The sequence below is a fragment of the Oryx dammah genome, unplaced genomic scaffold (genome assembly GCF_014754425.2).
Source record: "Oryx dammah isolate SB20612 unplaced genomic scaffold, SCBI_Odam_1.1 HiC_scaffold_2, whole genome shotgun sequence".
In the NCBI taxonomy this organism is placed as follows: Eukaryota; Metazoa; Chordata; class Mammalia; order Artiodactyla; family Bovidae; genus Oryx; species Oryx dammah.
In genome coordinates this window covers 133,945,340-134,089,518 of record NW_024070186.1, presented here as the reverse complement: position 1 = coordinate 134,089,518, position 144,179 = coordinate 133,945,340, and the positions used below count along the sequence as shown (strand labels likewise).

The 144,179-nt window shown below is 37.5% G+C and overlaps 1 protein-coding gene and 1 pseudogene across 3 annotated transcripts; both read left to right on the top strand.

The window, feature by feature from the left end:
- Window positions 1-24,540: 24,540 nt before the first annotated feature.
- Window positions 24,541-128,920, top strand: SAMSN1 (SAM domain, SH3 domain and nuclear localization signals 1). 3 transcript variants are annotated; one of them, XM_040227191.1, is made up of 9 exons: window positions 24,541-24,959; window positions 26,400-26,749; window positions 95,691-95,762; window positions 100,330-100,479; window positions 104,886-105,015; window positions 108,437-108,588; window positions 113,668-113,871; window positions 116,054-116,204; window positions 127,193-128,058. In XM_040227191.1, exons 1-9 carry the CDS (start codon window positions 24,935-24,937, stop codon window positions 127,390-127,392), a joined length of 1,434 nt encoding a protein of 477 aa, XP_040083125.1. In that variant the 5' UTR covers window positions 24,541-24,934; the 3' UTR covers window positions 127,393-128,058. The 3 variants fall into 3 exon arrangements, with proteins under 3 accessions (XP_040083125.1, XP_040083128.1, XP_040083133.1); XM_040227194.1 differs by lacking the exon at window positions 24,541-24,959 and having other exon boundaries at window positions 26,245-26,749; window positions 127,193-128,920; XM_040227199.1 differs by lacking the exons at window positions 24,541-24,959; window positions 26,400-26,749 and adding an exon at window positions 69,421-69,575 and having other exon boundaries at window positions 127,193-128,920.
- Window positions 128,921-132,646: 3,726 nt separating this feature from the next.
- Window positions 132,647-133,976, top strand: LOC120882105 (annotated as a pseudogene).
- The last annotated feature ends 10,203 nt before the right edge of the window (window positions 133,977-144,179 follow it).

Below are 144,179 nucleotides of genomic sequence, written 5' to 3'. Positions count from 1 at the left end.
GTCACAAGTGTATTTACCGTTCTGTGTAATTTTCAGGAACCACAATTTGATTGAGACATTATTTCCCAAGAGCATGTGATTGAACTCAGATTAGACTGGACTACGTGAGGAATGACAGAAAGAAGCCTGATTTCACACCTGAATGTCTGTCTGTGTGCTATGTATGAATAAACTTCCAGAGCAAAGGTTTCCTGCCAAACCAGTCTCTTTTAATTTTAAGGAAGTCTCTCTGAATTGAATGTGAACATTCTAAGATTTAGTGTTTTGTACAAAAGAATCTTGAAATCCCTTCCATTCTTTAGGAGAGTTCTTACTAGGTTTAGAGTTACCTGAGTATGGTCAGAAGTCTAATTTCCATGAGAATAACCTAGACGCTGAGTAGAGATATTGCTTTTTTAACCAAATCCCCCCTCCCTTTTTTTTTCTGCATCTGCATTTGAAGGGCAGTTGGAATCTGAATGCTTATGCTGAAAGGTACATTCTTAAGTATGCTGTCATTTGTGACCCGCTGAGGTCGCCCATGCTTGTGCAGATAATCTGCTGCTACAAACCAACCAACCCAAACCTTAATGACAAGGCAAAATTTCATTAGACTCATAGATTTTGCAAGTCAGGGTGTCAGTCAAAGTAGCACTTCACGACATCTGAGGCTTCTTTTAGGAAGACTTAAATGACCGCTGTTGCTGTTGTTCAGTCCCTCCATCATGTCTGATTCTTGGTGACCCCATGGACTGCAGCACGCCAGGCTTCCCTGCCCTTCACCATCTCCCAGAGTTTGCTTAAACTCATGTCCATTGAGTTGATGATGCCATCCAACCATCTCATCCTCTGTCGCCCCCTTTTCTCTTGCCCTCCATCCTTCCCAGCATCAGAGTCCTTTCCAATGAGTTGGCTCTTCTCATCAGGAGGTCAAAGGATTGGAGTTTCAGCATCATTCCTTCCAGTGAATATTCAGGGTTGATTTCCTTTAGAATTGACTGGTTTGATCTCCTTGTAGTCCAAGGGATTCTCAAGAGTCTTCTCCAGCACTGCAATTGGAAGACATCAATTTTTCAGTGCTCAGCCTTCTTTTTGTTCCATCTCTCACATCCATACATGACAACTCGAGGAGGACTTACATGTCTGATGGCCAGAATCATCTAGAGATTTCTTCACTTGTGTCGGGTACCTGTCTGGGATAACTGCAGGTTGGGCTCAGCTGGGATTATCACCTGAGAACAAATATGTGGCCTCTCCATGTAGCTCAAGCTTCTCCCAGGCTAAAGGCTGGGTTTCAAGAGGTAGAGACATCAGAGGGAGCTTCACACATCACACAAGGAAGTGTGTGGAGAGTGAGCATCACAGAAGATCCAGGTAGAAGCTGCCAGCTTCTTCTGACCCAGACTTGGAGGTTACAAAATATAACTTCGGCTGCATTCTCCTCTGACAAACAGATCATTATAGCCAGTTCAATTCAGTAGAATTAAATTCTATTTCTTGGTGGAGGCATGCCAAGGTCACACTGCAGAACAACATATTGTTGTGGCTGTCTTTGGAAACTATAACTTGCATATTACCTTATTCAGTTTTGCCTTTGTTGATACTTAGGACCCAATTGCTCTTATCTTATATATATATATATATATTTTTTTTTTTTGGTAGGGTAACATTTAGGAGTTAGGGCTTCCTAGGTGGCACTAGTGGTAAAGAATGTACCTGCCGGTCCAGGAGACAAAAGAGATGTAGTTTCCTTCCCTGGGTTGGGAAGATCCCCTGGAGAAGGGCATGGCAACCCACTCCAGTATTCTAGCCAGGAAAACCCCAAGAACAGAGGAGCCTGGTGGCCTACAGTCCATAGGGTCCCAAAGAGTCAGACATGACTGAAGCAACTTAGCATGCACAGACGCAACATATGGGAGATAACAAATACATAAAATGTATAAGATTACAAAACAAATAGCTAATCTTCATAAAATGCCATTGTCCTGGTGTCCCTTTCTTAGTTCAAAACCCTCAAACTCTCCCAATTTTTAAGCTGAGGCTACACATGGGTAGCTTTACAAATAAAATTATTTCAAGAAAAGTTTGTTTAGGTCAGACAATATTTTCAAAATTAGGAAATTTTACCTTAAAATTCATACGTTTATACTTTCTTGAAAAACATGAGGGACAAATTGTCAATCCTGGGTCCAACATCTGAGGTGATTTCAGTTGAGAGAGCTGAGAACAATGGCTGCCCATTAGCAATGGTGGACCTTCACCTCACCACAGATCTCCGCATGTCTCCTTGTCAAAATTCACTTCATTTAGTTAAATTACTTATTTGCCTTCTGTAGGTATTTATATCTGCAACATTGGTCTAGGGGGTTACGTCCACATTTCTCTGCCTAACACTCAAGGCCCATTACCATTTGGCCTTCCTCACCCAGCCTCACCTCCTCCTGTACAGTATCCATAATTGCCTTCTGACATGACCTATCTCAATTTCTCCTTTTAATTAAGCTTGTTGCTCTTATTCCACACTATAGGTTAATGTTGACAGCATTGCTGTTGTGTCTGTAACTCGTACTTTTCTTCTGTGTTTCCAGACTCCCTCCATTCTTCAAGCCCACTGAGACCCTGCCTCTTCCATGAGTACAGTGGGGCTTAGTGTTCTATCCCCACAGTAGTGTCTGAGTCACTCATTTTTCTGCCTCGCACTGTATATAAGGGAGGTAAATACAGTGTGCACATTTCTCACTCACAGGAATCTACCTCACTTTCTTTTCCTGCACCCAGAAGAATTATAGCGGGGGCTCTCCAAAATTCAGGTTAAAGGGATCAGAAAAAGAAAACCAATGAAAAAAAATAAAGGAACAGATGAAAGAATTTTTTTTTTCCAACTATAGAAACTTAAAAGGCTGTAAAAACTCTGCTTCTAGCTTCCTGACCCTGAGATGGAAGATCTTGCTTCGAAGAGCCAGATCACAAAAACAGCTCATTTTAAAATGTCAATGTTTTCTGGAACCCTGCAATGTGGTAACTTGGATGTAAAATCTTAACTTATTGGTGTAAATAACTCTGAGACTGAGCTGTGAATTTACCTTATCTTGTAACCATAGCTATAATGGGGATTTGGGGGAAATTTTGCTACTATTTTCTGCATAGAGGATAGGTCTTGCCTGTCCCTTCCTCTGCTGAAGAATGTAAGAATGAAAAATAGTAGAAAATTGAAGAAGTGACTGGAAGTAAAACAGAGTAAAAGTGATAAAAGAAGTCACTGGACTGATTGCCTGGTGACTTCTATGGGTCTCAGTATCCCCATCTGTAAACGAGCAGGTTTGGATTAAGTGATCCATGAAGTCCTGTCTTCTTTTAGCACATGGTGTATTTCAAATTTAAATAAATGGACCCCTTGCACAGGGCCTGAAAGGGAATGCTAGTCTTTTGAAAAGGTTTCATTTAGCTGCAAGCGAATGGATGACACATTCCAAAGCTTTTACCAAAGCAGGCAGAGAACAATTTTAGCATAAATAATTCATGTTGAGAAGACATAAGCTAATGAAGCTCAAAATGCCAGGGATGGAAAGCTCAGTTTAACAGAAACAAGTGAGCTGATAGTTTCATGAAATCATAGCATTTTTTAGTCAGAAGTGGTTTAGTAGCTTGGATGCTACTGTTTTATAAAATAGGATGGGGGGAAACTGAGTCCCAGAAAAGTTTTATGACTTGCTCAAGGACACAGCTGGTCAGAGACATTCTTCATTTATATTTTGTTTCAGTTCAGTTCAGTTCAGTCGCTCAGTCATGTCCGACTCTTTGCGACCCCATGAATTGCAGCACACCAGGCCTCCCTGTCCATCACCAACTCCCGAGTTCACCCAGACTCACGTACATCGAGTCCGTGATGCCATCCAGCCACCTCATCCTCTGTCGTCCCCTTCTCCTCCTGCCCCCAATCCCTCCCATCGTCAGAGTCTTTTCCAATGAGTCAACTCTTTGCATGAGGTGGCCAAAGTACTGGAGTTTCAGCTTTAGCATCATTCCTTCCAAAGAACACCCAGGGCTGATCTTCAGAATGGACTGGTTGGATCTCCTTGCAGTCCAAGGGACTCTCAAGAGTCTTCTCCAACCACAGTTCAAAAACATCAATTCTTCGACGCTCAGCTTTCTTCACAGTCCAACTCTCACATCCAACTCTACATGACCACTGGAAAAACCATAGCCTTGACTAGACGGACCTTAGTCGGCAAAGTAATGTCTCTGCTTTTGAATATGGTATCTAGGTTGGTCATAACTTTTCTTCCAAGGAGTAAGAGTCTTTTAATTTCATGGCTGCAGTCACCATCTGCAGTGATTTTGGAGCCCCCCAAAATAAAGTCTGACATTGTTTCCCCATCTATTTCCCATGAAGTGATGGGACCGGATGCCATGATCTTCGTTTTCTGAATGTCGAGCTTTAAGCCAACTTTTTCACTCTCCTCTTTCACTTTCATCAAGAGGCTTTTTAGTTTCTCTTCACTTACTGCCATAAGGGTGGTGTCATCTGCATATCTGAGGTTCTTGATATTTCTCCCGGCAATCTTGATTCCAGCTTGTGCTTCTTCCAGCCCAGCGTTTCTCATGATGTACTCTGCATATAAGTTAAATAAGCAGGGTGACAATATACAGCCTTGACGTACTCCTTTTCCTATTTGGAACCAGTCTGTTGTTCCATGTCCAGCTCTAACTCTTGCATCCTGTAATTTTGACTTGTTTCTTATAACAACAGCATATCTTTAGGAAAGTAAATATTTGTGATCTAGTCAAAGAAAAATATAAGTATTCAATTGCACTTAAACTTCTTAAATTGTGTAACTTCTGGTAATCTCCATATAACACCTCTTTTCATAGATCTAAATGAAGATGATTTTCTTTCAAGTCATAATGGACATACTCTTCAAGGAAAAAAACTACAAGGTATTTCTTATCAGGTAATGTAAATAATCAACATTTACACAGCATTTTGTGAAAATCATCTTGTTATTGATGTGTACATAGTCTACAATACTTAGTCTTGTAGCTATTTTGTATTTAGTTACTGCAGGATGTTTTGTAACTGATATGACTATGTCTCTGTGAATTGGAATATAAATGAAAAAAGTAAATGATGATGAGTTAATAAGCCACTTTGATTATGCAAAACATTATGCTCCACAGCCTTTTGATAAGTAACTCTGAACTTGGTAAATTAATATACTGGGATTTTCTCTGACAAGACCTGTGCTAAGTGCTTAGAACTATCCGGCAACCTTCAGTGAGGGGCATGTCCCTCATGTTCTATGTTTGATATAAAAACATATTCTGTGATTTCTGACATATCCCTTTAAAGCTTGCACTAATTAGCCCCAGGAGTTCAAGCAATTAAGAATGTCTGAACCTTGGGCCTTCCTAATAACAATAATATAGCATTAATTACCAGTCAAATAATTATTATTCACCCTGTAAAAAAAAATCATTTATAAGTCAATAGGGCCAACTCTGGCATCATGCTGATTTTTGATATTTTTTCTGACAGCCACAGAGTTCTCTTTAAGCATTCTGATGGTTTTATTAGAAAATTTAGAACTGACCTTCCTCAGTGCAGTGGACTGATCAATAGGCAGAGGATATGTAGCATATGAATTAGGAGGGGTTGATTTTGTGAGGAAAGAGAACTCGAATTTCTAAAGCCAGCCTGATTTCTGAGGCTGTCAGAAGCCCCTAGACAGTGGATCGTAACTTTTGACCAAGTGCAGTTTCTGCTGTCTGCTCTGATGCTGCCTGAGTCATGGAACTGTGCTCCCAAGAGGGTGGCTCTACCTATTACACTTACTGCGAAGTCCTTCTACCAGTGGGTTCTCCTGCCATGTGTGGTTGAGAGCTCCAAAAACAGACAGCGCTCTGCTTGAATCTTAATTTGCCCTAGTAGGTACATGGTGACACTAGGGGTAAACAGTCTGCCTGCCAATGCAGGAGATATAAAAGATGTGGGTTTGATCCCTGGGTCAGGAAGATCCCTTGGAGGAGAGAATGGCAACCCACTCCAGTATCTTGCCTGGAGAATCCCATGGACAGAGGAGCCTGGTGGGCAGCAGTCCATGGAATCTCAAAGAGTTGGAGACAACTGAAATGACAGCAGCAGCAGTAGCTACATGACCTTGGCAATTTACTTAATCTCTCTCTGCCTCAGTTTTCATCATCTGTAAAGTCAGTCTATAAAGAACCTGTATTTCATGGCTGTCATGAGGATTACATGAGATATTTCATTAAACCAGGTAGCTTTATGACCAGCATTTTGGAGATGTTTTTAAAAATTCAGTTGTTACATAGACCTTCCTCTCTTCTTTTCTTTTTTTCCTTCCTCCTCCTCTTGCTTTTTGCAGGAACTTAATGACACTGTCACAAGCACAGCTGGCAGATCATTTCTGAAACATGCAGTTTCATCCTCCCAAATTTAGATAAGACCTCAGATATAGTATCTTAGTGAAACATTATCTGATAGCCAGGAAAAAAATAACTGGTTTACAGTAAGAGCTCCCCTGACATGCTTTATGCCCAGAGAAATTCTTTAGAATTTTAGTAAAAAAAAAAAAAAATAGAACCATCTCTTAAAAATAAGAAAGTGATATAGAATGTCCTTAGAAGAAAGGGATAAAAATAAATCCTTACCCTATAACACCAAACTTCTTGTACATTTTAATTGGCCTTCTAGAATGGTAACCATTCAAATGTACTATGTAGTTTATTACTAAAAATTAGTTGGGGGAATTCATACCCAGTAACAGACAGGCAGGAACTAGCTAATCTAGAAATCTTCATTGGAGAGTTGGGGAGTGGTCTTATCTATCTTTAATATCCCCCTTCTTATTCATAATAGGCATTCAGTGGAGCTTAGTTAATTAAGAAACACATTTTCTGTATGACAGAATACTGCAGTGTAATAGAGTATTATTAAATATTAAGCAGTACTATGCAAATTATTAATCTATTAACTCCTTGAGACTGAGAAAAAGTAGAATCAGTTTACTCTTTGAAAGATGAAGGAGAGGCAAACACTCTCTGGTGTGAAGGGAAACTGACCTGTAGGTGGAATGGACTTTGCAGACTGTGACTTCTCATCACGTGAGCACATGACTTATGAGAACAATGTTTCTCCAGGTGTGTCCTGGGGACCATCTGTATCATTTAGGGTATTTGTTAGACTCATTTAGGATATTTGTTAAAAATGCAGATTTCTGAGCCACATCCCATTCCAGGTGAATTATCATGTCTGGGGTCCAGGAATCAGTATTTTTATGTAAATTTTCAGAGGAGGCTCAAGACATGAACCATGAGACTCTGGGAATCAGATGATTGATGATCACGTGTCTGTGGACTTGATGTCGCACCCATTTTTACTTTTTAAGCCCAAATTTGGCTCAGGTCTGGCCTGGGAAGACAAGGCCTCTTGGAAAACCAAAGTTGATATTTGTTCCATATTATATGAATGATATGCATTTATTACAGAGCTTTTTAGAACAATATAAGAGTAGAAAGGATTAAAATCCTGAATAAAATCTTGAAAAGGTACATATTTTCATACCACTGGCCATTTTACTGCGTATCACTAACATGAGATAAAGTTCATAAGATGTAAAACATATTATAGTTATCATTACTGTACTTCATGCTTACAAAATAGATTTTGTACAATAAAAACATTCAGAATAAAAGACTTAAACGTTAACTGAATTTCCAGTCAGAAAACACTCAACCAGACATGCTCCCTTCATGTTTTCAAAATGAGAAGATCTCAGACGTATTAAAAGGAAAGTACAAGGAACCAAGGGGCAGGAGTCAGGGGAAGATGTTTATGGAATGCTTTCCCAATACTGACTTTGCTTCGTGAAGCTTTTTATTTACTTGTTTTGGGATTAATTCTTTGGAGAACCAGGCTTGCAGAAGAAGTGCTAATGGGGAGAGTTTGAAGCAAAACCGACTGCCTGGTCCTTTGATCATTATAATGACCATAAAGAACATCTCCGGGTAACTTGCCTCCCAGCATTTATTTTTGTATCCTTCTTGTTTGTTCTTTTCTGGCAGCATTCAGTGGATGGCTCAAACCTTTCGTAGCATATTGAAAACCTTTTGTGGCATATTTTACTGCATAAAATATGCAGTAATACAGACTTTGGGCTAATATATTTTCAAAAATGTTTCATGCCTCATTTCTCACGTAAATTCTTTGGTTGCATTCAGCCTTCAGAGCGTTATTCATATTCATGATAGAAAAGAAGGATAACATTTATTACTTTCGGTGCTAGTGATATTCAGCACTGTCAAGCACCCCCCACAAAGGAATGCACCAGAAGATTTTCTACCTGAGCAACCTCAGGGAGAAATATTAAATTTTAAATCAATATTAAAATTAATTCATTTTATATAAAATACAGAAATATATTTATTTGTGCTATATAGACTTATAATAAATATATATTTATATTTTCATCAAAATATACGTATTTTCCCTGAAACCCTATGTTCCCTTCTGTGGCAGTTATTAAAGTATTAAAGATTAGATCACTCCACATCCTTTCAATTTCTTTCTTGATGTTCGATTTCGATTTCTTTCTTTCTTCTATGCAGACTGTAAGGATAAGTATTTGAATTGTCAGCCTTCTCTGTGGTTAAGGGTGGTCATGAAAGGCAATTCTGGCCAATGAGATGTAGTCAGAAATGCCTGGGGAGGACTTTCTTTATAAATTTTTAAATGTACCTTTTTATTGAGATAAAAGTCATACAATATAAAACAACTATTTTAACCATATTTAACTGTACAATTCAGTGATACTAAACACCTTCACTTTGTTGTGCAGCTCTCACAATCATTCATCTCCTGAATTTTTTCATTTCTAAACTGAAACTGTCCCCATTAAACACTAAGTACCCATTCCCCCTCCTCACTCTCCCACCCTCTACCCCCGCCTCTGGCATCTACCATTGTATTTCCTGACTCTATGAATTTGACTGTTCTAAGGACCTTGTATAAGTGGAATCAAATAGTATTTGTCTGCACTTACTGACTTTCCCTGGTAGCTCAGATGGTAAAGCATCTCCCTACAATGTGGGAGACCCGGGTTCAATCCCTGGAAGATCTCCTGGAGAAGGAAATAGTAACCTACTCCAGTATTCTTGCCTGGAAAATCCCATGGATGGAGGAGCCTGGTAGGCTACAGTTCATGGGGTCGCAAAGAGTTGGACATGACTGAGCGACTTCACTTTCACTTTTCACGGTATATTGGAATGTATTTTTAAGGTTAACTTAATATATGTCCTACAAACAAATCTAACTTTCTCCCCCCACCCCAGAAAAGCCTACTGCAATACAGCAGGTTCTCAACAGTTATCTACTTTATACATATCAGCATATACATGTCAATCCTAACCTCCATTTATCCCCTCCCCTTCCTCCCTTGGTATTCTTACATTTGTTTTCTATATCTTTTTTGAAAAAAATAAAGCAAAGCTTCATGAGGAGACAGCTTTGTCCTTTGCCCTTCTCCCTCCCTGGAGCTGGGACTTGATTTCTGGTGAGCTAGCACCTGTCTTGCAATCATAAGGGCAAAGGCCTGTGTTAAGGATGATGAAGCAGGCAAATACATGGACTTTATTCATCAGTGATATTCTTGAGTAACAGCGTCAACACTGGGCCACGTATATCTGGACTTCTTCTTGTGTGGAATATAAATCCCATACTTGTTTAAGCCACTATTCTTGGGTTTTCTATTCCTCAAAGCTGAGTACATTCCCAACTGATATACTTTGTTTTTAAAACTGTTACTGTTGATGCTGAATCCTAGTTGGCATAAGATATCAGACCAAACTGTGCTCAAAGAGTTGAGCACATGGGATGACATCTAGGCTCAGCTCTGATTGTACAGTTAGATTAGCCTCCTTCAATGCTCAAGCAGCGGAAGCAACACCTAGAGTTGAGTTAGTCATTTAGTCTGTAAAATGAGGTTAATAACAAAAAAATCAATTGACTGCATACAGTTCATTGGCTGCTGCTGCTGCTAAATCGCTTCAGTCGTGTCTGACTCTGTGCGACCCCATAGACGGCAGCCCACCAGGCCCCCCATCCCTGGGATTCTCCAGGCAAGAACACTGGAGTGGTTTGCCATTTCCTTCTCCAATGCGTGAAAGTGAAAACTGAAAGTGAAGTTGGCTACATATACAATTTAAACTGCATCTAATATAGCACACCATTGCTGGGAATGTTATGTAGACTAGATCAAGGTAAAATTGCTTTTTGGTGAGTTTTCCTGAGGTCATGGCACCAGGTGAGTAGAGAAGAACTTTAAGGTTATGCTATGATCTCGTTAACAAGCAGTAGAGGCAGGTCTCTTATTAGGTTTCATCAGACAAATTTTTTGTGGTTCTAAGCAAAATCGTGAACAGATCATAAGGCAGGGGGGAAAAAAGAGGCCCAAATGACAGACTGTTTAAATGGTACCTGCTGCTGCTGCTAAGTTGCTTCAGTCATGTCAGACTCTGTGCGACCCCATAGACGGCAGCCCACCACGCTCCTCGGTCTCCGGGATTCTCCAGGCAAGAAGTGTGAGTTAAAAAATAGTCTTTGTGTATGATGTGATCATTTAAAGATAATCTACTAATGCTGTGCATTGCTCTTATTTTTAAGTACTTTCTTCTCTATAACATTAGCTACTGTATTAGTTATCTGTTGCCCATGCTTTGCATGCTTAGTCGTTTGACTCTTTGGGACGCTATAGACTACAGCCTGCCAAGCTCCTCTGTCCATGGGATTCTCCAAGCAAGAATACTTTCCATTTTCTTCTCCAGGGGATCTTCTCAAGCCAGGGATTGAAATTTGTAGCTCCTCTGTCTCCTGCACTGCAGGCAGATTTTTTACCCACTGAGCCAGCAAAGAAGGCCAGTTATCTGTTGCTACATAACAAACTACCCCTAAATTCAGGTTCTTAAAACAACATACTTTTATAGTGTCACAGTTTCTGTGAGTTAGGCGTTTGGGAGTGGTCAAGCTGGGTGATTCTATCTCAGGGTCTCTCATGAAGTTGCAATTAAAATGGCTCCTGAAGTCTGCCTATCGCTGAAGAAACTGCTTCCAAACTCCCTCTCACGGCTGCAGCCAGGAGGCCTCAGCTGCTTGTGGGGGTGGGGGGGCGGGGGTGGTTGGAGGAATCCGTCTCTCATCAGGTTAACCTTTGGAGCTGCTTGAGTGTGTACAGCATGGAATTTGGCTTTCCCCAGAGTGTTATCCAAGAAAGAGAGTAAGAAGGAAACCAAAGTGCCTTCTAAGATCGAGTCTCAGAAGTCATACACCATCAAGTCCACCTTACTTTATTTTCTGAGAGCAAATTATTAAAGCCAGCTCAAACTAAAGGGAGGAATATTGTGACCCATCTCTTAAAGAGAGCAGTATAAAACAATTTGTGGGCATATTTTAAAAGCATCAGAGCTACCCTAATAATATTTTGAAGCTATAAGTGGACAGCTAAAGGAGGATTTCTATATCCTGTGAGTGAGATTATAACTCATTTAGCAAATAGTATGTAGAACTCTATTTGCAAGTGAGAATAGACTATAACCTCTTTTTTTAAAATGTAAGACTTTAAAGAGTAACTTTAACTCGTATTCAAAGAACATGGAATGTTATGAATTCCACATCTTTGTCTCTGGTGAATTAAAATCAGACTAGATACTGTATCAGTATCCAAAGTTATTCTTTATCTGTCTCTAGATCTGTCTATCTATTGTCCCTTTTAAAGCAAGGAAAAGAGCTTAAGTGACTCTCATTTTAACTTTTAGTTTATTCACAGAAGAGGAAATAACTAGTAGTAACAAATGAATTTTATGAATAAGCTATCCTATCTAGCCAAGTTCTAATTCTAAATACCTGAGGGTGTTTTCACTTCTTGATCATTTCAAAAGGTTGATAGGAATTATTTGGGTATTTCTCAGTATTATTTCAATTTTTAGAAGAATTGTATAATTTTAAAAATGGATAGTAAACACATCCTGGTAATTTAAACTGTGTCAAGCTAGTTGATGTCTTTAAAATGAAACACAAACCTGAAAATATGGGCCTAATTCTTTAAAAATCTGTGGGCTTCCCAGGCGGCACTGTAAAGAACCCTCTTGCCAATGAAGGAGACATAAGAAACACTGGTTTGGTCCCTGGGTTGGGAAGAGCCCTTGGAGGAGGGCATGGCAACCCACTACAGTATTCTTGCCTGGAGAATTCCATGAACAGAGGAGCCTGGCGGACTACAGTCCATGGGGTCACAAAGAGTTGGATATGACTGAAATGACTTAGCATGCACACTCTCTGCACTCAATGGCGGAATAAAATCCAGTCCCTCAGCACTGGTTTCAGTCACTTAAGCTACACTGTCAGTTTTCACTTCTTGCCTCTTGGTCCTAGACTAGACCTTGTCGGACTTCTGCCTAGCTTTGAACTATATAGTAACCAAACTTGCTTTGCCTTTATTTGAGTCATAACTCTTGACTTTGGACTTGTTTAAACTCTATTGGAGAAGGCTATGGCACCCCACTCCAGTACTCTTGCCTGGAAAATCCCATGGACAGAGGAGCCTGGTAGGCTGTGGTCCATGGGGTCACGAAGAGTCAGACATGACTGAGCGACTTCCCTTTCACTTTTCACTTTCATGCATTGGAGAAGGAAATGGCAACCCACTCCAGTGTTCTTGCCTGGAGAATCCCAGGGACAGGGGAGCCTGGTGGGCTGCTGTCTATGGGGTCACACAGAGTTGGACATGACTGAAGTGACTTAGCAGAGAGAAACTCTCTATGCTTCAGTTCCTTTATGTGTAAAATGATGAAAGAAAAACTTCTTATGATTGTTAAAAATATTAAATGAAGCAGCATATGTACTACCCCTAAAAATGTTCAATGAACATTTATGTCCTCTCCTTAAACTCCTCTTAATCTGACAGAAAGACTGAAATTCAGGTCTATTTTATGTTATAAACCCTATCCAGGGCCTTTTGCTGCAGTCTTGTGGTGTCCCAGACAGAAATTGTTTTTAATGCCAGGGACCAAACCTGTGTTTGTTTGGGTCATGCTAGTGGTAAAGAATCTGCCAGTGTAGGAGACACAGAGATGCAGGTTCGATCCCTGGGTCGAGAAGATCCCCTGGAGGAGGGCGTGGCGACCCACTCCATTCTTACCTGGAGACTCCCATGGACTGGAGCCCACCTGGCTCCTCTGTCCATGGGATTGCAGAGTCAGACATGACTGCAACGTGCATGAACATACATATTCATCTTTGTATACATGTATGTGGAGATGAATTTATGGTGAAACATAAATTAGAGTACTTTGATAATATGATAATCATGGTTGAGAAAATGAATCCTTTCCCAGTTATGCTGAAACCTTTGTATAGTTTTGTTTTTGTTTTGTTTTAAAGAATGTCAACATTGATCTTTTCTTTTTTTAACGTTAAAGAGGGTAACCTTTGAATACTGAAGCCCATCTCTCTGTCAAAGACACATTAAGCTACTGTGTTCTATTTAAGTGGCTTTTCTGTCTCTTTCCCCAAAATGTTAATGCCATAAGCACTGTGTTCTATAGTTCTTTGTTACATTGGTCTTCAGCTGCTACATGGAAATGTTTTTAGAGAACATAAAATGACTTGTCCTTATTGAGAAATTTCCTGACCCAAGAGAAACATAAAGCATTTCCTTCAAAGAAGAAAGAGTTTTTCATATTAAAAAAAAGTCCTTAAAATTTAGCAATTTCTCCTAGGGCATGGAAAATATTTTAGTGTTATAAACTATAACTGGCATCTTTTGTATGCTAGTTCTCTCTTGTGACACTGAAATCTTCAGATCATATGAACCACCTTCTTTTCCTGGTTGAGCTATTGCTAAACAAAGGTTCAGGGAAAGAAAATGTTTTATAGCAGGTGTGGAAAATTTCCAGGATACTCATGTACAGCAGCAAGTCTTGAAGTATTATGGGCTTGAGTAGACTGTAAGTCCTTTTTGCAGTTCTCTTTCTGGATTGACTTTTGGGAATGCTGTAAGATAAATTATACAACTTTATTTAATCATTATTTCCCAGAATGCAATATAAGCTTTCAGAGTTTATGGAAAGTAACCATCTACAAAAAAATCATGTTTCTTTATATAGGTACAAATACAGTGAAAGTGAAAGTTGCTCAGTCATGTCTGACTCTTTGCTACCCAATGGACTATATAGTCCATGGAATTCTCTGGGCCAGAATCCTGGAGTATTTTCCAGCAATTTTTTTTTTTTTTTCCTTTCCCTTCTCCAGGGTATCTTCCCAACCCAGGGATTGAACCAGGGTCTCCTGCATTGCAGGAGGATTCTTTACCAACTGAGCTGTGAGAGAAGCCCAGTTTCAGGATATCTCTATTCATGGCTCTCTCTTCCCAAAGATAATTAACATATTAACATTGAAGTTTCAATAATAATCTTCTTAATAGAGATTCTTGCTTAAGGAATATAGCTATGCTAGGTAGGAAGAGGTGATAAAAAATAACGATTTAAATATTACTTCTATGCCCTCAAAAAATTACTGTACCTTACCTTTGCTGTTTTCCATGCCTTCTAAAATTTTAATGACTAGTTAAAAAAGCAAAGAGCTGTGGGGAAAAAACAACTGAATCTCAATGAATACTGGAAGGACTTCCCAGATGAAACGAAGGCTATGTGTTTGGGAGGAGTAAGAAATAACTTAATTAGAAACAGAAGCAAAAGAACTAGATCAAAAGACCTGGAGCTACCACTGACTTTGCTCTTAAGCTATTAAATTCATATTTCTGTGCCTCAGTTTTCTCACTTTTAATGTGTTGGACTAAATAAATATAAAAACTTCTTTTTTGATATTTACTTATTTATTTGGTTGTATCTGGGTCTTAGTTGCAGCACCCAGGACTTTGATTGTGTCATAAAGGATCTCTCTTGCAGTGTGAAGACTCTAGTTGCAGACCCGGGCTCAGTAGTTACAGTGCACAGGCTTAGTTGCTCTGCAGCATGTGGGATCTTAGTTCCTAGACCAGGGATTGAACCCCTATCCCTTGCATTACAAAGTGGATTCTTAACCACTGGACCACCAGGGAAGTCCTCAAAATCTTTTTCAAAAGCTAATCATCCACAATTAATAAGAGCTCGATCCCATTTTTTCCTTGATACTCTTCTGAGGTCCAAGAGTTTATATAAGGCAACAAAAGGGATACTTCTATAATCTATTTCAGCATCGACTTATTTCAGCATCAACAATTTCCTGTGTTCCAGCTCCTCATTTTGTAGATGCATGGGGAAGTGAAGTGGCTTGCTCAAGTGCACGTGGCTAGTCAAAAAGCAGAGCATTGCAACAGAGCAGTCACTTATCTGCAGACCAAGGCTAGTCCTATTAAACTAGGTTTTCCAGACATTTTCTACTTATGTATTGTTTATGTTAAATTATAACTCCTATATATAAGAAGTGTATTTTTTCTGTGTAATTCCCTATACCCATAGGTCCTTATATTGCTAGGAATCCAACAGGTGCTTAATAAAAAGTTATTAATTTGTACGCATGTATGCTATGTCACTTCAGTCATATCCATTTTTTTCGACCCTATGGACTGTAGTCCACTAGGCTTCTCTGTCCTTGGGATTCTCCAGGCAAGAATACTGGAGTGGGTTGACCTTTCCTCCTCCAAGGGATCTTCCCGACTCAGGGATTGAACCTGAGTCTCTTATGTCTTCTGCATTTTCAGGTAGATCTTTACACTAATGCCACCTGGAAGTCCATTAATTTGTATGCTGATTCATAAATTTCTTGTCATTCACATTTTTTGGTCATTTTGAGGTCAACCCCTCAAAAATATTTTTATGAAGAGTTTCAGAAACTTCTTCAAAATTTCGAAGCAGAGGGTATTATGTGGATGTAAGAAAGATATTGTTTCTGCAGCCTTTCCACTTAAACCAACACAACCCCATTTGCATCTCTGACTTGTGTAATCCTGGCAGCTTCCAGCTGACTTGGTAGCGCCTCCACAGTAAAAGACTGACCCCAACCTATGCGTCATTGAGCAAAGAACATTTTTGGCTCCTCATACAGAAATGGGGAGAGATGGCCATGAACTGGTAACTTCCTTGATCCTTGGGAAATAGAGCTTAGCTGGCACATTATTCCAAGATCAGAATTATATCTCCCCAAATCTGCTTGAGGGGAGGAGGAAGTGAACACTATTAGTGTTCATTTCATTTTAACTTCCATCACAGAAATAATACTTTTTGTAATTGTAAGGAGAAGGAGTCAGAAACCTGTATTAGAACTTGAGTAAGTGATTTATATTTATATAGTGGGATAACACTGTTACATAAAGGGCTATATTAGACATGGTAAATTACACTGCTTAGCTGTTTAAATGCCTGCATTTCCTTTCCCCATCTTATCCAGTGCAATCTTTCTCTCCTGTGAATAACCATCACATTTTATTTGTATCTTTCAGAAGACATGCCTTTTCCTCCAGATGTATTTTTGACCAGGTATTCAGTTGCCATGTATTGAGCATGTTAAAGACCCAGGTTGAGATGTACAAAATAGCTCTGGAACTCCAAAGATCACACCTTTCAGTGGAGGGGACAGACACAAAAACTTAGATGACTGGTTTTCAAAATCACTCATAGTAAGCAATGAGCATCACAAGACAGACAGACTGTTTTATTCCCTTTTGCATTTCCCACAGGTTAGTGAAAGTGTAAGTCGCTTAGTCATGTCCAATTCTTTGCGACCCCATGGTCTATATAGTCCATGGACTTCTGCAGTCCAGAATACTGGAGTGGGTAGCCTTTCCCTTCTCCAGGGGATCTTCCCAACCCAGGGATAGAACCCAGGTCTCCTGCATGGCAGGCAGATTCTTTACCAGCTGAGCCACAAGGGAAGCCCAAGAATACTGGAGTGGTTAGCCTAGCCCTTCTCCAGAGGATCTTCCTGACCCAGGAGTTGAACTGGGGTCTCCTGCATTGCAGGTGGATTCTTTACCAACTGAGCTATCAGGAAAACCTCTCCCACAGGTTAGATGTTCAGTAAATGTGTGTTGAATGAATACATAAATACCTTTTAAACCTTCTAGGAGAATATATTCCATTTCATTAATGAATGTATTCAACTGTCTATTCATTCAATGACATTTTTATTGTGCCCAACACTGTTTTAAATGCTGATACTGTTAGTGTTCATTTCATTTTAACTTCTATTACAGAAATAATAGTTTTTGTGATTGTAATTATATAAGTACTCTAACTGGAGAAGGCAATGGCAACCCACTCCAGTACTCTTGCCTGGAAAATCCCATGGACAGAGGAGCCTGGTAGGCTGCAGTCCATGGGGTCACAAAGAGTCGGACACAACTGAGCGACTTCACTTTCACTTTTCACTTTCATGCATTGGAGAAGGAAATGGCAACCCACTCCAGTGTTCTTGCCTGGAGAATCCCAGGGACAGCGGAGCCTGGTGGGCTGCCATCTATGGGGTCGCACAGAGTTGGACACAACTGAAGCGACTTAGCAGCAGCAGCAGCAGCAAGTACTCTAACATCAACTTGGCAATTTTTCCACCAATTATTTCTTCAATCAATATTTCATTTGCATAAATGAATTATTTTCAAACTGTCTTTTTAGTTAGTTGCAGTTCCAAGGAAGCAGTAAAATAAGCCCCTAAAAGAAAACTTGTTTATTTTCATGTGTTTGGATTGATCGATCCTAGTTCATAATCCTCTTATTTTATTGCTCTCCAATGAGTTACTAAAGGTTAATTGATCATTGGACCTTACAAATTATCCTTTTAGAGTATATTTTAGGTCACAAATAGAGAGTAATCACTTTCATATAAAAGAGAATGGGGATCTAGTTTTGGCAGAAATAGATTTGATTTAAAAGAACCTGTATTCTTAAATGATAGAATGTCTCCCAGTTTTAGAAGTAATATATCTTCATTGTAGAAAACTTGGAAAATTCACAGTATATAAACAATAAAGGAGCCACTTAAGTGGTATTTACACTTTTTATACAAAGTTGCATTCTGATTTTTCCCTTAAGAGTGTTTTGTGAGCATTAAATAACTCTTCTGCAAAGTCTTAAGAACTGGTAAATCTTGTAACTAAGTGAAGAGTCATAAGACTACAAAACAGAGAAACTGTCAATGCAAAATACAAGAAAATACTTGAAGTTTCACTTCAGGGTGCTCATTACAGCTTCCTTTTAACATAAACCAAGAAAATATTTTTTTAAAAAACCTCTGTTTCCTCTCTTGAAGAAATTTTGTGATATACATATCAGGTGATCTGGCTTTTTCCATTTGAATACTTGTTTAAAGAGTTCACTAGAGAGGAAACTTTTTCTAAATCAGAAATTAAGAACAAAAAAAGAACAAAAGGAAACTACTTTCCTTCAAGGTCTGTCATGTTACTTTCCAACTTCCTTTTCGTTAGTAGGGAGAGAACATAATTCAAACAGTTAAATGATTTGGATTTATTTAGCCTCCAAAAGCCCAAATTTATCCTGTGTACAAGGAAGGGGATACAATGGAAGAGATTTAATTTCCTTTGGAGCAAAATATACATACAAAAGAGAACATAGGTGTGTACGTATATGAAATGTTAAATATTCATATATATTATATATAATGATATATATAAGAAGATATAATATATATGTATATATATTTGGATAGGCCTATAAATTTAAGTGTGTACCTGATACTTATCATCTATATTGGAGAACCATATTTAACTTATAAATCAAAAGCTGGAATTTGGTTGATCTTAAATTCGATTGTCAACACCAGATAACTAGCAATTATGTTGGCTCCTAAAATTCTTGTGAGATAGAACATTGGATTAAAAGTCAGAATACTTGATTCTCATCCTAGCTCTGTTATTAATGAATTATCTTTCCCTGGATAAGCCACTTAACTTCTCTGGGTTTTCTCATTTTTTAAATAGGCTGGTAGACTAGATGTTCAGTAAGTTCCATCCTGGCCCATAAAATATGATTGTAGGACTAATCCAGTTCAATAATTCATTGATGCTATTTTCTAAAAATTATTCTGTCATACTAATAGTCAAGCAAAGTGTCAGAAAATGAGGTGCATTTAATCTAACACTTGTAACAAAAATTTTACATTATTTAAGGAATGTGAGCCAAGTGAACTAAAAGATATGTACATTTATATATAAAAGATATAGTATGTGTGCGCTCAGTTGCTTCAGCCATGTCCAACTGGTTTTGACCCTATGGACTGTAGCCAGGCTCCTCTGTCCACGGGAATCTCCAGGCAAGAATACTGGAGTGGATTGCCATGCCCTCCTCCAGGGGGATCTTCCCAACCCAGGGATTGAACCCAACAGCTCCTGTGTCTCCTGCATTACAGGTGGATTCTTTTCCCATGGAGCCACTTGGGAAGCCCAAAAGATATAGCATATACATATTAAAATATACATATGAAATATTTAATTTATATTCACATATAATTACTGTCTTGATGGATAAAAACAGTAAGTAAATTAAATACAATATTTTAAAAATTTCCCCTAATTTCTTGACTCCTAATTCTGTTTTTTGCATTATTCATTACATTTTGAAGAAATAGGTACACTGTACCAAATCAAATCTCCATCCATTTACTCATCACTCATTTCATGTTATTATTGTAACTGCTTCATATGGAGTACTAACTGTCAGTATTACAGATACTGTGGATGCTGCATGATACCCTGCACAGAAGGATATGGCTCCTGCCTTCCTTCAGCGTAGAGCCTGCTGAAGAAGAAAGACATTTAGCTAATGATGACACAACTACATAATCCCGAAATTGCAGTGAAAGACCAGAAGGAAAAGAATGGGAATCTAATTTGAACTTAGGAGTCAAGATTGATCTCTGGGGGAAAAAAAAAAAAGACATTAGACTGAGGTTCCAGGGGTGAGTAGGAAGTAATTAATCAGGTCAAGAGAAGGAGAATGAGCATTCAAGGTAGAAGGAACAGCAGACATAAAATACTTGAGAAAGGAGAATTGTGTAGATTGGGAACCTAGAGGTCTGCACCTTGTGAGCAGACTTGGCCCTCATAGATCCAGTTAAGTATTGTGGACATGATTAAGAGAATATTTGGGATTTCTGAAGTAATTTAAGAAAGACAGTAATATCACCAGATTTACATGTTTTCAGAGAGAACTCTAACATTATATTATAAATCAACTGAAGGGGTGTGTGCATGCATGCTAAGTTGCTTCAGTTGTGTCCGACTCTGTGCGACCCTACGGGCTATAGCCCACCAGGCTCCTCTGTACGTGGGATTCTTAAGGCAAGAATAACGGAGTGGGTTGCCATGCCCTCCTTCAGGGGATCTTCCTGACCCAGCGGTCAAACCCAAGCCACCAGGGGAAGCCCACAGCTAAAGGGGGATGGGTACAAAGACTCAAAGAAAACCAGCTGGAGACTTGCCAATAGTTTCAATAAGAGAAAATTAAACGAGGGTGATAACAGTGGAAATGGAAAAAGGAAAGAGACTCAAGATACATTTTTGAGAATAAACCAACCTCAGTAATGGGATAAACATAAGTAAACAGTGGAGAAGTAAATAACAAAGGTGATAATCCTATTTATGGAATACACAAAAGGATGGATAAAGATGGTATTCAGGGAGTTGAAGAAGACTAGATGAGAAACAGGTCTGGAGGAGGCTGGAGGACAGTCATGATCATGCTTATAAATTATTTAAAATGGAAATTTGGATATGTGAGTGTGAAGCTCTGAAGAAAGTCCTACAAAAATAAATTGAGAATCATCAGCATATACTTTCTATTAAAAGCTGCGTGTGTGTGTTTGTGTGTGTGTGTGCGTAGCTGAGAAAAAATGATGCAATATTATATGAAAACCCAGAGCTAGTTCTAAAGGAATTTAATTTTGAGAGACAAAGAGGTGTCAACATGTAAGAGAACAGCCAAAAAAGGTGAAAGGAAATCCAGGAACATGATGTCACAGAAGCCAAGCAAAAACAATGTTGCCTGAAGGTCATCATGGTCAATATTGCTGAATATCAAGTAGTAATGGAGTTTGTGGAGTTCATTGGACCACAAAAGCAATTTAAATGGAATAGGAAAGACAAAAGTTGATTGATGAGTACATAAGGTGGGTTGAAAGGATGAGAAATTAAAAAGATTAAATTAAAGGAAGCATATAGTTAACTTTTTTGAGAAGCATGCCTGGGAAAGGGAGTAGAGAGAGGTAAAGTAATTAACCTCCAATTAAAATAAATAAATTTATATTTAAAAAAAGATGGTGAATTAAAGATGGATGAGATCAGAACACCTTTAAAGGCTATTGGGAAAAATCTTTTAAAAAAGAAGATGATCAAAATTAAATAAAGAGGGAAGATGAATGAAAATATAAACCAAGTTGTGTCATTCCTCTGACTAGAATAAAATACATATTCCCCAGCCTGCTCTAAAAAAGCCTCCTAGTTAAATCTCTGGCTTTATCTTGTGCCATTCTTCCCTTCCCTCATTTCCTTTTACATACACTAAGAATTCTCCCATGAATTCCAGTTTACAACCTTTGCACAATCTGCGTCCTCTTCCAGGAATTCTCTTCCCTCTGCTATTTCCTTGGCTCACTCTTTTCCATAATTCAAGTCTCAGCTGAGATGTTGTTCCTGACCATCCACTGAATCCAAAATGATCTCCAAATTTTCACATCTGGTTCCTTCTTTTCATTCAAACCTCCATTTGTTTCCTCAGTGAAACCTTTCTGATCACCTACTGTAAATTAGTAACACCCTATCCCCAAGCCATCACCCTGAGAATTCCTAGCACAGCACTTCTTATGGCACGTTTGGCATGTCACTTCTCTCTGGAATATAGGCTCTGTAAAAGCAGGGATCCCATCTTACTTGCTCCATGCCATATCTCCAGAATATATGATAGTGCTTGGCATATGTAGGTGCTCAATAAAAGTTTGCTGAATGGTAAATTTAATTTATAGGTCAGTCTTCTTAGAAAACATCTAGAAATTAAAAGCTACACTATTAAAATTTTAATCAAATTCAGTACAGATATACAGGTGATAGATTGGAAGATTGTAGTGAATAACATTATTTAAAATATTATAGATAATTTATTTTAATAGATGACCTTAATGATTCCATATCTCTTATAATAATATTAACTCTAACTTTCATCCATCAGGTATATATGCTATCTAATAGCAAGAGAAGGTTTTTCAGAAGTATTTTGCATTTAGAAAGTAGCCAGACTAATACAATAAATTTATTATGGATAATCCATTTCATAGATAAAACACATATATGAAATCAAGAATGCATTTATATTTACAAACATTTATTGCAATGCACAAAAATGAATGAAATGTAATAGCTCAAAGATGAGTGAATGAATAAAGATAAAAAAGGTAACCACACTGTGCTTTTAAAAAGCTTTGTTAAAGTATGAACAAAATAATGAGGAGTCTGTTTGGTTGAACACCTCTAGGCCATGGACCTCACTCATTTGAATTTAGACACTATTCAAATGCTTCCATTTCTCCTTGGCACAATTGGTAACATAAAATTCAGTTACCATGGTATCTAACATTTTCCCCCAAATCGAGTGCAAGTCTTTTTCACGAAGAAGGAGGAGAGAAAAGTTTATTTTTGATGCCAGTGTTTCAGTGGAGACATTAGGCTTTGTCTGTGGGAGGACTAGGAGAAGGTGATGGCACCCCACTCCAGTCCTCTTGCCTGGAAAACACCATGGATGGAGAAGCCTGGTCGGCTGCAGTCCATGGGGTCGCTGAGGGTCGGACAGGACTGAGCGACTTCACTTTCACTTTTCACGTTCGTGCATTGGAGAAGGAAATGGCAACCCACTCCAGTGTTCTTGCCTGGAGAATCCCAGGGACGGGGGAGCCTGGTGGGCTGCTGTCTATGGGGTCTCACAGAGTCGGACACGACTGAAGTGACTTAGCAGCAGCAGCAATGGGAGGACTAGGTTGCCGTAAGAAAATAAGTACAACAACAAACAAAAATATTGTGCTCAGTGGTTGTGCCATGCCAGCTCATTACTCCAGCTCATTTCCGGAAGGGGCTAAAGATTAGAAAATGCCTGAGTTCTAGTAGACCTATAAAACCAAGTGGGCTTCCTTCGTGGCTCAGCACTTAAGAATCTGCCAGCAATGAGGGAGGCAAGAGGTGGGGCTTCCATCCCTGGGTCAGGACTATCTCCTGGAGGAGGGCATGGCAACCTACTCCAGTATTCTTGCCTGGAGAATCCCATGGACAAAGGAGTCTGGCAGGTTACAGTCCATAGGGTCATAAAGAGTCAGACACGACTGAAGCGACTGAATAGCAGCCGCAGCATAAAACTGAGCAACTCAGAAAGTGCTGAAAAGGAATACTAGGGAAAATAATACAAAGAAAAAATAGCAACAGAAATTATGGTGAGCTGAGCATGACCTTTGGAAAAAGAAGAAAGATTTTGCATATCTAAGAAAATCTCATCACAGTCCTTTCTGGAAGAGTAAGATGATTCAGTATTTTTTTTTCATTTACTTAATGCAAATAGGTACAGCTTTCCCTGACAAAACATCACGGTTCTTACTTAGGTACTATTATGCAGAGACAGAACATCAAGTTTATGTTGGTTGTTCAAAGTCATTCTTAAAGATCAGTAATAAGAACTAAATTTAATAATTGGAAATATTTGCATGCCAGAGATCTTTTTCTTCCAAACTTTTCTTTGGGCTTATAGTCTGTGTCAAAGGATGGGAAGCACTGTTATAAATGTGTCTCATACAAACATTAATGAGGAAGCAAATCATTCTCCTTTTGAAAATTGCAGTTATCTATTTGGATGTCATTTATCAGCTGTCCGATGGAAAGAAATAAGGGAGAAGCAGGCAGAGAAATATTTCTGAATCCTGAGTTTTCTGGATGTATTTCTCTATGTATTACTTCTTATCTTGTTAATACAACAGAATACAACAATTTTACCCACTAGTATAGCATTTAGCACATAAAGTATTAATTGCCAAAATATTTTGAAGTCTTTAAGAGAGCAGTATCTTAAAAATAGTAAGTAAAATCAGTGTAAATACAAGTTAATCAACATTAAACTAGTGACAAATATTTGTGCATCTTCCAAAACGCTTTGTCTTTAAAGCAATGTTAATTCTTTTATACATTTTTTCCCACAATAAGCCAATGACGCTTATATGCTAAAACATAATATAGAATATGATGCCTGTTTTTGCTTTTTTCATTGTGTATCTTCTAGAAAACAAGAGGCTATTTTTTAAAAAACTATATTGTTTGAAAATGTTTTACTATAAGTTAAATGCTGTTTTACCAGAAATTTCTAAGGAAAAATGAAGAAAATTTGAATAATGCTTTTTTTTTTTAACAACATCAGTCTATTTCAACATATGAAAATAGCACCTTTCAATTTCTGGTTCCATCTATGTTATGCTACAAAAGGCTTGTTCTTTTCCACCATTTCACATTGAGCAGGGGTACCTCTTTTATAGATGGCTCTGGATTCAATCCATTTTGCTACATTTTGATGTAAAAAGAATAGAAATGGTAAAAAAATAAAGTTCTGCTTTATTATGACTGGCCAGCTGTAATGTACTTTACAAATTTGAACCTCTAAAATGTGGCGTGCTTTCAAGATATTGCTTCAATTGTCTCAGGCTACAGGTTAAGGTCACATTATGAATTTCCCTACATTTATGACCTCGACACATTTTATATTTATTTTTTTCGTGGAGATTTTTCTTTACCCTGAGCTATGTTTGTGCTAGACCGTAAAATCAGGTGATGACCCAGTGGAATCCATAGGGACATTAAAGAGATTGCAGAAACTGGTTTGGACCAAGAAAGCAAGAGTGCCCAGTCTGAATGAGATGAAACCTACATCAATAAACCTCCGTAAGTAAGAACTTCATGATCTCATTATTTACCTATTTAATATATCGTATCAGTAGCGTATATGTGTCCATCTAATCTCTCAGTTTCTTTCCCTGTGCCCTGCCTTCCCCCTTGGTATCCATATATTTGTTCTCAACATCTGTGTCTATTTCTGCTTTTCAATGAATGGGAAAGAAGTCCAAAAGGGAGAAGATATGTGTATATGTATGTCTGATTCAATTTGCTATACAATAGAAACTAACATAACATTGTAAAGCAACTCTACTCCAATAAAAAATAATTTAAAAACCTCAATAAGCTGATAAAAATGTCTTGAGGGAGAATTCAGATAGTATATATTAATGAAGAACATTTTGATTAGGCCTGAAAATAATTATTAAATATTGAGGGATTTTTTTATTGCCAAGTTATTTGTGAAACAAATATCCTCAAACTGTTCCTGAATTTCACTTTGTATCTATGCTGCCCCATCTCTCTTCTTCAGAACCAGACTCAGGGGTAGAGTAATAGAAAGCTATGGGTAAAGCTCAGCAAGATGATAAGGACCAGCATTGCCCACTCTTTGCATTCCTTGGCCTCACAAAACAGTACAATTCAATTTTGATGTGAATGCCACTGGCAGGTCATGCAACTCTGATTTTCATTTATTTATTTACAAGAATGCCCTATTAATCATAATCTTGTGTTTACACTCACTAAACCTTTGAACTTAGATAAATTCAATGAATGGTGCAATTTACTAAAGGTTATATATGTTTCTATTTCCTATAAATTTTTATACGTTACCAAAAATTTCATCACACCTTACAGTACATGAACATATAGGTCTCACTGATCAAGTTTATAGGACCAAAGATATATTATTCTCTGTTTTCCCAGTCTTGTTCTCTCTTTTCCAAAATATTTCACTATGAGATACACATCATGCATAAATCTCTTTGCAGATTGATGTTAAATTAGAGACTTTTAGATTATCAAGAGAACTTCAGAAAATCTCTACTGAGATTTCATTCTTTTAATTAAGACAAAAATCTGGTTTGCTTCTTAATATGACTTCTTGTACGTGTGACCTCAAAAAATTAAAGAAAAAGAATAAAAACACACCATATCATGCTTATATGAGGATTTTTTTTTAAATTTGTCATTTTTCTAAAGTATCTTTCAGTACACTATTTCCACATGGATTCCAGTCAAACTGGCTTTAACCTTTATACACAAATTCAAAAAAAGTTAGGTAAATCTGTTTTTACAAAACAAATCACTTAATATACCAAAGACATACTCTTTAAAGAAATGCTAATTTTAAATTATTTTGTAAAATTATATGACTTCCCATGATGTTCATTCATTTCTATTATATAAAGGGAATTATAACAGTCATAATTTCCACTTGTGCAAAATTATTTGACACTTACCTCTTTATTTTTCTTTATCATTCAGAAAATGAAGATGAAACACTGATTTCCTGTATGAAATTAGCCAAAAGCCAAGAAAAGAAAGTTAATGTTAACACAAGGGGGAAGGAAGGAATGGAAATTAGATTGGATTCTATTTCTGCATCACTGGTTAGATCCAGTGCTTCAGCTAGATGCAGCTTGGCAGAAATGCTATCCCATAATGAAGGTGAAGTTCAGATGTGGAACAACTGGAAACCTTTTCCAGAAAATCCGTTGTGGACATATGTTGATTTCCAAATTGACCAGACTGGACTGTGGGACAATTGTTTCCACTGCACTCACCACCCCCGTCTCAAGTCTTCTTGTACAGATATGGATCTCCCACAATCATGGGTAAGTTCGTCAGCGGAAATGTATCATTTTATCTGGATGTTTGTACTAGCAGGAAAGAAACAGATAACAAAGGTGCTAATCAGTCAAATTTACCAGTCTTTGGAAAGTTACCAGAGTTAGAGCTGTCTTTCTGAGAGCAATGCAAATCTAGTGACTTCTGCTATCATGGTGCCACTGCATATATTCTTTGTGTTCAAATAAACTGTTGCATAGCTGAAATGGTAAAGAGTCTGCCTGCAATGCTGGAGAACCAGCTTCGATCCCTGGGTCTGGAAGATCCCTCTTTGGCATGGCAACCCACTCCAGTATTCAGTATTCTCACCTGGAGAATTCCATGGACAGAGAAGCCTGGCAGATTACACTCCATGAGGTCGCAAAGAGTTGGACACAACTGAGTGACTAACACAGACAATGTTTTCCAGAGAGTTCTTTTTAACTAAAAGAGGATAAAGGATGTTGATTCAGATCAAGCTGTTGTGTGCTGAATTGTCTAAATTATTGCTGTTGTGTTGAAGTTTCACTGATAATTAATACATGAAAGTGTTAATCACTCAGTGGCTCAGATGGTAAAGAATCCCACGAATTTAAATGAGCATTTTCTTTGGACCTACTATTCTCGTAAGTACATCACATGTATTATTTCATTTAAATCTCACAACCTTATAATATAGGGAGTGATATTCTAACAGTAATTCTTTCTTGTTTTACTATTGAGAAAGATGATGTGCAAAAAAGTAACAGGTACACTGTCACAGATCTAACAATTTGTGAAGCCAAAATCTAGAACCTCCACAGTCCTATGCTAAGAATCCTGATTTTAGCTAATGTATTATAGTGTTTCCCATGTACTAAACTAATGGTATATAGCACACAAGAAAGAGCAATGATCTGGAGTTAGACAAATCTGGGCTTGAATTCAAGTTCTGCTACTTGGGCAAATTATTGGAAACTTTTAAGCTTAATATTCTCAATTGTAAAATGGAAGATACTCAGTAGTTCAGTGATGTTAGACTCTTTGTGATCCCATTGACTGTAGCCCCCCAGGCTCTTCTGTCTATGGAATGTTCAGGGCAAAAATATTAGAGTGGGTTGCCATGCCCTACTCCAGGGGGTAATAGAGAAACTAAAATTATATAATACAGATATTCTAAGATTTAAGAGTGTTAATTTTTTTTTTCCAGATAAGTTACTGATCTGCCCAGTATATTTCTTTTTCCTTTAAAACCATCATCCTAACCCATAATACTTAGATCAAATACTTTGTCCTCTAGAAAACTTGCCTGGGTCATACCAGATAGAAGCAATCTCTTTTTCCTTCGAACTTCCAGATCACTTAAGGGCATTCTTCTTTCAATGTATAGGTATTAAATCTACATTCAGTTCAGTTCAGTCGCTCAGTCGTGTCCGACTCTTCGCGACCTCATGAATTGCAGCACGCCAGGCCTCCCTGTCCATCACCAACTCCCGGAGTTCACTCAGATTCACGTCCATCGAGTCAGTGATGCCATCCAGCCATCTCATCCTCTGTCATCCCCTTTTCCTCCTGCCCCCAATCCCTCCCAGCATCAGAGTCTTTTCCAATGAGTCAACTCTTCGCATGAGGTGGCCAAAGTACTGGAGTTTCAGCTTTAGCATCATTCCTTTCAAAGAAATCCCAGAGCTAATCTCCTTCAGAATGGATTGGTGGATCTCCTGGCAGTCCAAGGGACTCTCAAGAGTCTTCTCCAACACCACAGTTCAAAAGCAACATTTCTTCGGTGCTCAGCCTTCTTCACAGTCCAACTCTCACATCCATACATGACCACAGGAAAAACCATAGCCTTGACTAGATGGACCTTTGTTGGCAAAGTAATGTCTCTGCTTTTCAATATGCTATCTAGGTTGGTCATCACTTTCCTTTCAAGGAATAAGCATCTTTTAATTTCATGGCTGCAATCACCATCTGCAGTGATTTTGGAGCCCCCAAAAATAAAGTCTGACACTGTTTCCACTGTTTCCCCATCTATTTCCCATGAAGTGATGGGACCAGATGCCATGATCTTCGTTTTCTGAATGTTGAGCTTTAAGCCAACTTTTTCACTCTCCTCTTTCACTTTCAAGAGGCTTTTTAGTTCCTCTTCACTTTCTGCCATAAGGGTGGTGTCATCTGCATATCTGAGCTTATTGATATTTCTCCCGGCAATCTTGATTCCACTTGTGTTTCTTCCAGTCCAGCGTTTCTCATGATGTACTCTGCATATAAGTTAAATAAACAGGGTGACAATATACAGCCTTGACGTACTCCTTTTCCTATTTGGAACCAGCCTGTTGTTCCATGTCCAGTTCTAACTGTTGCTTCCTGACCTGCATACAGATTTCTCAAGAGGCAGGTCAGGTGGTCTGGTATTCCCATCTTTTTCAGAATTTTCCACAGTTTATTGTGATCCACACAGTCAAAGGCTTTGGAATAGTCAATAAAGCAGAAATAGATGTTTTTCAGGAATTCTCTTGCTTTTTCCATGTTCCAGTGGATGTTGGCAATTTGATCTCTGGTTCCTCTGCCTTTTCGAAAACAGCTTGAAAATCTGAAAGTTCACAGTTCACGTATTGCTGAAGCCTGGCTTGGAGAATTTTGAGCATTACTTTACTAGCATGTGAGATGAGTGCAATTGTGCGGTAGTTTGAGCATTCTTTGGCATTGCCTTTCTTTGGAATTGGAATGAAAACTGACCTTTTCCAGTCCTTGGCCACTGCTGAGTTTTCCAAATTTGCTGGCATATTGAGTGCAGCACTTTCACAGCATCATCTTTCAGGATTTGAAATAGCTCAATTGGAATTCCATCACCTCCACTAGCTTTGTTCGTAGTGATGCTTTCTAAGGCCCACTTGACTTCACATTCCAGGATGTCTGGCTCTAGATGAGTGATCACACCATTGTGATTATCGGGGGCATGAAGATCTTTTTTGTACAGTTCTTCTGTGTATTCTTGCCACCTCTTCTTAATATCTTCTGCTTCTGTTAGGTCCATACCATTTCTGTCCTTTATCAAGCCCATCTTTGCATGAGATGTTCCCTTGGTATCTCTAATTTTCTTGAAGAGATCTCTAGTCTTTCCCATTCTGTTCTTTTCCTCTATTTCTTTGTATTGATCGCTGAAGAAGGCTTTCTTATCTCTTCTTGCTATTCTTTGGAATTCTGCATTCAGATGCTTATATCTTTCCTTTTCTCCTTTGCTTTTCACTTCTCTTCTTTTCACAGCTATTTGTAAGGCCTCCCCAGACAGCCATTTTGCTTTTTTGCATTTCTTTTCCATGGGGATGGTCTTGATCCCTGTCTCCTGTACAATGTCATGAACCTCATTCCATAGTTCATCAGGCACTCTGTCTATCAGATCTAGGTGCTTAAATCTATTTCTTACTTCCACTGTATAATCATAAGGGATTTGATTTAGGTCATACCTGAATGGTCAATGGGTTTTCTCTACTTTCTTCAATTTGAGTCTGAATTTGGCAATAAGGAGTTCATGATCTGAGCCACAGTCAGCTCTTGGTCTTGTTTTTGTTGACTGTATAGAGCTTCTCCATCTTTGGCTGCAAAGAATATAATCAATCTGATTTCAGTATTGACCACCTGGTGATGTCCATGTATAGAGTCTTCTCTTGTGTTGTTGGGAGAAGGTGTTTGCTATGACCAGTGCATTTTCTTGACAAAACTCTATTAGTCTTTGCCCTGCTTCATTCCACATTCCAAGGCCAAATTTGCCTGTTAGTCCAGGTGTTTCTTGACTTCTTACTTTTGCATTCCAGTACCCTATAATGAAAAGGACATCTGTTTTAGGTGTTAGTTCTAAAAGATCTTGTAGGTCTTCATAGAACCATTCAACTTCAGCTTCTTCAGCATTACTGGTTGGAGCATAGACTTGGATTACCATGATATTGAATGGTTTGCCTTGGAGACGAACAGAGATCATTCTGTCATTTTTGAGATTGCATCCAAGTATTGCATTTCGGACTCTTTTGTTGACCATGATGGCTACTCCATTTCTTCGGAGGGATTCCTGCCTGCAGTAGTAGATATAATAGTCATCTGAGTTAAATTCACCCATTCCAGTCCATTTTAGTTCGCTGATTTCTAGAATGTTGATGTTCACTCTTGCCATCTCTTGTTTGACCACTTCCAATTTGCCTTGAATCATAGACCTGCCATTCCAGGTTCCTATGCAATATTGCTCTTTATAGCATCGGACCTTGCTTCTATCACCAGTCACATCCACAGCTGGGTATTGTTTTTGCTTTGGTTCCATCCCTTCATTGTTTCTGGTGTTATTTCTCCACTGATCTCCAGTAGCATATTGGGCACCTACTGACCTGGGGAGTTCCTGTTTCAGTATCCTATCATTTTGCCTTTTCATACTGTTCATGGGGTTCTCAAGGCAAGAATACTGAAGTGATTTTCCATTCCCTTCTCCAGTGGACCACTTTCTGTCAGACCTCTCCACCATGACCCGCCCGTCTTGGGTTGCCCCACGGGCATGGCTTAGTTTCATTGAGTTAGACAAGGCTGTGGTCGTAGTGTGATTAAATTGTCTAGTTTTCTATGAGTATGGTTTCAGTGTGTCTGCCCTCTGATGCCCTCTTGCAACACCTACCATCTTACTTGGGTTTCTCTTACCTTGGGCGTGGGGTATCTCTTCATGACTGCTCCAGCAAAGTGCAGCTGCTGCTCCTTACCTTGGATGAGGGGTATCTCCTCACTGCTGCCCTTCCTGACCTTCAACATGGGATGGCTCCTCATTAGCATCACAATATTAGACACTGGGGACACAGAGCCAAATAATACATGCATTAGCCTTATCTTCATGGAGCTCATCACACTCTATTCTGTAGCAGGATGAGTTGGGCATTAGTTTACTTGCTATAAATAGTTTATATTTATATTCTCCCTAGTCTCTAGAATGTTGCTGTTTGCAACTCTTTGAGACCCTATGGACTGTAGCCTGCCAGGCTCCTCTGTCCATGGAATGTTCCAAGCAAAAGTACTAGACTGGGTTGCCATTTCCTACTCCAGGGGCTAACAGAGAAACTAAAATTAGCCCAACTCTTTGCGACCCCATTGACTGTAGCCTGCCAGGCTCCTCTGTCCATGGAATGTTCCAGGCAAGAAAACTAGATTGGGTTGCCATTTCTGCCTTCAGGGGGTAATAGAGAAACTAAAATTATATAGTTTCAATCATGTTGAGCTCTTTGCAACCCTATGTCTGTATGTAGCCCATCAGGCTCCTCTGTCCATGGGATTTCCCAGGCAAGACTACTAGAGTGCGTTGCCGTTTCCTTCTTAGGGGATCTGCCTGACTCAGGGATAGAACCTGTCTCCTGCATTGGTAGGTGATTCTTTACCACTGAGTCACCAGGGAAGCAGAATGTCACGGGCACTCAAATATTTGAGTAACATTTGCTGACTAAATGAATAGAAGTTTTAGAAACCGACAGACTTTGTTACCATAGATCTAGAGAAAAAATTACTTCTTCATTGTCCAACTGTTCTATATTAATGCAGTCGTTGCTGTTGTTCAGTGCTAAGTTGTGTCTGACTCTTTGCGACTCCACAGACTGCAGCTTGCCAGGCTTTCCTATCCTTACTACCTCCCAGAGTTTGCTCAAATGCATGCCTATTGAGTTGGTGATGCTATCCAGAGGATGGAGGCTCATCCTCTGCCACCCTCTTCTCCTTTTGCCTTCTATCTTTCCCAGCATCCGGTTGTCTCCAGTGAGTCTGCTCTTTGCCTCAGGTGGCCAAAGTATTGGAGTTTCAGCTTCAGCATCAGTCTTTCCAATGAATATTCAGGGTTGATTTCCTTTAAGATTGGTTTGATCTTCTTGCAGTCCAGGAGACTCTCAAGAGTCTTTTTCAGCACCACAATTTGAAAGTATCATATATAAACTCTATTATCATGGGTGTGTATGAGTGTTTATGGATGTGTGTGTTGGTTTAGGTGTGTATGCATAGTAATGTTTTTATTTTACTTAGGTAATTTTGGCTATTTTAGTACATAGCTAAATGATTAAGTAAATAAGTTTTATCTATAGAAAGTCAAACATATCTGCAGAATGCTCAGAATTTCAGACGGTAATGTTCAGCATTTGTTATAGGAAAACCTCAGTGGACTTGGACAGAGGGTTCAAGAACATGTTAGAGTTAAATTGGTTTGGTAAATTTAATGAGACCACTTGTACTCAGGGATTTGAGACATAGAATAAAAGAAGTTGAGTGAGGGCAAAATATTATTTTTATATTTTACATATATATTCTATAACAATAGCAAGTAAAACTATCTAGTTTCATTTTAGCATATCTGATATTTTTCTGTAATAATTACAGGGCTCTTATTTGGGTTATACTTACTTTCCTTCTAGGCAAGATACAGAAGGCAGATAGTGTCAAAGAAAAAGTCTTCTCAAATGAGTGTTACTATCAATGACAGGTAGTCGGTAGTGACCAGATTTTTTTTTTCTAAATGTACCAACATATGCACATTCGTTGGAGCAGGGCCTAAACCCCACATTTTGGGGGAAATAAAACTAATCCACAAGTTAGTTTCTTGATCTCAGAAATCTCAACAAGAATGGATTCCTGTGTCTTTGATCTCATCATTGTATCAGTTTTGAGGCAGCCTGAAATTGACTTGTCTTCAGACAGTCCTCAGTTTTCCAGATACATCTCCCTGCTAAGCAACTTCAGGCTCAAACCCTCCATTCTAGCTCTTCTAGAGCTGGGCATAATGCCAACTCTGATATCACTAGCAGAGTGAGATTGGGCAAACTCCTTACCCTCTTTAATGAACAAATTTCAATTCTGTATTGGTTTCAGATCCTACTCATTTCTTTTCCTCTGAGTAGACTTTTTGCATACTGAAAGCACTCATTTGTAAAACAAGGTTATCAAGGTCTACTACACAAGGGATGTTGGGATGATTAAATGAAATGGTGTCAGGACTCTGTCAATAGCGGGTGATATTTATACCCAAATCAAAGAGTCCAGAGCTTGTTCTGGGCTTGGAAAGTAGCAATATTTTACTCAGTTGAAATACCATAAACAAGTTGAATCCAGACAGGGAAATGTATTATTTGTGAAGAACTCTTCACAAAAGTCAAGAGGGGGAGAATGAGACATACAGATATTTAATGTGTGGTTTAGTTGTTTGTAAGGTCTATGGGATCTGAGGAGTGGGGAGAGAGATGTGATTATAGAATTGCTATAAATTGAGAAAGACAAAAGATGAGATTTATGAAAGCAAATACCCCACAAGAGAAATGTGAAAGGAAAAGCTAAATAAGGATGCCAGTCTTTTCTAATATCCATGATGAGTGGTGTTGAGAGGGAATTCAGATGCATCTTAAGAAAGATAACAATGAAAGCAACCAAAAATAATATTGAAACCAAGTGTTTACAATCAACTTACAAGAAGAGTGATTGAAGAGTACTTATGAAATCCTGCATGCTAAAAACTTGAAACATAACAAAAGAGGAGAGTGAGCCATAGGCTTGGTGGGAATAAGGACAAGAAAGAATAAAGTTTGCATGTTGCAGAGGCAATGAGGTCTTCCTTTAATCTTATATTTTAAAAAATAATACAATAGCAGCTAATATATTCTTCCAAATCTGGGATTATTTTCTCAGATTTTTGAGAATAAACAGTTTTTCAGATTAAGAAATGGAAATAATCTTGACATGAAAAGGGGGAACAGATATCTATTTCCCTTTAAGTGTCTAAAGTGTTTTGAAATCTGTTTTATAAAAATAGTGTGATATATTTAAAAATGATAATAACAAAAGTTTTCAGGAAGAAGGAAAGTCAAAGGCCTCAGAGAATACAACAGAAACACACACAGAGAAGAATCAAAATGTAGTATAGACAGAAAAATGATAATGAGAAAGAAAATTTCATAGAGGTCAAAGAAAAATGAGTGAAGTTTATATACAAAATCTCAAAGTGAGAAAATAAACAAATCTCTACTTAAAGCATCTTTATATGTATAAGAAGAGAAAGAGATGAGTGAAGCTAGAAGGTCTTATTGGAGTATTACATGAATCCTTCAAAATTGCACCAAGAGAGAGTGTAGAGAGTGGAAGATTTCTTTACTGAACTGTTTCAGTGAGAGGAACAGAATGTTCTTGGGTCATACAGCCCCACCGCTAAGTGATTTCAGAGTTTCAGTAATCTCCCTCCAAAACTACTGATCTATGGGAGAAACGCTATCTGTGCCCATTTTCTACTTTTGTCTTCCTAGTCTCAACCTTGGCAATCTCTCCGTCTCTCTGATGCTAGCCTATCTCTTTCAATCAACGTGACGCATCATTACCAGATTAATCTACCAGATTAATTTACTTGACTAATCTACCTGATTAATGCTGCCTGGATAATGATTCTGAAGCTCAAACCTAATAATATTACTGCTCCCCTTACAAACCTTTAAGTGTCTCCTCAACACCTACAGGGTCAAAAGCAAACTCACTGACCTAATCTGCCTTCTAACTAGATCCTCACAAGTCTCCTTCACACACACACACACATATTAGCAAAGTGATACTATCATTTTGCTAAATCCAGATTTTCCCCCATCTTTATCGCTTTATTTATACTGTTTTCCCATTTGTATCTTCTTTTCTTCTCTATTTGATGAATAGTATGGAAGTTTAAAAAATATATATTGTCAAATTAGAATTCATGGTGAACACTTTGAAGGAAAAAACGTGTGAAAAGGAATGAGGATTGAGAGGACCAGTAAAAAGAGAATAAAGAGGGGCATAGTTTAGGAAAAAAAATTAATTTCATAGGTTCTATTATCATTTTCTCTGTATATTAGTGATGTTAGATTCCTGACAAAAAGTCTCTGTGGTCCCACTGATGAGGGTATTAATATTTTTACAGGTTCAGGGTATGATATACCAAGATGACTGCTCCCATATCCACCCAGAGGAAAACAGGCTCTGAGACATCAATGCATAATTCCTCATAGTTTAATACCCTTGTTTCCAACTGTAACAGCAAAAGCTATTTGTTAGAACAGCTTTAAACTTTTATTTGTTTACCTTGGGATTATGGTAGTATGGAAAGAGAACAGGTTTTAATTAATAGATTTGGACAACTTGTGAAAAGGAAGGCAGAGTAAATGGTAATTTGGACTGAGAAATTTAAAAGGAAAAAATAGAAAAATGGATAGAAAAGTACCAAAAGATATTTATACCTACTACACTTTGTGCTGAAATTAATTGAGAATCAAGATAATAAAAATAATTGTAAGGCCCTAAAAATGAACAAGGAAAAATAATTAATGATGAGTATTTTATGTGACAAATTTTTAATTATAGCCAATATAATGTTTGAGGGAAGGAGAATTAATATTTACCCAAGAGAAGAATTTGAAAAACAGAAGAAGCTGTAACATTTTATTCATTCATCCATGTATTCACTCATTTAGCTAACTCATATCAAGTGCCTCCGAAGCCACTTAGGCTCTAAATGTGTGTGTGTGGCTGGGGGTGGGTAGGAAATCTACCATTTCATATCCGTAATGAGAGTGTGAAAGTAAAAGTGAAAGTTGCTGAGCTGTGTCCGACTCTTTGCGACCCCATGGGATAGTTCCAGAGTTCTTCAGTCTAGAATACTGTAGTGGATAGACTTTCCATTCTTCAGGAGATCTTCACAGCCCAGGGATCGAATCCAGGTCTCCCGCATTGCAGGTGGGTTTTTTACCAGCTGAGCCACCAGGGAAGCCCATTGAGAATTTATAGGGTCTTATTTTAAAAAGGTAAAAAAGAAAAACAAATAATCACAATTCTTTGTATAAAAATTCACAAAGATGGGAAACATATGGTAGTAATTGTACATAAAATCATCCTGGAAAAGATCCAGCCAGATGTGCAAGCACATTTACATGAAAAAAAGAGAGTTTATAGAAGAAACACTTAAACTATGAGATATTATAATAGTGCAAGATATCAGATTTATGGAAATTATTTAGGCTGAATTTGAAGAGAGTAAATTGTAAATGTTTATGAAATGTTTAAATGTCTTTTATAATAAAATCCTGTATAATGAATATAAAAATAAAATGAGAAAATACAATTGCTCTATAAGTGTAAAATTGTATTCTAGAAGTCCAGGATAACTAGAGGTATCATTAAACTAGACTTTTGAATCTGAGCAATGTAGAATGCAAACGAATCCAATTATTTGGGTTGGTGTTTGGCTTTTCTCAGTTTTACAAACCTTCTGAATATCAGTGAAAACAACAGATCTGTGCCAGTCCTAGAACTGTTATAGAAACCAAGAATCTCTCTTTTTCATGAATGGCCTTAAGGTTTTGCCTCACTTTTCTCTGTTTTGTTGTTGTTTTTCCTTTGTGCTTGTTTATTCAAGTGCATCGGAGAAGGCAATGGCACCCCACAGCAGTACTCTTGCCTGGAAAATCCCACGGACGGAGGAGCCTGGTGGGCTGCAGTCCATGGAGCCGCAAAGAGTAGGACACAGCTGAGCGACTTCACTTTCACTTTCACTTTCATGCATTGGCGAAGGAAATGGCAACCCACTCCAGTGTTCTTGCCTAGAGAATCCCAGGGACGGCGGAGCCTGGTGGGCTGCCGTCTATGGGGTCACACAGAGTCGGACACGACTGAAGTGACGCAGCAGCAGCAGCAGCATTCACTTGCATCAAATTTAGGAGAAAGTTGAATTAGTACACCCCATAATAAAATCTCTCTAAAGTCATCATAAAATGTTTGTAATTTACAATAGCTCTTATGATAATGATATAGGATCCATGATAATCAATTATAACTACATTTTGCCTTCTACAATCAAGAAGAAATTTGTTTCTCTGGATTCTCAAATAGACAAAGGAAGGCAACAAATATCAATCTGAAGGGGACCCATTTATGCTCATTGATCATGGGACACCTCAAGCTCCTCCTTCCTGAGAGTTTAACTCTTCTGCATGTTTCAGCAGAATAAAGCCAATCTAAAGCTGGACCTTGACCCTTGCAAAAAGAGAGGTCTAAAGTTAGGACATTTTATATAATGAGTCTTGGAGAATGTTCCAAGTATTGGTAGAATTTTTCCTGTGCCAGAGAAAGAAGCTCATAATTCAAATATTGCTAAGTAAGCTAAAGACCATGTCATATTTTGAGTGCACAGCCAGGTGTATCAGGAGTTATGTTGTACATCAAAGGAGCACAGGTTGGAGCCCGGAAAGTCAATTACGAGCTCACTGCTGTCACTTACTGGCGTCTCTCTGGATCAGGCTGCTTAATCTCCATGGTCTTCTGCATCTTCATCTTCAGAAAGAGGGCTATTAATGATCTTAAAGGCTCCTTTCTATCTTCAGTATTTGGGTTATGAGGGGACACCAAGAAAGGTATATCCTATGTGCAGAAAGAGATTAGTACTAAAAGATTGTCCTTCAGCTTTTTCAAATTAGCTCTCTTTTAACTTTTCAGATGAGCACTGTTGATCTTATTTCTATAATTTTTTTTACATAAGCTATTTTAGGTTTTGGTTTTTATTGTTCTTTGTTTTCCTGACCAACTGCACTTCCTCTGTCCTGGGTACTTCCTCATATTCTGAACTAGCAACCATGTATGTGAATACAGACTTTACTTGAGTTACAGCCAGGTTCCTCAGATTATGAAAACTTCTTCATAAACCAAAACGTCTATTTTCTATTCTCAGGAACTAAGAAGGCTTCTGTCACTCAAGAAGAACTATTTCTTAGAATCCTTTTGAGTGCCATTTCAGAGGACAAAATCCTGCTTTGACAAATGGGTGGTGAAGTTTGAATAGGATTGTGGTCGGAGGCAGAAGAGCAGGGGGCTTCGTGGTATGGAGAGTGCTGGGTTGAAATGAGACAGCCTCTTCTGCTGATATCACTCATCACACACACACACGCACACACGCACACACACGCACATGGACACACACACACATACTAGGTGCCACCTTTCAGATCTTGTTCTGATCATGTGTTGTTGTTTTCAGTCACTAAGTTGTGTCTGACTCTTTGCAACCCCATGGACTGCAGCATGCCAGGCTTCCCTGTCCTTCACTATCTCCCAGAGTTTGCTCAGATGCATGCCCATTGAGTCGGTGATGCTATCCAACTATCTCATCCTCTGCCACCCTCTTCTCCTCCTGCCCTCAATCTCTTCCAGCATCAGGTTTCTTTTCTAATGAGTTGGCTCTTTGCATCACGTGGCCAAAGTAGATATGTCTGGTCATGTAGACATGTCTATATAATGACAACAATAGTCTCCATTGACTTAGCACTTGACTCTATTTCAAATGTTTTATGTATCTTTGTGTTACGATTCAGTTAGGTGGTATTATTACTCCCATTTTAATGATAAAAGAGATTAAATCATTTATGTAATGTAATAGTAGCTTGCAGAAATATATTTTAAGCCCAAATCTGGAAGCATCTAAAGTTTTCCTGCAAAAATCGAAGCTTTGTAACTTTCGAGCTTAAGCTAGTAGTGTATCTAGACTTCCTCACCTGTGAAAAATGAAGATGTTAGTTCCTAACTTGCAGTATAAAATGAGATGATATAAAATATAGTGAAATGATTTGACATAAATGAAATTATTCAACATAGGGGCCTAATTGCTTAAATAAAGTTCCTGTTTTTGAGAGGCAATATAACTTTTCTCACGTTTCATTTTTTTTTAAGTACTTTCTAGAAAAGTATTTATTTATTTGGGCTGTGCTAGGTCTTCATTGTCGTGCACGAGCTTTCACTAGTGTTAAGTGGGAGCTACTCTTCCATGCGGTGCTCGGATTTCTTATTGTGGCGGCTTCTCTTGTTGCAGCTCGTGGGCTCCAGGCATGTGGGCTCAGCAGCTGTGGCTCCCAGGCTCCAGAGCTTGGACTCAATAGTTGTGGCTCGTGGGCTTATTTGCCCCACAGCATGTGGAATCTCAGTTCCCTGAACCGGGATCGAACATGTATCCAGTGTATTGTCAGACAGATTCTTAACGACTGGACTACCAGGGAGGTCCCTCACATTTCATTTTATACTAGCCTTGTTATGAGGAAAAAATATTCTTTCATCCTAGAAATGGGGAAATTGAGACACATGAAGATTCAGTGAATTACCTGGGGTCCCATGGCAGACGATGGCAGAGGTGGTACTACATAAACCCCCTAACTCTCAATCCGGGCTTTTCCTATCACTAAGTTGTCTTTAAATTGTTCAGCAGAAAGAAAAATAAACATGGTGGCAAAGGGAAGCTGTACATGGTAGAAACTACAAGCCTGGTCTTAAACTATGGCATCACTGCTTACAATCCTTGTGACTGCTAAATCACTTGATATCTCAGTTGCAGTTTTTTATCCGGATAGACACAATGAAGATTTTTTTTGTGGAGTTCTTATAAAGAATTGGATGTAGAGTATTTAACTATATCTGACACACAGTTGGAACTTGATGAAGAGCTACTATTTCTAGTGACAATTACTACTCTTTAATTATAATACAAACTATAATTATGTGTTTATAATTATTTACCTTTCATTCAGTGAAAAACATTATGTTTATGATACATCAGTTCTTGCTCTGGGCTGTGGGGCCACAAAGAAGACCAAGACACACACCTGATGGTGGAGTCTCTCCATCAGTAATTCTCAGCAGTTTCGTATCATATGCAATAATGTTACAGTAAATGCACATTTACTAGTTTTCACTAATTTTTAAGATTTGTAAATATAGCTTGCCCGATTTTCTCCTTATAGATAAGAAAGCCAGAACTGCCTAGCTCTGCTAGCATGGGACCACTGCTTATAGCTCCCCAGAAGTACGTGACCCCAGGCTTGTGAATCTCTGAGACATGCAGACAAAAAGGAAGTGGGACTCAGGGTACACGTACTGGGCTCTCCATGGCCCTTTTCTGACTCCCCAAAGTATCACTGCATCAGCATATCAGCAGCATCTTTCAGATGTAAAATGATTTTAGCTTTTTAAAACTCCTTTCATATATTTTTCCATAATCATATCACTTATGCATGTCATATTTTATTTTAGAGTCAGAATATAACTTTCAGGCATAACACACCTTTTTCCTAAGAGAATGAAAAATGATGGAAAGAAATTCATGTCCCCTATTTTTCCTGGGAAGTTGTAAAGCAACTGGTTGAATTCACTCTTAAAACCCTTATGAATATTCAGTGTAAGATCTTTATGCATCTCATAGTTCCTAGCTATTAAATACAACCACATTGATGAATAATTAGATTAGAAATATGGCCTATTTGCCGTTCATCTCAAGCTCAACCCAAACTGAAGCCCTCATCTCACCGATTGAAAGAGATTTTCAACCAGGGCACAAAATAGATTAAAGTCAGGAACTCATTTATTTATTCACTCAACAGTTTGCTTTGAAGTATTTACAGTGTGCCAGATAAGGAAGATAAAATGTTGAATAGAACAAACACTGTCATCCTCATAGTCCAATGAGAGACAAAAATAACCACACAAATAAAAATGATAACTTTGATGAAATCTGTGAGCCCCACATGGCTCTATGGAAAGCCTGTAATAGGTAAATTTGGCCTGGGCAAGGAGTTAGGAAACACTCTCAGGAGTGATGATGTTTCAGCTTCAGTCTGATGTCAAAAGCAGGAGTGAACTAGCCAAAAAGAGGCTAGTTATGAGAGTTAGAGGCTAGAATGAGAGTTAGCATGACTGGGAGAGAAAGCAAGGAGATGAAGTGCAAGACAGTTCTGAAGAACTGAGAAAGGACCGGACCCCTTATGGCCTCATAAGTTAGGCAGAATTTTGTTGTCCATCTCCTAAAAGCAATGGGAAGCTATGCAAAGAATGTTTTAAGCTAATGGTTTTGGGGTTTTGTCTGTTTCTTGTTTATTTGTTGAGGTATGAGATATATGCTTAAATTGACGAGATTGCTTTCCACACAGTAATGAAATAGGTTGGAGGGGAAAAATCGATGCTAGAAGATGGTGCCTTGAACTATAATGGGTAGAAAGAAGAGATGAACAGTTCTCAGGTTCACAGACTTGTGTCTCCAGAGTACACATTTCTCCAAAGGAAAGAAATGCCAGTTTTGAACATCATCTTTGTGATGCAGATAGAAAAGCCCCTTTCGCTTTAGGACAGATGGTCACAGAAGACAGTGGAGAAGTATCCAGTGATGTCACTGCACCTTGCAAATCGGGCTTTTCATTTTTAAAACTTAGAAACTCATAACCACCACAATGCCTTAATGGAATCATTACCAGTGGATGAGGAAATGTCATCCATTTGCCTCCTCTGACTCCACTTGGACATAGGCCATTGTTTCTACAAAGAGTGGCTTGGAGCCATGTAAGGTTTCAAGAGAAATTGGCCTTTCAGAGGGGCATAGGAATAGATAATGCATATTGCCACCATAAAATCTCTAATGAATATTAAGGGTGGCTTTCATTTGTGGAGATTGAAATGAACTCATAAATTCTCTCTCTAGGATGTGGGAATTTTTTCTTCCCTGTGGAGAGATTTAATGGATTTGTGGCATTCTGAATGATTTGGCAAGAAATCAGAGGTACCTGCGCACTCACCCGCAAAGGGCATTTAGTTTCCTGCCTAGGATAGTCACCACCACAAAATATTTTCTGTAGGAACCCAGAATGATTGATGTAACCTACCGTAAGTCACGACAAGGTGTCAACTGAAAAACTGGAAAAAAAAACAAAAAATGGTTAAAGACACTGCAGCTTTAAAAAAAAAAAAAAAAACATTTGACTTTCAGAGAAGGGTTATTTCCTTTTAGAAAAAAATAAAAAAGTGAGACCTGCCACCTGCAAGAAATTTAGATCAGTTGTTTGTGGCGAGGGACATCATATTTTGAGACAAACTGAGCAATCCTATTGCTCTCTGTATGGAGTAGATTAAACTGTTCCCACACAGTGATAAATACATTGCAAAGAGCCATGACAGAAATACAGTAAATTGTATCAGTTAATGGTACAACTTCCAGTTAAAACAATATTCTTAGGATTTCTCTTGCCAGTCCCCATTTTATGTGTGCTATTTTTTGATAAATTAATTCTTCACATTTGCAGAATCAATATCTTCCAAAGGTTCACAGTGAAAAGAATTGGAAACAAGAGTTCTAGGGATCTTTGTAGTTATATGGGCCTGGGTTCGAAAAACCTACTCTGAAAAGTGCAAAGGTAATCTATGAAAACAGCACATGGGGATTCATATTAAAAATAGCATCCACTCTAAGTTTTCTGTATACTTGGAAAGAAAATAGGGGAAAAACCCAAAGCAGCAATTACCCAAAGGCATTCAGATTTTATGATGGAACATGGCAGAGAAACTCTTTTTCAGAGAAAATAATTTTTAATTCTCTTGAATGCTGGACTTTCAATTCTTGAAGTAAAAAAGAGTTCTGGGTAATTTTGTTCTATCGGAGGAGTTTATTCCTTTGTGGGATGAATCCATGATCATACTTTCATATCCCATGAGTTAAGACATTATGAAAGAAGTTAATAACTCCAATGACCTGTATTCTATTTATATGTATTTTATTTAACCACTGGGCCAGCAGGAAAGTCCCTAAGACACTGGATTCTTTTCTGACACAGGAAAACAAAATATGCTTCACTGTGGAAATTCTTCTACATGTAGACTTGCCTCTCAGTAGGCTTCCCTTGGATGGGAAACTTCTTCATTTGTGAAGTTTCTAGGTTGGAGGATAAGCCAGATAATATAGCTTACAGTTTCTTTAGCTATAAAACAAATGAATAATACTGATAATCACTAAGATCTCTTCCAGGGATAAATATTCATGACTCAACTCTGTGAGGAATAAGTAACATTTGTGAATTATATTAACACATCATCTGGGCAATAGGACCTGATTCCCACCAAAGTATTCCCAAACTCAAAGTCTTACATTTTAACTTGTAAAATGGTGAACCCCTATTTTTATCCAATTTTAGAATAAATAGGCAAGAGAAAATGTGTAGTGTTCTTCAAACTTGGATGTCTTACTGCTTGGATGTGCAAGGTTGATATTGTTCTATTTAGGAGGGGGTCTGGGGGAATTCATTCTAGATGAGCATTAGGGGGCTTTGGAAGCCTGAAGATTTGAAGGAGAGGAGAGATATTGAAAGAAATGTCTGATGATTCCACATAAATCAATCTGTTTTCAAATTTGGCTAGTGTATTATATTCCAAATCTATTTATCAGTGTATGGCTTCATGAACCAACTATATCAGATTCACCTAAGGTATTTGTTACCAAGATCTGCCTAGTCCAGATTTACTGAATCAGAATTTTTAGAATCAACATTCTTTGGCAAGCTCTTTAGATGATATTTTTATGTGCACCAAAGTTTGAGAATTATGTCTACAGAGTTCCTTGTTCCCTGATTTTTCAGTTCCATCTTCACCAGTCCAGGAAGTCTTCTGGAGAAGCTCTCATATGCATATCACTTTAAGAAGTTATTTAATCCCATAAGCACAACAATCCCATGAAGCAGATTATTCAGTGTTCCAAATGAGGTAGTAAAGGATAGGAACAGTATGGACCTAACAGAAGCAGAAGATATAAAAAAGAGGTGGCAAAAATACACAGAACTATACAGAAATGATCTTCATGACCCACATAACCACGACAGTGTGATCACTTACCTAGAGTGAGACATCTTGGACTGCGAAGTCAAGTGGGCCTTAGGAAGCATCACTACAAACAAATCTCGTGGAGATAATGAAATTCCAGCTGAGCTATTTCAAATCCTAAAATATGATGCTGTGAAAGTGCTGCACTCGATACACCAGCAAATCTGGAAAACTCAGCAGTGGCCACAGAACTAGAAAAGACCAGTTTTCATTCCAATCCCAAAGAAGTGCAATGCCAAAGAATGTTCAAACTACTGCACAATTGCACTCATTTTACTTGCTAACAAAGTAATGTTCAAAATTCTCCAAGAAAGGCTTCAAGTTCCAGATGAACTTCCAGATGTTCAAGCTGGATTTAGAAAAGGCTGTGGAACCAGAAATCAAATTGCCAACATCCATTGTATCATAGAAAAAGAAAGAGAATTCCATAAAAACATACTTCTGCTTGACTACACTAAAGCCTTTGTGTGGATCACAACAAACGGGGAAATTCTTAAAGGAATGGTGAATGCCAGACCACCTTACCTGCCTCCTGTGAAACCTATATCCATGTCAAGAAACAACAGTTAGAACCGGACATGTAACAATGGACTGGTTCCAAATTGGGAAAGGAGTACATCAAGGCTGTATATTGTCACCCTGCTTATTTAACTTATATGCAGAGTACATCTTTTGAAATGCCAGACTGGATGAAGCACAAGCTGGAATCAAGATTGTTGGGAGAAATATCAATAACCTCAGATGATACCACCTTTATGGCAGAAAGCAAAGAGGAACTAAAGGGCCTCTTGGTGAAGGTGAAAATGGAGTGTGAAAAAGGTGGCTTAAAACTCAACATTCAAAAAACTAAAATCATGGCATCCAGTCCCATTACTTCATGGTAAATAGAAGGGGAAACAGTGGAAACAGTGACAAACTTTATTTTTGGGGGGTCCAAAATCACTGCAAATGGTGACTGCAGCCATGAAATTAAAAGACACTTGCTCATTGGAAGAAAATCTATGACAAACCTAGAGAGTGTATTGAAAAGCTGAAACATTACTTTGCCGACAAAGGTCCATCTAGTCAAAGGTATGGTTTTTCCATTAATCATGTATGGTTGTAAGCTTCCCTGGTGGCTCAGAGGTTAAAGCGTCTGCCTCCAATGTGGGAGACCCGGGTTTGATCCCTGGGTCGGGAAGATCCCCCGGAGAAGGAAATGGCAATCCACTCCAGTATTCTTGCCTGGAGAATCCCGTGGACGGAGAAGCCTAGTAGCTTACAGTCCACAGGGTCGCAAAGAGTCGGACACGACTGAGAGAGTTGGGACCGTAAAGAAGGCTGAGTGACCAAGAATTGATGCTTTTGAACTGTGTTGTTGGAGAAGACTCTTGAGAGTCCCTTGGACTGCAAGGAGATCCAACCAGTTCATCCTGAAGGAGATCAACCCTGAATATTCATTAGAAGGGCTGATGATGAAGCTGAAACTCCAATACTTTGGCCACCTGATGCAAAGAGCCGCTCATTAAAACAGTCCCTGATGCTGAGAAAGATTGAAAGTAGGAGGAGAAGGGGACGACAGAGGATGAGATGGTTGGACGGCATCTCTGACTCAATGGATATGAGTTTGAGCAAACTCCAGGAGATGGTGAAGATAGGGAAGCCTGATGCGCCACAGTCCATGCGGTCACAAAGAGTCAGACGTGACTGAGTGACTGAACAACAGCTAATGCGGTAATAGGACTTGGAGGATTGAGGAAGTTGCCCAAGCTGTGTTTCAGGGTCAGACTGGGTTTTCAGTCTTCCAAATCCCATTTCTGTAAGATACTCAAATTACCCTGGGACCTCACACTGAGAACACAGCAAAGGAATGCACTGGGCAGCCCTAGGGATTTCTCGGTACTAAAGACTCCCTGTGATCTGCCTGTATGAAAGTGTGCAAGGCCTCTAATGGGGGCAGCTGACATTTCCCCAGAGACAGTTTTGTGCTTTCCAAACTGATTTGGTTGAAACTCCAATTTGAGAGTATTTGGAACTTTTGATATATCATCAATTCAGTTCAGTCACTCAGTCGTGTTCGACTCTTTGTGACTCCATGAATCATAGCACACCAGGCCTCCCTGTCCATCACCAGCTCCCGGAGTTCACTCAAACTCATGTCCATCGAGTCGGTGATGCCATCCAGCCATCTCATCCTCGGTCATCCCCTTCTCCTCCTGCCCCCAATCCCTCCCAGTATCAGAGTCTTTTCCAATGAGTCAACTCTTCACATGAGGTGGCCAAAGTACTGGAGTTTCAGCTTTAGCATCATTCCTTCCAAAGAACACCCAGGGCTAATCTCCTTTAGAATGGACTGGTTGGATCTCCTTGCAGTCCAAGGGACTCTCAAGTGTCTTCTCCAACACCACAGTTCAAAAGCATTAATTCTTCGGCACTCAACTTTCTTCACAGTCCAACTCTCGCATCCATACATGACCACTGGAAAAACATAGCCTTGACTAGACAGATGTTTGTTGGCAAAGTAATGTCTCTGCTTTTGAATATACTATCTAGGTTGGTCATAACTTTTCTTCCAAGGAGTGAGCGTCTTTTAATTTCATGGCTGCAATCACCATCTGCAGTGATTTTGGAGCCCCTCAAAATTAAGTCTGACACTGTTTCCACTGTTTCCCCATCTATTTCCCATGAAGTGATGGGACCGGATGCCATGATCTTCATTTTCTGAATGTCGAGCTTTAAGCCAACTTTTTCACTCTCCACTTTCACTTTCATCAAGAGGCTTTTTATTTCCTCTTCACTTTTTGCCATAAGGGTGGTGTCATCTGCATATCTGAGTTGATTTATATTTCTCCCAGCAAACTTGATTCCAGCTTGTGCTTCTTCCAGCCCAGCGTTTCTCATGATGTACTCTGCATATAAGTTAAATAAGCAGGGTGACAATATACAGCTTTGACGGACTCCTTTTCCTACTTGGAACCAGTCTGTTGTCCCATGTCCAGTTCTAACTGTTGCTTCCTGACCTGCATATAGGTTTCTCAAGAGGCAGGTCAGGTGGTCTGGTATTCCCATCTCTTGAAGAATTTTCTACAGTTTATTGTGATCCACAGTCAAAGGCTTTGGCATAGTCAATAAAGTAGAAGTAGATGTTTTTCTTGAACTCTCTTGTTTTTTCCATGATTCAGCAGATGTTGGCAATATATCATAGAGTAGAAAAATCCCCAGACAAAGGGTATAACAAATGACCAGCCCTCTTATATATTTTCTAGATTTTATAAAATGCTTTTGAATGTAAGTAGCTTTTATGATAATAACATAACTATTATTTATTTTTGCAACCTTCTAAATAGAATCTGATTTTCTCTACTGGGTAATTGTTGTGTTCTTTCTAGTTTAATACCCAAGCTGGGTAAAAATCATTCGCCTTACTCATTTGTGAAAATTTCCCCAATTTATTAGTAATGCTTATTTTAATGCTCCCATTTATCAGCCGTCTCGTCTGCCAACTCCTCCTTTATATAGACAAGTTGGATTGTCTTCCTGTAGTACCAGTGACATGGAACTCTGCTAACATTTCTGTATGACCTAAGGCCCTAACACAGGGTTCTACCCAACTGCTGAGGAGCAAAAACCATCCGCTCTGTCAGAGGGTCAAAGAAATGTCCAGGTTTGCTAATTACACAGCTAATTACACATTTACTTTAGTAGTGGTTTCCAGTATCACTTGGTCAGGATCTTTAAATCCTAAAGTGTTGGAACCAAATTACTAGGTTTGAATGGGATCTTGTGGTGATCTGTGTGTGTATATACATGTGTGTGTGCTGTGTCTTTTTGCATCAGATAACACTAACATAACACAAAAAGAAACAGTGAAAAGGTTTCATTTGAGTCACTGTGGCCAACCCTCCTCTGCCTTTATCTTTATTCTAAACCAACTTTTAAATGGCATTATATGGTGGTAGCCAGATATAACACAGTAAGATTTTTTTTTCCTTAATGTTCCTTCAAATGTCAGAATAGGTTTGGGAAATGATAATTGTTGGTGTGAAATGATAACGAAGCTGATAATCTTGAAATATTTATGTTAAAAGTCTTTTTGAAATTGAGTACTTAGGTTTTGTAATGTGCTTTTACTGACAGTCTATAACCCTTGGATATCCTTTATTCACCACAGTTAGAAAATTTGATGCCTGTATTTATTGTGCATTAATTCAGTTCAGATGAAAGTAGGAAAGAGTCTCCTTTGAATAAAATGCAAGCTGAATTTAACTCAACCAAAGGAACCACAGCACAAGTGTGGTTACTCCCAAAGAGCTGCCAGCCATCATTCTGATCTTTGTATCTGGGCAACTTGTGGGAAAGTTGAGCTTTCGTCTTTACCAATAACAAAAGCAGAACTAACTAGAACTTCAGTCTGCATATATGAAAATGAGAGTGAATAAGCTGTGATATGTCTCTGTTCTTTCCACTGTCTACATTTCTGCCTCCTCCCCACCCCAGTGGCAAATGTACATTACTTTGCTTTTTAAAATGAAACTGGTCAACAATCACCCAATCAAACCAATATTTATTAACCCCCCAGTATCCACATAAGAAGATTTCATTTTTTGTGTGGCTAGCATTGTACTCACCATGATGTTTAGAAGTTTCTGCAACACTGTAAAAGAGGAAGGCCATTCAACTTTAAAGGGAGAGATCTTGAGTTTAAATTTGGAATCCATAGTATACACAGACACATTACTGTCTGAGTCCCAGTTGCTTCTTCTCTGTAGTGGGAAAAATATAGCCTTTCTCCCAGACTTATCATTAGGATGGCAAGAGATATTTTATGTAAAGGTGCTTAGCTCTCTGCCTGGCATATAGATGGTGACCAAGAGCCCCAAGAGTCAAGTTTAAGAGGAAAGAAATACATTTTTAGAAGGCTGAATCTCAAAGCCAGGGTGGCAATTACAGATTCAGGTGTAAATGAAACATGTTGTTAGGCTCATTGACCTGCTTTTGAACTTTACTACTGTCTAAACTTTTCAGTATTGCTCCCAGAGTAGATGCTAACTTTATTCATAGATGATAAACAGTTGACATATTTACTGTGTATTTCCAAAGTGTCTGCATGGTATGCACACTCAGTTGCTATGTTTTGCACACCTCTTTGCGACCTCATGCACCGTAGCCTACCAAGCTCTGCTGTCCATGGGATTTCCCAGGCAAGAATACTGGAGTCAGTTGCCATTTCTTCTTCCAGGAGATCTTCCTGACCCAGGGATCGAACCAGAGACTCCTGAATTGGCAGGCAGGTTCTTTACCACTGAGTCATCTGGGAAGATCGTCTATACAGTATATATAAATCAAAATTTGTTTTCTTCTCTGCTTTACATGCTCTGTGGTGTGTCCATTACCTCCACTGAATTTCAGTTGTTCCCCAGTCCCTTTTCCATCCCTTTGAAGCCTGCGCATCATCTGGTAAGTATGTGTTTATTACAATGTCTCCTCTTGGGTTGATTTTGAATCACCCTTCTCTGCTCTCAGTTTCTTTCTTTGACTGCTCCTGAAATATATTCCTCTGAGTTCTTAGGAGGAAGTGACAGTGTAGTAAGGCATTGGAAAAGAATAACAAAATAGAAAGTGAGAAAAGGGAAGAGATCAGAAGGGAAGGTGGCCCATTCCCTAGCTCTAAAGCTAACATTTATATTTATAGTTCAGTTCAGGTTCAGTTCAGTCGCTCAGTCGTGTCCGACTCTTTGCGACCCCATGAATCGCAGCACACCAGGCCTCCCTGTCCATCACCATCTCCTGGAGTTCACTCAAACTCATGTCCATCGAGTTGGTGATGCCATCCAGCCATCTCATCCTCTGTCGTCCCCTTCTCCTGCCCCCAACCCCTCCCAGCATCATAGTCTTTTCCAATGAATCAACTCTTCGCATGATGTGGCCAAAGTACTGGAGTTTCAGCCTTAGCATCATTCCTTCCAAAGAAATCCTAGGGCTGATCTCCTTCAGAATGGACTGGTTGGATCTCCTTGCAGTTCAAGGGACTCTCAAGAGTCTTCTCCAACACCACAGTTCAAAAGAATTAATTCTTTGGCGCTCAGCTTTCTTCACAGTCCAACTCTTGCATCCATACATGACCACTGGAAAAACCACAGCTGCCTGCTAAAGAAATAAGTGGGGTTGCTTTTGGCTTGCTGTTTTCTCCCTTAATTTGCTTGTGAATTTTCTACATAAAGGGTTTGTCTGCATGGTATAGTGGAGTCAGAGAGGCTGGAGTTCAATTCTTGACTACTTGTCAGCTTTCTGACTTTAGGTGAGGGAGCTGCTTTGTATCTCCATTTCTTCTTTGTAAAATAGGAGATAATAACACTTTATATAGCTGTTAAGAGGCTTGAGTGAGATGTAATGATCTACAGTAGCATATCAATAAATATTTGTTCATTTTCCTCTTCCAAAATCTATCTTCTTCTCATCTCATTCTATACTTTAATAACAAACTAGACTGAATATATGAGTATGGAAAATGTTGGCTCTTCAACTATAAACTATATCCATATAACTCTTCTTTCAATTAATATTTTGGAGGCATCTAAGTTCCTGTCTTTGATGATCTGATTTTAAATCAATGCATGAGTCCAAATAATACATGCAAATCAAACATTTTTTTTTAAAGTGGAGATAATTTCCAATGCTAGGCAACAAAGTAGGAACTAAAACATGGTGTTTGGAGAAAGGAATTAAAAAAAAATGAATGAATGCCATTGGAAAATTATACTTAAATCAGTAACCTATGTAGACATAGAGAACTTTTGGTTTACTTTTGTTACCACTCTTAAATGTGCTTGTATTAGCTGTTCAGTCTTGTCCTATTTAGATAATTCTACCACTATGGGTGCTGAGACACATGTAAATCACAGAGAGATAAGGTACTTTTCTGTCAACATACATGTTCACAACTGCTCCCAAATATTTTATATCTGTCCTCTCCTGTTTTTCAGGGTAAAACAGGAGATACAATACAATGTAAGGCCTCTAATCTCTCTAAAACATCATTTTATAGGAAACACTAACAGAGCACTCTTGCTGTTTGTGTACCCATGGCTTAATAAGTGGGCAAGAAGGTCGCATGACAGTAGTTCAACATTACATCTCATGACAAATGACAGCTGAAGAGGCCAGTGGGTCCCTTATGTCCAGTACTGCCCTTAGCTGCTTCCTTAAATCAAAATTCTTCATCTCTCTAAGCCTTAACTTTCCCAAGCGAATCATATGATTTTTACATATCAGCATCCAAGACGTCTGAGCATTAACTTATTATACAAGTTTTTCAAGTTTCTTTAGTACTCTGTGTTTGATAATCTCACTGATTTTTACATTTGTTATATTGTAACCTTCGTATTAAAAAAATGAAATTATATTAAATTGCTTCATCAATATAATATGATTAGAAGCATACAGTTTACATTTTGAGTTATGCAATGTAATATTTTGTAACATTATCAGTTATGGTATTCAGCAAATGAGATGAAAGATACATGGAAATGGCTTGTATTCATTAGTTTATCTATTATCTATGCAAGGATGACATGTGTCTCAGGAGGTTATAAGGAAACTACAGAATGTGAATCAGAATGTCTTACCAGGGCCTTGTTCGTTAGTGAATTCTGTGACTACAGTAAAAATAGATCCCTTGAAAAGTATGTGTGTGTGCATTTATCTTGCTTGAGACACGGAAAACACACTCAAGACTTCTGTATTTATTTTAGGATCTATTCAAACTAGTCAAGATTAGAAACAGATACTAGTCAAGATTAGAAACAGCTAAAGAGTATATGACCTTGGAAGTGTAAGTGTCCTCAGTTTGAACGCCACTTACTCCAATTAGAGAGAAGTCATTTGCTTGCGTCAAACCTGCCGATTACTGCAGTCCATGACACTTCTAGGAAATACCTCAACAGAAATAACAGCTGTAATCCAGCATCCTTAATATTGATCTTAGTGATAGTATGCTTCTTAACAAGTTTTTTTTGCTGGGGAATAGACATTTCAAGATGTGGATATAAACCAGATTCTGCAATTAAGATAAAGAAAAAGTAAAACAATTCTGAGAACTTAAATGGCTTGCTACTGGAAAATTAATTTTATTCATATCATGGTTCTAAGATTTTTTAACTGAATTTTTAAATCAAGATATCAATGTCAGCATCATTTTAAATGTCTGATTATATCATCATTTTTCATTGTGACATTCTCATCACTAAGTAAAGTGATCTGGTAGGACTGAATTTCAAAATATACCCCTTTCTTTATCCAGGTGACGTTATGCAGACAGGAGAGCTCTAATATAATATTTTGGACCAAACTGAGTGGAGAAAGATGCTCTTTTCTCCATCCTTTGTGTTTGTTTCATAGATGAGGAGATACTGAGGAACTGTGGGAGATACTGAGGAATAAGCTTTGGAAACTTTGCAGATTCTCTCCATCCCCCATCCATGCTCCACACTTCAGCCAGAAATTTTATCTAACACACAAGTATGGTCAAGTTGCGCTCTTGCTTTGACAGCAGTTCTTTAGTAGTTTCCATTCCCTACAGATCATAATCCCATTATACTCAAATCTACACTATTTATTTAACATGATGTATCAGTTTCCTAGGGCTTCCCTGGTAGCTCAGATGGTAAAGAATCTTCCTGCAATGCAGGAGACCTGGGTTCGATCCCTGGGTCGGAAAGATCCCCTAGAGGAGGGCATGGCAACCCACTCCAGCATTCTTGCCTGAAAATCCCATGGACAGAGTAGTCTGGCAGGCTACAGCCCGTGGGGTCACAAAGAGTGGGACACAACTGAGCAACTAACACTTTTCATTTACTTTTCATCAGTTTCAAAGGGCTTCAGTAATCAAATACACATCCTGGGCAATTAAAAACCATAGATATTTATTATCTCACGTTTCTTGGAGGTTAGTCCAAAATCAAGGTATTAACAGGGCCATGATGTCTCAGAAAACTTTATGGGAAGATTCTTAAGATTCTTCTGGATTCTAGTAGCTCCAGGTGTTCCGTGGCTTGTGGCTGCATACTTCCAATGTCTGCCTCCACCTTCATGTGGCTGTCTTCTCCTTGTGAGTTTCTAGGTATATGTGTGTGTGTCCAAATTCCATTTTCTTTTAAGGGCACATGTCATGTTGGATCAATGGGTCACTCTAATCAAGGATAACCTCACTTGAACTAATGTCTACAACAACCCTATTGCCAAATAAGGTCACATTATGAGATCCTGAGGGTTAGGATCTTACCACATCTTTTTGGAAGGATACGATTCAACTCATTACACGTGATCTCCAAGTCCTTCACAGTCTGGCCTTAAGCAACCTGCAGCCCCAGTATCTGTCTTTCACCTTCTTAGGCATAACTGCTCTCTGTGGGGAAGTACCCCTCCCTCCCAGACCATACCAAACCTTCTCAGGCCTTTCACCCGATCATATACTCTTCTTCTTGGTGGAATGCCCCTGGATTTCCCCTGGTTTGCCTGGCCAATTCCTATTTCACTCACTATTACTCAAGTCCACTTTAGGATTTTACCTCCTTAGTAAAATTTTTCCTTAATTCAGACATATTAGCAATTTGCCCTCTATGCTTTCTCGGCCCGTGCCTCTTGGGTTGATACAAGAACATATTATATTGAATTCTCAGTTTGTTGGTCTGTCTTCCCACTGAACTGGTAACTCTCAGAAGGTAATACCCTTGACATTCCATCTTCGGACACCTGGTAGAGTGCCAGGCCCACAGCAGACATTCAAGACATATTTGTTAAACAAATAAGATACTTGCTTAACATATCTTGGGATACAACAAGAATGATGAGAGGAGCTGTATAAGTAGTATTTTATGCCTGTGGGGCATGCAGGTCCCACTCAGTTCTCTCTGAGTCTGTTTGATGGAGGGATTCTGCCAAATATTTCTCCCCAGGGCAGGACAGCGAGTCTCAGGAAAGGTCTTAAAGCATGCAGAGGTTTCCTAAGCTTGTGGTGGCCAGAGGTGTGCTGGCTTAAAGATTAACACCAGACTTCTAGTTTCCAAATTGGTACCTTCTCAAGGTGATACTGAGTGGATTGTATTCACCTGCTGATTTTCAGCAGAGGAGATGACCTTTGCAGGCTGAAATAAAGAAGCTGGCTCTGCATGAACCATATGACACACCTACCGATTGTGTTAGAGCTAAAAAAATAAAAAATACACATTTTCCCCTAAGTATTTATCATTTTATAAAGAAAGCTTCTTTTCTCTTTCAGAGGAGAAGTGTTAGTTTTCTAAAGTATCATCTCCACAAAGATGAGTCAGGCTTTAATATTTAGAGAATTATAGAGCCAGGTTTGTAGTGGAGATAGGATCCATAAAATTTGTTTCAATAGTAAAGGAGCTATTTCACTCCAGTGAATCCTGTGCAGGGAAATTCCTAGGCTCAGGATTAAATGTCTTCGAATCAGGAGCTGAGTTGGTAGAAAAGAAAATGCAGTTGCCTATGTGCATAAATTCAGGATAAGAACCTCGTAGGAAAGCTGTTAGGATTAAAAGTTATGTTAAAATATGTTCAACCTTAAGAAAGAATGTTATATAAATCAATAATAGATCATTATCATCATTAGTAAGGTATGTTGACATATCTCATTGAGTTCTCCATAAAAGAAAAAGAATTTTGTGAAAGTGGTTTATAGTCTGTATGTTTCAAAATTTTTGCAAGATATTTTCTCTGATAATCTGAGTTAAACATTTATTCTGCCTGGCATAATCTCTTTTGGTTTTGAAGGAATATTAATTCTGAGTTTGATCCTGACATTTGTTAATCCAAAGAAATAGCCTAAATTGTTCAGACCTATAGAGCTGACTTACCCATCTGTTCATCAAATACTTCCTGACCTCTTTCTGTGCCAGATACTACGCTGGTGCTAGCAACAGAGCTGGCTTCTGCCTTCTACATAACTAAAACAAACAAATAAAGGAGGTTAAAAAAAAAACTTCAAGTACCTATGTGCATTTAGTTGGAGAAGGCCCTCTATGGAGGTGACATGGAGGCTGATACCTTAAGAATGATAAGGAGCCGGTCAGGTGAAAATGAGCAGAAGAGCACTTCAAACAAAAGAGAGGACTTGACCAGAAGCCCAAGACGGAAAAGAAATGAACAAGGTCCAAGCACGAACAGAAGACTAGCGTGAGTAGATCAGGGAAAGAAAGGAGACTGGAATGCACAAGCCAAGGACAGAGATGTCCAGGCCTTTCTGTTCGTGAGAAAGACTACATACAGAACTTGTTTTCAAAGTGCAATTACAAATTCACAGTTAAATGTTATCACCAAATCTAAGTGAAAGCAGAACTGAATTCTTCTGTAGAAATTTCCCTTGGTTGGTGGCTAAGGATAAACAGCATATTCAAATATCATACAGCATGTGACAATGAGAGAACTTCAGGTTAGACTAGTCATTGCACATGTATCAGCTTTGGAAATCAGTGGCCAGACATGGTATTAACAAAATGGGTCAGACCGTGACCACAATCTAGAATGAAAGTAAGACTTGAAAGCCTAGGGGTCTACTGCTTATCTGCCTTTGTATAAGGAGAGAGGATGAAACTAGCATTAGCTGAGGTCTTTTTTTTGTATCAGGAATTTTATACATATTGTCTCATTTAATCCCAACAATAATCTCATGGGGAAACATTATGTTCTCCTTTTACCCATAAGGAAATTCAAAATCAGAGAAGTCAAATGTTACGCTCCAGTTTATATAGCTTGACTGGACTCAAAGCTATATCAGTCTTCTAAAGTCCACAAGTTCTCATCACATCACATGTCTCCATGGATGGGTGACAGGTAGAAAAGAAAAGCAAGCCAGACTTGCTCAGCAGAGGTCTAGTAACCACAGGCTGTGACTGCTTTCGAGGTTGCTTATGGTGGTTGGAATCCCATGCCCTTAAAAATCAAACAAAGAATTCTCTCTCTTTCCAAAGAGTTATCAGGTTTCAATTAACCAGTTAGTTTTTTTAGGCTGCAGGGCATCGATGTTAACTCAGTTATTTGCTTCACCACACTACTTGATTGACGGAGAAAAACACACTTTTCTTTCATTTCTCACAAGTACAACTGCAAAAGTTATGGAAAGTTTTCTTATTCAAGAAGAGAATGAAATTGAATTGTGGGTAATATACTTGTAAAATCCTGTAAATGATCACTTGATTTCTCCCTTCCCAGAAATGACAATACAAATGCTTTAAAATTAGAATGCAGAAAGGTTTCTGAGGTCCTGTGCCTTGCTGTGGCTTCACGCTTTAGGTGGAAACCTCAGTGTATGTGTTGGGTCAGGGAGGGCAGTGTGTACCTATTTATAACATACTTGTTCTCCTAAGAACTTCTACCATTACTCTTGAATTAAAAGGTAAAAATGGAATTCCATCTCAATAAAACACATGTATACATACATACACACATGTATATACATACTCTATAAATATATATAATCTGCAGATATATGATGTATGTGTATATATATGATATTATGAAATTTGATTTTGCTATAGTAGACATTAAAAACATTCACCATAATCATGTTCCACTCCATTTCTTTTGTAATTAAACTGATATGCAATTAAAATATTTTATTTTATAATTATCGTCAGGGTTGAAGAGATGATCACATTAGAGGTTTTGGTTGTCTAAGTAAGAGGCTACACAGCTACTAACATTTACAACTTTACAGTTTTAACATAGCTTCAAATGTTAAGGAATGAAAAATATTCTAATCACTCTTGAATCTGCTATAAATTTTTCTGGCAAGTATAAGTAGAAAGGAAAAAAGTAATTTTGTACTTCCTGTTTAAGAATAGATTTCTGAAGAAAGGAAGCGCTTATATATCTCTCCAGAAATATTTTATTAATTACATTTTTTTTCAGTAGTTAGGAAATCATGGTCTATTGATCAGCATAGTCTACCTTCCTCCTGTGCTTCTGGAGAAAAAAGTACAAATTAAGCAGAGGATTTTTTTGGCTTTAGAAGTACTTTAAAGCTTACACTTTTAAACTAAATGAAAGACTTTTTAAAATTCTACAATGCTTTATAATTTTCAAAAGTTTAACACACACAAATTTTGTATAATTATATGATAATCCTTTTTATTCTTCTACCCCTATATTGCCACTTCCTCCTTCCTTCTCAACACTGGTAACCACTAGTTTATTCTCTGTATTTGTAAGCCTCCTTCTTTTTTTTTTTTTTAATTGCCCATTGTACTTTTTAGATTCTACATATAAGTAATATCATACAGTATTTGTCTTCCTCTGTCTGATGCATTTCACTTAGCATAATGCCTTCCAAGTCCATCCATGTTGCTAAACAGGGCAAAACTTTATTCTTTGCTAGAGCTGAGTAGTAGCACATGAGGTATACTTACTACATTTTCTTTAATCATTTATCTGTTGATGAACACTTGTGTTGCATGCATACCTTGGCAATTGTAAATAATGCTTCTATGAACATTGGAGTGAATATAGATCTTTTTGAATCAGTGTTTTTACTTCTCTTCAGATATATACCCAGGAATAGAGTTGCTGGGTCATATGGTGGTTCTGCTTTTAGATTTTGAGATATTTCCATACTGTTTTCCATAGTGGCTGTATCAGTTTACATTCCCACAAGCAGGGTAAGAGGTTTCCCTTTTCTCCACATCCTCTCCATCATTTGTTACTTATGTTCTTTTTGTTAATGGCAATTCTGAGAGGGGTGAGGTGATATCTCATTTTTGTTTTGAACCTTATTTCCTTGATGATTAGTGATATTGAGCATTTTTTATGTGCCTGTTGCTCATCTGCATTTCCTCTTTGGAAATATGTCTATTCAGCTCTTTCACCCATTTTTTAATTGGGTTCTTTGGATTTTTTGGCTGTTGAGTTGTATGAGTTGTTTATATATGTTGGATATTAAGCCTTTATTTGTCATATTCTTTTCAAATATCTTATCCCATTCAGTGGGTATTTGTTTTGTTGGTGATTTCTTTTGCTGTGCAAAAACTTTTAAGTTTAATTAGGTCCTGTTTATTTTTGCTTTTGTTTCCTTTACTCTAGGAGATAGACCCTCAAAATAGTGCTGTGATTTATGTTAAAGAACACTTTGCCTATGTTTCTTCTAGGAGTTTTGCAGTATTTGATCTTACACTTACATCTTTAATCCATTTTGAGTTTATTTATGTAGATAGTGTTAGAAAATGTTCTAACTTCATTCTTTTACGTGTGTGTCCAGTTTTTCCAGCACCATTTATTGAAGAGACTATCTTTTCTCCACTTTATAATCCTGCCTTCTTTGTCATCAGTTAATTGACCATAAGTGTCTGGATTTATTTCTGGGCTCTCAGTTCTGTTTCATTGGTCTATCTGTCTGTTTTTGTGCTGGTACCATCCCATTTTGCTTACTGTAGCTTTTCAGTGTTGTCTGAAGTCAAAGTATGAGTCCTCCAGCTCCATTCTTCTTTTCAGGATTATTTTGGCTACTCAGTCTTTTGTGTTTCCAGACAAAATTTTAAATGTTTGCTCTGCTGCTAAGTCACTTCAGTCATGTCCGACTCTGTGCGACCCCATAGACGGCAGCCCACCAGGCTCCCCCGTCCCTGGGATTCTCCAGGCAAGCACACTGGAGTGGGTTGCCATTTCCTTCTCCAATGCATTAAAGTGAAAAGTGAAGTCACTCAGTCGCTCAGTCGTGTCCAACTCTTTGCGACCCCATGGACTGCAGCCTACCAGGCTCCTCCGTCCATGGGATTTTCCAGGTGAGAGTACTGGAGTGGGGTGCCATTGCCTAGTCCAGTGAAAAACACAATGGATATTTTGATAGGAATTGTGTTGGATAGATGGATTGCTTTGGATAGCATGGTCATTATAACAATATTAATTCCTCCAATCCAATTTCTATATCGTTGGATATATCTTTCCATGTGTTCATGTCATCTCCAATTTCTTTCATCAGTGTTTTATAGTTTTCTGAGTATGGGTCTTTTCCTTCCTTAGGTAGATTTACCTCCAGGTATTTTATCCTTTTAGATGCAATGGTAAATGGAGTTGCTTCCTTACTTTCTATTCCCGATAGTTTATTGTTAGTGTATAGAAATGCAAGAGACTTTTGTATATTAATTTTGTATCTTGCAACTTTACTAAATTCATTGATGAGCTCTAGTAGTATTCTGGTGGCATCTTTAAGTTTTGTGTTTTTTTCAGATTTTATTTTATTTTATTTTACTTTACAATACTGTATTGGTTTTGCCATACATCAACATGAATCTGCCACGGGTGTACATGTGTTCCCACTCCTGAACCCCTCTCCCACCTCTCTCCCCATACCATCTCTCTGGGTCATCCCAGTGCACCAGCCCCAAGCATCCTATATCCTGCATCGGACCTAGACTGGCGATTCGTTTCTTATATGATATTATACATATTTCAATGCCATTCTCCCAAATCACCCCACCCTCTCCCTCTCCCACAGAGCCCAAAAGACTGTTCTATACATCTGTGTCTCTTTTGCTGTCTCGCATACAGGGTTATTGTTACCATCTTTCTAAATTCCATATATATGTGTTAGTATACTGTATCAAGTCATCTGCAAACAGGGACAGTTTCACTTTTTCTTTTACAATTTGGATTCCTTTTTTTCTTTTATTGCTGTGGCTAACACTTGCAAACTATGTTGAATAAAAGTGGCTATGTTGAATAAAAGTGGTGAGAGTGGACATATTTATCTTATACCTGATCTTAGAGAAAAACAGGGAATTTTAATAGTATATGTACTATGCTCAGATAATAATTAATTTAAAAATATTTTTGTGTGAAGTTAATTCAATTTATTCAGTCAGTATTCTATATTATGAACAGAATTTCCTTTTAGCATAATAAGATATGATTCAAGAAGTACTAGATTATATTCTTAGTTTAAAAATTGCTTTGAAGATTTTCAATAAAACGTTTGTTAATTGTTTTAGACTATAAATAATGAAAAAGTAAACTATTTTCACAGGATACTGTATTTCTGTGCTTGTGAGAAGAATCTACAAATATGGAGAGAACACAATTATTTAAATGTGAGAATGGATTTCTATTGAAAAACTTCATATTTGTTCCTGCCTTCTTCCTACTGTGTAATGCAGTAGCCATGTTTTATATCAATCTTGAAAGTTATAAATTTGAAGCGGTAGGACAGGGATCAGCTTTATGTAATTAGCTACATGCTCCATGTAATTAGGAATTTAGCAAGTAAGATAGAGACACACATGTTTGCAAGGGCAGAATGAAGAAGAGAGTTGGAGATGATAAAAATGTGAATAGTTAGAAAAACTAGACTCTGCTTAAATATAGCAATGATCCATATATATTTACCAAAAAGATGCAAACCCATTAAGACAAAGGCATTTGATAGAAGAATAGACTAGATGCCAACTAATGTTTGTGATGATGGAGGGTGAATGGAGGATTGGAGAAAGTCAATCTCAGAACCTGCAGGAAAGGATGCTGCAATGAAGTGAGTCCGTGTGCACCAAAGAGCCCCTCAGAGCATCAGCATTTGAAGCCTGCAAGGAAGCTCCCCTACTCCCCCAGAGTTCACTCAGGACATGGGAGGATTATTAATAGAATAATCCTGATGATCTCAGAGAACAAAATTCCAGAACCTGTCATCTAAGGGTCTTCTGATAATATGGCTTGATTTTTATATGATGGTCTTAGCAATGTATCAATAGCCAAAAATTACTAGACATTTGAAGAAAGCCTCCCTGGTGGCTCAGAGATTAAAGCGTCTGCCTGGAATGCGGGAGACCCGGGTTCGATCCCTGGATCGGGAAGATCCCCTGGAGAAGGAAATGGCAACCCACTCCAGTACTCTTGCCTGGAGAATCCCATGGAGGGAGGAGCCTGGTAGGCTATAGTCCATGGAGTCGCAAAGAGTCTGACACGACTGAGCGACTTCATTTTCACTTTCAAAGGTGAAAGCCAGAGGTCAAAGCAAACAGAAGAAAGATATCAGAAAGAAACGAAGACAACAAAAGGAACAGAAGGAAATTATAAATGGTAATCAATCGCCTCAGAAAGATAAGAGAATATATTCCATTTATTTAGTTAGTGTTAGTTAGTTATTTATTTAGTGTTTTGTATATGCCAGTCAATTTTCTACTAACTTTATAATGGTGTCTTATTTAATCCTCATAGCAATTCCTTTGAGGTAGGAACTACTGTCCATTTTAAAGAAAGGTTAAGTATAGTATACTTGGTTAAGTATAGCCAAGGACATCTTAGAAAATTGCAGAGCCATGATTTGAACCCAAGTAGTCAATGGCACCCCACTCCAGCACTCTTGCCTGGAGAATCCCGTGGACGGAGGAGCCTGGTAGGCTGCAGTCCATAGGGTCGCTAAGAGTCGGACAAGACTGAGCAACTTCACTTTCACCTTTCACTTTCATGCACTGGAGAAGGAAATGGCAACCCACTCCAGTGTGCTTGCCTGGAGAATCCCAGGGACGGGGGAGCCTGGTGGGCTGCCGTCTATGGGGTCGCACAGAGTCGGACACGACTGAAGCGACTTAGCAGCAGCAGCATCTGTTTGAAGTCCACCCTCTTACCCATTACATTTTACCTCCTTTCCAAGAATTAAGAATAGAATATTCTCAAAGCTTTACTTTTGTTTAGTTGTTTTTAAAATAGATTACTAAAATAAACCCTTGAAATAAAGCTAAGACCTCAAAAATAACCTGTACCCGTCTACACTGAACCTCCATTTCATCTCCCTGACTCTCTCCACTCAAGTAAATCATTACATTAAGCTCTATGTTCTTCACTCTTTTATTTTATTTTTTAAGACTATATATGTATATTTTCTAAAGAGCTTCATGCTACTTAAAATTCTTTTGTGAACTATTCTTCTCTTGCATTTCTAAGATTCATCCATATTGTTGCATGTTAACTGATTTCATTAATTATTACTGCTATATTTAAAAAAAAGAACAAAGTGTTATAAAAGAAAATAATCAGAAGTTTTACAAAATACAACATTATAGTTAAAAGAAAATATTTATTATAATAATTAGTAGAAAAGTAATTGAATTTCCTAGAGAGTAAAAACAAAAAAAAAGGAAGAAGAAGGAGAAGAAGGAAACAGAGAAATATATCAGAATGAGAATATCAATCAGGGTTTCTAAATTGTCTTATTAAAATTTCCAGAAAGAGAGAACAGAGAAAGAGATGAAGCATTTATTAATGAAACAGACCTTAAGGTTGTGTTTTTTTTTTCAGTTTGAAGAGCCATTGAGTGAGCAGTACAGGGATTGAAACAGTAATGTATATTAACACATATAATATGACATTTTAGGACATACCAAAGATAAAAGGAATATGTATATATTCTTTCTCTCTGTGGTGGAGGCAAGGTGGTTAGGAGAAGTCCATCTACAATAAACCAGGAATCAAAATAGCGTTAGACTTCTCAACAACAACTTTGGAAGCTAAATGACAATGGAGAGGCCTTCTAAATTCTGAAAAATGTAGCTAGAATACCAACTCAAAATTGTGTTTGAATGTGAAGGCTCTACAAGGTACTAAAGCATTTCCATTAAGGAGCTATGTTTCTATAAATGAAAGAGTAGACAACAAAGATGATCTGAGACTGAGGTCAAAGAGAATCCAAACCAAGAGGTGGCTGAGAATTTCTGTTTCAGCCTCAGGATTGCATCCTTAGAGAACAATCAAACCCCACTGAAAGAAGGAAAAAAGAAATTTGAAATGTTTGGTTATTTACAACTATAACTATGGTGAGTAAACTTCAATGTTCAAAATAAATCAGTTGATTAATTTGTTGTGGGCATTAATTTGGGATATATTACCCATTATGAACTCTAAAAATAAACAACAAAGGGAACACAAAGCACTATACCTAATTTTACTTATTCATGAACAATATTTACAAAATGATAATAACTATTGATTTAACTAAATAATTAAAAGGAAGTTGGGGAGTGAAAGGAGTATAAAATCCTCAAGGACAAAACAGGAATCAATAGATAATGTCTAATACATAAATCAAGAAACTATGGGCCTATCTATAGAAAAAATTAATTTAACTAATGAGAAAAATGGATTTAATACTAGAGGGATCATACAAAGAATTTAAATAAGTCTGGGAAAAATAAAAGGATGTGACAGGGAGCTTCTGTTTTTTTTATATTTAGGGTAAGCATTTTCATTTCTACAAAATATGAAATGACATTTTGAAGTGTAAACTACAGAAATGTGAAGATTATGACCATAATTTGGGTGTGATATTGAGGCAAGCAAAAACTAATGAGATGAAATGTCAAAGGTTAAGAGAATAATAAATAATTTTTAGAAACATAAAGTGGGTTTCTATAGCTCCAGATCAAGGAGGAAATAGTAACTCTGGAGATCAATTTATAGATGGATACCTTATCAAAAGCCATCATAAGGGAACTTCAGAACCTAGGAAATTTCATAACATGAAGACAAATCTAATTTGTGCTCCTACCTCAGTTTTAATAACTGTGAAATTAGAGAAAATGATTTTAATGATAGCATTGAGGGGCTTTTGACTCTTCTTAGAGGCACTACAAAGTAGGTTGGCTTAGGGAAGGACCTTGAAAAGGTAGAAGGTTTGTCCATGTGATGTTAAGTCTTAATTGAAGAAGAGAGTTTTAGACTAGTTACATGCTTCCTGGTTCCACATTTTATACACACCTAAAGATTAAAACACTTTCCAATCAGTAGCTCAGCATTACTCTCTCCCACCCTCAAATAAATCACTCCTATTTTATGTCAGGTCTTTAGGTATAACTATGGTACAGAGTGATGTTTATGAAGTAAGATTTTGGATTGAATCCTGACTCCACCACTTCCTAGCTGTGCAAACTGGACATGTTACCTAACCTCACCTGGAAGTTGGGAATGATAATGTTAGTACCAGCTTATAGAGATTTTTTGAAAGTTACATGGGAAATATGAACGAAGCACAGAGCACAATGCCAAGCATAAAATAAGCATTCAAAAATGATAGCTATCATTATTATAGTTAACTTTGAGAATTACTTCATGAATATTAAACCTTTAATCATAAAGGTATGAAATTTTATCATTACTTATTGTGGCAACCACTTAGAAAATATATATTTATAATTTGCTGAATAACCTAAGTAATTTCCATATAAGAGCCCCCCAGGTGGCTCAGTGATAATCTGTCTGCCAAGCTGGAGACCTGGGTTCAATTTCTGGGTTGGGAAATTCCCCTGGAGAAGGAAATGGCAATCCACCCCAGCATTCTTGCCTGGAAAATCGCATGGACAGAGGAGCCTGGTGAGCTATAGTCCATGGGGTTGCAAAAGAGTAGGACACAGTTTAGCGACTAAACAACAACAAATTTGCATATATTTTAAACTTAATCAGATCCCCTGATTGTATTAGTCACTGATGGACTGGTCCTCCTCATTTTTGTTTACTGACTCTCCTCTCATATTGTTTCAAACATCTTATCATGCATAGATGTGACCTAAGATGGTCTCCATCTCTTTCAAAACCGTTTTTTTTCCTGTACGATTCTTTAGGTTCACCATGCATCTCAGACTGCTAATCTTCTTTGTTTATCTCATGTCTCTATTTCTCCTACAGCTAAGATAGTGAGATAATGCACTACATTATCTCTTTAGAAATTTAAAATTGTCACAGGGCCAAGTTCTCTCCTGAGAGGCTTCCCAAGATACCAAGGGTGTGACCAGCAGCTCTCCTCTATCAGAAACATAATGTTTTGAGTGCACCAAGAGTGGACCCTTTGGGATAACCACCCTTTGGGATAACCTTGTGGGATTAACCACCATGACTTTTTTAATATTTATAGTGAGAAACAGCAACTGCAGAGTTTCAGGGACTTGTTGTCCTTATGAACAATGCATTCTCTTTCTGCTGACGGGAATTAATCTGAATCTGAATTTGATTTGAATTTGATTATTACATCTTAGCAATCTGCCAGTAAATAGTTTTTGGACTGCTGAAACAACTCTTTTACGTCTCACTTTACTTTCTCATCAAATACACCACAATAGCTGTCATCAATTTGCAATTTCTTTAAAATTTTGACTTACCCACTATGACGCAGAGGTTGTAATTGACATGCATGCACAAAGTCCCAGCCTTTTTTCACCTTGTCTGGGTTAAGACCATTAAGGTAATGTGTGAAAACAAAGCACCAAGACTTTGCTCTTTTGCAATTTCCCTGTTTCAGAATATTTCTTAAGCAACATGTGGTTTAGTGGTTCAGTCATGATAGGAAATTTCTGTGCTCTGTCCTGACTTTCTACCTCATTCCTGCTCTATTGACTTAAGAACTTGCTGTATCACTCTGGCTGAGTCATTAAACAATTCCATGGACAAAGTAGAAGATAATTGATCACAATATTTGTTACTGTGTCAACTGAGGTTTTTTGGAGGGCCAAGGTGTTTAATACAGATTGTAACAGAACCTCAAATGTCATATATGTCTTTTAGTCTCCAGAAAACATTTTTTCTTGAGTAGAAGAGAAGGTTGAAAAATTGCTTCTCCCATATTTAATTCTGAGGATGAAGTTCCAGTATTACTTATATTTTAAATATTGCTTAGAGTCTTGATGGTAAAATGCCTAGAGATCATAAAAGTAAGATTTTCTTCAGGTTCAGTCCCTGGGTTGGAAAGGTCCCCTGGAGAAGGAAATGGCAATGCATTCCAGTATTCTTGTAGTGGAAAATCCCATGGACAGAGGGGACTGGCAGGCTACAGTCCATGGGACTGCAAAGAGTTAGGCACAACTGAGCACAGTGAACAAGCTGCTGGAGTGCAGCACTTTTAAAAACTGTGTATAGTCCAGCTATGGTCACCATGAATGCGACTGTTCTCTATTCTGTAGTTATCACTGTAGACATATAATCTATAGAAAACATTATCCCATCAAAACTATTCAAAAGCTCCTGCCTCTTTAAGATCCATGAACATTTCTTGATATAAAACATCTCTTACATAAGTAATTCTTTATTGGCATTTCCTTTTATTCTCACCAAAACCCTAACATGTAGTAAGCACATTATCATTCCCATGTTGACTGAACTCCGCAATTGAGTTAAATTTCTATTCACAGATGAAAAAAGGGGGCACAGAGGTTGCAACTGTTTCAATAAGAAATAAATTTTTTCATGACTTTCAATTTCTGAAGGTGTTTTTCTGGTTGTTGTTACTTAGATCACTTCTTTAACTTAAGCACCAACAGAAAGTTTGAAAAGAAGCATAGTTCTAGGGAATTACCCAGCTTCAGAGTACTCAGCTTCTTTAGTGTCATACTCTGTCACTATTTGGAAAATACCAGCCTGATAACTCTTGAAAAATATAAACCTGCTCTTAATATCCAGTAGAAGAAGCATACTATCTTAACAAGTGTATTCCTTCAATTCTGTTACAGAACACAAACTATATTTTAGCTAGTCAGGTGGCTTGATATATTATCAGACAGCACAGAACAGACAATTTAATATTTGGTAAATGAATCAGTGAAATTTGAACACTAGAACTGGGTTTCGGGGAGGAGGGGTTTAGAGGTATGAGTAAAGACTGAGAAATAGAGTCAGTTGATGTTTCACCTAGAAAAGCTGTTCATTAAGAATATGGTACCACTGTTTTTCAACCCAGGGGTTTTATAAACAAAATCTAGGTTGATTCCCTTAACAAGCTGGTTTTCATAGAAGTGGAGTTTCAGACATTTTACAAGTCTCCCTTTGGTAAATCCCTAATTAATAAGAAAGCTTGAACTTCTTGTTTTTACTTTCCTCGCTATGTTGGTTTTGACATTATAAAAAAAATGCTAAATCCTTTAGTTTGATGGGGAAATTCTTTCTAAGTCATATTAGCTTTACTCCAGGACTATTAAATAAGGACTTGGGATGCTTCATTTGAAAGTACCATTGATCCACTGGATCACCACTCTATTAGCAATTATCAACATATGGCAATGCAGTTTGTAGCAGAAAGACACCTGGTTAATTGAGGGTTCTGTTTAATTGATTTCCTTATTACTCAGGAATTTACAACATAAGGAGCTTCCCTGGTGGCTCAGACGGTAAAATCGTCTGCTTACATTGCTGCAGACCCAGGTTCGATCCCTGGGTGGGGAAGATCCCCTAGAGAAGGAAATGGCAACCCACTCCAGTACCCTTGTCTAGAAAATTCCATGGCTGGAGGAAACTCCTTGGCTATAGTCCATGGGGTCAAAAAGAGTCAGATAAAACTGAGCTACTTCACTTTCACTTTACAGCCTAGTAATTTATTCATAATATGCATAATAATTTACTTCCAGATTCATATTCCTATTTATATGAATTTCATCCATACTGTTTTTTAAAATGTGCATATATGCTTTAAATAGGATTCAGTTCAGTTCAGTTGCTTAGTCATGTCTGACTTTTTGCGACCCCATGAAGCACAGCACGCCAGGCCTCCCTGTCCATCAACAACTACTGGAGTCCACACAAACCCATGTCCCTTGAGTCAGTGACACTATGCAGCCGTCTCATCCTCTGTCGTCCCCTTCTCCTCCTGCCCCTAATCCCGCCCAGCATCAGGGTATTTTCCAATTAGTCACCTCTTCGCATGATGTGGCCCAAGTATTGGAGTTTCAGCTTTAGTATCATTCCTTCCAATGAACACCCAGGACTGATCTCCTTTAGGATGGACTGGTTGGATCTCCTTCCAGTCCAAGGGACTCTCAAGAGTCTTCTCCAACACCACAGTTCAAAAGCATCAATTCTTCGGCGCTCAGCTTTCTTCACAGTCCAACTCTCACATCCATACATGACCACTGGAAAAACCATAGCCTTGACTAGATGGACCTTTGTTGCCAAAGTAATGTAAAGTAATGTCTCTGCTTTTGAATATGCTATCTAGGTTGATCATAACTTTCCTTCCAAGGAGTAAGTGTCTTTTAATTTCATGGCTGCAGTCACCATCTGCAGTGATTTTGGAGCCCCTCAAAATTAAGTCTGACATTGTTTCCACTGTTTCCCCATCTATTTCCCATGAAGTGATGGGACCAGATGCCATGATCTTCATTTTCTTAATGTTGAGCTTTAAGCCAACTTTTTCACTCTCCTCTTTCACTTTCATCAAGAGGCTTTTTAGTTTTTCTTCACTTTCTGCCATAAGGGTGCTGTCATCTACATATCTGAGGTTATTGATATTTCTCCCGGCAATCTTGATTCCAGCTTGTGCTTCTTCCAGCCCAGCGTTTCTCATGATGTACTCTGCATAGAAGTTAAATAAGCAGGGTGACAATATACAGCCTTGACGGACTCCTTTTCCTATTTGGAACCAGTGTGTTGTCCCATGTCCAGTTCTAGCTGTTGCTTCCTGACCTGCATATAGGTTTCTCAAGAGGCAGGTCAGGTGGTCTGGTATGCCCATCTCTTTCAGGATTTTCCACAGGTTATTGTGATCCACACAGTCAAAGGCTTTGCCATAGTCAATAAAGCAGAAATAGTTGTTTTTCTGGAACTCTCTTTAGTATTGTTTAAAATCTACCTTATAACATCTTCCAATAAGATTTACATGAGAATGCAAAGTTGACTACCCTGAGCATTCTCTTTATTTTTTACATACTATAAAGTTCACATCTCAAGTTTTGCTTCATTTATTAGCTCAGATGTTTTCTTCTCTCTACTTATCTCTACCTATCTCTCTACCTATCTTTCTATCTCATGGAATGTGTTACAGATTTTTATTTTTTTATAAACTGAAAAAATGTGTTATTTTGAAATCTTCATGGCCCTTATAAACTGCAGGCATGCTGATGTGTGAGGTTTAGTTAGGGATCTACCTCATAGAATATAGCAAGAACAGAATCTTAAAAAGTTACCAAAGAATTACTGTTACAAAAAAAACAAAACTTTACCCATGTAGATGTGAAGTCATATCCTGACCAAAAAGAGGAAGTGGCAGGTTACTAGATTCAAACTTCTCTGCAGCTGTACATCATAGACAGCACACTGCTGACAGTCTTCAATCATTTCTGTAACACCAGAAAGTGCACTCATTCGGAGCAGTGTGAATTCAAAATGCTGAAGAGAAAACCATCCAATGTTTCAGAGAAGGAAAAACATCAAAAGCCTAAGGTATGGTGATTTCATACATAGTCAAACAAAACTAAATTATTTAATAGAATGCACACAGAGACACATGGTTTTTATCTGCCCATAAGAAATAAATTCAACCATATGGTTGAAAGCTTCATGGCAAATATGGGAAAAACTGAATCGAACATTAGCTGTTAAATGATACCTGACAATTATTGTCTATGTAATTTTATCTTATAGGGCATATATGATTATTTACAACTGTAACTGAACTCTGAGCTCATACTGTCAACTCCATGGAAATCATTTCGGTGATCTCTGTTGGAAAGACTGATATTATGAAATCTCTGTGTATATTCTTTTTTTAATATAAATTTATTTATTTTAATTGGAGGCTAATTACTTTACAATATTGTATAATCTTAATAACTATAAAGGTGGCAAAGTCTATTTAATAATCTACCAAGTGCATTTTATTTCTTACAGTCTCAGCTCTTCATAATACATTCTGAGAAAGTTACAAAATGGAGATGTTTTGATTGAATACTTGATGTTTCTCATTTCTTCAGACTAAAATATGATAGCTTATTATACAGGCTATTTTTACTACTTTCTCTCTTGAACTAGCTCCACTACTTGAGAGAGGATTGGGTTGTTTGGAAACATCAAAACTCCATATATGTATAGATTTGTTGAACTGATTCTATTTGAAATGTTATTCTATTCTTTGTCTTGAAAATAATTGCTAACGACTACTTAAAAAAAGGTATGAGATAACAAAGTTTGGATTCTATTGTATGACTCTAAATTAGTTTCATTAGTATCATAAAGGAAAAAAAAATCTCTGAAATACTGGTATCAGTGAATTTTTCCAAAACCTATACATTTTTTTTTAGTTTCTTAGGTAAACATTTTAAATATGCTTGTAAATAAACAATAACTGAGGTCAAATGTCTTTTTAGAGGATTGATTTATTATCTATTATTGGAATTTATTTGCTTGGTACCTTCCAGAGAGAGAGGAATTGGTAATTGATTGTGAACTTTTGAATTGTCATGGCATTGAACAATAGCCAATATTTTATATTTTATAACTCTTTGCAAGTTACCACAAAACCTCTCTGAAGGAAACTAAAAATAAATGATTTTTGATATTTGGAAACTGAGAATAAATGATTTTCAATATTAATTTTTTCTGACAAAAAGACCTGATAAAGGATAGGCAAGCATTTCTACTTAAATATAGCTGTATAACATATCATGATTTCTGTCTTTTCCCCTAGTAGAATAAAAATGCAAGGTAACATTTCCAAAGAGTACAACAAGCATTGCTTACCTTTCTATCTAGGATTAATTTTATACAAAATTTGCTTGATTAAATGCAACCAATATTGAGTTGACAAAGCTAGGTTTTAGGGAAATTAGTTCACAAAAATTAATTCAAAGCAGTGGTTTTCATCCAAGTATTTACAGTTTAAAGTTAGAGTACCTCATAAGAACCCTACTATGCAGTGAGCTGCTATCATATTTATGTCATGGCACAACTTTCAAAATGATATTTTAGTCTATGATTATTTTTTGCCTTAATTGTAGAAGCTATTGTAATAGAAGTAGAATATTGTTCATATTACTGAGTTTCTTACTCATAAAAGTAAAAATATATTTGATAAAGTATATGTCTGAGAGCAAAATGTATCACAGAAAATAGTCACATTGGAAACATTTTTTGTTGTGAATGGATTCCTGTTTTCTTTAGATGGATGGTTTCATTTTATATGAAGTTAAAGAGATATGTGAATGTATATGAAAAAGTATTGTTCATACATTCCAGCTAAATCCTTTCCTTTTAATATGGAGTTAATATTTTTTCCAATTATTATAATTCTGTTTTAGAAATAACTTTGCTTTAATTCATATTTATTTTACTCGGTAATTTTCTTTATGTATTTTATGGAAAAAGAGCCAAATCCAGAAGAGATGGTGGAGATTCCTACAAATAAATGGCTAGTAGAATGAGAATTTCAAATCTTTCATTGACTAGAAGGGAATATAGGGCCTGTGTCTAGAAAGATAGAATAGAACCATCAAGAAACCAGTCTGAAATATAGGGAATTACTGTCTACATGAATTAACTGCATCCAGACAGTCATGCACATCTCCTGACCCAGAAACGTACACTCTTTGTGCTGCAGCTTTTAGCATACACACTCAGCCGTGTCTGACTCTTTGCGACCCTGTGGACTGTAGCCTGCCCGGTTCCTCTGCCCCTGGGATTTTTCAGGCAAGAATACTGGAGTGGGTTTCCTTTTCCTCCTCCAGAGGATCTTCCCAACCCAGGGATCAAAGCTTGTCTCCTACATTGGCAGGCTGATTCTTTACCACTGAGCTATCTGGGAAGCCCCTTTGTGCTATACTCTTTCAAAATTTCTGAGAGAGATTTCCTTGTTTTTCAGTTGTAAGTGCTAAAGTAGGTAAGAAGCAACCACATTAAAAATGAGGAAACTATTATTTAGTCACGTATTTCATGTTAACTCCTGTGCCTTATAGTTCAGGTGACCTAATGTGCTGCTGTGCTTACTTGCTCAGCTGTGTCCAACTCTTTGTGACTCCATGGACTGTAGCCCACCAGGCTCCTCTGTCCATGGGGATTCTCCAGGCAAGTATACTGGAGTGGGTTGCCATTTCCTTCTCCAGGGGATCATTCTGACCCAGGGATGGAACACCCATCTCCTGCATTGGCAGGTGAATTATTTACCCACTGGGCCATAAGGGCAACCCCTATACCCAATTCAAATCATGAATGCATATTATACCAATCACTGCTCCTTAAATATGAATTATGAAGCTGTTCATCTGAAATGGAAATCATGGAGGACTTTGTTATTAGTATTTTAAAACACGTTTTATAATATGTACTATGGTTGTAAGATGGTTCTAAACATTCACGGATATATAATGCAGCAATAGGTTTTATGAGCTTATATTTTGAACTGTGGTGTTGGAGAAGACTCTTGAGAGTCCCTTGGACTGCAAGGAGATCCAACCAGTCCATTCTGAAGGAGATCAGCCCTGGGTGTTCTTTGGAGGGAATGATGCTGAAGCTGAAACTCCAGTACTTTGGCCACCTCATGCGAAGAGTTGACTCTTTGGAAAAGACTCTGATACTGGGAGGGATTGGGAACAGGAGGAAAAGGGGATGACAGAGGATGAGATGGCTGTATGGCATCACCGACTCGATGGATGTGAGTTTGAGTGAACTCTGGGAGATGGTGATGGACAGGGAGGCCTGGTCTGCTGTGATTCATGGGGTCACAAAGAGTCGGACACGACTGAGAGACTGAACTGAACTGAACTGATACAAAATAATTTATTATTTTCTTATGAGACTTATCAATGTCCATATATCAAAAAAATAAAAACATATCAAAGTACAGTTTTACCATCTATAATTGATTAGTATGTCTTCTTTTTCATCCTTTGTTTCTCTATTTCTCCAGTTTTTGGTATGGACTCCTTTCTTCAAATGGTTCATAAATAGGACCAATTGCATTCACATGTATTATAACAGATTCATAGTATAGGTTAAGGAGAAACCAGAAATATTCCATAAGTGAAACTGTTATAATTCATGTCTCACAACTCTCTTTGTGTGTGTGTGTGTGTGTGTGTGTGTGTGCGTGTGCGTGTGCGCGCGCGCGAGCGCTGTTACTCAGTCTTGTCTGACTCTCTGTGATCCCATGGACTATAACCTGCAAGGCTCCTCTGTCCATGGAGTTTTCCAGGAAAGAATATTGGAGCAGTACCATTTCCTACTTCAAGGGAACTCTTTATGGGGCATCCTACTGCTAAGTCGCTTCAGTCGTGTCCAACTCTGTGCGACCCCATAGACGGAAGCCCACTAGGCTCCTCTGTCCCTGGGATTCTACAGGCAAGAACACTGCAGTGGGTTGCCATTTCCTTCCTCAATGTATGTAAGTGAAAAGTGAAAGTGAAGTCGTTCAGTCGTGTCCGACTCTTAGCGACCCCATGGACTGCAGCCTACCAGGCTCCTCCATCCATGGGATTTTCCAGGCAAGAGTACTGGAGTGGGGTGCCATTGCATTCTCTGTTATGGCGTAAGTACAAATTAAGAAAGACATTTGATAAATTTCTTTTTGATAAATGATTAAGTATTCTACTTTTAGATTAGTCAGTCCAAAATAGCCTTGCTTAACATATTAGATAGGTACTGTACTTTCCTTTTTGAATTTTGTTTTTACCTTCTCATCACTAGTATCCACTATTTATTGTGATGTAAAAAAATTTAAGCACATCTAGGACTCAGAGTTCAAAATATATGATCTCATTAGTGAAGTGAAGTGAAAATCACTCAATTTTGTCTGACTCTTTGTGATTCCATGGAATATACAGTCCATGGAATTCTCCAGGCCACAGGACTGGAGTGGGTAGCCTTTCATTTCTCCAGGGGATCTTCCCAACCCAGGGATCAAACCCGGGTCTCCCACATTCCAGGTGGATTCTTTACCAGCTGAGCCACTAGGGAAGCCCAAGAATACTGGAGTGTGTAGCCTATCCCGTCTCCAGTGGCTCTTCCTGACCCAGGAATCAAATGGGGAGTCTCCTGCAGTGCAGGTGGATTCTTTACCAACTGAGCTATCAAGGAAGCTCATGATCTCATTACACTCTATAAATGCTTAAATTATAAAACGAGATTTTCCTTAACTATTTTTTCTAACTGAACTGTATATTTGCTATATATAGTTTGCTATATTTATTATGGGGTTATTACATACCAGTGACTTTTAGAACTTTTTGTACATTAATTTATTTAATATTTGTAACATTTCTGTGACAGAATATCTCTTTTTAGTCTTGTAGATGAGAAGGTATAGAAAAGGTTAATAAACTAAAAGATACTCAGAAAAAAGAAAAACTGTGTAGTGTGAAATACATATGTCAATTTCTGGTACTCCTTCATTATTATGCCACAATTACAAGCTTAGAGACTGTAGATATTATTAATATTTCTGTCTTAGTTACCAGCTGAATTTTAAGGAAAGCCAGGACAATGTATCTTTAAGAGCTTCTGTAAGTTGCAAAGGAATTTAGAGGTTCTCCATTCCTGTCTCTAATTAAATGCAAGAATTCCACCTGTCAAATCCCTCCAGATGCCCACCCAAGCTTTAAAACTTTAAATTGTAAAATAACAATAAGAACAACTTTGCTAGTATTCAAGTGTTCAGATTCTCAAAAATATCATGATCTAGTATTGAGATAAGTAAAAGCATGTATTTCCCTCCTAAATCTAGTATAATACCTTTAATGAAGTAGACTCTTAATAAGTACTTGTAAAAGGAATGAATTTTTTTGATTTCCTGTATGCAACCTTCAAATATGAAAACTGTCCAGTACTATGTATTTTCATCATTCTTGTTTGCAAATCTATTAGTGTATACATAAGAAAGTTTGTATGTCTGTGTGTAAATACATGTAATTCATTTCTAAGTTTTATTTAAGTTTTAAGAATGACTCCAATATGTTGTGCAAGAATCCCTAGAGTGTCCCATTGTTACATAACAAATAGACCACTGTTCCAGGTCAGGAAATATGGTAGAAACTTTGAAAATAGAAAAGGAGTAGACCCCACAAAGGCTCTGACACTGTAATTAGAACAAGTTGACCTCTATTTGGCTGGGATTAATGATCTGTGTTAATAAATTTTAACTGAGGTTTTTCTTTTAGTAAAGGAGATTCAAATACCACTGTTATTTTAAAGGAAAACATTGGAATAATGGCAGGTCTGGAAATAGCGCTTTTTTTTTTTTTTACCATTTTTTAAAATCTAAAGTGCATACTAAATGAGACACCATTAGTGTCACAGATGCTAATTTTCACTAGCAATGACTGAAGTGGCATTCTTTCCCATTTGCATTTGATCCTAGCAATGATGAGAGGTGATGAGTTGATTATGAGTTGTTTTCACCGCACTGCCCGCTGTGCAAATTTATGCTCCTAGACAAGGATGACACATAGTTGTGGCATTAAAGAGCTTTCTTCATTGCTTTTCCTATCAAGATTGTTAAGATATATTTTTAACTCTTATCTAACCAAGTATAAGAAAAAAGGTGAAGTGTTTATATGAACTGGTACTTACTTTAGACCAAGTAATTACACAAGGGGCTTATGGAACTTCTCCCCCTAACCTCCAATTTACAGAAAAGAGGTCTGTTATCTGAAAAGAAAACAGCCCTGTAGATATGAAAAGTTTTGCCCCAGATAGCATAGCTGGCAAAAAAAAAAAAAAGTTGATTTGAGAATATACAAGATTACTTTTTTTCTTCTAAATCTGGGGGTTTCCCATCTATCTGCTTCTTCTTTTTGCAGCTTTCCAATTGGCCCTGGTGGTAAAGAACCCACCTCACAATGCAGAAGACATTAAGAGACATGAGTTTGATCCCCAGATGGGGAAGATACCCTGGAGGAGGAAATGGCAATCCACTCCAGTATTCTTGCCTAGGGAATCCCATGGACAGAGGAGCCTGGCGGCTACAGTCCATAGGGTTGGTCCACAGGGTTGCAAAGAGTCAGATATTACTGAAGTGAGTTAGCATGCATGCACTTCTTTTTGCATCAGCATCTGAGGTATAATTTTCAGATTTTAATTTATGTATTTTCAGTTAAACATTTTGGATTTTGAAAGAATGTGATTCCAAGTAAGGTATGCAATATACAATGTAGGTAATACTTTAAATCCACTTTTTCCATTAAAAAATGGTGGGTATAAATTCCCACCATTGTTTATTTTTACTTTTGGTTATTATTTCTCTGTGCAACTAAGAAATCTCTCAAAATGTTCTCTTCACTTATGTATTTAGTTTTTATGCCATATTTGTTTTCTAATTAATGTTTAAAGTAAATTATAATACAAACCTAAAAACAAATAGCATAAGTCAGAAGATAGAGGATAGACCATGATAAAAAGTATCACTGAGCCACCAAGATTGGATTGAAGGTCATTCTAAGTACTTGCCACTTATTGTAGTCCTACAGACTAGCAATATTGGCATTCTAGAAGTTTGTTAGAAAAACACTGTCTGGCCTACCCCAAGCCTATTAAATCAGAATATACATTATAGTGAGATAACCAGGAGTTCTGTAAGGACTTTAAAGTTTGGAAATGATGTCTACATTGATGGCTTTTAGCCTAGGTTGCCCTTTTGAGTCACTGAAGCGTTTTAAGAAATACTGATTATTGGGTGCCATCTTCAAATATTCTGATTTACCTAATGTGGAATGTGCCATCAAGAATGTTTAAGGTTTTCCAATCTGGAGGTATTTTTTCTACTAATCTCTTCAAAAGACTTAGAACTTAATTCATTCATTCTTTCATTCATTCTTCCAAGCTGTATATATCTATTGAGTGTTTACTATGGACAATATAGACCATATGCTGGGAATACAGTGGTGAATAAAACAAAGATTCATGTCCTCATAGGATTTATACTGATTAGAGATAACAGACAATAAACAAGATAAATATGTTAAATACAAAGTGTGCTAAGTAATGATAAGTGCTGAGATATTTGGGACTAGGGAAGACTTGGTGAAAATGGGATATCTGAAAAGGATATGAAGGAAGTGAAGAGCTGGCCATGACACTCAATAAGGAAATCTTATTCTAGGCCATGGAAGAGCAAGACCAAAATTCTGAAGGTGGGAGTGAGTGTCACTGGTGTATCTGAGAAACAATAAATCAGAATATACAAGGGGAAGAGCAGTTCCAAAGAGTTGGATGTAGCGGGTCCTCTAGGTCATTATAAGGATTTTAGCTGGTATTAAAAGATTTTGAGAAGGAAGGAGAAAAATCTGGTTTACATGTTAGTGGGCTTATTCTTGCTTTTGTGTTTCACATACACTGAAGAAAGTGAGGGAGGAAGCAGGGAAAAGAGACCCTTTAGGAAGCTATTACCGAAATCAGGAAAGGATAATGTGACTCGTACAAGAGAAGTGGCAGGTTGGGTGTTGAGAAGATGTTGAACTGGAGATCTATTTGTACATACTGTAAACTTTTGGAGGTATAAAAATGAACTTACACATGGGCTCTAATGGTAGTAAGCAGAAAGGCTGCCCCTGTCCTGCCCTGTTCTTGCTTCTAACTCGTGTTCACACATCAAGGAGAAATGCCCTTATCCCTCTGTTCATAGCCACCAGACACTTAGGCCCATATGGATATTCCACTTCCCAAAAGTTTCTACGTCTTTCCTCAAAACACAATTTTCTGTTGGATTTGATTTTCCTTTCTAGGGCACCTTGAATCAGAATAGAAGAACTAATAATTTGCTTATCTCACCTTGTTTAATTGTTTGAAAGTGGTACATAATTTTAGGCTTGAAAAATTATCTTCAAACAAAGTATCAATTCACTCTAGCCTTCCCATTTTATGGAATATGAATCTGTAATCAAGTTTTATGCAGGCAAGTAGCAAAGGTTGAGTAACAAATAGACCGGCTATCCTTGAAAAAAACCACTGTGTCCAGATGGTATATAGAAAGCTCTGGAAATAAACGGTTGAGAGAAATGATGGAAGTGTAGACTACCCTTGGAAATATAGGTATTATATCCTACAGGAAGGTACAAAGTCATTACCTTGACTACCAATACACTGGATTTGCTAAAAATTAATTTAATGAAACACTTATCTCTTTAATCTTTCCTTGCCTTGCTAAGGAGACAAATGGCTTCATTATCCCTGAAGATTGTGTGTGTGTGCAGTGTGTGTGTGTGTGTGTGTGTGTTACAATGGAATTAAGCCCATACTCCAAATATCTAAGTTTCCAAATTTAGCATTCCCAAACTGATTCATTTCTCTTTCTTTCCAGTGTTAAGGATTTAGGTGAACTTTTAGAAACAAGACATTTATAATTAGCTTCTTAGTAGAGAACAAAAACGTCCTCCATTAAGAACTGATTAATAAGAATAGAAGAGAGTTTTAAGTTGTCTGGTGGTGATTCTTCTAAAAATAGCCATTTGTCAACACAGCTGGTCATGTCCCATTTCTTCTCTCATTTGAAAAGCTTTGAAAGTTTTTACCTGGTCTGTATTAGTTTTCTAGGGCTTCCATAATAAAATACCATAGGCTAGGTGGCTTAGAGAACAGGCATTTATTTTCTCACAGTTTTGGTGGTTCAAAGTTCAAGATCAAGGTGAGGCAGAACTGGTTTTCTTTGAGGGTCATAAGGGAAGAATCTGTTCTAGGCTTCTTTTAGGCCAGCAGTTGGCCACTACTTGCTTCCCCGTCAGTCCCGCTGTGTACATAACCTGGTGTCTCTCTTTGTATATCCAGATCTCATCTTTGAAAGGCTCTGAACACTCTTATACTTTCCTATTTGTGCTTCCCTTAGCCTAGAATGCCTTTGTTCATCCCAACTCATGAACTTAAATCTATATTTTAATACCTTCCCTCAAGGAAGCCTCCAAGAGTTAACCCAAGGCAGTACATAAAGAGAGCATTCTGGCAGAGCAGGAGGGAATATGAACTAAAGTCTTTTAGATCAGGGTTGAGGTCCTATTTAACTACAAGATATTGAACAACTTATTAAACATCTTTTGGGTTTCATGTGCTTATCTGAAGAAGAGGAGGTGTTAAACCACATGACAGAAGATTGATAAGAGAATTAAGTAAATTACCATGTGTAAATTTCCTAGCATAATGTCCATGTTTGATTAATAATCTCTCCCTCTTTTCTAGTTTAATAGAACTTGTTCCACTATTGTTTCTTTTACCATAGTTTATTCTAATATGTCCTCCCAAATGGAGTTACCATCTTATCAAAAGGATAAGAACAAGGAATCTATCTTATCCATACCTGTAGCTCTGCAATTTCTGTTGAGGAACAAAGTGTGTTGAGCTCTGTCTAACTTTCAGACTCCATGTGCTTTCTGTTATACTTTGTTATACTTTCTGCTATACCGTCAAAAATATTTATAATATGGAATATAGTCATGATTTCTCAATATATGCAGAATACTTGTGAAATGACTAATGGATAATATGAGTCATCTAAAGTAGTACTCTACTTCAAGACATAGTTTGTAAATGAGTCACTGATAAAGATCTGGGCAACACCCACATAAAACAACGTAGCCATTCTTAGAATCAGAATGTAATGAGACAAAACAGTAACCAAAAGTTGTAATGTAATCTGTCTGAAGTGGGGGAAAAAGTATTTGCAAAAAGTGTTGCTTTCAGGGTGCTTAGAAAGGAGTGGGAGAATAGAATTTACCATTGAGTCTGCAGAATAATGCATATCACCAGAAGCAAATATTCCATTAGGTTCAGCAGACTTGCTCACTTAGGTGAACTATATATTTCAGGCTATTATAACTTTGTGTCTCTAGCCCTTAATACAACCTAATACAACTTTTGTGTGTCTCTACTATACTAATCAAACAAACTTCCAACAATGATTTTGTGTTCCACGTCTCTAGGGGAGACAACTCTTTGATTAGTCAACAAGAATATGCATTCTTCTTGGCAGTTGAATTTCTCTTAACTACCCGATATTGCTATTTTTGGTATCCTATCAGTTTAGTTTATGAGTAAGTACCCCTGCAACCCTGCAGTCATTTATTTTTGAAAGCTTGAAGTTCTTGTACCTGTCAATGTGACAGTTTGACATTGGCCACGGAGACCAAACCAAGGCACTGGCTTCTTTGAAGGACTGGCCTAAGTTGCCAACTGGCCCCACCTTTTCTCTATATACATAAAATAAAGACAACTAAATAATGAAATTTCTTTTCTATACATTTCATAATTTTAACAGTTTAAATTCCTGGAATAAGATTCAAGACAGATTTACCTTTAGCAGTATAACACTACATAGTGATATGACATTAGTCTGGATATTAATTTTTTTTTCTGAATACCACATGGTTCTACTAGGTAACTTTGATTTTTTTTTTAAATTACGAGCAATAGAGAAATAACTCAATATATAAATGTTGCAATGCTTATAGGTATATATTATTTATATTTTTAGCTGTCATAGTCATCATCTTTTCTAAACTAAGCTGTCTATAAGTTTCACGCCATCTACTTTAAGACTACAAATATCTCATTATAATTATTTACCAATTTTAATGTACCCATTACCAATGAAACAAAGGATAACAGTTTTTAAAATAAAATTCTTTCAAAGATAGATGTTTTGCAGTTATCAGAACATATAGTATAGGTTTAGGAATTATCATGTACTGAGTTCATTTCTGCCACTACTATTAGTTTCTAACATCACTGTTTATCTCTTAGTAGACTGAAATATTTTTATAGCCAAATCTAAATATGATGAAAGGAAAATAAATGTAATTGACAGTGAAGAAGTTATAGATGTCTCTTCTAAATATCCCAGCATGAACTTACAGCTATTTTTTCCTACCTATTCTTTTCCTGTTTGGGATTACACACTGTATATTTGCCCCACATAAACATGTCTGTTCTTACTAAGAAAAAAACGTTTAAATCCCTAAGCATAGTGTCAGCAGGTGCCGCCTGAGATGGGAATGTTTATAAGCTTTATGATATTAACTGCAGCACTCAACCTCAGGTGGCATAAAGCATGCAAAAAAGAACTTTCTGTCACTTTTATTATTTCTAAAAAGGTTCCCCTTGAAGCAGAAGAGTGACCTTGCTCTGCTGGGCTGACATGTGCCACTGGATTAATGGTCGAGCTCTGCTGGAGGGAAGCTCACAGAAACATTACAACTCCAGAAGCTGGGCTGGCGGTGACCATTAATCAGGGGGACCAAAATCATGCATCAAACACACTCATTTAAAAGTAGTAAAAATGACTTAAAAAAAAAAACTTTTCGAGAATTAGCTTATTGTTTGTCATTACTTGTGTTCAAGGAGATCCCTGCATGACTAAAATATCTCCTGGGGAGAACTTTAGAAAGGTTATTATGTACCCAGAGGCCAAGTGAATGTGGTGGAAACTGAAGACTAATGGAGGTAAAGGAGAGTTTTTGCTCCAGAGAATTTGATGGGAAAGTTTATTGAATGGATTCTATTTTCCCAGCTTAATTTTCACACTTTTATTTAACTGTGATTTTAAAGCAATGGGTACTATGACTGTTTGCCTCTTTGTGATGATTTTATTTTACTTTAAAAAGTGGAGTAATTGGATTTAGTGGCAAAAACATTTGACTAGTAAATTTGGTTAGGAAATTTCTCAGGAACCTAAAGTTTGAGTCAACACAGTCAACTGTTAAATATGCTAATAAGTATCTTAATGGACTTAAAGGTACTGTACATTCTTCCACCACATGTTAACTAGTAAAATTTTTCACAACTTTTTCTCTGATTACTGAAAAGGAAAAAGACTTAAATCTAAATCCTTGAAAGAGAATGTTCAGTTTAATTTAGCTAATAAAAAATTATCTTGCTTTTTAAAAATTTCTTTGATGATAAAATTGAATAAGCATAACTTTTATGCTTTCAGTAGTTTGTCTTCTAGATTAATGATACTATGCATAATATACATGACATCATTTCATTGGTAGGTAAAACAAAGAGAAGATTAGTATATTTGATCAAGATTATGATCAATATAATAAAGCTTTCCCTAATTATTACTTCAAAGTTATTCTTCTCCTAAATAACTGTTGGATTCTTTAACCATGATATTCAATGTTATCTTTTTCTGTTAGCCATATGCTACTCTGGAGAATTATTTATGCAAACTTCTTTATTTGCTTTCAAAGATTATAAGATTAAAATAACTGACAATGAAGTGAACATAGTTAAAATATTATTTAATATTTGTCTATAAGTAGAAAAATCTAATATATACATAATAGAAAGTTAATTTCTAAATTTATGGGAGGATGTTACATCTTTCTTATAACTGGAAAATTTGAATCGATTTTTTTACACCCTATTCTATCAAGGTGCCTAGCAAACAAAATTAGTAATAGAAATTTTCTCACACAGGAAACACTTATCACTAAGTAGGGATGATAACTACAGAAAAGATATTCCCTGTAACTCCTCATCCTCTTCCCACCGTCTTCCCTAAAACACATACCATCTTCTGTAAACTTGGTAGACATGGTTATCATGACTTCTACTTCCAAGCCTGAAAATAGCTTCAGAATGCTTCTCAACATAGCCTTCTCCATGAAGGTCCTAACAAACCATCCATGCTGCTGCAAAAAAACTTCCTGCCGATTTTGGTTTGGAAAGATAGTCCATCCAGAAAATGGGAAAACCTAGTGATGCATTCTTGTGAACATACAACACTTTTCTAATGTCCCCAAGGGATTATGTTCAAGTGAAGAGTTCAGACATATTAGACATTGTTTGTCATCCTTTGCTCCTTTTAATACACAGTGCTTGGTTCAATGTGTTCTAATACTTTATCTTCATTTTAGCAATTATTGTCTTCAGACTTGGCAATGTCTAAATTGTTCCTCAGTCAATAACTATACAATCTCTTAGAGTAAATAATATTTTAAGATATTTAAGCAAACTAAAATTGTATTGATTTCAGCTAATTTCATGTCCAAAATCTGAGATCATGTTAATGTGTCTTTTTTTAAGACTATCAATAATATAGGTATAGACTTATGCATACAAAATGCCTTTTGCGTATTAAGTAGTCAGTGCAAATATAAATAATGATGAATATAAATTTCCAAGCTGACGTCTAGTATACGTTATTAATTTATTGTGTGTGTAAATATAATCTGCTTTTAGGAATTGCTTCTATATTTGTATGCCATTCATTTGAAAATGGCTATGTTTAGTTCTTTTCAATAGAAATCGATTGATAGCACCAATAGAGTGTAAATTCTTCCAGGATAGATTCCTAACTCATTCATACCGACAACCCTGACTCTAAGCACAAAGATTAGCCATAGAAATCACTTAGTATATCCACACCAAATTTCATAATGTAGAAACATTATGCTATTTAATTAAACATCAGCAAGTCATTTTCTTTGACTATAACATGTTATAATTTGCTTTTGTATAGCTGGGAAATGTATGTTTTTTTTCATTTAACTTGAAGAGAAACGTGTGAAATTTGTCATCTGTTGTGGTTTTCTCAAGCCTCCCAACTTTAAGATTTTCTCTTTCGGTCTTACATCACTTAAGACCAGAGGCAATCAGTGTGTGCTAAAGTGATGCAGGGTTGGTAAGTGGTCTCATAGAGAAGGTGTGACTTGATTGAGACCTTGAAGAATGGGCTGGATTTGAGTAGGAGGAAGAAAAGTGGAAGAACATTTCTTGAGAGAAAAATAGCATGAGGAACAGCTTAGAAACATAATTGAATGTGTCCACATTGGCCAGCAAGCAGTGTCAGTTCTGCTTAATCAGATTGCCTAGCATTGCCTGATCCCATGAGGAATCACGAATGTACAACATGCCAAGTTAGGGCTTCCTGATAACTAAAGAGGTGTCACTTAAACTCTCTGGGCTTCAGTTTTGCTTATCTGTAAACTGGAAAAATCAAGAACTACCTCAAAGGAGAGTTAATGAAATGATTATAGATAAATCACTTGGCATAGAGCAGGCTCTCAGTGGCCATCATAACAATGTGGAGCAAGATTTACTTTTTGAGAAGAATGGAATGATAAGAACTGGTACTTTAGGAGTCCAGTGGTATGATTTTAGATGACTGGAGAGTCAAGAGTTGGGACTAAGGGGCTTAAAATTATTTCCTTGATGTAGGAATGACATATTTGGTGGTGCTAGTGGTAAAGAACCTGCCTGCCAATGCAGGAGATGTAAGAGATGCGAGTACGATCCCTGGATCAGGAAGATCCCCTGGAGGAGGACATGGCAACCCACTCCAATATTCTTGCCTGGAGAATCCCATGGACAGAGGAGCCTGGCAGGCTACAGTCCATAGGGTCGCAAACAGTCGGACATGACTGAAGCAACTTAGAATGCACACACACAAACGCAAGTCAAACCAGTCAATGGTAAAGGAAATAAACTCTGAATTTTCACTGGAAGGATGCTGAAGCTGAAACTCCAGTACTTTGGCCACCTGATGTGAAGAGCCGACTCACTGGAAACGATCCTGATGCTGGGAAAGATTGAGGGCAGGAGGAGAAGGGGGCGACAGAAGATGAGATGGTTGGATGGCATCACTGACTCAATGGACATGAGTTTGAGCAAATTCCAGGAGCTGGTGAAAGACAGGGAAGTCTGGCATGCTGCAGTCCATAGGGTGGCAAAGAATTGGACACCACTCAGTGACTGAACAACAACAATGAGAATAAATGTCTACAACAGAGATTTGGGGAAAGAATTGAGCAGATGTGGAGGCTGAAAGAATGTGTGCATGGTATATTACATTATTTTGCATTATGTGGCCCAACTCCCCAAAGAGAGGAATGAGCAAATATGGGTTTCCAACAGGCTAGGTGCAAGGTTCAGAAGGCAAAATCAACACAGATCCTCAGGGGTAAGAGGACATAAGTAGAGACAGATTTTTGTTCACACATATGCCTTCCAGCCTGAAGACAGGCAGAGAAGCTACTGTAAACTAGAGCAGCTACAAAAGTGGATACCCTAGGGAAATTGATTTCCAAGAAGGGTCATAATGAAACAGTTCTGGGGGGGGGGCAGTCAAGAGGGACCATTTAGTGTACTTGTTTATGGGTTTAGCGTTAGAAAGAGATTGCTACAGGAGTGAGTAAGTCAAGCAGAAGTTTTACGGTAGGAAAAACGAGAAGCTGAGACATTTAAGATAACCGGATCATGGTCACCTTTTTTAAAGTTTTCCATTTCCTTTGTATTCTATATGGTTTTGAAAGAGTTGGTAATATGAAGTGACAACTTTCGTTGTGTTATGCTTTTCACCTGAAAAGTTATTTAAGACATATCTTAAGACATATTATTTATTTTAAGAATTCCTTCCCGACAAAAGAGTATCTTAATTTTTATTCAATTCCGAAAAGTGCAGCATAACTTATAGTCAGTGTATCCAATGCGAATCATGAGATATGGTAATAAGTAATACAGCAGTACGATTGAGAATTCTGAAACTTTGAGTTCTTTTTATTTATAAAACTTGTTTTTGTTACATTAAATAGACTGGTATGGTAACCACTTTTACAGGTATGGCTCATTCTATAATGCTTTTTTGTTGTTGTTGTTTTTAGTTATAGTTTCCTTTAGGTAATCTTCTTTTAGGTAGTTTCAATTTGCTGAAAACATCTCTTGGCACGTCAACTGAAAATAAAGCTTTAGCATGGAAATTTTGACACAACTTTAAAACACTATGGTGGAGTCAGAATCTGCACTTCCTTTGCAGTTGATATGAAAGATACTAAGCCAAAGAGATCAAATAGACCAACTTTTGTTCTAAGAATCCAGATGTAAAAATATTTAGAGCATTGATACATATTTGAGTACTGAGTTGCCTTTACTTGGGGTTAATGTTAGTGTTGAAGGTCATGTTTCACACTCTGCTTGTCTTTCAGCCTTCTGGCCCCTGGCACCCAAACAACTGTTTTCTATCAGCACCACATGATAGTGTAATTATTTAACACTGAGGCAATCCTAACAGATTATTTTAAGAGAGTTAAACTTGTTTCACACTCTTCAAAAGACCGCAGCACCTGAGTTAGTGAGAACAATTAGATCCTGGAATGCCTTTGGATAAAGGCTGACAAGCTTATTGAGATTGGGCATATTACAGAATATTCATACAAGCACACGCGGAAACATAATTTTGAACTTTAAAAGCATATCACCAATGAAGGCTCTATGTGCAATATTTAGATGATGTGAGAACGCATTGGCACAGTGTGTGTAATTCTTATTTGCCAGTGTATTTCAAAATACTGCGGATGTCTGACTCACATATGCAAATTTTTTCTTTGAAATAGACTGTGAAACTTTTCCACTGATGCCTTACCCAAATATTAAGTCATCTTGTAGATAAGATTTTACTTGAAGATCCCAGAAGTTGAGTGGTTAAAAATGAAAATAAAGGTTCAGTTCTTTTGGTTTTGGTCAAAAGGTTGATTTACATTCCAAAAGAGAGACTCCCTAATTCTTCTTCATGTTGATAAATTTGGGATGGTCATTGTATTAAGAAACCAATTCAGTGCTATCTATCAAGCTAAGTTTATATACTTTTCATCCAGCTTAGTAGCAAGTTTCTTTGAAAACAGAAAACAGGATTAAAACTTTATAATTGAATGATATGATAGAGAGTACAGCAGGATGGAGAACTGGAAAAACAAAAAAAGATTTTTTTTTCAAATTCTGGTTCCCATGACAATTTCCTAATTGAGAAGGGCTTTATGGTTTTCAAGAACACTACAAGCTTCATGAGAAGACACATTCCATAATGATTAGAATTGTTATACAAAACAAGAGAAGAAATGAGGCTAACAAAAAAATCTTTTCTTAAATTCTTATATATTGTTCATTGCATTGTGTAGGGACGCACACAAACACAAAACACACAAATGTGTTCCTCAAATGCCACTTTTTGTTGTTGTTCAGTCACTAAGTCATGTCTGACTCTTTTGAGATGTCAAGGACTGTAGCCCACCAGACTCCTCTGTCCATGGGATTTCCCAGGCAGGAATACTGAAATGGGTTGCCGTTTCCTTCTCCAGGGGATCTTTCTGACCCAGGGATCCAACCTGCATCTTTTGGCAGGTGAATTCTTGATCACTGAGCCAGCAGGGAAGCCCAAGGGCCACTTATTCATCTCTATTTTTGTGTACATCAAGTAGACTATGGAAGACTACATAATCAGATAGTCTTTAAAAGATAACATAATACACATTTATATTGAAACATTTGTTGTACTAAAATAAATTTAGAAACCAAAACTTTATTTTCTCCTTAAATTTGTCCATACCCCTAAACAAACATGACCTAAGCGATGTTAATGATATCTTTAAAAATTGGTTCCTTAGAAAGTTATGCAACCATTAACTTTTAAGACTAGCTATTAAAGAACAGTTTTGGGTTCACAGCAAATTGAGAGGAAGATATAATTTTCCTGTGTGCCCCCCATCCATACACCTTCTTAACTCTTTGTAAATTATTTTTTGGGTTTTATATAGGTACCTTTGGTTATTTTATTAACCCAACATTTTATTTGGAAAATTTGAAGCATATGTGGACACAGTATAGTACACTCCACCCCATGTATGCATCACCTAATTAATCATTAAATAACAAGTGGTCACATGTCTTCTTTACACCCACATACTTCCTGCCCCTCACCAGATTATTTTGAATTACAAAAAAAAATATTTCCTTAATAACATCATTTAAAAATTTTCTCAGTTCTCTCCTGGATGTTTTTGCTAAAATACTTTACTTGATTTATATCTAAACACAATCCATGGATTGTACAGTATTTAGTTGATACAATTCTTAAAGCTTCTTAATTTATACTTTCCTTCTCTTCCTTTCTTTCTTTCTGTTGATTGATTGAAGAAACCAGGTTATCTGTCCTGTAGATTTTCTCATTGCCTAAACTTTCCTGATTGACATCATATTTTTGGTGTCCTTTGGTATGCTCCTCTGTCTTATTTGTTGTGACCTGCTAGTTAGATTCAGAAGCTTGGTGTGATTGCACTTTTTTAAAAAAGAATATTTCATTAATGATATTAGATGCTTCCATTTTGAAGCACATATTCTGTTTCATTCTTTTTGAGATTTTAGTAGCCATTGATGATTGTTGCCTAGACACATTATTGCACTGTCATCTATAGTGTCACTTCACTCCACTTTAGACCCAGTCACTTGTCTCATTCACTTTTTTAAATTTCCTATGTATTTAGCTTCTGTCTCCTCCTATAGTGATACTAGTGCATGGATAGATAAATAGGTTGTCTGGTGTGTATGCTTAGTCATGTCCAACTCTTTGCAACCCCATTGACTGTAGCCTGCCAGGCTCCTCTGTCCATGGAATTTTCCAGGCAAGAATACTGGAGTGGATTGCCATTTCCTACTTCAGGGGATCTTTCCAACCCAGGGATGGAACCCTTGTCTCTTGTGTCTCCTGCATCGACAGGTGGATTCTTTACCATGTTCCACCTGGGAAGTCCCATTATTGCATTAGGGACTTATAAAATGGTACTTTTGTAATTTCATCACTTAATTGATTAGCTAGATTATACACACACATATACATGGAGAGAAAAAATTTCCCTAATTAAGTATCTTGTTACTCTAAAATATGTTTCATACAAGAAGGACAGATTAAATATTTGCCTTTCCTTTTATTTGTCAGTTTTCATACTCTGGATGCAATATTTCAAAAGTAACAGCTGGTGTTTTTCTTTTAGTTAGTATCATTATGAACTCATGAATTCAGACATATATATTTCAATGTACCTCAGTTATTATTCTTACTGATACTCCACTTGTCCCATATTTGGATACAATTTATCACAGGGACAATAGTTTTAATATGGCCATTGTGTTGTTTTGGCATGGCCCCAGAGTCTTTGAAAGCTTCCCTGCTTTATGGTATGATAAGATTAAAAAATTGAGAATATAGACTAAGAAGTCTGATTTCAAACATCATTAACGCCATTATTTATTTTCATTGTCCCTTAACATATCCACTTATATCATTAATAATGGTGTGAATACTGAAAACAGGTTAAAATGAAAAACTTTTTTCCTTCCAGCTTTATTGAGATATCATTGGCATACAGCACTGTGTAAGTTTAAAGTTCACAGCATAATGATCAACTTACATATATCATGAGATGATTATCACAATAAGTTCAGTGAGCACTCATCATATCATAATTCGGAGAAGGCAATGGCACCTCACTCCAGTCCTCTTGCCCGGAAAATCCCATGGACGGAGGAGCCTGGTGGGCCGCAATCCACGGGGTCGCTAAGAGTCGGACACGACTCTTCCCTTCCAGCATATCATAGAGATATGAAACAAAAATTTAAAAACTATTTTCCTCATGATGAGAACTCCTAATTTCTGTATATAACACAGCACAGTGTTAATTATATTTATCATGTTGTACATTACATCCCTAGGACTTATTTATCTTATAACTGGAAGTTTGTGCCTTTTGACTACCTTCATCCAGTTCCCCCTCTCCCTACCTCCTACCTCTAGTAACCACAGTCTGATCTCTTTTTCTGAGTTAGTTTCTGAAGTATAATTGACCTATGTGCATGTGCGTGCTCAGTCGCTCAGTCAAGTCCCACTCTTTGCGACTCCATGGACTGTTGCCTATCAGGCTCCTCTGTCCATCGACTTTTTCAGGCAAGAATCCTGGAGTGAGTAACCATTTCCTCCTCCAGGGGCTCTTCCAGATTCAGGGATCGAACCCACATCTCTTGCATTTCCTGCATCGGCAGGCAGATTTTTTTTACCCCTGAGCCACTTGGGAAGCTACTTGGCCTACAGCTCTTATGTTAATCCCTGGTGTACAACATGATTTAATATTTCTATATATCTCAACATCATCAACACGCTGTCTAGTTAGCATTTGTTACCATACGGAGACACTATGCTATTATTGAATGATTGACTCTCTTTCACAATTTCACTCATTTCTTTTTTAACTGGAAATCTGTACCTCTTAATCTCTCTCATCTATTTCTCTCATCCTTTCACTCCCACCCATCTGGAAATCACCTGTTTGTTCTTTGTATGTATGACTATTTCTGTTTTGTTGTGTTTGTTCAATTGTTTTGGATTTTTAGATTCCACATGTAAGTGAAATCATACAGTATTTGTCTTTCTCTGACTTATTTCAGTTTAAAGAATACCCATTAGGTCCATCCATATTGTTGCAGATGGCAAGATTTCCTTCTTTTTTATTCCTGTGTGTGTGTGTGTGTGTGTGTATTTGTATACCACATCTTCTTTACCCATTAATGTATGAATCCTTGGAAGAAAAGTTATGACCAACCTAGATAGCGTATTCAAAAGCAGACAGTACTTTGCTGACTAAGGTCCGTCTAGCCAAGGCTATGGCTTTTCCTGTGGTCATGTATGGATGTGAGAGTTGGACTGTGAAGAAGGCTGAGCGCCAAAGAATTGATGCTTTTGAACTGTGGTGTTGGAGAAGACTCTTGAGAGTCCCTTGGACTGCAAGGAGATCCAACCAGTCCATTCTGAAGGAGATCGGCCCTGGGATTTCTTTGGAAGGAATGATACTAAAGCTGAAACTCCAGTACTTTTACCACCTCATGCGAAGAGTTGACTCATTGGAAAAGACTCTGATGCTGGGAGGGATTGGGGCAGGAGAAGGGGACGACAGAGGATGAGATGGCTGGATGGCATCACGGACTCCATGGACGTGAGTCTGAGTGAACTCTGGGAGTTGGTGATGGACAGGGAGGCCTGGCGTGCTGCGATTCATGGGGTCGCAAAGAGTCGGACACGACTGAGTGACTGAACTGAACTGAACTGAACTGATGTACTTAGGTTGCTTCCATATCTTGGTTATTATAAATAATGCTGCAATGAACAAAGGGACACATGTATCTTTTCAAATTAGTGTTATGTTTACTTTAGATTAATGCCCAGCAGTGAAATTGCTGGATTGTATAATAGTTTTATTGTTAAATTTTTTGAGGAGCCTCCTTACTGTTTTCCAGTGTGGCTGCACCAGTTTGCAGTCTCACCAAAAGTGCACAGTGGTTCCCTGCTCTCCCCATCTTTGTGAAAACTTGTTATCTGCTGTCTTTTGATAATAGTCATTTGACATTATCAAATGTCAAATGGTTTTAATTTGCATTTCCCTGATGATTAGTGATCTTGAGAAGCTTTTCATGTGCTGCTGTTGGCCATCTGTATGTCTTCTTTGGAAAAATATCTACTCAGGTACTCTTTCCATTTTTTTAATTGGGTTTCTAGGAGAGGAGTTGATGCTGACTTTTATGATTCCTTTGTATATTTCTGATATTAATAACTTTTTGGATATGACATTTGCAAATATCTTCTCCTGTTCAGTAGACAGTCTTTTTGTATTGTTGATGATTTCCCTTGCTATGAAAAAGCTTTTTAGCTTTATGTAGTCCCATTTATTTTTGCTTTTGTTTCCCTTGCAGGAGGAGACATATCCAAACAAATATATTGCTAAGATCAGTGTCAAAGAATATACTGCCTATGATTTCATCTAGTAGTTTCATGGTTTCAGGTCTTACATCTAAGTCTGTAATCTGTTTTGAGTTTAGTTTCTTATGCACTGTGACAAAATAATCCAAATTCATTCTTCTGCATATAGCTTTCCAGTTTACCAGTGCCATTTGTTGAAGTAGCTGTCTTTTCTTCATTATATATGCTTGCTCTTTTTGTTGTAGAATTGACCATGTAAGTGTGGTATACTTCTGGGCTCTCTATTCTGTTAATCTATGTGTTTATTTTTGTGTCTATACCATAGTATTTTGATTACTGTAGCTGTGTAGTATAGTTTCAAATCAGCCAGTGTGATTACTCCAATTTTGTTCTTCTTTCTCAAGATTGTTTTCACTATTTAAGGTCTTTTGTGTTTCTACGTAATTTTTAGAATTATTTGTGAACTCATGCAGGTCTGCAAAAAGTACCTTTAATATTTTGATAGGGATTGCACTGAATTCACAGATTGCCTTGGGTAATATGGCAATTTTTACAATATTAATTATTCTAATATATGAGCATGGTATATCTATTTGTAAGAGTCCTTTTCAGTTTCTTTCATGAGTGTCTAACAGTTTTCTGAGTACATGTCTTTTACTTCCATAGTCAGTTTTATTTCTAGGTACTTTGCTTGAATGCTGTTGTAAATGGGATTGGAAAACTGGTTAAAATTTGTCATTTTTGTTGTTGTTCTTTAAACCATCAAATTACTTTTTTTTTTAGTTGCTTAAAATATTTTCTCTCTATAAGCGATCAATTCAAAGTAAAATTAGATTAATTATTTTTATTTGGAATTTTTAGGGATTGCCTTTATTTTTATTTAAATTTGTTTACAAATATTTTTAAAGTTACATAGTTTTAAAGACAAATCTATGAAACAAGGCATATTTAGAAAATTTTGTTTTCTCTTCTTTTCCTTGTCTTTGCTTATTTTACCCAATTTCTCTAAGAAAGAAAATACATATTTGCCTGTATTGAAACATACAGAGGTAGTTCCACTCTTAGATAAAAAGCAGTTTATTATGTACATTTTTCTATGTTTGACTTTTTTCATATACACTATATCATGGGATCATTCCACATCAGATAAGAGATATATTTCTGGTTTTTGCAGATGTACACATTTCTATTATTTGAATTTACCATATACTGTTCAATCAGTCCTTTCCTAGTGAACATTGAGGTTTATAGCTTTTCTATAAAAAATGTCCATTGAATGTGGATGTGTAAATCAATTTATATTCAAGTGTATCTGTTATAGTTGTCTAGAAATGAAATTTTGGGTCAAAGGGCAATTGCATGTAATTTTGTTAGTTTTTCCAAATTATCTTACACAGGTGTGTCATTTTACAAACGTATCTAATTGCATAAGGAAAGACTATACAGATTTATAGTTGAAGACTAAATATAATCTAATGCCAACAGAAGCAAAGAATTATCTAAAATACGAATTGCTTTTTTATTTAAGTTACCCTTTTGTTATCTATTTGTTTATATAATGACTCTGTCTTGATGGGAGCTTTGATACAAAATAATATTTGCCAAGTTTAATCCTAATCCTCTACAGGAGAAGGCAATGGCACCCCACTCCAGTACTCTTGCCTGGAAAATCCCATGGACGGAGGAGTCTGGTAGGCTGCAGTCCATGGGGTCGCTAAGGGTTGGACATGACTGAGCGACTTCACTTTCACTTTGCACTTTCATGCATTGGAGAAGGAAATGGCAACCCACTCCAGTGTTCTTGCCTGGAGAATCCCAGGGACGGGGGAGCCTGGTGGGCTGCCGTCTGTGGGACTGCACAGAGTCGGACACGACTGAAGCGACTTAGCAGCAGCAATCCTCTACAATTATACACTGCAAAATTATCAGTATTGAAATATATTCTCATTTGTAAAGGACTATCATTTATGAAACCAGCTTACCTCCACATGATTCACCTTTTCATTAGAAAGCTAACAGGAGTAGAAATTACATATTTGCTCATTATCCATACCTCATAGTAGACATTAGTCTTTTTTCATCATAAGCCATAGCCTATACATTATGCAACCATCTCAGAAAGTCACTTTCTGACAAGAGAATAATAAAATTTTAAGAACATTATTTTGAATAACTTAGATTTGCTTCTTAAGGGTTTCTTAGCATGGATTGATATTTTACTCCTCTGACTTGAATCTGTTGAGTGATTTGTAATGAGATGACTGACAAAACTCGAAGTAATAGTTCTGAAAACCACGACTTCTCAATCTGCTTCTATTGATATAATGAGGGGAGAATTAATTTTAAAAGGTGGTTACTATTGATTACTTAATGGCAGAAGATACTGTGGAGAAGTGCTGAGGTGAGCCCATTCTGTGCCCCTCTGGGCAACATGACCCATTATCCAGTGGTGGATAACACATTGTAACCTTCATTAATATTTAATAGGCAGGGCATAGACTGGTTATAGGCTACAAAAGTGCCCTAAGCACAGGCTCCAATAGGCCATAAGAATGCTTCAAGTATATAAAAAGTAGCAGCTTTCCCTGTGTTCAGATTGTTTATAAACAGAACAAGAACACACTCAATTCCCTTTTGTGATTTCCGGGCAATAATGGCATGGCAGAAATGCCTACTAGGCAAGTTGAAGTGATTAATGCTCTCGGAAATCATTCTAGGTCCGTAAGCCCTGCATGAGAAGATTGTATTTTCCAGAGTAGTTTTCAATTTCAGTCCTTCTTTTTCTATCCTCTTGCCACAAGCTGAAGGGCTTCTTCAGCAAGGGTAGCAAGTCAGCAAAAGGCGTTAATTGTGTCTAACACAGCCATCATCCTTGGGGTGGTGTTCTGTATCACAGTGTCTATCAAGCTCACCCCTTGTTACATGCCAGTATCTTTTTATATAAACTCATTTAAAAGAGAAACAAGGGGTTTTAAAGATAGCTAGTAGGAAGATCTGAGAATAAGAGCGCTTGCAAGGACTAAGTACCTTTGAAATCATCTTGAACTAAAATGGTCTGTGATTTTTAAAGGACATAAAAGTTTTACAGATTACTGACTCCCGTTTTTAACTTTTCTAATTATCAGGTTATTTTTCAGTACCACCAGCCTATTTTGAAAATATTATAAGCTTGAAATGAAATAAAGTTCTTAAGATAGAACATATATAAAGTCTGTAATGTCTGATATCCATCATCTCAAACAATATATAAAATTAAATAGTGAGAAAATATCAATTTTTGATTCCATGACTAAGGATTTTTGAAAAATGTCTTTAGAAGAACCATTTACTTTGTAGTAATCAGGAATTGCTTATAATTACCTGCATAGAATGAGTTACATAAGAATAAAAATTTAGCCTTGTAGGCAAAAAGTATCCAAGAGAACAAGGTTTCTATTAACATATTGAGCTTTCTCTCAAAACCAGTGAATGAAATTGACCTAGAGGTCTCATTGTAATTCCATGATAAATGTGTAAAAATTCAGTTTTACCCCCAACTTAAGAGTGTGCATACTTAAATGCTCTTTTCAATTTATTAATAGGTCTGTATATATGCTGCCTTCTCTTTCTGATATCTAGTAGAAGGTTTCAAATTATCAAGGGTCAGCAATGGGAAATGCATTTGCATTAGTTATTTGACAAATATGATCTTTATAAGGCACAATGGTGAATCTACTCAAATGCTTGCTTTTGGTTTTTTGTTTTGTTGTTTTCTATTTGTGGCCTGGTTGTCTAGCAACACAGGTCATTCTTAAAAGCAAAATTAACACTCTAAGTCCAAAATAATTTAATAGATTTTCTACAAGGTGCTTAACACTGTATCATAAACATAAAACACATTTTATGAACTGTAAATATTAGAATGTTAATAACACCATCAGCACCTTTAGATATTCCAGAAAGAAGAGTCTTTTTAATCCCGTATTCACAAGAGACTTCGGCTTACTAAGCCATAATCTAATATATTTAGCAGTTTTATCAATGAAAGTCACAAATCCTGTTTCTTTTGCCTTTTCTTTCCTATTTTACAGCGCAGCAGCAGTTTTGGGAACTTCGATCGTTTTTGGAATAATTCCACAGCAAAACCAGATGATTCGACTGGGGTTAGTATTCCATTCCATTTTATGAGTGTTATACAAACATTATGAAAAATTATGAAGCCAATATAACTTTTGCAAATTACAGTAAGCAAAAAATATATATTTAAAAACTGTGGCCCTGCATACATTTTTGTGACAAATGAACAGTAATTTAGTACCTAGCACCATGCTGGGCATTAAGAGTAAAAAGCTATCTAAGAAACCTTAGAGATGTTTGGGAAGAGAAAACATCAATTTAAGAAGAGAATTATAATTTAAAGTAACACATATGAAATGACATCCATGTTAAATTTTATGTAAGTTATAATTGTTTTAATTTAGGAATTGATTAAATGACTTCATTGAAATTAGTTAAGGAAAGCATAGGCTGGTCTGCTCATTTACACTTTCACACTTCTGTACACATTGAAATGGTGGTGACGATACAACCATGAAATCATTGGTGACCGTTCCATGAGTGCATTCGTGCTAAGTCGCCTTCAGTCGTGTCTGACTCTGTGACCCTATGGACTGTAGCCCACCAGGCTCCTCTGTCCGTGAGATTCTCCAGGCAAGAATACTGGAGTGGGTTGCCATTTCCTACTCCAGAGGATCTTCCTGACCGAGGGATCTAACCCATGTCTATGTCTCCTGCATTGCAGGTGGATTCGTTACCACTAGTGCCACTCAGGAAGTCCCATATACATTTACAAAACATGAACACTTTAAAATGTAGCTTAAGAAAAGCTTCCTATAAGCTTATTGACATCATCATTATCACTACATTTAATTGAGCACTTACCAGGAAATAAGCACAACATTAAGCACTTTACCTACCTGTAAGTAGGAAATATTATTATTTTTATTTTATCATTGAAGAAATATGTTTGAACAAAATTACTTCTAAATCATACATGTCATAAATGACAAAGGCAGAAAGCGATATGTTTCCAAAATTTGCTATTCTGTTATACTATCTCATAAATCATGGGCCAACTGTAAAAACTAATTAAAGAAGGTATAACAACTAATAAAATAGTAGAGAGGAGGGATATACACTGAGAAAAGTGAAAGTGTGTATTTATATTGAACCTAATTTATTTATTTATGTGGTAGATTTGTTTTAGATCAATAGGCTTTAGATATTATTCACATCTTATTCATTTTAGATATTGCATTATTATTTTTTACAAAGAATTTTCTTTATCATGTCTAATTTCTCAGAATATCTTTCAGATTCCTATATGTATCTATCTATATTTATGTTTATTTCAGCAACAGATATTCTAGACAAAAGTAGAAAGAAAATGACATCTATTATTTCTTTATAAATACCTCTGTTAGCACACTATATATGCACATGTATGCATACTATATCCCTTTATATATATATATTACATATATCCTATTTTATTCACCTATATAATTATATATATATAAACTTATGAATAAACCTTTATACCTACATGGATATAAATATATAAAATTGTATGTAGCTTTATGGTCTATCAACACTTACATAATTATAAATAATACAATGCAAATAGTGAGAAACCCTATACAATTTTTACAAATAGTGAGAAGCCTTATACAATACAAATAGTGAGAACCCAAATGTATTTTTTTTACTAATGATATACAGTGAGAAGACCTATATAATTTCTTTTAGCATGAGGGATTTCCTGTTGATCTTTTTTTAAATCTTTATTTTATATTTAAGTGTAGTTGATTAACAATGTTGTGTCAGTTTCAGATGCAGGGCAAAGTGATTCAGTTATATTAGTATCTTTTTTTTTTTTCAAATTATTTTCCTATTTAGATTGTTATAGAGGAGAATTCCCTGTGCTATACAGTAGGTCCTTGTTGGTTACCTGTTTTAAATATAGCAGTGTGTACATGTCAGCCCCAAATTCCCATATTGTATAAACTTTCAACTTTCTGTAATCCTACATAGATATATTTATTGTTATTAAGTTTTTATTCTAGAGTTGACCTATAAAAGTTGCTCAGGCTCATTCAAACTTATTGAATAATGGTGGCCTAGCAATTTGTGAGAGAATTTAATGAACTTGATAAAGCAGTTTGTCCATTTTTTAGCAAACTGTCATTCACTCATTTAATAAATGTGTATTGAGCATCTACTTGAGTATCTCCCTTAGGCACTCAGAAAGTTCTGTTACAATACACGTGAAAATCCTTATTTCATGAAGCCTAGAGGCTAAAGGGAGACATACTTTAAAACAACAACAACAACAAAAACCCATAAATAAGTATATAAATAAACTGAGATTCAGGCTATGAAAGAGAAAAGCACAGAAAAATATTGAAATTAAAAATATGTCAACATAGTCTCCTCAAAGCTTCTGTAAATAATTATAGAAAAGCCTGAAATTAAAAACATTTATGGCACTTTTTTGAAACTTAGGCAATGGTAAGTTAGCACAGATAGTAATAAACTAATATAATTTCTTATTTCAATTTATAACTTTACAATGAAGATAGAAAAAGTTTAAGAGAAAAGAAAAGGCCTAACAGTAAAATTTTTAAGTAGTTCCAAGTTATATTTTATTCAGCGCTTTCAAATTAAGCAAAGAATCTTTGCCTTTATAACCCTGAATGTAGACATTAATAAAGTGCAATGAGGATTTAAATTGGCTGTCCATTCATATTTATTATAGGCAATTTGGGGTAAGACATGAAATAAAATATAATATTTATTAATAATGATGATAACTATGTGGTTACACCTTCATATTAAAATATTCAAGTTCACTAAACAGATATTTCCCATGATTTTTTATATTCAGGGAATGACTGGCCACCCACCTATTGGAGATGGTGGACAGTACTAGACTACATGACCTTCAAGGGTCCTTTCTTGCAAATCTGGGATATTATGTATATGTCACCCAAAAATGTCCTCCAAGGGGAAAAAATGCCAAAGCTCTACATAAGAAGTTCTATTTATTAAAAAACTATTGAGGGTCAGTTATGTTCTTGGAAATATTTAGATACTCAGGATGAATAGAACAGATAAAGTCTCTAGTCTCATGGAGCATATATCATAGTGGGAGATGCAGACAGTAAAATATAAAGAACAAAAAAATATATTATTGGATACTGTTAAGTGCTTTGAAGAAGAATAAATCATAGTAAACATACAGGGAGTGTGGACGCATGTGGGCTATTTCAAATGGGGTGATCAGTCAGAAAATTTCTCTTCTATTACTTGGCATGTTGAGTGGAAACCTGGATGAATGAAGGAAGACATTTGTAGATATGTGGTGGAAGCCAATGGCTGAAACAAGTACAAACATTGGTGGGAATATGAAAGAGAAACAGCGGAGGGACTAGTGTGGCAGTACTCAGTTACAGTTGTTTCAAATGTTAGCGTGTATCAAAGCGACTTGTAGAGTTTGTTAAAACACAAATTGTCCCCAAGTGATTCTGTTGCTACTGGTCTTAGAACCACATTTTGAGAATCATTCCTATAGTGAACAAGAAAAATTTGAGAAGTAGCAAGGGATAAGATGGTCTGAATTCTTTATCTCATATACACTGTATATAATGTAATAGATATATTATATTATGGGCTTCCTTGGTGGCTCAGTGGCAAAGAATCTGCCCGCCAATACAGGAGATGTGGATTGAATCCCTGGGTAGGAAGATCCCCTGGAGAAGGAAATGGCAAACCACTTCAATATTCTTGCCTGGGAAATCCCAGGGACTGAGGAGCCTGGGGGACCACAGTCCATGGAGTACAAAAGAGTCAGACACGACCTGGTGACTAAATAACAACAATATTATGTTGCAATATGTATTATAATAATTGCATTATATCACATTATATTATGTTGTTATAGAGCCTTGTGAGCTGTGAACATTGTTTTCTTCTGAGTTAGATGAGAAATCACTGGTTTAACACAATTCTTAATAAGCAAAAATCAGAAGCAGTCTAATAGAGATTTTTGATTAGTATGTGGAATACATAAAGATCTCTGTTCTAATGGCTGGAACAAGTTCATAATTAATGTTACTTGAGAATGTGGGAAATGTGCACGTATCCACCACCTGTAAGATGGAAAAACTGCAGTTTCTCTGTGGATTTAATTAACTCCAAAATTTAAAAAATAACCATGACCGTTTCAATTTATAAGAAGCAAGAAGGTATGTTAGTACCTGTTCATCATGGATAGATGCTATAGCCTTTCTAAGGCCTCCAAAAAATATCTCTCATCTAAGTAGATATTCACTCATCATGCTTGGCATTTTTTTCTATTTTGTCCATCTCATAAACAGGAAGGACTAAAGTAATTCTACTATACAGCTATTAAAATATAGCTAAAATTATCTTTAATAATTTCAGAAGTGAAGCTCACATCTTTCGATAACACAAGTTTTACTTTCTGAGGCTATAATACAGGTAACCAGAGCTAGACAATTTTAAAAACATGCATTATTTTCAGATTGTTTGAAATTTTGAACACTGCTGCACAGAACGTACAGGAAGCCCACAAATCTGGAATCTTCTAACGATCTTTTCAGATCAATGCTTTTCATTATTTTGTCTTTTGTAAACAATTCTAACTAGGTATATGAAGGGGAACCCACAAATGGAAGTGGAGAACAAAACAAAACTCCACATAATGGAGGAAGTTTAGGTAAAAAAATGAGAGCTATTTCCTGGACAATGAAGAAAAAAGTGGGCAAAAAATACATCAAAGCCCTTTCTGAAGAAAAGGTAAGTGTCCTCTGTTAATCGTTTGTATTTTTCTATTAATGTGTTTCTTACAATATGGAACAGGTTCTTCTAGATATAGAAGTACTTGGTAGCTTATGAAGGACTTCAATATACATTTTTCCTCGATAATTTTGCGCAGAAGTTGGGTGGAAGACAGTACTATTGTTCACATTTTAACAGAGGAAACAAGAGGCTCAGAAAAATCCCGCATGTTGTATGTGAGGAACATAGATCATTTATGTTGGAACAAACAGTAATCCTTCATTTCTTTTCATTAGCAAATGATACTCTGTTTTACAGATAGGCTCCATTTTGTTAATCGTTTCATTAGTTGGTGAATGTGTGGGTTGTTTCCACTTGGGGGCTATTTTAAATAATGCTGCCATGAATGTCTTTGTTCAAGATTTTATGTGGAAAAATTCTTCATTTCTCTTGGTTACATGGTAACACTGTCTGATACTTTGAGAAACTGGCAAAGTATCTCCTAAAGAAATTACATCATTTTACAGTCCCACTACCAGTGTGCAAGAGTTCCAATTTCTCCACATGCTTGTCAACATGTTACTGTCTGTCTTTTTTATGTTATCCTTTCACAATGGGTAGGAAGAGAATTGTCATTATACTTTGATTTGCACTTCCCTGGTGGCTAATGATGCTGAGAAACTTTTCAGGTGCTTATTGGCCATTGCATATCTTCTTTTGAAAAATGTTTATTCAAATCTTTTATCTGTTCTTTTAGTTGGGTTGTCTTTTTATTGTTGACTTTTATGATTTTTAAAACAATATATTATGATACAAATCCTTTATGAGATATATAATTTGCAATATGATATATTTTCTCCCATTTGTGGATTGTATTTTCACTTTCTGTATTTTCACGATGGTATCGTTTACAGCACACATGATTATAATTTTGAGTGGTCTGATTTATTTTTTCTATCATCAGTTGTGCTTTTAGTGTTATATCTAAGAAACCATTACTTGATCTAAGGGTACAAAGATTTACTCCTGTGTTTTCCTCTAAGAGTTTTATAGTTGTAGGTATTAAAATTTGGTGTATTGTCCATTAATTTTTCTATATGGTGTGTGGTAGGAGTCCAACTTCATTCATTTGAATGTGGATATTCAGTCATCCCAACAATTCTTATTGAAAAGACAATTATTTCCCCATTGTATTGCCTTGGCATCTTTGTTGAAAAATCAACTGATCATAAATATATGGATTTATTTATGGGCTCAGTTCTATTCCATTGATCTATATGTCTTATAGCTAGTCTGTTTTTAACCCACTTCAACAGGATTTCTCTCCCCAGTACTCCATTAAAACAATAGTCACAATCACTATTAGCCTCTGTGCTGCCAAATCAAATGGTCACCTTTCTTTCTTCTTACATACTTCTCAGCTGTGTCTGATGCAAGTGATGACTTCATTACATATGAAACATTCTCTTTTATGATTTCTTTGGGCATTCTGGTTTTCCTTCTTTCTCATAGGTTCCTGTCTTGGCTATGCTTTCTTTCCTGTCCTTCTAAATATTGAGTCTTCCTGAGGCTTATTCCCAGATGCTTTACTCAATTTAGTCTCTTTTCTAAGTGATCTCATTTTGTCTCATGACTTTTTTTTCACAGTTACATCTCTAGCTATGATCTCTGTGCTTATCTGTTATACAACCAGTTGCTTATGTGATATTATCACTTAGATGCATAATAGATATCTAGAACTTGATATCCCTAAAATGGAATTACTGACTCTCTATGCTTTCGTGCACTGGAGAGGGAAATGGCAACCCACTCCAGTACTCTTGCCTGGAGAATCCCATGGACGGGGGAGCCTGGTGGGCTGCCGTCTATGGGGTCTCGCGGAGTTGGACACGACTGAAGCGACTCAGCAGCAGCAGCAGCAGCATGCTGTACAAAGAGTTTGTTTCTTGTCCAGTCTTCCAAGTAAAAGCAAAACTGTACTAATGGTAGATGTTGGAAAGAAAGGAAGGGGAAGAGAGAGAAAGAAGGAGAAGGAAAGGAAAAAAAGAAGAAAGCCTATAGATCACCCAAAATTCATTCTTTCTCCCACTCTTCATAGCAGTTTATCAGCATATCCTTCTAGTTTTAACTCCAAAGCATATCTAAAAACTCTTAATATCTCCATGTAAGTTATTCCTGCTTTAGATTAAGTAAACAACCTCTCTTGCCTAGATTACCTAATTGGTTTTCCTTTCTTTCACTCTTTCCTCCATAAAAGCCATTCTCCACATGAAAGCCAGAAAGATATTTGAAAAGTCAAGTTCAGAAATTAAAATTCTACAGTACCAGTTAAAATTTTACCATACCAAAATGCATCCCCTTACTAAGATGTGTTCATTACAGTCCTCTGAGAAGTAGATCCCAAGAAAGGAATAGACACACCAAAGACTTACTGGAGAAAATGCCTGTGAAGGATAAAGAAGAGAAAGAAAAAATGAGCAAGGAAATCCTTTAGAATACAATGCAAGTCTGATAACTATAAAAGGAGACAAAGAAACAAGGAGGATCATTCAAATCTCACACTTCAGCACTGTTTTAAGAAAGCTTTGGCCAGATTGACAGGAAGTCCTCGAACCCAAGGTTTTCATTAAAGAAGCCCCACATCCCACCAGCATGGACTCAAATGGTAGCCCCACTATTTAAGTCATTGGTACATGGCTTCCTCGCGAACACAGTGGTGAACTCAGGGCCAGTAGTTAGGGATGTCAGTAAAGAAGGGTCCCACAGCAAGAGATCTGAGTATCGGAAGGGTCCAACAGCAAGAGATTTGCATGGTCACTTCAAGTGACTTAAAAAGTTCCTTCTGATCTGGCTCCAGTCTACTCCTCTGAGCTCATACCCTAATACTCTCCTTGCTCTCACTCAGATCCAGCTATACTGGCCTTGTTGTTTTCCTCTGCATGTGTGCATGTCCGGTTGCCTCAGTCATGTCTGACTCTGCAACCTTGTGGCCTGTAGCCCACCTGGCTCCTTTGTTCATGGGATTTTCCAGGCAAGAATACTGGAATGGGTTGCCATTTCTTCCTCCAGTGGATCTTCCTGACCAGGAGATGAAACTGTCTGCCTGCACCTCTTGCTTTGCAGGTGGATTCTTTACCTGCTGAGCCACCTGGGAAACCCTTTCCTCTGTATAACTCAAGTTAATTCTTTGTTAAGCTATTTTGTTCCCGCTATTTCTTTTGAGTGGAATACTATCTGCGAATCTTCATATAAATCACATCGTCTGATCATTCAGGTCAATAATGCAGACTGTTACCATTTGGAGGAGGTCTTTGGTGGTCCCTCTAAATCAGTAAGCCTTCCTTCAAACCTAATCTGAATAGCTAAACCCTCACTTCATCCAGTTTTATTTCCTTCGTAGCACTTATTCTCTGAAATTGTCTTGTTCATTTTGTTTACACAAACCTCCCCAACGAGTACACATGCACACACGCACACACACACAGAGCCTGAGAATGTACCTAAAATGTACCTTATTAAAGGCAGGGCCCTGAATCTTGTTTACCATGGTATCCTCAGTTTCCCCAAACAATGCCAGGTACTTAGAAGATGTTCTACAGGCTTGTATTGAATGATTGAACAAATGAGTAAAGGAATGGATAAAAGCAGAGAATCAAACTAAGCATATCTCATATGTTTATTCTGAACTTTTATCAATGTTTAGAAATGCTAAAAAATGAGGAATATTGAATTATATTTTGATGAGTATTAAGAAATTCATAGGTTTTGTTGAAACTATCTAAATATGGAAAACATTTGAGACTTTTTCAGGCAGATGTAATTTCTTTTGAGATTGTCTGTCTTTCCTAATTTTATGCAAGATTTGCTTTTCACTTGACTAGGTGGCAAGCACCGTATGAGATTTGTAAAGCTTCTTAGATAAGCTTTGCTTTAGAATTGCAAAGTGTGCATGTTTTATTCATATCTAGTGATCTGGTAGGGTGCAAATAACTGACATGAAGCAACTATGCAGTTTAAACTTGTAATATCAGATCTCAAAGGATTAGTAATGGTGGTAAACAGATGATAAGGAGAACATGAAGAAACAAAAGCACTTTAACAGATAAAGTACAAATGTTAATAAACCTAACATTTCTAATTAAATAGTCTTGGTATGATATTCATTCTAATTACAAAAATAAACTGGATAATTTCAGTTAAATTCCAAAATGTGGACTGTTTCAGCTAAAGAATTTTGCCAAGAATACCAAAAGACATTTTGCTAGAAATTGAGCTAAGGATTAATGACACTCATATTTTATGCTGATGTATTCCTAAGTATTTTATTGCTAAAGTATTGTCTTGTTTGTTAAATCAATGCACACAGTGAAAGTCTCCAAGGAAATCAGTTCTTTGCACTTAACTTCTGATATGATTTTCTGAAGGATGAGGAAGGTGGAGAGGATACCCTCCCATACCGGAACAGTGACCCCACGCTTGGAACCCACACTGAGAAGATCTCCCTCAAAACCAGTGACTCCTTGGACAGTCTCTACAGTGGGCAGAGCTCATCAAGTAAGGCTATAGAATAAGTGACAAGATGGGAGATCTGGGTTGAGTTAACTAAAAACAATGAATTTATTTCTCTCAGGCTTGTGAAAATAGCAACAAGCTTCCAGCTGTTTGATTAGCATGTTGAATCTATGGAATCGCTATTATTTAAAATAATACATAGTTTATTAGAATTATGGGATATTTTGAAAATTTTAGCACTGTGTCAGCAGGGCTTTTAGGATAGGCCTTAAAAAGATCACATTGGATTAAATCTGAATCCTACAATATAGTATGCTGGAGAGAACTAGCATTATTTTGAATCCAGATTTTTTAAAAGAAGTGAAATATTCAGGAAAACTAAAATCCTGTTCTCTGCCTTTTTTCCTTCCCTTTCTCCATCCCCCACTTACTCCTTCCTTTCCTTTTCTCTTCCTTCCTTTTGCCCTTCTGTCTTCCTACCTCTCCCTCCTTCCCGTTCTTTCTTTCTTTTTCTTTCATTTTCTTCTCCATTTTTTATTTATTTCTTCCCTATCCTCCGCCTCTCACTGTTTCCTTCCTTTCCTTTTTTGTTCTGGAATATTCTGAAAAGAACAGGACATTTGCATCAATTCTACCTATCCATCCAGCATTAGTGAGTAGAAAGTGAAGTGGTATATAAATACTAAATAGTAGGAATATCACCAGTTAGGTAGGGCTTCCCAGGCTTCCCTGGTGGCTCAGAGGTTAGCAGCATCTGCCTGCAATGCGGGAGACCTGGGTTCAATCCCTGGGTCGGGAAGATCCCCTGGAGAAGGAAATGGCAATCCACTCCAGTATTCTTGCCTGGAGAATCCCATGGACGGAGAAGCCTGGTGGGCTACAGTCCATGAGGTCGCAAAGAGTCAGACACAACTGAGCGGCAAAGAGTCGGACACGACTGAGTGACTTCACTTTCACTTTCACTTTCCCAGGTGGTGCTAGTGGTAAAGAACCCACCTGCCAATGCAGGAGACATAAGAGAGGCAGGTTTGATGCCTGGTCGGGAAGATCCCCCTGGAGGAGGAAATGGCAACCCATTCCAGTATTCTTGCCTGGAGAATCCCATGGACAGAGGGGCCTGGCAGGCTATAGTTCAAAGGGTTCATAAGAGTCATACACAAATGAGAGACTGAACACTTATCAATTAGGTGACAAAAAGGAATCAGCATGTGTTCAATCAGAATTTTCTAAAAAAATATCATTTCTAACAAAGAAGTCACTCAAGCTTCAGTCATATGTCCTGCTACAATATTTTAATGAAACTACTTATACTACAGGATGCCTTGTAAATTTTTTATATGTACACTGTTTTATATCTTTTGAATCTTTTCAGGGCTTTTAAATGGTTTTTTGCAAAGTTTATTTTCCATTCCATTCTAAATCAGCTGCTTCTGTTATTTGAAGATGGATCACAAAGACCAGATGTTGAAAATATCCTGAATTTTATTCCTGCTTTCCTACTGGCTGTAGAATAGCTATTTTGTGAAGTAAAAGCTAATACAGAAACATTTGAGGGGTATATTTTGCATGTGTGAAATTCAGATTTCATTAGTATTCATTTCTGCTGGAAGTTTTAAAATTCAAAATTGTGATGCCAAATGTGGGTAGAATTCTATTAACTTTAATATACCATGAAAAGCCAGGGACTGAAGTAGTCATGGAAGAGAGGATAAGGGAAATGGGAGTCCACTTAGCTATTATCAAACACAGCTTAATGTCTGTGACTAGATGTAACTCACCTTTTTTTTTTTAAAATACCAGTCCATATAAAAAATGAAGGCTTCCCTGGTGTCTAAGACAGTAAAGAATCTGCCTGCAATGGAGAGACCTGGGTTTGATCCCTGGGTTGGAAAGATCCCCTGGAGGAGGGAATGGCAACCCAGTCCAGTATTCTTGCCTGGAGAATTCCATGGAGAGAGGAGCCTGGCAGGCTACAGTCCATGGGGTTACCAAGAGTCACGACTGAGTGACTTGCATTATATAAAAAATGAAGCATCCACAGGGATCTTTATCTTATTTCTACACTTACTTGAATGAATGGTAGAGATACTGGGCCTGCTCCCTCATGAAACAGAGCACCAAAGGACCACACTGAAGGAAAAAGAGAGGTGACGACTGAGAGTGGTAGGGAGACTCAGAGTAAACACCCTTGTGAGCCATTCTTGCCCCTAGGCAGCAAATATGGAATCTCTTTTTTTTCCCTGTGAGGTTCAAGATCAGAAAGGAAGAGGACCAGAGAACAAGGTTTAGGAGCAATTTTAAAAGCCCAGTTTAGAACAGTTTTGAACCATTTAGGAGTAGAGACATTGTAACACACTTCCTCTTTCCCTGTCATTCACACTACAAGCAAAAATGCTACCTTTCATACAAAGAGGTGTTGTCTCAGAATGGCTTTTGGTACACAGTTCAGTTCAGTTCAGTTCAGTCCAGTCGCTCAGTCGTGTCTGACTATTTGTGACTCCATGAATCGCAGCACACCAGGCCTCCCTGTCCATCACCATCTCCTGGGGTTCACTCAAACTCACGTCATCGAGTTGGTGATGCCATCCAGCCATCTCATCCTCTGTCGTCCCCTTTCCTCCTGCCCCCAATCCGTCCCAGCATCAGAGTCTTTTCCAATGAATCAACTCTTTGCATGAGGTGGTCAAAGTACTGGAGTTTCAGCTTTAGCATCATTCCTTCCAAAGAACACCCAGGGCTGATCTCCTTTAGAATGGACTGGTTGGATCTCCTTGCAGTCCAAGGGACTCTCAAGAGTCTTCTCCAACACCACAGTTCAAAAGCATCAATTCTTCGGCGCTCAGCTTTCTTCACAGTCCAACTCTCGCATCCATACGTGACCACTGGAAAAGCCATAACCTTGACGAGACGGACCTTTGTTGGCAAAGTAATGTCTCTGCTTTTCGACATACATAGTAGGAAGTCTGAAACACCATTTTTGCTACATCATAGTAAGTTGTAGGAAAATTTGTGGCTTATGCTTTGACTATTCCTGATCAACAAGCACACAAAAATCCAACTGTTATTATAGGTTTCTGTCTTTGTTTAAATGTACAAAATTCATTATCTGCCTTATACAGGGCATTAGGGCTATATACTTCCTGCCTCTTTAGCAAGTAGCCAATGCTCAAAGCACTGTGCTACTGGATCAGACCACAGAGGATGGAGTGAGAGAGTTCTTGAATTGGTGGTTGAGGAAAGAAGGATCAGCTTGACTGAATAAAGATCAGAAACGGCTCAGAGAACAGAAGTCCCTGATGGAGAAGGACTGGGAGGAAGAATCAGCAATCAGTCACTTAGAACCCCTGCAGGAGGCTGGCATCCAATTGTTCAGCATTGTTTCTGCTTAGTTATGTCCAGGTGATGGTTCAGAATGCTATGAACCTTCAGTGAGAACTGTAAATGTCTGCTTTGCTTTCATCAGGTGGAATAACAAGCTGTTCAGATGGTACAAGTAACCGGGACAGCTTTCGACTCGATGATGATGGCCTCTACTCTGGACCATTCTGTGGCCGTGCCAGAGTACATACCGATTTCACACCAAGCCCCTATGACACTGATTCCCTCAAAATCAAGGTGTGTGCGTTCTGTATGGTTTGTCTATGGCTGGGTGTATGATCTCTTTCAGGAAGTACAAGTAAGGGGAACTAGGGGTGAGTATATCTTCCCAACAGGAGAACTGAGGACTGGTTTACTGTGGCAGGAATTCAAACAACACACGAGAGGTAAGGTAGGGTGATCAGTCTTTCAAGGCTATTCACAAAAGCTGTGTTTTGTAGATAATGCAGAATCATAGCCTTTTTAAATTAATTTATTTTTTATTGAAGGAGAATTGCTTTATAACACTCGATGACATAAATCAAAGCAAGATCCTCTATGACCCACCTCCTAGAATCATAGCCTTTTAAGGGAGAAGGAACTGTCTACATTTTTTCTGAGTACCAAAAGCCTCACAAGTTACTAGAAGTGCCTAGTTGTACTTGATACTTGTTGGAGTAAAAATAATGAACCCAAGGAGACAGAGAGAAAATGGGAATATCAGGCAAGAGTCCAGGAGAGTAAATGCCTTAGGACACAGAGTTGGTCAGGCAATTTCAATACTTAAGTCAGTACTTGCAAATGCCACGAGTAACCTGACAATTTTCTCTCAATGATATTTCCTCCTGAATTCCCTTTTCTTCAATGTTGCCTTCTATATTCATTTTCTTTTGCTGTAAGGGCTTCAAACAACACAAATGTATTATTATTTCACAGTTCTATAGGTCTTACATGTGGGCTCAATTGGGTGGTCTTTTTAAGGTATCACTGGGCTGAAATCAAGGTGTCAGCTGAAGCTGTGATCTTATCTGAGACTCAGGGTCCATTTTCATGCTCACCAGCTGCTGGCATAATTCAGTTCCTTTTGCTTATAGCACTGAGTTTTCTGCTTTTCTAAGGGATATTAACTGGGAGCCATTCTCAGTCCCCTGAGGTTGCCAGCCATGATTTTCTTTAACATGGCAGTTCACGCCTTCAATAGCTAGAGCAGAAAAGTTCACTCATGTTTCAAATCTCTTTATTTTAAGAGGTCTTACATGATTAAGTCAGAAATACCGAGATAACTTCTTTTTAATTCCCAAATTAATAAATTTGGGGTATTAATTATGTCTGCATAGCCCCTCCTGTCATATAACATAATTACAGGTTTGAAATTCATCAGGTTCATACTTTTGTTTATACTCAAGGGAAGGAGGTGTTGCAATAGTACAAATAGAAGAAAATTTAGTGGTAAAATACTTTATGGATGTTAGATTATTCATTTTAGTAGCACAAAGTCACTATACCTAAGGGTGGAAATTATTAATTTTCTATACTGTCAATACTGTCAAATAGCTGTGAAAAGAAGGGAAGCAAAAAGCAAAGGAGAAAAGGAAAGATATACCCATTTGAATGCAGAGTTCCAAAGAAGAGCAAGGAGAGATAAGAAAGCCTTCCTCAGCAATCAATGCAAAGAAATAGAGGAAAACAATAGAATGGGAAAGACTAGAGATTTCTTCAAAAAGTTAGAGATAACAAGGGAAAATTTTATGCAAAGATGGGCACAATAAAGGACAGGAATGGTAGGGACCTAACAGAAGCAGAAGATATTAAGAAGAGGTGGCAAGAATACACAGAAGAACTGTAAAAAAAAGATCTTCCCGACCCAGATAATCACGACGGTGTGATCACTCACCTAGAGCCAGACATCCTAGAATGTGAAGTCAAGTGGACCTTAGGAAACATCTATATGAACAAAGCTAGTGGAGATGATGGCATTCCAGCTGAGCTATTTCAAATCCTGAAAGATGATGCTGTGAAAGTGTTGCACTCAGTATGCCAGCAAATTTGGAAAACTCAGCAGTGGCCACAGGACTGGAAAAGGTCAGTTTTCATTCGAATTCCAAAGAATGGCAATGTAAAGAATGCTCAAACTACTGCACAATTGCACTCAATTCACACACTAGTAAAGTAATGCTTTAAATTCTCTAAGCCAGGCTTCAGCAGTACATGAACCATGAACTTCCACATGTTCAAGCTGGTTTCAGAAAAGGCAGAGGAACCAGAGATCAAATTGCCAACATCTGTTGGATCATCGAAAAAGCAAGAGAGTTCCAGAAAAACATCTATTTCTGCTTTATTGACTATGCCAAAGCCTTTGACTGTGTGGATCACAATAAACTGTGGAAAATTCTGAAAGAGATGGGAATATCAGACCAGCTGACATGCCTCTTGAGAAATCTGTATGCAGGTCAGGAAGCAACAGTTAGAACTGGACATAGAACAACAGACTGGTTCCAAGTAGGAAAAGGAGTATGTCAAAGTTGTATATTGTCACCCTATGTATTTAACTTATATGCAGACTGCATCATGAGAAATGCTGGACTGGAAGAAGCACAAGCTGGAATCAAGATTGCCAGGACAAATATCAATAACCTCAGATATGCAGATGACACCACCCTTATGGCAGAAAGTGAATAAGAACTAAAGAGCCTCTTGATGAAAGTGAAAGAGGAGAGTGAGAAAGTTGGCTTAAAGCTCAACATTCAGAAAACTAAGATCATGGCATCCAGTCCCATCACTTCATGGGAAATAGATTGGAAAGAGTGGAAACAGTGTCAGACTTTATTTTTCTGGGCTCCAAAATCACTGCAGATGGTGATTGCAGCCATGAAATTAAAAGACACTTACTCCTTGGAAGGAAAGTTATGACCAACCTAGACAGCATATTAAAAAAGCAGAGACATTACTTTGCCACCAAAGGTCTGTCTAGTCAAGGCTATGGTTTTTCCAGTGATCATGTATGGTTGTGAGAGTTGGACTATAAAGAAAGCTAAGCATTGAAGAATTGATGCTTTTGAACTGTGGTGTTGGAGAAGACTCTTGAGAGTCCCTTGGACTGCAAGGAGATCCAACCAGTCCATTCTAAAGGAGATCAGTCCTGGATGTTCATTGGCAGGACTGATGTTGAAGCTGAAACTCCAATACTTTGGCCACCTGGTGCGAAGAGCTGACTCATTTGAAAAGACCCTGATGCTGGGAAGGATTGAGGGCAGGAGGAGAAGGGGATGACAGAGGATGAGATGGTTGGATGGCATCACCGACTCAATGGACATGGGTTTGGGTGGACTCTAGGAGTTGGTGATGGACAGAAAGGCCTGGCGTGATGTGGTTCATGTGGTCGCAAAGAGTCAGACACAACTGAGTGACTGAACTGAACTGAACTGATACTGTCAATACCAAACCAATGTTAACCATAAATATTATAAGCTATGAAGTGTTAATATTATTATTGCACATTCAAGGCACTCAGCTCTTCTCTTTATCCCCTTTAAGATATCAAATTGGAATAAGCTCAGCTGGAGAATGAGGAAAACATTTCTTTCCACAGTTAGCTCCTTACTTGTTTCTATGAAATGATTTAAGTCTAAGTCCAAGTCTTGGGGAAAGGAGGATTATAGCCAAGTAACCATTGTGGAGGGAGGGCAGCAGAAGGGAATACATTGAAAACATTTTGATTCAGGATAGATTTCATCTTTCCCTATAATACCATGCTGTGCACTACCCCTAGTGCTGCTTAAGGGGACGTTTGTGGAGCTCTTGTAGGACACAATAAAAATCCCATAGACACCATTGGGTAATGAATACTATTGTCCCCAGTCAGGGTCTTATCCGAAATGAAGTTTGATTTTTGCCTGTAGCCTGTGGGCTTACCTATAATGTATTTTTACAAGTTTAAAGGATAATAAGAAGGGTGCAGCATAAGAGTACGATACTTTGAGACAACCCCCTAGAGCCTCTGGGGATTTTCTAGGTCTGCTTAGCTGATGTCATCTAGCCTAGGATTTGATTCCCTATAGTTATTGGCAGGAAAAACTAGATGAGCAGCTCATAGGATCAGAATGTCAAATATTCAATAAATTGGAAAGACCTGATCTTTTAATCACATTGGATTCTACTTTTACAAATACAATTTGTGTATTAGATGGAAGAATGCACATTCAAGAGCAGCAGAAAAAAATATTTTTAGTAGCAGATTTAATGCTTTGTTTGATGGTAGACCTCTAAAATGGCAAAAAATGTCAGAATCTATAATGTAATCTCTAAGGTAGACAGCTAAAAGTCTTAAAGAAGTAATTATGACTCTTAAATGTAGACACTGTATTTACATAGAAATCAACTTTCTTTACCAAAAAAAAAAAAATACCCCTGTGAAGTTTTTTACTCTTAACAATTACTCCTGCAATCTTAGTCTTAGAGGTGAATAAAGAGACAGACCAATTATTCTGTCAGTCCCAATGCATTCCGTTCATATTTTAAACTATTGCTGTGAAACTCAATCTAAGTATTAATTAAATAACTACTAGTTGATTAAGTATTAATTAATCTAGAATAGCATAATTTATCCTTAGTACATATATAATTTTGTTACATATTTTATATGTACAAAGTTCTGAACATTTTCATTATTTAGGATGGATGCAATACTTTAGGTAGATTCATTTCACAAAGTAGATGAATTTTTCTGATGAACTAGACGCATAGACAGAGCCATAGACTTTCCTTTCTTCCCTTTCCCTACTTGGGAGCCCCCCCAGGGTTGATGCTGCATGTGTATTGTTTTGACAGGATAAATAAAAAGAGCATCACTTTTTAATTCAGACAACTTAGGCTTGAGTTCTGGTGCTGCCACTAACTTGCTGTGAGTTCCTGAGAAATTAATGCTTGCATTTCTCTTTCCATAATATTTAGAGTAATAGTAATAATTATACCTGCATATAGGTTGAAGAGATGTATTATGGACATAAAAGAGCTTAATGTATGCAAAATGTTTTGTAAACTACTAGATGCTAGACAAATGTAAGCTGATAAATGATATGATTCCAAAAACATAAACACATCATCAAATACAGTTAGGAGTTTTTCTTCAAGCATGTTGGAGTTTTCTTCAACATTACTAGCAAATAGCTTCCTTAAACTTTTAAAAGGAATTTCTTCTTAGATTTATTTCTAACTCTAAATCCCTTTAATGGTATGTCCTCATTCTAATTTTCAATGATTCCAGTTTTTTTTTTTCTCCTACCAATTGCCATAGCATCAGAGATCTATGAAATCTAACTTATATTTCTTTGTCTTTAGAAAGGAGATATCATAGATATTATCTGCAAAACGCCAATGGGGATGTGGACAGGAATGTTGAACAATAAAGTGGGAAACTTCAAATTCATTTATGTGGATGTCATATCAGAAGAAGCAGCCCCCAAGAAAATGAAGACACAAAGAAGGAGTGGAATGGAAAAGCCTGAGACTCTGCAGGAGTTCTTAGAGAGGATTCACCTTCAGGTTAGCAAACCCATGGCCTGTTTGATCTTGATGGCATACAGATGGAATAACTGGGAAGAATGGCTCACTGTGTGTATTGCTTAAAAAAAAAAAAACAAACATGACTTACAGCAAGGGAAAATCTGTTTTCCAAGGACAGCTCTTATTTACCCATAACCACTTCTTTATGCATGGACAGGTCTTGATATAACATCACTTGGACTAAATTCTAATGATATTTAGCAGTCACAGTAAAAATTGGGCTTCCCCAGTGGCTCAGCTTATAAATAATCTGCCTGCAATGCAGGAGACACTATAAGACACAGGAGACTCCTGTTTGACCCCTGGGTTGGGAAGATCCCCGGTAGAAGGAATGGCAACCCACTCCAGTACTCTTGCTTGAAAAATCCCATGGAATGAGAAGCCTGGCAGGCTATAGTCCAAAGGGTCACGAGTAGTCGAACATAACTGAACAATTAAACATGCATGCAGCACCTAGAGAGTAGAACGAGAAAGTGCAGTGGACCGTGAAGTGCACTTGGGGGAATAAAAGACCCAGAGAAAACTTGGTAATGAGAATGATAAAGAGAATATAAAGAGTGAAGGTAAAAATTCAAAGAATTGAAAGGAAGAATGACAAGAAAATGTATTTCCTATAGAGCAGAGAGCAAAAGCAACTCAATAGAAAGTAACCAAATTTGTTTTTAAAGAAATTTGTTAGAAAACAATGATTATTAAGCCCCCATAATGATTGTGTTAGGGAAACTGTTGTCTATATTTATAATCCAGTTATTTTCTTGTTATATTAGAGAAATTTTTATGAAGTATCTCTGTGTTGTTAAATGGCATGTACATCCACTATGCCTAGCCTCACTAAATTTACCATTTTACAATCTCCTTCTAAAACTAACACAGCAGTATTTTGATAGTTTTCAAAATCCATCATCAAGAAAATAACCAATTAATCTTTCCTTAACTGTTTCTCCTGAATTATCTAGCTGTATTCCTATCTGTAGACACACTACATAGACATTTCAATATTACTATTGGTGCCCTCCAAATGGTATACTCCTTGGAGGAGGCACATGTTTGAATCCTACTTCAGCTACTTGTTTGTTCTGTGACCTATGAAAAAACCAAGGTCTGAGGAAGTGAAACTTACTCAAGAACTCTCAGTTAGTTACATCAGATTGGGAATTTTTTTTTTTTCTGTTCTGATTCTATGATCCTTCTAGGATACATTATTTTAAAACAGAATTGCTACTCTTTCTTTCCTTTTTCTAAATAAATAAAGGGCTAGTAATAAGTTCTTTCTGATTACTTAAAACTTTTATATCCTCTTATTCAATTTTAGTAACTAAAATAAGGATATTGGATTAATGATCAAGTAAAATGGGAGGAATATTTGAGGAAGTTGAAAAGCATTTAAATTCACTTTGCATTTTTATTCTGTTACAGAGAACAGAGGTTACATAAATAACATACAGACTTTGAAATCAGCAGCTTATGAATTTTAAACTAATATATATTAATGCAAATGATGGACAAAATATACATGCTAAGAAAAGGAAATAATACTTTTCCCTACCATAGTGTTCTAATGCTTAATAAAAGCTTTTAATTAAATAAAAAGTCTGGAATGCCCTAGGTTTATAAAATACCTTTCAACCAAAATGTTAGGTATACTTATATAAATTGTATCTGTTTCAAACTCCTTTTTTGACCTGCCCCAAGAAGTTAATGAGGGTAGATAATTTTGCGATCAAGCAAACAGGAAGAGATATAGATCCAGAAATATTATTATAATATACTCTATGAGAGGCATTTTACTGATAGCCAAAAAAAACCACTAGCTTTTTCAATTTTGCTATTTGAGAAGTGAAAATGTGCCAGATGGGATGAGTGATCCAGCTATTTAATTGATCCATGATTTAGCATTGCATTGCTTAAGGTAATCATTTCTTCCTTACATTTGTCCTTCCAGAAGGTGAGAAATGTACAACATGCTTTTTAAACGTCCTGCGTTCATCTGTAGAAAACCAGTACAAATAAAATAAAATAAAGCAAAAGTTCTGTTGGCACCTTTCGGTTCCAATGCACTGTTTCCATACATTTCTATGCTTTTTAAAAATCTAAAAATAACTAAAAGTAAAATGTTTCATCTGCGTAGTTTATATTGTACAAAGTTTTTTCTTCCCCACAGGAATATACTTCAACACTTTTGCTCAATGGTTACGAGACCCTAGAAGATTTAAAGGATATAAAAGAGAGTCACCTCATTGAATTAAACATTAAAAACCCAGAAGACAGGATGAGGTTACTATCAGCTGCTGAAAATCTCCTTGATGAAGAAAGTAAGTATGCGTAGCTACTCTTCTCCCTCACAGAATTGAAGGTTAATGTAAATAGTAAAATCATTAAAAACAAATTCCCAGTTTTATTTACTGAGAATCATATAAAGCATTCTTTCCAATAAAAAAAAGTATTTTCTTATACATTTGGAAACAACAACTCTGGTCAAATCTATAAATAGAAAGAGGACCTTTACTTTCTTTCTTTCTTTCTTTCTTTTTTTTTTGCTGCTTACTGGATCCAGAAAATGAAAGGGCTTTACTGGGTACTTCATTTAGATTCTGCAGACCTATTAATTTACACACAAGAGGGTGTCCGCATTCCCTAAGACTGGGGGAGTCAGAGACAAATATTTAGTGACAGCATGAGCCATTAGCGAGAACTGTCATATGCAACGTTTGTAGAACTGCACAGAGAGAGCATGGCTCTGAGCTAATGAGCCTTTGCACCAGACAAGAAAATTCATTTTATTACCATATAGTCACATCTTGTATGTGTTTATAGTATTCTTTCAAAATGCTATAATAGTTTGCAAAAATATTCAGCACTTACTTTTATTATCTGAGGTCATTGTCTCTGTATTTGTAAGTATAAACTGAAGGTGGAGTAACACATGAAGATTCACTTGAATATTGGCCACACCAACTGGGTTTATAAAGATAAGCTAGCCTTTGTTTTCACAACTGCCCGATCTGATCATTACTCTTACCAAATCTGACTGGGCTCCCTAAACCCTGAGCTCAGGGAGTGCCAAACTCTGTCAGGAGTATTTCATCAGAAGAAAAAGGGGGATGGTATCTAATTCTAAAGATGAAAAAGAACTTATATCCCCTAATCCAACCTTCTCTTTACAAAGTAATATGAATAATAACCATTAATTATTTTTTTGAACATGTTCTCTAAAGCTTTGAGCCAGGGTCTTTACACGTACTATCTTCTTTAAAGCTGTCCACAACTCTCTGAGGTGGTATCATCCCTCTTTTTATAATGAGAAATGAGAAGATAAGAAACTTGCCCAAGTTTAAGCACTTGGTGAATTAGGAAGCTAGGACCAGTGTTTGTGATGTTGTTAGACTTTCTTATACTGCAATTAATAGCCCAGATTGACAGTCAGGAGAAAAGCTCTACATAGGAACCAGGCCTCCTGACGGTCCCCTCGTGAGCTTTCCTTTATTCTCCCTCATATGTCTCACGAAATGGCAGTGTTGAACTGCACATATTTATTATACATGGGCCTTTTGTCTAGTAAGAATTAATTTACTTTATAGAAATCGTACGTTATTGAATCTTTACTTGCTCTCTTGAGCTCGCAAAGGTCCTTATCCTTTTCAAGGAGTTTTCACACGCATCACTAATTTGACACCCACAGAACTGATTTCATCCTTTAGGCTTAGGAGTTTTTATGCCTTCTTTGAAGTTGTGGTGGCTAGGAGATGCAGAAAAGAAAGGAATCAGGTCATAGAGGCAAACAAAGGTCAGACTTAAGAAAGTAACCTATTTACAAGCCAAAACCAAACTGATCAGTGTAAACTGGTCTAGGAATATCTTCCAAGTAAATGAGGCAGCTCCTTTCACATCTCTTCATTTCAAAACATGGATCCTCACTATGCAATATTATACCAAGAAATGGATTCTGTCTTGAAAGTGATGATTTTCAGTATCATTATCAGTACTCTCCCAAACAAGCTGATACTGAAATAGAGGGAGGAAAAACACTATTTTTTGAACACTAACAAATAATTGCTTTTCTTCTACAATAACATCCATGTAGCTATTTTGCCCATTTTATAGATGAGAAAATATTTCGGAGATGAATTTCAAAGAGGCCAAACAGCTAGATTAGTAGTAGAGTTGGAGTTTTAATTAAAGGTAGTTTACTACAAAAAAACAAGTTCTTAAAAAATAAATAAAATTTAAAAATAAAAACAAGTCCTTTCTTCCACACATACAAACCAGTAAATATGAATAGAATAATGACTATTTGAAAATGCAAGCTTTCTACTGTTTTGTCGACTTCCCCAAGAACTTCAGTTCACTTGTCCATCTCAGAAAGTGGAAGTTAATTTTTAAATGAGAAAGGAAGTTTTGTAACAGCATGGCAGCCTTAAAGGTTCAAAGGCTTGTATAGCTACATTGAAACAGGCTTTGTGAATGGAATGGGCCAGAGAGGCCTGGTAAACAGTGCTTTAAGGCATGAAAGTGCGCTCAGCAGAGACCCACAGAGGGACCATCAGTCCAGTCCAAAGGCCTGGGCCACTTACAGTATCCACTTAATTTCTTTATTCTGCCTTCCACATCACCCATGTACCTTCTCTGTTAACAAAAGTACAGCAATTTATAGATGATATCATCTTAGAGCTAGGTCTAATTTTAAAAACCATCTGACTCAAATTCTTCCTTTACAAGATGAGGAAACTAGAACTGGAGTAGCCTTCTCAAGGTCACATATCTAGAACCCAGTCTCTCAAACCTATCAGAAACACATTCTACTATGCCCTGGTCTCTAAAAACAAAAGACAGTCTCTCCAAATTATGATGTGACTTTCCATGTTTGATATAAAAAGCATAAAAATTCCCTGAATTATTTCTCTTTAGAAAACAGTACTTGAAGGTTACTAGAGGTTGACCATTTAATAATATCCAGTAATGTACAAACTTATCCATATAGAGCCAAATTCTAGGAGATGAAAAATGGAAAAAAATGCAGATTCAACCAGTGTTTGTTCTCAACACACAACCCTGAGACTTTTCCTCTTTTAATCTTACGGTCTAAAGTAGTATTAGAATATACATGTCAAAAAGATGCATATTGCATGTTAGGCTATTCTGACTGAAAGCTATTTATCTTATATGAAACTGCTTTGCTCAAGAAATAAAGAAGAATGACTTTTATTTGTTGATAAGATGGTGAGTTCTGATGATTCGGCACCATGCTGCTGCGTGCTTATTTTTATCTGTTCTCTACTCTGTGAATCATATCTTCTACAACCATGCTAAAGATTAAATGCACAACCTTCATGTACTTTGAATGATAAAGACCTTGAATATATGGTTGTTTAAAAATGAGACATTATTAAAAACAAATGCATGTCACAGTCATAGGTTTAAAATAGCTTTTTTTTGTTATGTGGAAGAACGGGGTATGCAAATTGACCAGGATTTTATGTATGCATTTTATTTTGATCATTGAATAATGTCAGTTTGGGGAACGTCAATAAATTCCTAGTTTAGCGTTTCATTGCTATTTAGGTTAGAAAGTTTTGCTTTGCTTATTATTCATTATAAAAAGGGAGCAGAGTGGGCACCGGTTCTGATCACAGGAGTTAGAGCTCTGAGATAATGTAGAAAAGACCACACTCCAATGTGAGCCTTTAATACATTTAGAGGGACCAAAAGGGTGGGGAATGGGACAGGAACAAACAGAAATCTAGACTTAGAACAAGCAGTTTCCCTTTTCTCTTAGGCCAAAATAGATAGCATTGTACCCACTTTGACCTTGAAAAGGTTAACTGGATTAAACTTTTTTAGGTCATTGGTTGACAGGAGGTAAAGACACTTCTCCAACAAACTGACAGTAGGGCTGAGTGGTGTTAGGACTGATCATTGCATGACTTCTAGAGTAGAAATAGCAACTTTGGGTTCTACAATTCCAAGCAAGACTAGCACAGAGATATTCTGAATTTCTTCTCACGACACATTAGAACTGAGCAGAATCAGGCTACTGGCTCCTTCAGCTGGGAATCTAGATGAGGTTAGAAGGAGAAGAAAAATTAGGGTAACTACTTGGCTCTTGAAGGAGCCAATGAGTGGAATCTATTTTGTGCACTTTAGAATTTCTCTATTTATCATCTGAATTTTAAAACGGTTTGTTTACTTTGAATAAATATTCCCAGCAAGGAAAAAAGAGAATAGAGAATATGTGTGTGTGTGTGTATTTTTCCATAAATACAACCTTCAAGACCCCTTTGCCTTGCTGAGAAATGCCTCTTTAAAATAAAAAGATAGTTAACTGCTATTTATAGTAAATATTTTCTTTTTATTCTGAACTCATTTCTCTTTTCCTATGCAGAGATGCACTTTGATGTATCTTAAAAGTGTGTCTGTTAGAATGTGTACAATCCTCCTTGGGGAAAATAGGTGATGGAAATATCTTGCTCTCCCAATAGCCCAGGGATAATTAAAATTTAAATTGAAAACAAAAAACAACCTCGTAACAGAATAAAGCAAACTCTCTTGGAACCTGTATATGACATATTGGAGGTGTTACCTGCACCCTTGGTTCACAGTGCTCAGCGAGGAGGAAGGGGGAAGGGTGGGTTGTGTGCCAGGCCCTTGGCACCAGCTGCGGTCACAGCAGCTCCACATCGCTCAACTATCCCCGCTTGTGCCCTCCTGCCTGCCTACCTGCCCACAACGATGCAGGGCAAATGGCAAAGCCCAGCCAGGAGCCTGGAACATGAGCTGCCAGCAGGAGAGCTTTGTAGCGATGCCAAGCAGCAGTCCAGCAGTTGGCCTGACAGTGTGCCAGGGTTGCCTGGTGCCTTAGCCCCTGACATCCGTGCCTGTTGTTTCCAACCCACTTGCCATATGATTTGGACTGAGATTCAAGAAACATGCAGCTTTTAAGAAAATATATGCTGACTCTCTCCACAGACAGAGTAGAGGAGGCACATGGGCATTTTACTTTTATGTATTTATAAATATGTATTTAATATCTATTTCTAGCCATAGCCATTTTGCCTCATGTAAAGTTTCTTCAAATTTTTTTTAGTTTTATCTCCTAAAATTTAAATTATGATAGATGCCATATTCCATATAATACAAAGAACAACAAAAAAAAAAGAAATAAAAACACTATACTTCAGAGAACCATCTCCAGAGAAAACAGTTCATAGAATTTTCACCTCAGTCATTTAGAGAACTTGTAACATCTGTACATGTAAGGCATTCCTGTACTTGTCTTTACATTGCACTGTGATTGTGTACTAGGCATGGCTTTGTAGTGATTACCCTGGTCAAACCAGATACAATCCTCTATCACCATGTGCCTTCCCAAAGCCCCTAGTGTCATGCTTGGCATTGAATCCACAGTTAACAAATGCTTGTGGAAAGCATATATGTTGAGTGAGAGAATGAAGAGAACTGCAAATAGTAAGCAAAACTTTTTTTTCTGGTTATAAAGTTTAGAGTCCCCTGCAATCCCACTTTACACATAAAAGGTTTTGTTACAGGCAGCTGGGTGTTGGAATATGTTGTTAGGATTCATTTCATGCATACATTAGCCATGTGTGCAGGTAAGGGTGAAAGTGTGTGAGTAGATTTCTAAAAATGTAAAAAACTATCAAAGTTTAAAATAGGTATACTTTTGAATCCAGAAATTCCAAATTTTAGGAATTTGATTAACTTCTACAATGCATAAAAATACTAGTTAAACTACTAGGAGTTTCAGTTCAAAACTAAAACTAATGTGAAATTCTATTAGTAGTTAATTTGTTATAAATAAGATATAGGCAAACAATAAAGCAGGATAAAGATATCAGGAGAATTAAATACAGACTGACATGAAAAGATGCCCAAAACATAGTAAATGATAAAAACAAATTGTACATTAGTAATATGTAACATAATCCTGTTTTGCCAAATATAATAAATTTTAAAATAATGAAATTAAGTTATCATTTCACCATGTCAAGTAAACAGGATTAAATTAAATGTTAAGAAATGTGATATTGATTTCCCAAGACCCCTAATGAAGCAGTACGATAATAGTTTTTTATATTATTTGGTCATCATCAAAATAGTATAATAGGACAACAATTCAACCAAGGGCAAATACTTCCTGGGACCAAGGCCTTTCATGGGGATATGTGCTTGGGGATGTGGTAGCCTGATATGAGGTCCCCATTGGTACAGAGCAATTAGATCTCAAGTGAGTGTGACTCTGTGCCACTGAAGGAGCCTGCACAGTGAGCAGCTGTTGTGAGTGTAAGTGAAAAGACATACTCTCCAGAACACAGCTCATTAGAGAGGCGACTATGATGCTTGAATGCAAAGAGAGGTTAGCAAACAGAGGTAGAGTCGTTTCAACTCCATGTTCTCTCATGGCCTCAGGAAAACAGTCACTGGTTGGTTTCCCATGAAGAGATTCTTGTATTCACTTTGTTCTTGTTGTTTTTTCAAAAGGTGGACTAGTATTCAAATAAAATAAATATCAGTTATTCACTAAATAGAAAATTAAAATGTTTAGGTAACTTAAAGACATGTTAAGATGAAATCAGAAATAAGTAGGTTATGCCATATTGTCTAGTGAATGTTCCCCTCCATGGACAATGCTATCTCTAGCCAAACAAATATAGCCACAGTGATCTGGAGAATGCTTGAGTCTCGGTTTGAGGAACTGATATGGAGCTAAAAATGAGGCTGAAATTTTGAACCATCTTAAAATGCTTCCCTTGTAGCTCAGACAGTAAAGAATCTGCCTGCAGTGCAGGAGACCTCAGTTCAATCCCTGGGTCAGGAAGATCCCCTAGAGAAGGGAATGGCTACCCACTCCAGTATTCTTGCCTGCAAAATCCCAGAAACAGAGGAGCCTGGTGGGCTAGGGTCCCTGGTGTCACAAAAGTGTCTGACACAACTTAGCGACTAAACAACAAAGGTGCATAAGCCTTGTTTTTCCTCTCTGAAGATGGTACTGGACTAGAGAAAATAGAGGAGGATAATACAAAGGCCCAAGAGGTGTCTTCATTTGAATTTCAACAAAATTTCTTATTTGATTTTCTTTAGTTCATATTTCCTTTAATTAACCTAAGTATTGCATTCTTTTTATTAAATAGATTGTTTATTGAGCACTTTCATTGGTCAGCTATCTTCCTATGCCCTCTGGATTTTACTTGATAGTACATGGTATAAAGGACAGAAGCTTCATATTTATGGCAAACAAGATAATAAAGTCAAAATCTGGAATGTTTGTGTAAAGAAAACTAGGAAAGTCAAGCAAAAACTAGTAGTTTACATTTTTTATTAAATCTTCAACTTTCTAATATGTGAATATAGGACAGATTTTTCTCTTCAGGGCATGATAACTTTTTCCCAGAATTAGGATCTAGTTGGATTTCCTTAAAGCTTTCTTCACTTTTAATATAATTGAGATTGCCTATACTTAATTAAATGTCACAACTCAATATAATTATTTTATGAATAATTATATTAGCTGTCTTATATTCTAATCATCACGTCACTTTTTATCTCCATTGATCACTACCTTATGTTGAACCACGGGCTTTATACAATTCCATAAAAATGTTGGTAAGAAATGAAATAGTTTAATATTCAAATTAGTTCTTTTAAGACAAAATGTCTTCTAAATAATTCCTTTCTTAAAATGATCGTTTTATTTTCACTACATAGAGGGCAGAACTGTTTGGAGCTGCTTTCTGTACTCCTTTATGCCTGATGTTAGCTGGTAGCAATAAGATACACCCTTTTTCAGATTACTTACTAATTCTTCAGTATACTCAGATTTTCAAATGTACAGCTTTGGGGATATTTTCAAACTATTCAGGGGCTTTATTAAAAAAATAGTACCATTTTAATTTTTTGTTCTGTATTAAAATAAAATACAAAACATTGTAAACAATCTCAGAAATATAGAAATCTAAAATTCTAACACTTTCATTTGTGCATTATATGATGTCCATATGTTTTTACACAATTTAAAAAAATAGAAAAATTATATGTTAATTCTTTAACGTCATGTATTATCAGAAATGTTTTTGTATAAAAAGATGCACTCAGATATTCTAAGGAATTTTATAATCAAACTGATTCTTATTCCAATGTGCTACTTACCTGGTTAGCTCAGATGACTGGACCATGGGACAAAACTGATGAAGGATATAGTTTCAATTTCTAGGTAGGTCAGTTAGCTTTACTCTGCTTCATGACCACATGAAGAGACTAAATGACTTAGAACATGTGAATGTATTAGTGTGAATTCATTTCCTCTGCTGGAAAAACTACCCATAGCATAAGACCTAGGTTTATGCCAATCCTTAAGTCATTAGTGTCAAGATGAAAAAAAAAAAAAAAAAAAAACAAGAGGAAAATCTTGACCCTCCAAATACAAAAACTGAATGCTAGATAGCTTTCCTTTCTATCATATAACTTAATGACCTGCCTTTTCTTTTTATAGTTACAGTTGAGGGGTTCCAGCTGATCACCTGCCTGAGATTATTGCAAGCCTGGTGGGAAGCTTTTGAGGAGGCATAGTCGTGTTTTCATTTCACTAGGAAATCATTTAGCAAATTACTGCTGTTCTGTAAATTACTGTGCTGCATAACTTCCATACTGAGAAACTATTTCCCTTTTCCATAAAAATTGCAGATGAAAGGTTTCTACAATAAATAACCTGTATTTAAAATGAACCATTCCTAGAATATGGAGAATGTGATACAGCATTTCTCAGGTGGAAACAAAAACAGATACATTTTATTACTAATATTAAAAATGGCATATTCTCTGTTTAAAGTTAGATTTATTGTTTCTTTACTTTGTTGCCCTTTGGGGTGAACATATAGAACTCTCTGAGGATGAAATAACAACCTAAGTACTTATTTTTTGGAAAGGAAAAGAGCTAATTTTAGAAATCAGGGTCTTTAAGCCTAAGTTTTTTATCTTGAAGAGTCCCACAATCAGTAATCAACCTAAACAGAGTACAGTGTTGGAAGTAGTTATTATGCTAAGTCGCTTTTAGGATGGCAGTCTGAGGAAGGGATCTCAGTTCTTTCAATTTTGTGTTGAGGTAATAAGCCCAAATATATCTGGGGAAATATGGTATTATCCCCACCACCATTCTGACGAAGAGGATCACACTCTGAATATGGTGATCACTGCTGATGAGGCAGGAAGCACTGCAAAAAGGCTAATTCCTCTGTTCTTTTCAAGAAACACTTGGATAATGGAACACAGAGCCAGCTCTTTCACTGCAGTGGCAATAAGACAAAAAAGCAAAGGAAGAGGAAAAGGTTTTTCCTTAAAGATTGAGGTCCCATTTCAGTGCTGCCTTTTCACAAAAGAAGGGCATGGAACCACAAGTGAATGACTGATACTTATCAAGACTAGTCAAGATTAACTAGACTCCCCTAAAGCTAAAAGGCTTATAACTAATAAAGACAAAATGCTTCACAATAGCCAACATTTTAAAACAATAATTACAAAAAGTTCACATTAAGTTGAAGTTCCTTATACCAAGAACTAGTTATAACATCACTAGGCTTAAATTTTTGATAATTGAGCCCACAGTTAAATAAAGTTGTGGCAAATGTGGAGAAGATTCAGAAGACTAGCATAAATGTGGTTTCATTGTGGTGAATAAAAACTTTGAAAAAAAGGTTAAAAGAACTGTTATGATTCATTTTGAAAATGAATATACTAAGAAACTATTTTTATCATTTTTTTCCAACTTTTCTCAACCTATGCTCCCCATATAAAACCACAGAATATGGAAATAATTTAAGTGACTCTTTGCTCCATTCCTCCATGAAAGGGGCATAACTAGTACCATTATAGATACATTGAGGAGAACTTATCATTAGACACAAGGATGCTAGGCTCAATTCTCTCTTGTAATGGAGGTTGATAGCAATTAGATAGTCAGTGAACCATAAATGAATGTTGACTATTTATCAGAAGCCTATAAAATGCATTTAAAAGCAGGAGAAATGTAGACAAGACAAAGCGTGGATTACTTGAGTCAACTGAGGAAAATTACACCAGTACACAATTTCCTTCTTCCAAGGATTTTGAAGTTTGGATCTACTTTCTTCTCATTGGAATGAGATGAAATGCACAGCCTCTGAAGGCAGAGATCTTAAACCACCCTGAAATGTATGTTCTTCCAATGTAGGGCTATTCCAATGTCCAAAGTAGAGCAGTCTCAGGTTTAGAAGGGACAATAGCAAGACATGCTCATATAGCTGAGAGATGGTGGCTTAAGACCCATCTCCTCTCCTCAGGAAAGAAAGAAACTTCACCTTGACAAAGAGAACGCTGATGCTAAAAATTACTGAGAAGAGTAAAACTATAGGCCTCCTTAGGTTCTTTAGAAAGATCTTTCATTACATCTCTAATATTATTTTTTACCCAAATGATAATGCCTGTTGTATTAAGAATACTGGTTTGATGACACAGGATTACCAACCTGAATATATATATAATTGTTATTCAGAAATATAAACAAAGATGTAGCAAACTACAAAAAGCACATTCAATGGATACGTTATACTATCTAAAAGCAACCTGAGGAATTCCCTGGCAGTGGGTAGGACTCAGCACTTTTCACTGCTATGCCCTGGGTTCAATACCTGGTTGGGGAAATAAGACCTCATAAGCCATGGGGCACAGCCAAAAGATAAAAAATGTCTGTTTTATGTCTACTTTTCTGATGAATTCAAACATAGGAGAATTCTATATTTTCCAAACATGGAAATTATTAAATTCAAGTCATTGAAATTCTATTGTATATTATTTCTCACATTGATCTTTTATTCATTAATCAACATTATCATGATTCTCAAATTGTTCGCAAAAACAACTATTGACTAGGATTGTACGTTTAAACTACAAATGACTTCTTCTAATGTTACTTTAAGGAGTATTTGGACAAGGCATCAGTCACACTGTGGCTACAATCTGCTTTCTTTGGCAACTTATTATCAATGTAAAAGGAGAGCCCATATTGATCTTCACTTCTGTAAGCAGTTCCTTGAATTCCGTGAAACTCCAAGTGAGCAACAAAAGGCAAACTTTATCTTCTAAGGAAAGAGTGGCTCGAATATTTGAGAGCAAACATCTCATTTATGATGAACAAATATATCATTTACTTACAGAAGTTTCCACTGTAATGAAGTTGAAACAGTTAAAATAACTTGAAGATGAATGAATATGTGAATTCGTGGCTTTGCCTAACCTGTTCTCTCTTTTCCATTTACAGCTATTCCAGAGCAAGAAAGTGAATCCATGCTTCTATCCTTAAGTCCAGACATCTTAAATAAGTCACAGTTAGATGACTGCCCAAGGGACTCTGGTTGTTACATCTCATCAGAAAATTCAGATAATGGTAAAGAAGACCTGGAGTCTGAAAATCTGTCTGACATGGTACAGAAGATTACTATCAGAGAGCCAAGTGACTGAATATACATTATCAACTGTGTATCTACAGATGTGTCCCATTTTAACTCTTTCTGAGCTAAAAGATCAAATAGGAGTAGAAGAGAAGTATTTGCAGATACTACTTGAAGTTAAAATGTTTTAATGGGAATAATTGTAAATAAAAACCCATATCTCTAACATTCCCAGTTATTGTAAATAATATGTATATTTATTTCTTTAAATGCTAAAATGTTAATATTTTACTTCCCTGTATCAGAAAAAAGATAATGTAAGTTTGGGGTATGTTTATTTAGCTTTATTGTATAAGTGCAAAAGTGATTCTGCAAAAAGACTCCCGCTTTTTTTATACATGCCTATTTTCAATTTGTGTATATTGTTGAGTGAATAGTAACAGAGCATGTCTGTTTAATTGTCCAAGCAGCGTTTATACTCATTTTTATAATTACTGGGAAAGTATGAGTTAGTATTAGAGACATTTTATCCTAATCCACAGTGGAGTTTTAGTAATTATTTTTGTTGATTTCTTCACTGTTTTCTGTATGAAAGTATAGATAAAAACATATTGTCAATTCTGATTTAGTAAAACTAATTTTAATAATTGTACAGATTTCTCATTTTTAAGTGTAAATATTTTTAATTTTGAAATACCCTAATTTTAATGATAAAAAACTGTATGCATTTGGTATTGTCCAGACTGTTGTTAAAGTATATGTCACCTTAGAACTTCAGACAAAAAAATTTCTACCAGATAAGATTTTATTGTCAGTATATACGCTTATAAATATATATATATATATATATATGATTTCCAAATCAATCACCTTACCTCAGTCTCTTTTCTGAACTCTACATCTGTTTTGGCCCACTTCCTGAATAATTGCATGTATCAGCTCAGGCTGCCCTAACAAAACACCATAGACTGGGTGACTTAAACAACAGAAACATTTCTCACAGTTTGGAAAGCTAGAAATCCAAGATCAAGTTGCCAGCATGTTGAGTTCTGCTGAAATCTCTCTTCCTGGCCTGTCTTCTTGCTGTATTCTCACAAGGCAGAGAGAGACAGCAGGCTCTCATTATCCCATAACGATGTCCTCACCCTCATGACATAATCTAAACCTATCTCCCAAAGACCTCATCTTCAAATACCATATGATGGAGTTTAGAGCTTCAACATATCAATTTGAGGGGATGGGGAAGGCACAATTCAGTATGTAATTTAACACAAAAATTAAATCACATACTTTCAGCTTAAAAATGTGTGATGGCTTTTCATTGTCTCTAGTATAGTATTTAAACCTTCCAGGATATATAAAATCCTCCCCAACAATTTTTAACCTACCCTATGAGTCATATCTTTCCCCCACCTCTCACTCTATACTCTCCAGCCAAAGCAATGCACTTGCAGTGTCCTGACTTCACTATTCCCTTTTTTACTTTTTTTACATTATTTATTTTCCTGGAGTGGCTCCTGTTATTTTCTATATTCAGAAGCCTCCCTCTGTTTTCTTGAGACTCACCACCAAAATCACTTATTCTGTGAAGCCTTCAATGATTCCCTTTGGTGTTCTCCTCTTTGTGTTTCCATAGCAATTTGTGTCTCTGTTGGTTAAAACACTTATCATATTATACTTTATTTATTATGACGCTTGCCCTTCCATGACACGGTGATCTTCTTGTGATGAAGATTATTTTCTTTAGTCTTTTTAATTGCTGGGATAAAACTAGGTACAGAGTGGGCATTTAGGAGTTGTTTGCTGGAGTGCATTAAATACAATTATTATTCCCATACACATTCCATATCTATATTTAAATCAATCTGTTCAATCCATGAGCTTCCCAGGTGGCACAGTGGTAAAGAATCTTCCTGCCATTGCAGGAGACGCAAGAGACGTGGGTTCATTCCCTCGATAGGGAAGATCCCCTGGAGGAGGAAATGGCAACCTATTTGAGTATCTTGGCTGGAAAATTCCATGGACAGAGGAGCCTGGAGGGCTATAGTTCATGGGTTGCAAAAGAGCTGGACACGACTAAGCACACCACCATCTCACCATAGCCTCTCCACTGGAACCAGCTGAATCTTTCAGTATAGAAAGGCTGTAAAACTTTTTCATGTTCTGGAATTCAATGATTATTCTGGTCCCAGGGAAAGCCTATGGTTTACAGACTCAAGTTTGTTATGACAGAATGCATAGTCAGAGAAATTTTATTTCAGATAAATGGATAAAATCTTTATAATACTGTTTTGAAAAGAGCAAAAAATAGATTATTTAAATCTTGGTCCCCCCTTCTCTACCCCCAACACACACACACACACACACACACACACCCCATTCTATTGCTTACATAAATGGGAATATACCTTCTCCATGAAGTATTTTATCATAATTTTTTAAATCAACTAAACTAAGAAAATAATTCATTAAGAAATAAGATAACTTTTGAAAGTCCTAAAATGCCAGGCAGCTAAAGATTTTCAGGTCTTAGATAATGTCCAACGCACTAAGGTTAGTCAAGTGCCTTGCAACTTCCTGAGTGAGGCCAAACTGATGACATTTCATGTTGAGAAACTTCCGTTACAAGCAGAAGTTCTGAGAAAATAACATGATGAAATTCTAGATACTCCATCACCCCACACATGCACTTCCATTCCCACCCACCACGCCACCGCCGATAAAATTGTATAACTAATCAGCAGGCAGACTTCAAGCACTCCTTCATAAAGTGGGAAGTCATGCTAAAATTATGTAAAGGTTGAAAGCAAAATGAATAGAGACTAAATACAGGTAAGAGAACAGCAGTTTCTAAATTTGACCAGGTTTTGTGGCTATGGAAATAAGATAGAAGTAACCTTCTAACTTTATGCTACGTCCTGTCCTAACACTGAATTCATCTCATCACACCCAGTGTTGACCTCAACACATCAACTGGAGATCCTGGTTTGAGGACTGTGTGACTTCGGGCAGGTCACTTACCCTCTGAGCTTTGTTTTGTTCCCACTGCAAAATATACATAATTGTTGTATTAATATTCCACAGAATTTTGTCGATTAAATGAGATAATGTGTACAAAACACTCAGCATAAGGCATGCAGTATGTGCATAAAAACTGATGCCTGAACATCAAATCAAAGCCGTGTGCATGCTCCTATAACACTGGCATGGTCTTGTAGTGATCTGAAACCCTTCAGACACAAATGCCTGAGGGCTAAGACAGCTGTGTTCTCCAACATCAAGGAGAGAGTCAGCTGATTTAACAGACCTTCGCAGCCAAAGACCATTCTGTCATGACAGAATATTTCTTTGTTTACTCCTGTTAGTTAAGGAAGAGGTTTTACTGCATTTAGCTCTGATTCTTCACTCTTGTCACATGATAGGAATAATCATTTAAGGATAAATGACTACAGAAATGAATGCCTATATTAAATAAATAAAAGATTTGGGATTATGGCTGCACCTCAGGCCTTGGTGTACACAGTATAGGGTCACAGCTGAGTGTGATATAGCCAACAGAAAGGGCCTTGTAGAAAGACATGCTGAAAGTAAGGCATATATTTTAAAAATTTTATGCTGCATGCACGTGTGCTAAGTTGCTTCAGTTGTGTCTGACTCTTGGTGACCCCATGGACTGTAGCCTGCCAGACTCTTCTGTCCATGGGATTTCTCCAGGCAATGATGCTGGAGTGGGTTGCCATACCCTCTTCCAGAGGATCTTCCTGACCCAGGGATAGAATTCACATCTCTTATGTCTCCTGCTTTGGCAGGCAGGCTCCTTACCCCTAGCGCTACCTGGACATTTAGGCAAATGATCTACCCTGGGAAGCAAAGTGCAGAGGGAAAGGCTACCAGGAAAATATTTTTATTATTTCACATTTCTTACTCCATCATGCAAATTTCTCACATACACAATGTAGCAATGTGTCCACACGATATTATAAATTACGAAACCATGACAGAAGAACCTATAAGGAATAACATTAGAATGTTCAGAGATTTCTTTTGACCTCTGGAGTCCCTGGTGAGCCCTAGAGCGAAGCACTGTTTCTTCATATAGTGCTAGTTGCTCAGTCATGTCTGACTCTTCACGACCCCATGAACTGTAGGCCGCCATGCTCCTCTGTCCATGGAATTCCCCAGGCAAGAGTACTGGAGTGGGTTGCCATTTCCTTCTCCAGGGCATCTTCTCAACCCTGGGATCAAACCTGGGTCTCCTGCATTGCAGGAGGATTCCTTACTGTCTGAGCCACCAGGGAAGTCCCTGTTTCTTCATAGGGAGAGGTGAAATCCTGCTGCACAGGCCAACAGGATGATTTTCTTCTCTGAGTTCTTGGGCACTTGGCCAAATGATTGGGCAGGAATCATTCCATTTGCAGAGTAAAATGGGGTGAAATCACTTCCGGCACAATTTGTCCATATAGATTATACTTGTTTGCAATTCATCAACTCCTTCTCTCCTTTACATCTATATGTAACGTAAATGATCATTTTTCTCTGAAGCTTCATAATGATGCACAGCTCAAAAAAGTGATAGAATCAGCTAAAAGGGAGCAGATGGAAGTTTTTTCCCCAATATGCATATTCATAAAAAAATAGAGAACTCAACAAAAGGAGATACAGAAGTACTTGCACCCAGGGGCTGCAGAGACTTGTATACAATATTAAGTTGGTTGCAGAAATCACTGAAAATGCTCTGGGGGAAAAAATATCTGTCTTTATGTATAACAACATATATATTTCCCTTTGGACTTTTATTGCACCTTAGAATCCATGATTCAGGAAGAAATGGTTAAATATTTTACTAGAGAAATACAATTAGAAACAAACTGTGGAAAGGAGAGGGGCAAAGCAAACAAGCTTAGAACTGGGAAGAAGTGTGACTATTCTGTGCTATATATAAGAACTCTCAAGACTTTAGGGACAACCCCTCAAAATTAAGAGGCTTCCAAATGTGTCAGCTTCCAAATCAATAGTGAATGAACTCAAGCATGAGAGTCTTGAGCTGGGGGGAGGAAGCCACGGATGAATTAACCAGTTGTGTGTGCAAACTTAGGATCCCACTTTAGCACCTGCTGGGTATCCCTGGCTCCACAGAATAGGAGTAGCCCCTAGCCTTCTCTCCAAGAGATCTCAAAATATCTCTGGAGGGTAGCACCACCGGAGGAGAAAGGTCTGGTCTGGAAGGAATCTTGCCCTGGATATTACATATCCATCTTCACAGCAGCAAAGGAGGGATGCACCACCTCAGACCAAACCCTGGTCAGGCCAGCTCTTTGGTGGCCATGGAGTCCATGCCAGGCACAGGGATCATGATAGTTGAGGTGCTGCGAACCAGCTGCCCTGATTGAGAACGTGTGGCTCTGAATCACGTTTCTGGGACACTCCAAGAGTCTCTTTCTGTTCTCCATCCATGGCCTACTATTCCTCTCACCAGGTGGGCATCATGGTGGTATGGATCAGCCTCTTCACCAAGTGGCTCAACCTCCTCTTCAAGTGGTTTGTTTTTGGAGACAGGTCCTTTTGGTGGGTCAATGAGTTTGGGCATTACAGCTAGACTCCAGCCCAGATTCACCTGTTCCCCTCTTCTTATGAAACTGGTCCTGGCAGCCCTTCCCACACTGTTCTTGTGGGAACAGCCCTCTGGTCTATAATGATGGCTATCTCTTCCCAGGTGGCCACTTGGATCCACAGTCATTGGGTGAGGGTGATACCTAGCTTGGCTTATTGACCTTCCTGCTGGCAAATGGCTTCTCCTGAGTTTTCCTCTTAGCATATTTCCCTCACCAGGGCTTGACTGGCCTAATAACTGGTGCTGTCCTGGGCTGGCTGTTGCCCCCTGCGTGCCCATAGCATGGAAGCTAAGCTCCTACGGGTTGCCCTCACTGGCCTTCTTGCTGGGTGCCAGGGATGTCTATTGACTGTCTTTACACTGGGCCTGGATCTTTCTTGGTCCATCAATCTAGTCTCTAAGTGGTGTAAACGGCCTAAGTGAGTACACTTGGACAGCCAGCCCTTTGTCTCACTGAACCTGGGTCTGGGCATCACCCTGAACTCTCCCTGCCATGCCCAGGTATGGTGGGTACACCTGGGACATGGCCAGAAGCTAGGTTGCCTTGCACTGGCCACGGGGCTGCTGGGTCCCTGGACTGGCTGGGCTACCCTCATCAGATCAGCCTTCTCTACATCCACAAGCACACTCTCTGGCCACACCTGGCCCAAAGCGCCACCGATCTGCTCTTCCTGACTCTAGACCCTCTTACTGCCACTTTCTCTCTTATGAAGCCAATACTCCTGACCTCCATTCTCTCTAAGGAAGCTCTGGCCACTTCCAGGGCCCACCAGACTCTGCTCCTGTTGAATTTTTTACTTTTCCCACACCTCGTCTCAGTCTCCAAAAAGGGCCTTTTCTCTCCCAAGAGAGAGAAGGATGGTCCTCCTGCCTTCCCTCCCAAATATCCAAAGAGAAAAGGCAACAGCAAAACCAATAGGTTCCTGGAACACTGTGAGGGGCTCAGAGTAGCCCCAAGAAAGCCCTTCCAAACTTCTGAAAAAAAAAAAAAAAAGCTAGAAGGCCAGCAACATAAAAAAGTGAAGACCTTGGAGTTCCTTTAGTGGTACAGACAACAGATATTTAGAAGCACACTGTCATACCAAACAGTATAGGAATGTTCAGAATAAAGTTCAGAACTGTCTGGATGGCAAGTAGCTACGTGTTTTCTTAAAATATCTGATTACTCAGAGGCTAACGTAGTTCATGCTTATGTACTGGGGAAGCAGCACTGCTACTAGAAATTTTGTTAAGATAATAAATATATAGTATCAGGTGATACTGTGAAAGAAACTAACCATACAAGAAATGCTTTAGGAAAAGAAACATAAAAGCATTCAAAGAGAGGTTATGATTTTGGTCACATAGCTAAAGAAGTGGTATTCATACTGAAATGAGATGTTTCTGACTCCTTGTATCACCCCTACTCTCCATATGTGAAGCCCTGGTATCCCCTCAGGGAAGCTAATCTATGGGGACCATATTCTTAATCTGTGTTTTCAGGTTCTTGTTTGGCTCAATGAATGGAAAGTCCCATCAAGAAGACTGAAGGGATAGAAGAGAGCAAAGTCAGGGTGTTTTTTCTCTGCATGAGATCACCTTGTGCTGGCCGTCTCCCTTAATCAAAGGTCAACAAACTCTCAGAGGTTACTTTTTATAATGACTCCCTTTCCTTCAAATTCTGGTAATTTCTCCTTTCTCTCATCTCCTAAGGCCTGTATTTAACAACAGCTGTTAGCTTTCACTACCTGCATGGCCACAAATAGTTCCCCTACTCTCTACTCTGCCCACACGTTTGTAATTAGTCCCTTTATAATGAAGACTTTTTTGAATTGTCCTAACATCATGAGAAACGCTGGACTGGAAGAAACACAAGCTGGAATCAAGATTGCCGGGAGAAATATCAATAACCTCAGATATGCAGATGACACCACCCTTATGGCAGAAAGTGAAGAGGAACTAAAAAACCTCTTGATGAAAGTGAAAGAGAGAGTGAAAAAGTTGGCTTAAAGCTCAACGTTTAGAAAATGAAGATCATGGCATCTGGTCCCATCACTTCATGGGAAATAGATGGGGAAACAGTGGAAACAGTGTCAGACTTTATTTTTTTGGGCTCCAAAATCACTGCAGATGGTGACTGTAGCCATGAAATTAAAAGACGCTTACTCCTTGGAAGGAAAGTTATGACCAACCTAGAGAGCATATTCAAAAGCAGAGACATTACTTTGCTGACTAAGGTCCGTCTAGTCAAGGCTATGGTTTTTTCTGTGGTCATGTATGGATGTGAGAGTTGGACTGTGAAGAAAGCTGAGCGCCAAAGAATTGATGCGTTTGAACTGTGGTGTTGGAGAATACTCTTGAGAGTCCCTTGGACTGCAAGGAGATCCAACCAGTCCATTCTGAAGGAGATCAGCCCTGGGATTTCTTTGGAAGGAATGATGCTAAAGCTGAAACTCCAGTACTTTGGCCACCTCATGCGAAGTGTTGACTTATTGGAAAAGACTCTGATGCTGGGAGGGATTGGGGGCAGGAGAAGAAGGGGACGACCGAGGATGAGATGGCTGGATGGCATCACTGACTCGATGGACGTGAGTCTGAGTGAACTCCGGGAGTTGGTGATGGACAGGGAGGCCTGGTGTGCTGCAATTCATGGGGTCGTGAAGAGTCGGACACGACTGAGCGACTGAACTGAACTGAATGCTACTGTGCCATCTGTTTCCTCCTGGGAGATGGGCAAGTGCACTGAGCCACTACCATTGCTCTCAGTTCCAGTTACTTAGGTGATGTTCTTGAGTCCAGTGAGCCCTCCTCCGTGGCTCTACATTTCCATGGTCACAGGTCACTTCTATTTCACTACCAACCTCCATCCCTGCTGAAATCAAGTCGTTTCAGGGTAAAGAATTTCCATTAACACTATCAAAATTCATGGCCTCTATTCTTTCAATTCCTCGTTCATCTGCTTCACGGGGCCCACCACTATGTTTCTCCTTTTCCCAAGCAACTAAGAATCCTTGTTATTGGGGTGACTGGCAGTATATAAATGGACGTTTTCATGGTGCTGTTCAGGCCAACCTAAGTGCAAGGAACTCATATTCTATCCTTTTATAACAAAGGAGTCCACAGTCCATTTTTGAGGAAATATAGGGTCACTTCTGTTAGCACAATATACCATCTACTCTGGTGGCTCAGATGGTAAAGCGCCTGCCTGCAATGTGGGAGACCTGGGTTCGATCCCTGGGTCAGGAAGATCCCCTGGAAAAGGAAATGGAAACCCACTCCAGTACTCTTGCCTGGAAAATTCCATGGATGGAGGAACCTGGTAGGCTACAGTCCATGGGATCACAAAGAGTCGGACATGACCGACAACTTCACCAAAAAAATTTAAAAAAATCTACCCCATTAATACCCATCCACCAACTAAGTAATAGAATAGAATGAAGCTAGTGCATATTTTAGTTGCTTGCTACTTAATCAGAAGTATATGACATTAATATCATTTTAAAAAATAACTGTGACAACAAATAGCTACTGAAACTTTACTAGCAAGTTTTCATTCCTAAAATTCTATATTTTATATTTCATCTACAGTATCGTTCACCAATGTGGGTCTCTCATACACAAAGCCTTAGGCTGTAATCTCCGAAGAGAGTTATTGTAAAATATAGATGCCTAGATAATTTGCATGATTAATGAAAATATGTTTTAGAATGTTAAACATTTAAGATGTTAGCATTTAGTAGGCTTTCAGACAGAAGTTAAAAGACTATTAGAATGACTGATGAATTGCTACAGTACATTAGCCCTTAGAACAGGGAATGTGCTAAAGGACATTTATGTAACTTCTTAGCACTTTTTTTTCCTCCCTTTTCCCCCTTTCCAACTAAGCTGTCCTTTTGTGACTTTGGTCCAATTGTAAATGTCCAAGCATAGAATCTGGCAAAGTTCTGAAGACTTGAAAATTATGCAGAAAGCTATCAACAGAGAGAAAGAAGGGAGTTGTATATGCCAGGGCTTCATACATAATATCTGACACATAGTAGGAGATGAATAAAATGTAGTGAAGGAATACAACCTCCTTTTTCCTGGTGCTGACGGTCTTACCTCGACACAGAGGGAAAATGAAACAGAAAATTCCTCCCTGGTTAGTGACAAGGTCACTGACAGTTTAGCTGTTCATAACTAGGGAATGTAGACACACTTATTCTTTCCAGTTGTTAGGAACTGTGTTTCAAAATGAAACTCCACATCCTGATGTCTTTCTGGAGCCTTTTATCTTTGATTGCTGCAGAGCTTATCAGCACCTATTTGGTCATTTATTTCCTCCTCTTGTTATACTTAGAGATGAAATATACCAGAAAGGACTGTCAAGGAAGTGTTTATATCCCTTCTGGGTAAAAAGTAAAATACCATTGAAAAGGTAGGACCACAAGAAATACTAGAATAAATTCTAAAGGTAGGAGCAATAAACTGCTTAATGGCCTTGCTGTGGGGGAGACAATTAACATTACTTTAATTTATGGGAGGTATTATCATGAAGTTATGAGCTCCCTCTCTGAGCTCTACTTCCCAAAGCCTACTTCTTTAGGCAGCATTTTTCCTTAAAGTGTTATTTAGTTTATAATTCTCTATACAGCATCCTCATTCTTGTGTCAGTGAGCATAGAGAAAAGTACACCGTTTTACATCAGCCAGCATCGCACTACATAGTCATTAATGCAAGAGTAAACAGAGCAAATGTAGCAGGCTGAATAATTGCCCCCAAAGACAGAAGATTCTAATCCATAGAAACTCATAAGTGTTACCTTATTTGGGGAAAAGTGGAAAAATGAAGTCGCTCAGTTGTGTCCAACCCTTTGCGACCCCATGGATTGTAGCCCATGGAATTTTCTAGACAAGAGTACTGGAGTGGGTTACCATTTCCTTCTCCAGGGGATCTTTTTGACCCAGGGATCAAACCCAGGTCTCCCACATTGCAGGCAGAGGCTTTACCTCTGAGCCACCGGGGAATCCCTATTTGGGGAAAGGGTCTCTGAAAATGTGATTAAGTTAAGGATCTGGAGACAAGGAGATTATCCTGGATTATCTGAGTGGGCCCTAAATGCAATCACAAGTGTCCTTGTAAAAGAGAGGAAGGAGATATGACATACAAAGAGAAGGCAATGTGGAGACACAGAACAGATTTGAAGATGCTGGCTTTGATGGCTGGATGTGTCCATAAGCCAAGGAATGTTAGAAGCTATCAGAAGCTGGAAAAGGCAAGGAATGGATTTTCCTTTAGACCCTCCAAATGAAGTGTGACCCTGCAGATATGCTTTGGATTCTGGTTCAGTGATATTGTACTGGGCTTTTGCCCTTGAGAACTAGGAGAAAAGAAATTTCTGTTGTTTTAAGTTATGGATTTTGTGTTATAGTCACAGGAAACTAATACAGTAAATAAACCAGGTTTAGCCTTAAACAAAAGGACAGTGACACCTATCTATGGTCATTACTAGTAGGCCATGGGAAAAACTATATTATTAGCAGCAAGTTTAATACCAAAGTATACCAACATATAAATCTTTTGAAAACTATATATACATATATATATTATTCTTTACTTATACATGTGTTGTGTGAATGTATTCAAGCAAACCATTTTTTTTAATAGGACAAAAATCTTCTTCAATAAAATAATTAACTTCTGAATATGACATGCATGCTCAGTCACTAAGTCATGTCCAACTCTTTGCAAGGTCATGGACTGTAACCCACCAGGGTGCTCTGTTCACCGGAGTGTCCAGGCAAGAATACTCGAGTGGGTTGCCATTTTCTCCTCTGGGGATCCTCCTGATTAAGGGATTAAACACAAGTCTCCTGCATCTCCTGCATTCGCAGGCAGATTCTTTACCACTAAGACACCTGGGAAGCCCCTGAATATGACAGTTAAGTATTTGCTATTTTTACCCTTAAGATGTTTTAGGATCTCACTTTTTAAGAATATGCTTTCTTTCATCCCAATGTGGAACATAGCTGCTATGGACTTAAGAGCATAATGCAAGTTTAAATGTTCTCGCAAATCAAAAACATCCTGATTTTGGTTTTATTCAGAACAGAAGTTTCCTTTAAGCCTTGGAGATATTTATTTTGCTGAAAGAAAAATGACATTTTTAATAATAATTTATTTCTTAGTTTATTCATTAAATATTTATTAAACATGTTCTAGATTCTGGAAACTCTAGTAGACTTCTGGAAACTCTACTCAGCTCTGGGAATAAATAGCAAGATGAATGGCAACAGCTTCTATTCTGAAAGAGTTAAGAGTTCAGTGTTCTCTTTTGGCAAATGTGCAAATGAATAAATACCTATGAAAAGTGATATGCTAGATTAGCGATATAGGTAAGTGGTGTGGAAGTAGGGTTTAAAAATAAGGCATTCATTTCAGAATCAAATGGCTCGATATGCTTGAGAACAGTTAAATGCTATCTAGGTATATGCAGTAGAAAAAAATTTAACACATTACATTGGAAAAGTTTCTTATTCCTTATTTTGATGCCAAATACTTGGGTCATTTGTAGTCAAAATCACATTCAGGGTTGTAGTAGATAAAATTCAATGTTTTTAGATTCTGAAAAACAGAATTAGCAAACTATAGTAATTTTCTCATAGTTTCAAAAACAACTTCTTATCCAATAAAGGTTGCTTAATTAAAACTTACCCAAGTGAAACGCCCATTTATCTGAAACAAATGTTTGTGCTATAGACATCAACCAACTCTTCACATGAGTAGCTAACAATAAACAATGGAATGATGCTCAATGAATATCAATTAAAACAAATTGCTCCCAATAAACTTTGCCCTAAGAGAAAATACATCCTGCCTATGCACGCTTTCACATGTGCCAGTGTATATGTGCGGGCACACATACACACACACACACGCACACGTATACACACAGCTTTGCCATTGTAACTTGTCTTCTTTAAAAGGTCAATTAGCATTAACTTCATCTTAAAGACTGTATCTTCATTTTATCATTAAATCTAGTTCTAGTCTCTGATTAGACATGAATTTCAAGTAGGACTAGCTACATAATGGGAGATGGCCAGAGTGCTTAGAATATTGGCCCAGTGCAAAATGAAAATGCAAGGCCCCTTGTTTGAGATTACTAAGAATTTTTAGACAGCAATAGCAGAGCATTAATTTGAATGTGGGGCCTTTGTGAGAACAGAGTTCTATGTAACAATACAGGTTACATGCCCATAAAGCCAGCCCTGGTTTCAAGTATTCCTTGTCAATAGTCTCTGTTTGCATTCTCCCAAGGACCATACTACAGGTGATGAAAATGAAAATAACCTGCCTAAAAGTCACATTATGATCAAATAGTCTTTGCACCAGCCTATGTTAACTATGAAGGCATTGTTGGGCATCCATTAAAATTCTATTATGATCAAAGTTTTCCATGCTAACTTGATTTTGCTTTTATCTGTTCTATCCAGCCTTACTCATATAATCCATAAGGCAGAGAAAAGGCCATGTGTTCACCAAACTGTGCCTATTAGGCTCCTGGGCATATCATGAGCCCTCTTGCATTCAATTCAGTCCGTGTGACCAGTTCTGAGTAAAGTTAGGGCTTGCACCATAAGATCTTCTTTGAGGTTCATGTTCTCCTCTCATTAGGTTTTCCACACTCTTTCTGTGCTTCCCTACCCCTTTAGCTATATACCTGAAAGCAATTAACTCTGAATTGTAGAGACTATAGGAGAAGTCTGAACCACTGAGTTATACTTGGAGAGAGCCATTTAGGAATGCTGCTTTGGTCTGTGTTAGAGTGCCACATAAAATATTACCTTAAGCCACTTATGTTCCCCTGGGGATACCCAGGTGGCACAGTGGTAAAGAATTCATCTGCTAGCTAACATAGGAAACACAAGAGGTGTGAGTTCGATCCCTGGGTCAGAAAGATCCCCTGGAGTAGGAAATGGCAACCCATTCCAGTATTCTTGTCTGGAAAATTCCTTGGACAGAGGAACCTTGTAGACTATAGTCCATGAGGTCACAGAGTTGGACATGACTGACCACACATGCATGCATGCATTCCCTTAATAGTCTATGTTTGAGAGGATCATATTCTGAGGAAGGGAGCATAGTACCCAGAGCTGTATCAGGTTCTTTAAGAGATTCTGATACAACTTTTGAAAACCATTGCTAATGTCATCTTTTCAGTGGGTTGTAAGTCAGTGTTTTATTCGTATTATCTTTTGAGGTTGTTTGCCTGCCTGCCCTGTGCTGTCGTGTCTGACTCTTTGCAACTTCGTAGACTGTAGCCCACCAGGCCCCTCTGTCCATGGAATTTTCCAGGCAAGAATACTGGAGTGGGTTGTGAAGTCATTTAGATTCTCATAATAGCATACATTTATAATTTTCAAAGGACTTCTTAGGTGGCACTAGTGGTAAAGAATTCACCTGCCAATGCAAGAGATGCACAAGACTCAGGTTAGATCCCTGGGTCAGGAAGCTCCCCTGGAGGAGAGCATGGCAACCCACTCCAGTATTCTCGCCTGGAGAATCCCATGGACAGAGGAGCCTGGTGGGCTACAGTCCCTATAGCTGCAAAGAATCAGACAGTAGTGAAGCAACTTAGCATGCATAATTTTCAAAGCATCTTTCCTATATATTTTTAAAGGATTCTAAATGAATTATCAGGGATAGAATGACCATAACAACAATGACCCTTTGCCAAACAACTCTGCAAACCTCATAAATCGTCACCTGTCTGCTGGTAGACTTACAGACCTCAGAAATTCAAATTACTTTGAAATAGACACCCTGGAATCAGTCTGAGGCAAGAATCTGGGAACACTGTTCTCAGGAAACTCAGAGCCTGGTATTACTGTTAGAGACAAGGGGAGATGGCCAAGGTGCTTAGAATAATAGCAAGTGTTCTTTTCCCTTTGGCTGTAGAATGTCAGTATTTATGGGAAAAAGTCGATCAAGTACTTACTGGATCTACTTAATCAAGCATAATTGTCACCATGTGACTGGCAGTTATTGGAAGCTCCTGTGTGATATGGTGCCAGAACCAGTATGCAAAGATCTACCTATACTGTAGATAATAAAAGGAAAAATAACTTTTCCTCAGCACAGGAAACCAACCTGAAGTAATTAAGAACACAGGTTTCTGAAATATGAGAGATTTAGCATCAGACTTAGTTTCAGGACTTATTTGCTTCAATTCTTAGGCATCTAAGCTTTAATTTATTCCAATGTACAAAACAAAAAACAAAAAGATGTTAATGCCTTGCAGAGGCAGAGTTGTAGCGTAAACAAGCTTAAACAAGTAAAGACACCTAGCATGATTTCTACAACATTTTACTTCTGTCAGTTTCACTATTTGTGTCAGTGATATTACTTTTAATAATAGTAATACTTTAAGAATTAAGAATGTAGAAATACTTTTGTTGGGCACTCTCAAGTTTATACCATAAAGAATACCCTTAAACATCCTTCCTGACTGCTCTAAAACTTAGAAATTATTTTTCCAGACGTTTTCCAGACATAGTGCCAAGCATTCATAATTACCTATTTCCCCTAGCAGCTAGACTTATATTCCAAATAAAACTTCAGTTGTCCAAACACTCAAAAGTTGTAGGAAATAATTCATTAAATATTTATGAAATATTGAACTATCATATCCATACCAAAGGAGTTTAGTGAGAGAAATTATGTCCTTATCCTAAATCTTAAAAAGGACTCTGTGGACCTCAATTTATATAGTTTTTCACAAAGTGTTTCTTTTATACAGCCTTTATAAATGTTGTATTTACTATACTTTCAGAGTTCTAGGACAGGTTCCCCTGAACAAAGCTCCCAAATTCTTCAAAACCTAGGCTAATTACATAAATTTAAGGATTATAAGTACATTTCTGAGATATGAGTCAGGCAACACATAAATTTTTTTAATAAAATATACTATCTTTTTTCAATAATTAAAAAGCCAACATATTTTAATGTGTACTGAAATGTTGATAAAGAACAAATTCAGTTATCCAATAAATTTATTTTTCATGAACTAAAAGGCAATTTAAATCGTGAACATCCTACATCTGCATAAGATCACAGACTAAACTGTATGACAGTAACTAAAAGACCTAAATATTTTTAGAGTAAATTATTATAAAAGGAAAATAGCTATTTCTGCATTAAGATTGTTTCATAAATCGCTGTTGTTCAATCATTAAGTCTGTCCAACTCTCTGCGACCCCATGGACAGTAACACACCAGACTTCCCTGTCCTTCATTATCTCCTAGAGTTTGCTCAAGCCCATGCCCATTGAGTCAGTGATGTCATCCAATCATCTCATCCTCTGTCGCCCTCTTTTCCTTTTGTCCTCATTCTTTCCCAACATCAAGGTCTTTGCCGGTGAGTCAGCTCTTTGTATCAGGTGGCCAAAGTATTGGAGTTTCAGCTTCAGTATCAGTCCGTCCAGTGAATATTCAGGGTTGATTTCCATTAAGATTGACTGGTTTGATCTCCTTGCTGTCCAAGGGACTCTCAAGAGTCTTCTCCAGCACCACAGTTTAAAAGCATCAGTTCTTCAGCTCTCAGCCTTTTTTATGGTCCAAATCTCACATCTATACATGACTACTAGAGAAACCATAGCTTTTACTACACAGATCTTTGTGGGCAAACTGATGTCTCTGCTTTTTAATATGCTGTCTAGGTTTGTCATAGCTTTTCTTCCAAAGAGCAAGTGTCTTTTAATTTCATGGTTACAGTCATCGTCTGCAGTGATTTTGGAGACTAAGATAATAAAATTTGTCACTGTTTCCACTTTGTCCCCATCTATTTGCCATAAAGTGATGGGGCCGGATGCCATGATCTTAGTTTTTTGAATGTTGAGTTTTAAGCCAGCTTTTTCACTTCTCCTCTTTCACCTTCATCATGAGGCTCTTTAGTTCCTCTTCACTTTCTGCCCTTAAAGACATATCCTCTGCATATCTGAGGTTGTTGATATTTCTCCCAGTATTCTTGATCCCAGCTTATGAGTCATCTAGCCTGGCATTTTGTGTGATGGACTCTGCATGTAAGTTTCATAAGCAGAGTAGCAATATATAGCCTTGATATACTCCTTTCCCAATTTGGAACCAGTGTGTTTGTACCATGTCTGGTTCTAACTGTTGCTTCTTGTCCTGCATATAAGTTTCTCAGGAGATAGGTATGGTGGTCTGGTATTCCCATTATTTTAAGACTTTTCCACAATTTCTTGTGATCCATACAGTCAAAGGCT

Coding starts and splice junctions, on each gene's coding strand:
- SAMSN1 (XM_040227194.1), top strand. CDS start 26,294: ATGATGTTCATTCATTTCTATTATATAAAGGGAATTATAACAGTCATA. Junction 100,480..104,885: donor AAGCCCTTTCTGAAGAAAAG/GTAAGTGTCCTC, acceptor GATTTTCTGAAG/GATGAGGAAGGTGGAGAGGA. Junction 105,016..108,436: donor CAGTGGGCAGAGCTCATCAA/GTAAGGCTATAG, acceptor TGCTTTCATCAG/GTGGAATAACAAGCTGTTCA.